Source organism: Chrysemys picta, chromosome 2 (assembly GCF_011386835.1).
Source record: "Chrysemys picta bellii isolate R12L10 chromosome 2, ASM1138683v2, whole genome shotgun sequence".
Classification (NCBI taxonomy): Eukaryota; Metazoa; Chordata; order Testudines; family Emydidae; genus Chrysemys; species Chrysemys picta.
In genome coordinates, this window is record NC_088792.1 from 242,686,024 (window position 1) to 242,830,202 (window position 144,179).

Consider the following 144,179-nt stretch of genomic DNA (forward strand, 5'->3'; position numbering starts at 1 on the left):
CAAAGAGACCTGCAATCATTTTTACTATTCAGGATATGACATTACTTTTTTTAATAAATTTTTAATAAAAGAACTAAATCAGTATGAGGCTTTCCAGAGTTTTACACTCCTGTAGAAAGTCACTAAAATGTCTGTCTTGTTCAAGTAATGTGCTAGTTTATACTAGTTTTAAGCAATTGTAGTGTATGATCTTCATAGAGAATCAGATTCAGACAGGAAGACAGTGACACTATAGCAGTGTGTGAAAATATTTGTATATTGTTTGCATGTATTCTTGAAATAGCACTTACAATAGACAAATATTTGTATATCTGTTGCAATGATAGGATTCAACTACATTGCCAGTGATACATTAGGAGGTGTTTCATTTTAATATTGGTTAATATTATCCCTCCCACTGTCCCAAGAGGATTGTTATTTGTATTTGTAACCCTTCTGCCAGGTGGAGCCAGCAGCAACAAGGTTCAGTATCTAGAGGTTCCTTTTCAACAATACAACACAACCGTCTTGAGCCCCACCCAGTGACCTGGGACAATTACACACCACCCCCTGGGTGCCTTTAAAAGGCAATACTTCCCTTCTCGCAAGCACAAAGCCTGAGTGTAGCAAAAACTTTTAATAAAAGGAGGGAATTAACTCAGCATTAATTTGGGAAAACACCACAACTAGGGTACATAAACACAAACCATGAGCAAAAGTAAGTTGGGCAGTGTCCTTTTCCCCTCAGGGTCCAAGTCCAGCAACCCAAAAGTCCCTTTGACATGCCCATCCCTTCTCTGTACCCCACTCACAGTTGCTGTTCTTGGCCAGTGCAGCCCTAGAGTTCAGAGGTTCATCTGCAGAGTTCACCTCCCAGCCTGTGTGGAAGGCAGGGGGTTAAAGAGAACACAGAACACTGCACTGGCACTTGTTTGTTGCCCCAACGGCTGCTTGCAGGGCTCTGCCCTGGCCCTCTGCTGGCCCAGCTTCTCTGCTGGCCACTTGCCACACCACTCTGCCAACCACCCTGCTGGTCGCACATCTCCACCAGCCACCCTGCTAGCCACTTGCCATGCCTCTCCACTAGCTGCCCGCTCACCAAGACATCTTCAGGGCTCCCACACACACCCAACACTTAATATGGCTCTCAGTGATTTCAGCTGCTAGTGGGGCAGTCTCTTGCAACAGAGACACTGTTCCAAAGTAGGCCTAATACTTAGACCCAGGCATCAGTGATTTCAGCTCTGCCACATGTAACAAGACTTTCAATTGAGTCTGAATTAGCTTTTTTATTATACCATGGAGAGAGGATGGGTCAAATAGTGTCTAGGACCATTAAACAGGACCAGTATGCCACCCAGTACAAATACATATCACCACCCTCTCTCTCAACTCAGTGGGCTTTGGAACCTATGTCCCTCCCTAGTGAATGCTGTTCAGTTGAAAGTGAATCCCTCCATTGGGGTATGCCAGGTACAGTTCTGCTGCCCTCAGTTCACACAACAAGGATAACAACCCTTTATTACTTCTGCCCCAATAACAAGGAGACTGGGGATCCAACATCAGCGACAAGTGATCATTTGGGCAAGAAATCCCATCATGCTGAGCACCTAGGCATGGTGAGTGTGTCCATGCAAACGAGATCAGCTTCTGAAGTTTTTTTTCCACAGCTCACCACTAGATGTCAGGGGACAGCTCATACAAACTCTGCTTACATATTCAATGTGCGAGTTATAAAGAGGCTTGTGGTCATTCTGAGTCACATATATTTAGCGAAACACCTATTTTACTGGCACTCAACATTTTGTGTGAATAAATTTCATGTTAACTTTCTGAGCACCTACATCAGAGATGATTGACAGCTTTAATTTGTATTTGTATTTAATCAGATAGAGCTAGTTGGTGTAACATAGGGATAAAATAGATTTTCAAACTTGGGGTGCCTAAAGTCAGGTTCTCAAATAAGTAGGCTTGGAAGGATTAGATTTGTATTGGTAAACTTCAATTTTACTGTACATACAAATCAACAAAAAATTTCCATCAATAATCTAAATTTATGGATAGGCAAAGTAAGAAAAATGCTGCTTGAGAATATTAGTCCAAATCCAAAGATTTACACTCTTAAATTAGGCTTGTTACAAATGGGCTAGCGAATGAGTAGTAAAAACAGGTCTGATTTGTTGATTGGCCCAAATTCAGTTGGCAGTGTTCCTTGAAATGCAATAGTTACGGAGTTAAAAAGCATAGCAGAGCTTGAGAAGTAGAGGTGGGGTGAACAACTTTGGGGTCCTGATCCATGATCAGGGTTTCTAGGTGCTACTGTAATACAAATTATAAGTAAGAATAATAACAGTATGTTAGATTAGATTTGAAAGATGCAGTGTTGAGGCAGAGATAGACACAAATGTTGTTCAGATGGCAAATGATGCAGAGGAGAATATTTACTAGCAGGGGTAAAATTGTCTGGAGGCCTGGCAAGTGTCAAGCATCTGGTGTGAGACGCAAACATTTAGAAGCCTGTCACAACTATCCACATCTCAACTGCAAGCACTTGCATTCAGCAATTGTCGGAAGGTAGCTGCACCAGCTCCTCGTGGCCACCAGAGGCTATCGTGATGCCAAACGTCAGGCAGCCAGGTGGCCTCTGCTTCCCTTGCTGGCTCACGGACATGGCAGGTGGGAGGAGGGGCAGTGTGAGAGGCTGGTGAGAAGGTGAAGGGAGTAATGAGGGAACTGGCGGGGGGGAGGGGTTCGGGGCAGAGAGGAACAGAATGTGGGAGTGGCGAGGGGGGAGCAAGGGGAAAATTTGGGAGGCTACTGGGAGATGGCCAGATGAGAGACTGTTTGAGCCCCTCCCCCAGGTGCTCTCCTCCCCCCCCCTGCATGCACAACACCTCTTCCAGACTCTCCCATGCACCCTCATAGGTCTAGATTAATGAGATTGGAGATCTAGGGCTAATGGTTTTTGGAGGCCCCCTTTTCATGAACATGGTATTAGTGCAAGCAAAAAAGTACTCAGCTTATGTCAATCAATAAATCATTTATAGTACTGGAAAGAACAAGAAAATTGAAGGCAATGAACAATTTATGTACTGCCTGAATAAACATGCAGCATTTCATTTGACTCAATGTTTTATGTTTAAACTGACATCTTGCCAGCTTTAAATGCCACAATTTCTATTATTGTTTCCTCAAATGGCTGCGTCTGCTGTAAATTCCATTCAACTGACATGGTAGCAAGAACAGTAAAGTTAGTTTCTATCATCGTAGATTGAATACTATGTAAGGCAAGCTTAGAGAAAGATTACTCTGCTTCACAGTTGGCAATGGGTACACTCAAATACAGTCTCAACACATTGAAAATATTCTGGAAAACATTACTCCGATCTTTGTCATGCAAAAATTAGATGATCCCCGTCCTACTTTTGTCCTGCGGGTCCCAATACCTTATAAATGATGAAGACTGATAAATTTCGGCGAACAACTCAGGTTCTAGATCATTTGGGTAAACCTGGAGTAACGCCTCAATGAATATTTTCATCTCCTGTTCGCTTCGTAATTGATCAAGAGACCTAAGGAAGCCAGACTTTGTGGGTAGTTAAACATACCAGTCACTTCTTTATAGTTCCAAACTTCACTTGTTGAGGATAATATAAAAGCGCTCAACCTAGAATTTCTTTCTTCCCTGAAGTATAGTGTCACTTTTGACATGTGGAAAGCTTTGCTTTACAGTATGTTTGTGATGTTCAGAGTAGGACTTACCACTATCAATTGCCAATTGTTTTGCTCGCACCTGAAAATTGTCAAACTGAGACTGTAAACTTGTGACAAACTCTTGCAAGGAAGTCACCAATTTGATAGAAATGATGCGATCCAGATCTGGCTTTTGAAGCTTTACACTAGTTTTGTCAAACTTTTCTAATATTAAATTCCATAAGATATTCATAAGTGTAGTTTCCAATCAGCACGTTTGAACAACAATTATGATCATCTCTGTGTGTGCCAAGAAGAAAAGCTTACACACCTTTTTAAATATATTCAATGTAGAGGATGACGGGGAAAATAGTTCACTTTAAATATAGATTCCTCTTAAACATATTAGCTAAATAATTTTGGGTAACAAGTCATCATCAACAAAAGTGCACTTTTTCCCCTAAGTCACAATGAACCTAGGAATAGCCATCAGTAAGTACAGCATCTGAGTTTATAGCTAAGCAAATGCTTCTGGCTCTGGAATAAATGGAGTACAGTTGTTGACTTGTTGCCCAACAATGTGTGTAAGATCTATAATTGAAACACTGACTTCATGGCAACTGTAGGAAAAGGTATAGTGGTGCAAATTCAGAAAGAATACTTTCCATACCTAATGTACTTTGCTATAATTTCTGCTGAGTAGCTATAAAAAGGACATGCAGTTAAAGCCTATTATATATGAAATGGAGGATATAGAAAATGCCCAATTAGAAGTGCCCAGATTAAAAATTAGTAGTGAAGACAGCTATTCAAAATCAAAGGCAGAGACTAGCTAAGAAAGAAGTACCAGCATATATTTTTAGGTTGCTGTAACATAAGATCTGCCTTTATGTACCACCCCAAACACTACCTGTAGAACATTGCACCACAAGAAAACAATGAGATATCGGAGAGCTATTATTATAATAGATCAACTTCATATCCTGAAAAATGGTGTTCTGAAACTAAATACATATGTTGCTTCAGTCATGTGTAAAGCAATTTACAGATGTTATCTAACTAGTTTTGACAATGATCCTGTAAAATAAAATATTATTAATGTCCTTCTATAGATAAAGGAACTAAGGATAAGGCACGAACTTTGCCCTGCCACTAGCTGATTATAGACAACATCAGAACCTTTTGAGGAAGATTGTGGAAACTTTCTCCAGATTCCCCTGGAGGATGTCCAAGATCCTACCCATAAACTTCTGGATATCCTCCAGACTATAGACCCTAACAAGGTAATGCTGCCTATTAATGAAACCATGTTGGAGACTGCTAAAATGGTTTGGCACACCCCAGCTACCTGCACTTCCCACCCAAAAAGTGTGGAGAAAAAGTACTTTGCTCCATAAAAAGGGGCAGAACATTTGTTTTTTCATCTTAATCTGAATTCTCAAGTGGACCAGATTTTCACAGAACATAACAGGCTGCACCAGCTTAGGTCCATCCTTCAGACAAAGATGCCAAGAGACTAGATCTTTGTCAGAAAGATTTTTTTCATCAGCTATTCTCTTTTCAAATATTGAATTACCATGCATTAATATCCAAGTATGACTTTATTCATTATAGCAAACTATTGGAATTCACTAATAAACTGCCGCAGGAGCTTAGGCCCAGTTCCACACCATCCTTGATGAAGGGAAATTGGTTACCAGATCATACCTTCAAGCATTACTTGATGCATCAGATACAGCTTCCCACTCCAAGGTGACTTCTGTCATCAGGAGACAGACATCATCATTGTAATCCTCAGGAACCCCAAGGAGATCCAGGCAATAGTAGAAGATCTCTTCTTTCAGGTAACAATCTATTTAGTGAGAAAACAGTCACTTCATTCCCTGAAGAACTCTTATGCAACTCTCCACTCCTTGGGGATACTCCTGGCACCCTGGAAGAAATATTCCAAACTACCTCTCATCTCAGAAGCCTGTAGAGTGGTGACTTAGGGCACCATTCACACCTTCACTAGGCATTATGCCCTTGTTGAAGCTTCATCTGCAAATGCCTCCTTTATCTGTGGATGAGATCTGTGGTGCAGCATGCTTCCTTGCACTCTCCTCCTCAATGAGTGTTGCTTCACCCAAAGTGAAGTTCTTCCAGGTGTGTCATCCCTATGGGTATCCCATGACCCCATCCTCCTTCCTCTCTACTAAAATCCTGATTTGATTCATGGTTGAGAGGGAACCGGTGAGGCAGTTGTTCACACAATCCCCTATACCCTTTGTTCAGAGCACAAGGAGGCATAGTTCACAGGCACAGACCAATGGACACTGGTACTGAAAAGCCTTCCCAGGGGAGCAGTGAGGCCAATAAATGTAACTGGCTTCAAGACTGAGCTTGATGAGTTTATGGAGGGGATGGGGATAATGAGACTGCCAACAACGGCTTGCAGCCAATCTCTGACTGCTAGCAGCAAATATCTCCAGTGGCCTGTGATGGGACACTAGACAGGGAAGGCTCTGAGTTACTACAGAGAATTCTTTCCTAGATGTCTGGCTGGTGGGTCTTGCTGTATTTGGGGTCAAGAAGGAATTATCCCCCAGGTCAGATTGGCAGAGATCTTGGGGGGTTTCACCTTTCTTGGCAGCATGGAACATGGGTCACTTGCAGGTTTAAATTAGAGTAAATGGTGGCTTCTCTGTAACTTGAAGTCATTAAATCATGACGAAGATGTTAGTAACTCATCCAAATGTTAGGGGTCTATTACAGGAGTGGGTGGGTGAAGTTCTGTGGCCTGCAAGGTGCGGGAGGTCAGGCTAGATGATCATGATGGTCCCTTCTGACCTTAAAGTCTATGAGGTGCACATGCACATCGACACTGAATTCCCACAGGGACCACACATCTTGAAGAACTCCAGTTATTAAAGATAAGTAACTGTTTCCATTTACATGTCTAGTGCAGCTATGTCCTAAAATTCACTTAATCCTGCTCTTGGTTACATTTTGGGAAGCCTAGAGTAACTCTACTGCCATCAGTACGTGTACATCAGTAAAAAGTCAGTGTAAATGATAGGAGAATTGGCCCTAAGTATTTACCCCTTATGATTGTAGAGTTAATTTTCCAGATGTAAAATTATTACTTAGTATTTATTTGCACCTTGAAGTCTTTAAAACATGATTTGAGGACTTCAATGGCTCAGACACAGGTTTGATACAGGAGTGGGTGGGTGAGATTCTGTGGCCTGAATTGTGCAGGAGGTCAGACTAGATGATTATAATGGTTCCTTCTGACCTTAAAGTCTTTGATTCGTATTACTATAGTCCCTAGGAGCCCCAGTCACGGACACAGATCCCACTGTGCTAGGTGCTGAACAAACACAGAACAAAAAGATAGATTGTGAGCTTTATCGGGGAGGTACCAAGTATAAGACAAGAGACAACAGATGGAGACAGATAGATGGGGAACTACAGGGAAACAAGATAATATTGGTCAGTATGATATAGCCAGTGGTATCAACATACCAGTAACTGTTGTCAAGTTTTTTTGTAGGCATCACAACAAAGACGAGTTTTAAGGAGTTTGCAGGTATGTAGTGAACTCCTCTCAACAAAGAGGAGCAGCATAGGAAAAAGCACAATGGTGCTGTTTTGAAAATTTAACAAGGGGGCAATGGAGGCTGGCATTATTGGCTGATTGAAGGTGGGAGCTGAAAGCTCAGTAATAATGAAAGGTGATAGATAGGTAGGGTGGGGATAGGCCATGAAGGGCCTTGAAAGTGAAGACGTGCAGCTTATGTTTAATATAATAGACAAGGAGAAGCCAGTGGAGGGATTTGAAGAGGGGAGACAAGAACCCAGGCGACAGATTAGGAGAATGGCTTTTGCAATAGCATTCTGAATGGATATCAGCGGGGCAAGGTTGCCTTCATCAAAGTTAGAGAGGACTTTGCAGAAACTGAGACAGGAGATTAAAAGAGCTTCGACAAGAGTTTTAGCTGTGTGGATGGATAGGAAATGCCATATGGCAGAGATAGTATACAGAAAGAATCAACAAGTTTAGACATATCCTGGATGTGAGGACCCTGGAAAAATCATGGAGCAGGTCCTCAAGGAATCAATTCTGAAGCACTTAGAGGAGAGAAAAAAGTGATCAGGAACAGTCAGCATGGATTCACCAAGGGCAAGTCATGCCTGATTAACCTAATTGCCTTCTATGAGGAGATAACTGGCTCTGGGGATGAGGGGAAAGCAGTGGATGTGTTATTTCTTGACTTTAGCAAAGCTTTTGATACGGTCTCCCACAGTATTCTTGCCAGCAAGTTAAAGAAGTATGGGCTGGATAAATGGACTATAAGGTGGATAGAAAGCTGTCTAGATTGTTGGGCTCAACGGGTAGTGATCAACAGCCCCATGTCTAGTTGGCAGCGGGTTTCAAGCGGAGTGCCCCAAGGGTCGGTCCTGGGACCGGTTTTGTTCAATATCTTCATTAATGATCCTGAGGATGGCGTGGACTGCACTCTCAGCAAGTTTGCAGATGACACTAAACTGGGAGGAGGGGTAGATACGCTGGAGGGTAGGGATCGGATACAGAGGGACCTAGACAAATTAGAGGATTGGGCCAAAAGAAACCTGATGAGGTTCAACAAGGACAAGTGCAGAGTCCTGCACTTAGGACGGAAGAATCCCATTCACTGTTACAGACTAGGGACCGAGTGGCTAGGCAGCAGTTCTGCAGAAAAGGACCTGGGGTTACAGTGAACGAGAAGCTGGATATAAGTCAACAGTGTGTCCTTGTTGCCAAGAAGGCTAACGGCATTTTGGGCTGTATAAGTAGGGGCATTGCCAGCAAATCAAGGGACGTGATCATTCCCCTCTATTCGACATTGGTGAGGCCTCACCTGGAGTACTATGTCCAGTTTTGGGTCCCACACTACAAGAAGGATGTGGAAAAATTGGAAAGAGTCCAGCGGAGGACAACAAAAATGATTAGGGGGCTGGAGCACATGACTTATGAGGCGAGGCTGAGGGAACTGGGATTGTTTAGACTGCAGAAGAGAAGAATGAGGGGGGATTTGATAGCTGCTTTCAACTACCTGAAAGGGGGTTCCAAAGAGGATGGATCTAGACTGTTCTCAGTGGTAGCAGATGACAGAACAAGGAGTAATGGTCTCAAGTTGCAGTGGGGAAGGTTTAGGTTGGATATTAAGAAAAACTTTTTCACTAGGAGGGTGGTGAAGCACTGGAATGGGTTACCTAGGGAGGTGGTGGAATCTCCTTCCTTAGAGGTTTTTAAGGTCAGGCTTGACAAAGCCCTGGCTGGGATGATTTAGTTGGGATTAGGTCCTGCTTTGAGCAGGGGGTTGGACTAGATGACCTCCTGATGTCCCTTCCAACCCTGATATTCTATTACCTGAAGAGCAGTCTGAGTCAAAGAGGATGCCCAGGTTATAGGTCTGAGTGACTGGCAGGATGGTGGTGTTGTCCACAGTGAGCAAGAAAAGATGTGGCTAGAGGGTTTGGGGGGAAAGATTCAGAGCTCTGTTTTAGCTGTGTTGAGCTTGAGTTGACTGCTAGACATCCATGAGATGTCAGAGACAGGCTGAGATTTTAGTTTGGACAGCAGGAGACAGGTCTGGTGTAGAAAGATGCATATGCAAGTTGTCAGCACAGACATAGTAGTTGAATTTGCATTTGCGGATAAGATTACCCAGAGATAAAATATAGAAGGAAAAGAGAAGGGGACCTAGGACAGAGCCATGTGGAACCCTCACAGAAAGTTGGAGGGGGGTGAGGAGCCTCTAAAGCAGTTTTTTTTTTTCAATGAGTCTATGGACTGGTGCTGATCCCTGAGATCTTCCTTACATAGTTTAGGAAGGCAGCAAGCCAGTCCCTGATATCACAAAGCTTGCAAAACAGTGGTCTAAAGGACATGCTGAAAGAGTAATTAGAGATGTATTGGTCTCCTGAATCTGGAGATAGACACTTACAAGCTACATCTTAGGGTCACTTATGCAATATACTTTTTATTTGTTTGTTTTCAGTTTTGCAAAGAAAGACATTTTGGTTTATGGTTATTTTCCTAAATCACACTCTGAGAAGAACACTTAGGGTATGTCTATACTTACCTCTGGGTTCGGCGGTAAGCAATCGATCTTCTGGGATCGATTTATCGCATCTTGTCTAGACGTGATAAATTGATCCCAGAAGTGCTCACCGTCGACACCGGTACTCCTGCTCCGCGAGAAGAGTACGCGGAGTCGATGGGGGAGCCTGCCTGTACTACCCGTGGTAAGTACCTTGTAGTTTGAACTAAGATACTTCGACTTCAGCTACGTTATTCGTGTAGCTGAAGTTGCGTATCTTAGTTCGAATTGGGGGGTTAGTGTGGACCAGCCCTTAGTTGTTTTTGCTTGAAGACCTGATAGCCTGACATTTTCCAATGTTTACCAGTGCTTTATTAATGACACATCCAAATGATGTCTGTTTGCAAGCTAGACGTAGTGAGAAAATGTGCTTAATATGAGCATAGGAAATGGTGCCCTCAGTAATAATAATTGTTGTAAAGGCTTTTGAACTACATATGCCTCATTTCTACTTACGCAATGCAAAGATTTCTACTGAATACTATAGAAAGAAAAGTGATCATTATTACAGCGTCCATGTTCTCCAGAATAATAGCACTTTTGTCATTTAGCTTTATTTTCATCCAGTGTTCCAAACTGCTTGATAAGGTTATACAGTTACTTGGTGTTAAGTGCTGAAGGCTGAAATGTCATTGCCTTGGTAATGCTGTTCAGGCTGCTCAGTGCTTCTGTCCTTGGAGCTCCAATGTTATCAGTACTAGCAGATAATGCAGTTTGCTAATTCAGCAGACCTTGATGTTACTCCTAAAGAAAGACCACAGGCACCGTTCAGTGACAAAGGCACATGGCTAGGTTTATTGTCCTCAAGGCACAGTACTAGAATCCCATAGGAGCTACAGGTACACTAACACATGAGTGCCCAGTGGCAAGGAATGGCTCAGTCAGCAATGGGAGTTTCTGATGTCCCTTGGCCACACAAAGGAATAAGGGGAGGTACCCTGATATTTATAGACTGAAACACACAACTTATATATCACCTTGTGTTTTTCATAACGTCTATTTGTTATTTCCCCTTGTTCCTGATATCTCAGACACAACATCCCTATTCATGGTTCTGTCAAACCATCTTATCTTGAACTAGATAGCGTGTATCTGTTCCAGCCTTCTGTAATGTATTTACGTAATTATCTAGTGTGTTATTATTTTGCCAAGGCCAGGCTTGTTTAGTTCAGGCCTCAAGTCTTGCAAGAGGTCCAGTGCTCCAGGATTTCTCTCTCTATTACACTTGGATATAGTGAGGTGTAATGAATTGAGGTTATAGCTGTACAACTTATGAATTCTGACTGATATTGTGAAGCTGTATTATGAACACTTGCTGTATCATGAGTGCCTATATGTATGTGGCATTCATTCACCATTATTGACCAGTCCTGCAGGAGATGCCAACCAGACAGGGACAATGAAAAATACTTAAGGTTAGCAATGACACTTAAACCTCACAAAGTTATGCAAAACAAACAGTTACACCCTTAAAAAACAAACAAACAAACAAACAAAAAATCAACAGTTGAGTTTATTCTTCTGAAGAGAGTGGGGAAAGTAGGAACAGTGGAAAGTTACCAGGAGAACAAAGGAGGCCAGGTAACCAGGCAGCATTTAAATAAGGAAACCCACAGGAAGAAAAAGCATGAGGCAAGAGGGAGTAAATCACAGAAGCTAGGAAAAGGGCTTTGTCATGGGGTACACTTACCGCTAGGGCACCGCCTCCTGGTTGCTCAGGGGATTAGCTCAATGCCCCCTTCTGTTGATCATTCTTGCACCCTCCCATCTCTCTCTCTCTCTCTCTCGCTCTCTCTGCAAGTCTTCCCATTCACTGCCCAGATTCTGCCACTTGCCCAGTGGCTGGTAGGGGAATCCAGGTCTGCCCTCCACTCGAGGTTCTAGCTCTGGGATTCTCTCATCAGCACCCAAGATCTGCAGTGTCCCACCTTGCTGCAATTTCCCCGAGCCTTTTCCTACTCTGCCTTTCTCAGGCTTTCACTCCACCCCACCCTTCTGGATAAACCCTTCCTTCAGGGCCTGGATTTCCTGAGGTTTCTATTCTCTCTCTCTGGGTTCCCTTTCTAACACCCAGAAAGTGGCTTTAGGGTCCCTCATTCCAGCCTTCTATTGACAGCTTCCTGGGTTTATACTAGCCTCATCTGTTCCTTCTCAGCAGGGCTCCATCATAATTCAGGGGGTTACTTAGGTCACCTAATTCCTCTCAGTTTTGGCCTATCAGGTTAATTGGCCCCTTCTCAACCTCATTAACCCCTTCTAGGCTAGTGTGGGGTGAACACCCCATCACAGGCTCCAGAAGGGAGAGGTCACCCAGCATGTAGCCCCCTTTCCTAAGCGCAGATGACCCCAAGGATTGTGGACAACCCAAGGGAATCAAACGCCAGCCCATTGAATGCCCTGGAATGGTGAGGAAACTAAGGCAGAAATATGTATGTAGTGTTTATTGTTTTATATGATCTGTAGTGTCCTGTGCTTTACATGACTAAGTATAAAAGATCATAAAGGTATTAGGCTGTCCAAAGTGTTTGTGTTGACTGCTTTACAGCTACTGTGTGCCGCTGAGAGGGTTAAACTGTAAACCAAAAGCTTCAGATCTTTTGGGTGGAGTTCTGGGAAAGGGGACTGGAGTTAAACAACTGGGATAATCGCAGGGGTCAGAACTTGTCCTGGGACTAAGGGCAGGTAGGCTGAGGAGCCCCCATTTCCAAGGAGGGATAACAGATTGAAAACCAATGCCCAAGAAATGTGCCAGAAAGACCTGTGCTGCAACTGCTGAGGATGTAGAAATGTAACACACCCCAGGGATCCAGAGCACAGAGGCGTGGCTTCCCCTCCCAGCAGTCATAGTGGGTGGCCAGGACAGGGCGCTTGCTAGGATCTGTGACATGAGGATTTGAAGATTATTTCATTTAATTCTTTGTTTTCTCTCTCTCCTCCTAGTAATTCTTGGTATTTTATGCACAGCTGATGGTTGTGCTATTGAGAAGGCATGGGCTGTGCAGCCAATTTCCTTAAACTGCTGAAGTTTGCTTCCAAACTTCAGGTTATCTTTTTGGTACCAGAGACAGCTATTTTCTCAGCTACAGTTTGATACTGGGTGTTATCCTAGCCTCATTAAAGTCAATGGCAAAACTTCCAGAGACTTCAATGGAGCCAAGATTTTACCCTCTGACACTTAGTACTCTCTGGGTGATCTTCCAGCCATTCTCAAGTAGTCTGCCTTTTAAAAAAAGAAGTGTCTGGTTGCACTCTATATCCTGAACGTCGAAACAGGAAGCAGAACTAACATTCATACTATTCCCTCCTAATTTAGAGTCCCCGCCTTGTATTTACATTATTTCAGTTCAGTTGATGCTTTACCTTCCTTTTGAGGGAACAAATGCCCATTTTACAGTGGAGGAAACCTAGGGGAGCTCTCTGGTTCCCTATGAAATAAACAGTAGAGAATAGAGAGATGAAGGCAGGTGATTCATAATGGGAGCACATGGAAGGGCTAGATGTCCCAAAATGTAATGTTCTTGGAAAGGGGCATAATTTCTCACAACATTAACTCATGATGGCATGTCTCAAAGGTGGCGTGTTTATAGGGGATGGCTTTCTCAAAGCGGGAGTTAGAAGCTGTCTGGATAACTCAAAGGAGGAGGATTTCTGGAGATCAGTTAAGGGCAAATATCTCATGTGTATGCCTGGGGTGTCAGATGTTACATGTGGGAGGGACTGTCTTATGGACTGGAAGAATGTGTAGCCTGGGGGACTCTTATGGGGTGCTCATTAAGGGACACTCCTCTCAGAGGGAGAATGTACACGGAGTGTGTCTGCTAGAAGGAGAGTTTAGGGGATCATCACTGACTTGTCTCTAGAGAGAGTGGGAAGAGCCAGCCACCAGCAGCCTCCCCCTAAATATCTTAGGTAGAGCAGAACCTTGTGGTTTGCATCACTTTACGTGTATCTTGTTTGATTTTTGTTGTGATACTGTCTGACTTACTTGGAGTTCATTTGCCTTCCATTTACTAAAGTGTTTGGAAAAGGTAAAGGTTTCTAAACTCCTGTATTAGTAGATATGCTGCAAAGTAAGACTTTTTCCATATTTCCATGTGGATAATGTCACAATTGGTGTGTTTTGATAGAAGCTCTGGTTCCATATCTTATTACCTGAATATGGGTTTTTCGGGCCTTACCTGAATGTTTCTATTGTTCGGTTTGAACTGTTCTCAGATATTAGTATATTAATGTCAGACTGTAATATTCAAGGTCAATATATGACATAAAGTTTTTCTTTAGTAGAAAAGAGATGCCAATCTGCTGGAATTTCAGAAGAGACACGTTAGGAGTTTATTAAAGCAACCAGCTTAAGTCAGATTTTCATTCTTGGATTATTTGGAGTCAGGCTGTGCCAGAGTGCATAAGTAGATAGCTCATCTTGGATTTTCATTCTTGAATTGAAATTTGGATTTCAGCTTGCATATCATTCACACAAATTCCTATGCAAAAACTATAGTAACATACTAGAGATTATGCAGTTCAATGCATCAAATCTGGAAACTGTACTTTAAATGGAGAGAAAGCTTTTACTGTAGAAGTCTCATATGTATTAATTGATTCATTGATTCAATATATGCATTGATATGGATTTATTTATTATATGTTCATCTTGTCAGGTTTCCACAGGAGAAACTGTTTTATTTTTCCTCTTGGGTACTCTCTGCAGTGTAGATATACCCTATGTCCAGCTCCCGTGCATGTGAATCTGTGCTTGTTAGCCTGCCTGAGACTGTCCATATGGTAGAGCTGCACATGTCCCATACCTGTGTAGCTGCATGCACAATCGCACTATGTTGACACGTTTAGTGCTAGGATTTCTGGGGGCATATCCCAAGGTTCATAGCACCTCACTTACTGCAGCTGCTCTAGGGCTTGGTTCGTGGTGCATTGTAGGAGAATGTGTTTGTAATTCCCAAGTCCTTGTGTAGCAGGATTCTTAGCCCACAAACACACCTACCAGAATCTGTTCCAGCTAGATCCAAGCCAATTATTCAGCACCAGTGGAGGAGCTTTTCTAGCTTGCAGCTGCATTGTTAATGCAGGATATAAACAGCATCTGTGAGGCGGAGCTGTGTGAGGAGCTTGCCCCAACCCTCCAGTCCCAGGACATGCACATGAGAGATGCCAAACCGGTCCAGAAGCAGGTTGCTGTTGCCATGTGGAAGGTGGCTACCACAGACTGCTGCAGGTCTGTGGCTGACAAGTTTGGTGTTGGCAAGTCAACTGTCAGAGTTGTGGTAGTAGAGATTCGAGGCATGGTTTACCCCTGGGTGGTGGCCATCTGAAATAATAGCTGGCTTTGGGAGGATGGGCTTCCTAAATTGCACTGGGGCCATTGATGGCATTCCTTTAAATAGTTTGCCCATCACAAAGAGCACATGTGTGTATCAACCACAGAGGGTACTACTATAACATTGTGCAGGTCTAGGTTAATTGCTGAAGCCAGGTCATAAATACTAACATGGGATATAGAGGAAAGGTGCACATTACCAGGGTTCTGAGGAGATCTAGCACTTACCTTTTTGGACAAACAGTTTCCCTCCAAATGACATGGTTATCAATGGGATATCAGGGCCCACTGCTATTTTAAAGAACCCTCTTTACCCTCTCCTGCCCTGGCTCGTGAAACCATAACATGACCTCAGAGGGCCTAGCAAAAGAAGGTTTGATTACATGCTTAGCAGTTGCAGGATGGCAATGGAGTGCATTTGGCACGCTTAAGGCAAGATGATGAAGCCTACATAACCACTGTATGCCAGTGAGGCCAATGCGGTCCATATTATTGTGTGCCCTGTACAATATCTGTGAGGCTAATGACAAGTAATTTTGCATGGAGTGGTCTCAAGACACTGCTGGTTTGCAGGCTGTTATAGGCAACCAGAAAGTCCGCCTGGTATCACTGGGGCTCAGTCCAGGCAGACAAGGGAAATCAGAGATGCCTCGTGTGATCACAGCCTAGTTTTGAAGAGTGATGTAGGTGAGGGGTGTGATGCTGTATATTCCTGTGGTATACATAGCAGTTTATTTGTTCCTCGCTTCCTGGCCGCTCTGCCAGCCACTGTTCCTCGCTGCCTCCCGCCAGCCAACTGCTTGCCACTTTTGCCGGCCGTTCCTGCCGGCCACCCATCAGTCACCTCCTGCTGCCACCTGCCTCTCTGCTGTGACCCCTCTAAGCCAGTGATCTTTTTAGTTCTCAGCAGGCTGGGCAGAAACACTTCCCCACCACAAGTGATTTCAGCTCTCATTGAGTACTTAACATAACAAAAGGATCCTAATAAAGCCTATTTCGCTCTATCTTTGAACAGTGGGGAGGAACAGGTTAAACCAGACTGGGAACCCTTAGGCACAGTCCACACCTCCTGGCTGGGATGCCTGTCCCACCCCTCTTACTTTCACAAGTATGACTAAAGGGGAGTAAAACTGTGCTTAACCTGTCCCCAGTGAGGGGGTCACCCTCAGCTGAAAGACCTCGTTAAGCCAGGGGCTTGAATGCCAGACCCCTGTGAGGCCCCTGGCTTAACGAGGTCTTTCAGCTGAGGGTGACCCCCTCACTGGGGACAGGTTAAGCACAGTTTTACTCCCCTTTAGTCATACAATAAAGATGACAACATTGATAACAGCATTTGACTACCTCTACATTCAGTACTAAAGTGATTTGTAACCCAACACCAGCCAAAGCTGATCACTTTGAGCAACACTGTTCTATCTGCTGGATATCTAAGCAGAGTAGATATATTCATGTAAATACAGTTTGCTCCTGAAGTCTCCCCCGCTCCCAGCTAGCTGTCAGGGGAGAATTCATTCAGACCCTGCTTAAACAAGCAAAAAAAAAAAAAAAAAAAAAAAAGAGAACATATTATTTTACAACATAGAAAAAAAGAAAAAGCCACCAGTTGATGCTTTATTACATTTTTCTTCACCATCCTGTTCAGAAGCTCCTGCTAACATTGCCAACCCACAGACACACCGTGGTAAGAATTATATATTGAATGAATTAAAAAAAGTAATTAATAAACAACATTTTGGCCCTGACCAAGAGTGGGGGCGGCACCTCATAAGGGTCCTGTTACAAGTACTGGTTTTAACATTATTTAAGACTGGGGAAGCCTTGGAGGATGTTAGTCTTTTGGAGTTTTCAGAATGGAAAGAGCAGTTTTTTCTCCAGGCCAGTGGAGGAATTCCCTCTATCTGTGCAAAAGGAGATTTTTCAGCATTTGCAGACTGAACAGCATATCAATGAGTAGAGATGACTAGTGAGCTACAGACGCAGCATTGTAAGTTTGCCCTGCCCAGGAATCTGAACAACGGTCTAGAGCAGGGGTCGGCAACGTTCGGCACGCGGCTCGCCAGGGTAAGCACCCTAGCGGGCCGGGCCAGTTTTATTTACCTGCTGATGCGACAGGTTCGGCTGATCGCGGCCCCCACTGGCCGTGGTTCACCATCCTGGGCCAATGGGGGCGGCAAGAAGCGGCGCGGGTGAGCGATGTGCTGGCTGCAGCTTCTCGCCGCCCCCATTGGCCCGGGACGGCGAACCGCGGACAGTGTGTGCCACGATCAGCCGAAACTGCCGCGTCAGCAGGTAAATAAAACTGGCCCGGCCCGGCCCGGCCCGCCAGGGTGCTTACCCTGGCGAGCCGCGTGCCAAACGTTGCCGACCCCGGGTCTAGAGTTTCTCCTTCATGAAAAGTTTTAAAGCATCACCACTCAGAAGGGGAAAATTTGAGGGAACATTAACAAGATGCTGAACTAGGATGCAGAGGCTTGCTAGAAGTAGAACAGAGTGCCCCTCCCCCACCCCCCGCCATCACCTTCATCCCCTCCAGATTGGATAACGTGAATAGACAGGGGGCCAGGACACTGCTGTCCCTAAGAAGCTTTTCCATTCTATTACAGGCACTTATAATCCAGACTGCTGCAATGCTAACAGTGACCTAACTCTATACCAGCACACTGGGAGTAGAATATGATGAAAGATGCACTCATGCTTGCTAATCTTATAATTCTGGTTCATTTTTTCTATCAGTAAGAGTACAATTAGTAAAAATTACTTGTTTCTTTAAATCCCCCTCTACGCACACACCTATACCCACACCCACACCCATGGATCCATCTTGGATCCATGTATTGGTGGTGAAGCAATGGTAGGGCTTCTGTCCTCAACAGAACCCCCTGCATATAATATCCTTCATAACAAAAATTGTATTGGTTATAGCCTCAAAATCTCTCCCACTTATGCTGCAATTTCCAACATAATAATAAAGATGGCAGATGCCATTCACCAGGCTCTAAATTCTGCTGTGGTACTGCTTCCATTTCTGGATGCTCCAAGTGCCCACCCCTAAACAGATATTTGGATCCCCTACCTGATCCAGCCATATGGCTTGGTGTGAGGCCAATTCCAGCACAATGCTCTATTCCAGCTTCTAGTCTTGCAACTCTGGCCCCTCTGCGTTCAGGCTGTCCACTGGAACTGTCCCCATCCCCTCAGCCTCCTGTCTGAAAAATATATTGACCCAGCTCAAGAAATGGTCATGGAGAACTGTGGGCTTTGTTTTGGGGGTAGTGGAGAGTGCCCAGCTGAATTCTTCATAGTACAGTCATATAGTGGGGAGTTGCCAGACTAGCCAGTCCCAACCTTTGCCTTGCAGTAGGCAGACTGGAGGTAGGACTGCACTGCACGGTATCCGATTTATCCCCAGCACCACGAGTCTTTTGAAGATCTTTTCATATAAGTGCAGGTTTATGGTGCTTCTTCCAAAATCAGCCCCTGCAGTTCTCACTAGAGGTTAATCAGAACCCTGGTGTGTTCCTCTAGCTAGCTGGCAGAATGCAGGGTGGATATTTTTTGTTTGGCTGAGCTGGGTTTACCTGTGTTGAAAACGGAGCAGGCCATGTGCAATGAAGGGTTAAATGCTGACCAGCTGTACATAAATCAACAGGTAGTTTGCAGTGCATAGGAGGCCAGTGGGAAGTTAGTACATAGAAGGCAGGAAGATATAGGTTGTGGAAATTGTGGGATAGCAGCGACAGGCTATCCAAACACTCTCCGCGTTCAGCTTTAGCTGAATCCTTGCTGCAAAATGGAAGGGCTGGAATGCATGCTGAAGAACCATGCACACTTTATCCTGAACTCTAGCTGAGCACACCAGTCCATTTTCCTCTTGGGCCTAGGGACACATTTTAGTACTTTATGTGTGGGTGATTGGGGAGGTTGGGCTAAAAACCCATGTCAGGACATACAGCAAACGTGCAGTGTAGACATAACCAAAGTTACTGATATTAAATAAACTCTGCTGTGTATTTTTTCATGTTAGTTTGCCTTTCATTGAGTAAATATTAAGTCGTGTAGGTGGTAGGCTGGTTACTGAGCCAGAGCGTAACTGTGATGGGATTTTGCAGGTCAGCTGCTGTGTACAATACATCACTATACTGTACACCTACTGAAATACAGAGGGAAGTGAAAAGTATTTCTACTCTTTGTGTGTGGTAGATTCTTATGTTTGTCAAAAATGTGGCTCAAAAGGCAGATCTGAGTGTTGTAAAGGTTGTAAAACTTGCCCCCTTATACTGCTCTTTCTACTTTGGCAGATCTTCCTATAAAGATCTGGCTGCTAATGGGGTTTCCATCCATGCCTACCATGTTTTCCATATCATTGCATGCATCTCAGTGAAAGACATATACCAATCTTGCTCTTTAGCTGTGACATGCCACCTAGGCTATGGCATTCCTCAATCAAAGCACAGAGTGACATGCCTTTCTCTCGCTGCCAGGCATGCTACGTGCTACATACCACAAACTGTTGCAGTCCCTCTCATATTTTATATAATCAATTTCCATGCAGTTCTCTTTTCTCACAGGCTATTAAATAAAATGAAGATTATTTTATATTTATATTTGCAATTATATAGAAAAGAATTATGTTTTGATTTATAAGGATATTGGTGGTCTTCTGCACTGTGGTGTAGCCACTTTGCACCATGTTTCCAGTGCCATCACCAGCCTTATGCTGGAACCTTGCTCACCAGGCTTCAAGTCACGCCCATTGTGTAAGAAAGTTGTTCTCCTCATGGTTGGACACAATATTAATCAGTTTTGTTCAAGGAAGACTCTCATTCCCTCAAGAGCCAAGCAGTATAGATTTTGACTAGCAGTTCTACAGCAATGTATTACATAAAGAGGCAAGGGGGAGCAAGATCAGACCTCCTTTGTCAAGAGGCCATTTTACTGTGGGAATAGCATATTCTTCACCATATAAACTCAATTGATTTATATCTTCCAAGGGAATCAAACACCCTTGCTGAGCAATTAAGCAGAAGGAATTCAACTTCTCACAAATGGTCTCTAAAGGATGCAGTACTAACAGGTATTCAGAACATGTGTCTTTCCAACAGAAAGCTCTCCCACTTCTCCAGACGTAATCTCTCAGGATTCCAGGCTATGCTCCATCCAGACCCAATGCCTCTTCAGCATGGAGACTCTCTGGTTAATGTCAATAGATAGTGTTCTGTTGAGGTCCAGAGGATCAATTAAAGGTCACCTACCTACAATTCTGGCCTTTTAGCCTCCTGTTCAGGGTTCCTCAGTGTTTTTCCCCTTGAACATCAAAAAGTTTCTTAAGGGGCTATTGCAGATGTTTCCACTGGTAAGAGAAATACCACCTTTGTGGAATTTGAACTTAGGCCCTGGTTTTACAGTGTTGCAATGCCTAACTGATTTAGGAGACTAAATTTCATTTTCAAAAGGAGTGCCTAAATCCCATTGACTGTCATCACAAACCAAGTCCAAATCAAACTTGTGGAAAGGTCTATGCAGACAGTAAAGAACCTTATGAAAAAGACTTTTGACAGTTGTGGGTGATTTGTATAAGGTGTTACTGGTTTACCAAAGTATGCCCCTGGAGAATGGCTTTTCTCCTGCTCAGCTGTTAATGGGAAGAAGGATCCTATCTAATTTATCAATTACTGGTAGCTGACACATTGGGTTTATGGAGATCTACTACATGGGTTGAGAATTTAATGTGTGTGTTGTTAGATAGTTGTTAGCTGTTTATATATATATGTATGTATATAAGAATTAATTCGTTTTTCTTTAAGATGGAAGATGTAGAGCTATATTTGTAGAAGATTATAATTCAGAGACACTCCCTCATAAGGGACAGTATTATGAACATAGGAATGTGCCCTGGAGGCAGGGGTTGGGAACATTGTGTGCAGCAATTCACTACAGAAGCTCTCCAGTTTGTTTTATTAAAGTTTTATTCCTTTCTCATTCACTGGTTTGTTATTAATGAACCCCAAGATGGTTACAGATTCCACGACCTACCCTCCATCCCCGCAGCTCAGAAACTCTTCATGGGACTCTAGGCAATGAAGGAACTGAGCAGTGGGTAGTCACTCTGCTGTTTATGACTTTGGAAGGAAATGAGAGGGCCTGAAAGGCTCATGTGCAACCTCTACTGGACTCTGCTGATAAAACTTCCAAATTCCTGTACGGGGGGTGTGAGTGGGATCCACATGCACAGAACTTCTTGAAGAACAGTTACTATAAGGTAAGCAACTGCTTTTTCCCTATGTCATGTCACCTGTATTTGGAATATTTTACTGAATTAAGACTTTTATCTAAAAATTGGGGTGCACATTTATTGACTTGTTAACTTGTTTTCATTTTATCATCAATATACTGACTATTCTGCAGTAATTATGCAAAGATGGGTTATAAGAAATGAAATATTCCATTTATTCAGCATACACTTTATCTGGCTGTGGTCAGCTGACACTGTTCTTGTTTGTTTTGTTTACCTCACCGACATTCTTTAGACATAATCAGTAACAATGCTGCTGAAATTTGTTAAATTGCTCTATTTGATTACTTCGAGCATTTCCTCTCCTAGTTCCACTTTCCTGCTTCCTGTCCAATTTTGTCATCTTAGCAAATTTGCTCTTTCTAATGAAACAGATGTTTATCTGTTATCAACATCCAACTGTTACAATGCTATCACTCAGTATTGCTGCATAAATTGTTGGGCAAAAGTCAACATGGTTTCTGTAAAGGGAAATCATGTCTTACTAATCTATTAGAGTACTTTGAAGGGGTCAACAAACATGTGGACAAAGGGGATCATGTGGACATAGTGGACTTAGATTCCAGAAAGCCCTTGACAAGGTCCCTCACCAAAGGCTCTTGTGTAAATTAAGCTGTCATGGGATAAGAGGGAAGATCCTTTCATGGATTGAGAACTGGTTAAAAGACAGGGAACAAAGGGTAGGAATAAATGGTAAATTTTCAGAATAGAAAGGGGTAACTAGTGGTGTTCCCCAAGGGTCATTCCTAGGACCAATCCTATTCAACTTATTCATAAATGATCTGGAGAAAGGGGTAAACAGTGAGGTAGCAAAGTTTGGAGACGATACTAAACTGCTCAAGATAGTTAAGACCAAAGCAGACTGTGAAGAACTTCAAAAAGATCTCACAAAACTAAGTGATTGGGCAACAAAATGGCAAAAGAAATTTAATGTGGATAAATGTAAAGTAATGCACATTGGAAAAAGTAACCCTGACTATACATACAATATGACAGGGTCTAATTTAGCTACAACTAATCAGGAAAGAGATCTTGGAGTCATCGTGGAGAGTCCTCTGAAGACATCCACGCAGTGTGCAGCGACAGTCAAAAAAGCGAACAGGATGTTAGGAATAATTAAAAAAGGGATTAGAGAATAAGACGGAGAATATTTTATTGCCCTTATATAAATCCATGGTATAGATTCATAGATTATAGGACTGGAAGGGACCTCGAGAGGTCATCGAGTCCAGTCCCCTGCCCGCATGGCAGGACCAAATACTGTCTAGACCATCCCTGATAGACATTTATCTAACCTACTCTTAAATATCTCCAGAGACGGAGATTCCACAACGTCCCTAGGCAATTTGTTCCAGTGTTTAACCACCCTGACAGTTAGGAACTTTTTCCTAATGTCCAACCTAGACCTCCCTTGCTGCAGTTTAAACCCATTGTTTCTGGTTCTATCCTTAGAGGCTAAGGTGAACAAGTTCTCTCCCTCCTCCTTATGACACCCTTTTAGATACCTGAAAACTGCTATCATGTCCCCTCTCAGTCTTCTCTTTTCCAAACTAAACAAACCCAATTCTTTCAGCCTTCCTTCATAGGTCATGTTCTCAAGACCTTTAATCATTCTTGTTGCTCTTCTCTGGACCCTTTCCAATTTCTCCACATCTTTTTTAAAATGCGGCGCCCAGAACTGGACACAATACTCCAGCTGAGGCCTAACCAGAGCAGAGTAGAGCAGAAGAATGACTTCTCGTGTCTTGCTCACAACACACCTGTTAATACATCCCAGAATCATGTTTGCTTTTTTTGCAACAGCATCACACTGTTGACTCATATTTAGCTTGTGGTCCACTATAACCCCTAGATCCCTTTCTGCCGTACTCCTTCCTAGACAGTCTTTTCCCATTCTGTATGTGTGAAATTGATTTTTCCTTCCTAAGTGGAGCACTTTGCATTTGTCTTTGTTAAACTTCATCCTGTTTAACTCAGAACATTTCTCCAATTTGTCCAGATCATTTTGAATTATGACCCTGTCCTCCAAAGTAGTTGCAATCCCTCCCAGTTTGGTATCATCCGCAAACTTAATAAGCGTACTTTCTATGCCCACATCTGGAAGACTGCATACAGATGTGGTCTCCTCATCTCAAAAAAGATATACTGGCATTAGAAAAGGTTCAGAGAAAGGCAACTAAAATGATTAGGGGTTTGGAATGGGTCCCATATGAGGAGAAATTAAAGAGACTAAGACTTTTCAGCTTTGAAAAGAGGAGACTAATGGGGGATATGATAGAGGTATATAAAATCATGAGTGGTGTGGAGAAAGTGAATAAGGAAAAGTTATTTACTTGTTCCCATAATATAAGAACTAGGGGCCACCAAATGAAATTAATGGGCAGCAGGTTTAAAACAAATAAAAGGAAGTTCTTCTTCACACAACGCACAGTCAACCTGTGGAACTCCTTGCCTGAGGAGGTTGTGAGGGCTAGGACTATAACAGGGTTTAAAAGAGAACTAGATAAATTCATGGAGGTTAAGTCCATAAATGGCTATTAGCCAGGATGGGTAAGGAATGGTGTCCCTAGCCTCTGTTTGTCAGAGGGTGGAGATGGATGGCAGGAGAGAGATCACTTTATCATTACCTGTTAGGTTCACTCCCTCTGGGGCACCTAGCATTGGCCACTGTCGGAGGACAGGATACTGGGGTGGATGGACCTTTGGTCTGACCCAGTATGGCCATTCTTATGTTCTTATGAATGCAGATATTCTCTTAGGGGACTGAGCATAACTTTCTGATTCAGGCACTGGCCCTAGACTCAGGAGATCTGGGGTGCTAGAACAATTTGTATAGTGGGGGTGCTGAGAGCCATTGAACCAAACTGTAAACCCAGTATTTAATGGAAACCACTTCAAGCCAGGGGTGCAGCAGCACCCCCCACACTCCTAGTTCCAGCATCTATGGGGAATGGTTCCCATTCTCACACAGACTTCCTGTGTAATCATGGGTAAATCATGGAGAGTGGGATTTTTGAAAGCACGTAAATCCCATTAGGCACTTCTGAAAATCCCACCCTTAAACTTTCTGGGATAGACTCCCAAAGACCTCAGGTGTGGCGATGCTCAGCATTGACATGCCTAACTTTTTAGTGCCAATAACAACATCACTGGGATTCACAAAACCGGAGTTAGGCACTTAGGCTCCCTATACAGTGAACTGGAAGAGATAGACATTGATTGAGATGGGCTCAGATATTGCAATATAGTGTGGGGGGAGAGGTTCATATATGCAAATACTTAGAAGTTCTTAAGTCACTGGACAGTGAACCAAACTGAGTTTGTTATGCTCTGATTTTCGCAATTTTATCTTTTCTGAGAACTGCCCTGTTGGATAGTGCATTGAATTAAACATTGGAGAGATTTAACATAATAAATAAATTGCTTCAGCACAGCTGTAAATTGTTAGGTATTTATCATCTGCTTAAGCTTTCAAGTTTGGTCATTTCTTAAGTTACTCCAGAAGCTATTACTGATCGTTTAATTTCACGACTTGCAGCAAATGTTTGCCCCAAGAAAAAGTGGAGGTAGACATGTTAGGTCTTGGGTCAACAAATCAGCATTTACAAGTTTCTGGATTGAGAAGGTCTTTTACTGACAACATTTGAAGAAGGGATTTTAGGAATACAGCCAAAAACATTTTATGACTATTTGTCAGTCCAATTAAAGGTACTGAATCCTTTACTTTGCCCATGTAATTTCATGATGAAAGGGAAAGGCAACAGACTATTAAAAAAGAAGAGCCATGCAGTGTAAGACAACTTGCTGACTGTGACTGATTCCACTTAATATTTTTACTGATCCAACATTTGTCACTTAGCTGTGAACCTATTTTATTTGTGCAATAGAATCAGGTAAAGTTCACTGAAAAGTTAAAATCTCAAAGGTTTTCCTGTGGTTTGTAGGAATTCTTAATGGAATAGATTGCTCAAATCTTAATTTAAAAAAATGTAATGAAAGAAAACAAATCAATAAAAGAGAATTTTTCCTTGCAGTAAAAAAAAAGTATCTTTTTTTCCATAAATGGCTTTAGTAAATGTTCTTTTTCTGTATGAAGTAAATTATATGTACCTTTGAGCTTCTGCTAAGCAAGACTGCCAGAGCTGTCTGTTTATAATGATTAAAAAACTATGAGCTGCTCCAAATGGAATTTGATGATCTCATAAATGTTGCTGTCTCTCAGTACATGAGGAAGAAACTATTTCTGAGAGATTAATGTCTGTGCTAAGATTTACGAATTAAAATTGCAATGGGTCAATTTTATATGGAAGTGCTAAAAACAAAAGTGAGATTAAATGATGGCATGTAATAAAGGGTAAGATGATACGAGTGATTCCTCTTTGAAACCTCTGTTTTAGTGCTGAGTTTTCTAAATCATTGCCTAATTTTTTCTTAATCTTATTCTGCTAAAGGAACACAGGGGAACTGAGATTCCTTAGAAGACACTCTGACAGTGAGTGGATCTTTCTAGCTCAATGGTGACAGGAGCTGAGGCTTCTTCCTAATGTCCCTAAATCATGTGACATTTTCATAATAGGAATCACCAAAGCAATATGAATTCTCAGCAAACAACCAAACCCCAGTAATGTGAAATGTACGAAGTCATGGTAACAATTCATTTATATCAGAAAGGCACCTATCCCTTACTTTTCAGTAAAAGATTATATGAGGACCCCAAGATTTTTGCTTGTGCATAATCTGAGTGAGATATTGGGATGAATTTATTCAGCCATACTATCTCATGTTAAAAATCTTTTACAGGCTGCAATCTGACCCTCAAACCTGGCTGAACAATGTTTTTATAGCCTCTTACTCATGGTCTCAGTCAAACATTTGGTGTGGGAAGCTTCTGAGGCCAGAGATGAAAGGGTCTGAGCAACTGTTCTGCTAGGGCTCATTTCTGATCCCCATGAAGAAGAGTGAGTAACTTGGACTATTAAACAGATCTTTGTGCTCTATAAATTCAACATAACTTACATATGCTCCTTTGTTTGTTTTGGCAGATGTGTGCACAGATCTGAATATGAATAGGGGTTCCGTGTCTGTGCTACTGCCAAATACAATCATTATTAAACCCATACCTCTGAACATACATGGGTTTCTAAGTAAGCATTTTTATATCTACCCTGTATCTTGCTCTGGCTGACAAATCCAGGATGAGCTTCCTGGCTCCTTTCTTCACTGGCTCTAGCACAGTCCTCAGACTAACAGTAATTAGCATTACATGAGAAAGATATCTGTCCAGAGTCTAAACAGCGTATGTGTGAGAGGGAAATACACCCTTCCAACGTTGATTTCCTAGATGACAATATGCCTTGCCCTCTTGCATTGTAATTGTTATTGTACTTGTCCAAATTAGACTGCTGGCTCTTGGGTTAGGGACCTTGTCTTTCATGTGTCTGTAAAGTGGGGTGTTATTTATGATGATGATGTTAGGATATTTACATTATGAAGGAGAGAGAGAAAATATAGAAATGATAGTCTGCTAATCAATCAATAACTTAGTGCTAATTCCTGGTTACCAGAACAAACTCTGAGTTAAGGGATTTATCCAGAGGAGCTATGTAAGAGCTGATAGGAATGGAATCCTCCTCCACTGTCTGGTTGTGGGCTGTGAAACATGAGCACACCCACTAGAGGCCATATGAATTATAGCAATCCCCTGACCCACTGATCATCACCAATAACAACAACACAGAAGTTCTGGCCAGTGGATGTGGATTCCCTCTGAGTAGCTTCTTCGCAGCTTGTCCCTTCACTCCCTATTCAGCAGAACCATGGCAGTTCTCATACTTTTTGGTCACTGTGCACCTACAAAAGATGGGGACGGAGCAGGATTTGGGCCGTAGAACTGAAAGTACATAGATTAAAATATATATTTGCATATAAACATCTATTTCCCACAATCCATTCTAATAAAGAGGTGCCATACCTAGGATGATCAGGCATGCTCACCATGACCAAAGTGAGTATTTTAAGAGAGATCAAAATAGATTGTGAGTTGGGACATTTATTAAGATTTGTGAAGGGAGATTTTTTTCATTAGTTTCAGCTTTTGCATATGTGTGCTTTGTACTCAGCCTTAGTATTTGGTGCTAATGAGTAGTAAAAAATATTGGTCTTTACTACATCATCTGAAGTTTTTTCCAAACTGTTCAGGTCCCCTGTAGTTTTCTGTCCCCAGATGAGTGAATATTCACCTTACACTGTACAATTCAAGGTCAGCATGAGACTTCAAGCTGTACCCTAGTAGAGAAGAGGTGCCAATCTGTTGGAATTTCAGAGCAGACATGTCCAGAGTTTATAAAAGCAAACAGCTTATGTCAGATTTTCATTCTTGGATTATGCTAAATCAGTCTGTGCCAAAGTGAAAATCTGAGCTATCTGCTTTTATACATTCTTGAATTGAGATTGGGATTTCGGAGTGCGTGTCATGTAATGGAATCCCAATGACAAAACTGTAACAGTCATCTAGTTAGATTAGGGGGTTGTCTGTGTTAAATTTCCATGTTGTTGTTTTTAAGGACCAAAATTGGCCTGTAATGTTTTTTGAACTGCTCCTATGATTGCTTGAACTTTGTACCTTAATTCTGCTAAATGAAATACTTTAAATTAAACTTCAAATACCTAACCCAATGTTTTGTATTTGTCTTCCACTCCTCAATTTTTGCTACTACCTATAGTAGAAAGACAGAGCAGAGGAGAGTGTTTATAGCAAAAGGCTAGGAATGACCAAACAAGACTGGAACAATTCTCCTAACCTGTCTATCCCATCAGGAAATTGAGATAATAATAGTACCTACTTTTGTAATGCTCTTTGGAGAGGCAGTTTGGTCCAGTGGTACCGGGGTGGTAAACAGGAGACCTGGATTGTATTCCCAGCTGTATCAATGAATATCTAACGTCGGGCAAGTCTTGTGCCTTTGTTTCTCCTCCCATTCTTTGTCAATCTTGTCTATTTAGAATGTGAAGTCTTTGAGGAAGGACTGTCTCTTAGTATGTGTGTGTGTCTAGCATAACGGGGTCTGGTTTTATTTGGAGCCTTTAGGTCAGGGGTGACTAAACTGCAGCTCACGAGCCGCATGCGGCTCTTTTACAGTTAAAGTGCGGTTCACGGAGCTCCCCCCCACACCAGATCGGGGAGGGGTAGTTCTGGGCTTCTGCCCTGTGTCAGGGTGGCCGACTAGTACCTGCTGAGAGGGGGGGAAGCACAATTTAAAGGTCCAACCCCCGCAACAGCTTGAGTCACGCTCCCTGTTACCCTCAGCGGCCCCTCCCTGCAGCTCCCAGGCATTAGCTCTGCATGGAGAAGCAGCGGCAAACAGCTGAGAGCTGCAGGGAGGGGCCGCTGCTTTAGCTCCATGGGAGAGGCAGCAACAAAAGCAGCGGCTCTCCCTGCAGCTCTCAGCTGTTTGCCACTTCCTCTCCGCATTGCTGCAGGTCCCAGCTTGCTAGCTCCAGCAGCTTGCTGTGCAAGGAAAAGGCCCAGCCAGCAAACCCTGGCAAAAATCGGGGGTGGGGAGGTGGTACATGACTCTATGTGCCCCACCATGCGTTACCTCTGGTCTGTCCAGTGCGGAGGGGGTCTCAGGGCTTCAGCCCCACAGGATGCACCTGCTGGGACTTGGGGCCTCAGTAGGAGTGGGGCTGAAGCCCTGAACCCCAGCAGGCACACCCCAGCTCTCAAACTTCTGAAGATTGTCATATGCGGCTGGGAGGGCCAGTAAGTTTGCTGCTTTAGGTCCTACAGCAATACACGAAATAAATAATTCTGGAATGAAACATGCCATGTAAGTATAAGATGTTGATATTTTGTTTTATAAAAATAAATAATTCTTTAATCAAGTGTATTCTCATACAATAGGGCCCTTAGATGTGATCCATATTGTGTAGCTCATTGAGCTAAGATGAATTGATTTAAATCAAGGCAATTTAAATCTGTGATTTAAAATCAACTTTTCCATTTGTACTTCAGTTGTTTTCTAAAGAAAGGTGCCTTCTCATTGGTTGATATAGCTATTAAAACATGCGTCCAAATTTGAAAGGGAGCAAAATCATAGGCCAACATCCTTCTCCACCACCTCCTCCTTGCCTTACCCAGAGGCATCAACCCCTCGCAACAGCATTCTGCAGCCCAGAACCACAACCCTAATCCTGGCCTGGTGTTGAAGGGAGGCCCTGGGGGCCAAATCTGAGTGGCACTATGACTGCTTGCACCAGATTGCCACAGGAGTGGGGATCTGGGCCCATTCCCATGGGGCAGGAGCTGCCACTATGGGGTGAATGTGGGTTCAGCTCACTCTTCTACCCCACTCCAGGGGCCTCCCCACTGCACTAGGTCCATGACCCATCTAGAACCTTCCCACAACCTGCAGATAGGTCATAACCCACCGTTTGGAAAACACTGTTCTAGGTCACTTAGATGATCTTGAAAAATGTACCTGTTGTCTCTTTCTGTTCTCAGCTCTGTACCTTATTTCTTGCTACACCTTATGCTTGGGGCAGCTTCCTAATTATTGCATGTCAAGTTCCCTGCCTCTCCCTTGACAAATGGGAAACCTCACCTGTGCTGTGAAGCATTCTGGCTGTAAAGACCATCTACCACTTTCTATTTTTTCCCCTTTTGTGTTAGTGTGTTTAGATTGGAAAATCTTTGAGGAAGGGTTCTGATCATTGAGTAGCATCATTCACCTGTTATAAAACATTGTGGACATGCACACTGTATAAATATGCTCTCCATTAGGCATCTTTTTTTGAAAAATATGCAAAACTCTTACTAATTCTTAGACATACACATGTATTTGATGGAAAGTATACTTTGCCAAATATGTAACTATATGCTAAAAAAAATCATGCACAGATAAAGAATAGATGTGCAATACTATTGATAAGGCATTTTTCCAATGACCATTGTCAGGACATGTTATCTTTTTGGCAACACACTGTTAATGATTCCATCATATAAGAACAACCTGGCCCTTGGAAGTAGGAGGTAAAATATTTAAAGTAGAAGGAAATACTTTTAATGCAAGGTATCATTAAATAATGTGGAACGCTCTTCCCCACAATATAACTGAGCCAAATAGCTTAGTAAGATTTTCAAAAAGACTAGACTCGTATGAATGATTATAGTTTCTTCGGTTATGCTATCTGAGTTTAGAAAGAATTGTATTTATTTTTATTTGTAAGTACCATAGAGAGCACCTGTCAAACAACACTATGTATCACTTAAATATCACACCATATAAAGCATATTTCAAATGCAAACATAAAAAGCCAGTACAATCAGCAGAGCCTCAAAGAAATAAATCATCCACATGGAGCAACTGACAAAACAAATCTACCCATCTGCCCTCAGAGCCCTCCTTCCTCTGCCTTCCCACTCTTTAAAAGCTTGAGAAAAGAGGTTTTGCTAGGTGCTCTGAAGCTTAACACATTTGAACTATTGTGAACCATGAATAGTGAAGAAAATTAATTCCAAAGTTAAGGAACCCAGCTGGAGAATGCCCTGCTAACAGATCTTTCCCATCTAAACTAAGGAGACCCCAAACTCAGGCACGTCTATTGATCATAGTTTGGGCAGTATGACACAGGGAAAGAAAGTTCTTCTAGGTAGGCAGATCCCAGGCCATTAGGGATTTAAAGGTTAAAACTGACAGCTTAAATTACACCTTGAAGCCAATGGGATCTTGATGCTCCAGTGTAATATGTCAAGATGTGGACAGATGCAGTCTGCACCAATCAAAGTCTCCAGATGGACTTATTTAACTCTATGTGGAGCTGGATGCTCTAGTCTCTTCTTGTAGTGACAAATGCATGGGTGATGGTAAGGAAGTCTGCGTCTGAAGAGAAGGCTAAAACCTTCTGTCTAGATGCAGATGGGGAAAAAAGCTGTCCTGGCCACAGCTACTTCCAGTACTTGACCATCTAAATGCATACTTTCAATCTAGGGCTTGATGCGATCTCTGCCATTTCTTGCAGTTGTTTCTCCTAGATGCTACTATTGTTTTTGTCATGGTGTGAAGTGGTTTCCGTTATATGCAGGGTTTGCAGTTATGTTCAATGGCTTTCAACACCCCTACAAATTGTTCCAGCACCACTGCCCCTCTGAGTCACCTGCAGGATGATGCAAGCTAACAAGTATGCTTGGAGTTTACACGCAATTTGGTGCATGACTCCCTGCTTATTAACTTAGAATGAGCAAAACAAAACCTGCACTGGAGTGTGGATAAAAAACAATATTTTTTGAAAAGATTAAGGGTGTTTGGTGTAATAAAATAAATATTATATGCTGTTTGTGTTTTTAATTGAATTTCAGTTACTATCCTAATGCAACTTGACACTAACCATGAGCAAAAGGTAAATTGTCTAGTAAATAAGCAATATATCATTCCCCTTTTTCTAACATACTAAAATATACAATTAATAAGAATCTAAAAATATTAATCTATATAATTGCTCAAATAAATGTATATAATTATAGTGTGCCTTGCCAGGTAGCAAAAAGACGTACCATATCTAGTGTAAAGGCTCTATATAGTTGTAAATCAACATGTTGTAATGGTTCTATCCACCAATGTGAATGCATCTTTTTTTAGAAAATAACTGAAGTACAAATGGAAAAGCTGATTAAATTCTACGATTTCAATTGAGACTTTCTACTGATGATTTAAATCAATCCACCCTGGCTGATAGCAAGGGTTTTCTTACTGGGAGCTGTCAGATTTTGCAGTTTAATAAGAATGTCCTAAACAGTAAGTAGCATCTTTAAAAGATCCAGGAATTTGGAAATTCACCACTCTCTGCTGACTTTGTGCTGTCAGGCTCTTTGTGAAGCCAGTAGGAGTGCACCCGCTGAAATTGAGCTGTACATGTGGGAAATTGATGTGATTGGGAACAATGTGAATTTATGATGTACAGTAACATAACTAAAGTCAATGAGCCAAACTATCCTTGACAGAACTCCAAACCCAAACTTATACTGAACATAAGGTGGAAAAAGGTATTGCTGAATCCATGTCTCCTTGAGGTATTGTGCCAGTCTGACTCACTCCTACTGTTTGCCATGAAATCTGGCTCTCCAGGAGCCATCACCATACTCTATCTAGCTATCTGTCTTAGAATCATAGAAGATTAGGGTTGGAAGAGACCTCAGGAGGTCATCTAGTCTAACCCCTGCTCAAAGCAGGACCAACCCCAATCTTCTGCTACTAGAATCCTGAGAGCAGCTGTCGAATATGTTAAAACAGGAGCAGTGGCACCCTAATTTTTGTGCTAGCAAGAAGAGTTGCTATTTGCTTATGTAACCCACAGACCTTCCAGGTTTGGTGTTCTGTCCCATCTAGTGGCAAGGAGACCAGGGAGAGAGATTAATGAGTCTGCTTTACAGTCTTATCTAACAGGCAGCTGGCTTTTAGTTCATGGGGTAGAGGCTCATGCACTAAGCTCTAGAGTTCTTAGGTTCAATCCCAACCGTCAACAACCCAGGGTCTATTAGCGTTACACTAACATGCAGCAGCTTCAAGCAACTGCACCTTCAGAATAAGTTCAACCAACAGAGTCAGCCAGCTGCAGTCAGATGATATCGTCAGCATAATACGATGAATTCAGATGCGGTGCTTTGTTTCAGCCTGGTCAAAGACAATTTATTATTTTATTTTATTTACGAATGGAAACCTGTCAACTTACGCTTCCGAGAACATCAAATTAAAAACAAATTCTTTAATGATGAAAAATTTCCTCCATGTTTTCATTTTAGTGCAAAGGCTTTGAGGTGTCTGCACTCTCCTGCTGGTAATTCCCGGCTTTATGCACTCAGAAACAGGGGCAGAAGGAGGCACTAGCTCTGGTAAGATGTCTGTTTCCCCTCTCAAATTCCCTCCAGCATTTCCCCCCTCAAAGTCACTAGCAGGGACACATTTAGATCCCCCCTAACTAGTCCCATTCTGCGTCCGCATCCTTCTCACCAACAGAAGTTGGTCCAAATAAAAGATATTTCCTCACTAACCTTGTTTTTCCATTCCTATTTGATGAATTTTTAAAGCCTCAAGTTGGAAATTGATTTTAAAAAATTACTACGTCCTTTAATAATTAGTGATGACCCATGTAATACTCAGTAATAATAAATAGTGTTTAGGAAGAGCCACGGGATAGAGAGCTAGAACAGGTCTAAGAACTAAGGACAGCACCTTAACGACACAACTCATCTAAAGAATGATGTGGGCTCTGTATTGCCGCAGATGCATTTACTCATTTTATTTGCGGTATGTGTTTAAATTGATTGGAATCACTGAAGTGCAAAGGAGAAGAGTTATTCTTTGAGTTTGAAATATAAGCCACAGCCCAACCCCACTGTCACCTATTTATTCCTGTTTGCAATGCACGTCACATGTATTTGTTTTTAATCCTATTATGCAAACAGGCATTGTTGTGACCACCTTCTACTGCAAAGGAGAGATAAATGGTTAAATATAAATTAGTCTCTCTTCCTACACACGGCGATGTGCAATGATTTGTGTAACGCCCCGAAGTAACAAGCTTAACAAGCCATGAAGATAAATCTTGTTCCCAGGCACTAACCAAGCCAGGGGTGCACGCTGAGCCGCCATTCATGCCCAGGGTTATCAGCCCACTCTTTGTGGGGCACATGGACAATTCCAAGTAAAAAAACGACCACACGACTGTGCTCAGCAGGGTTCTTTGATGTCTCAGCACAGGGCAGCACGAAGAATGTCTGGTTAATATGTGGACCGCTGCTGAGCATCAGTCGTACCTGCCGCCCGCTTCCCCAGACCCACCTCCCGAGAGGGAGACGGATCAAACCCCTCGTTCAATTAAAAATACAAACTAACGATCGCGTGGGGCTGCAGCCGGGAACTAGCTCTGCGGGGGCCGAGCCTGCCAGGTGCGAGCCAGACGCGCAGGGCAGCGGGGCAGAGCGAGCTGCCCCGGGCTGGCGAGCAGGGCCCTTGCTGCGCACAGACGCGCCCGGCTGTTCTGATTGCCCGGCTGCTGCCAGAGGGGAGTCCAGGGGATCGCTCTCTCCGCCCCCTGCGCTCCGGCCAGACACACCCGCCCCCTCTGTCCCTCTCCACCCCGACCGGGGGCACGGAGTTGGCGGGAGCCTATAAAAGCCCCTGGCGGAGCCGGCGCCACCGTCCTGCAGGAGCGGTCAGAGCAGCCCAGGCACAAAGTGCTGAGACCCCGCGCCGAGAGCATGGCCCAGCAATCCTGTCAGTGGGGCTATGACAGTGACAACGGTGAGTGAGGGGCAGGGCGACCCCGCTGCGCCCCGCAGATCCCCTGGGGCGGGAGCCTGCAGCGCTCGCGGCCAGCCCGGTCTCCGCTGTCACAGCATCTGTCCGGCACCGCTTGTCCGGCAGACCTGTAAGGTGTGAGACTGGGCTGGGCTGGGTGGGGGCTGGCTCCTGGCTCCTGCATCTTCTGCTTCCATTGTAATAAATCTGGGCACAACTTTACAGCCAGATCAGCCCACGTTCCCAGTCCGATCTCCACCCTCACCCGGAAAGTGGCTACTGGACAGCTCCGGGAGCGCCGCAATCCAGGCGGCCAACCCCAGCGCCCCGACTGTAAGGGGCAGTGCAGTCCGATGGCTAAGCACAATATTCATCTGTAAAACAGTTTCTTAAAAGGAGTCACGGCTAATGCTTCAAATGCCCCCGTCTGGAAACCAAAAGGAGGAAAAATATCCGCAGTGAATGGCACAGCTGTGAGGCGATGTATGAATAATGTGTAACATTGATTGTATTTGTATTAAACAGATGTCAACTTTATGCCTAAGTGGAAGAGATTTTCATGACATTCCTTTTGCATTTCTTCCTAGGACCTGAGCACTGGCACAAATATTACCCTATTGCCAAAGGAGACAATCAGTCACCTATTGAAATCAATATCAAAGATGTCCATTATGAACCCTCTCTTCTGCCTTGGTTTGTCGGATATGATCCTGTCGGAGCTAGGGCCATAGTGAACAATGGGAGAACCTGCAAAGTTGTGTTTGATGACACTTTCGATAGATCAGGTTAGTCTGGGTTTTACCTGAAGAAATTTTACAAATGAATGTTTGCAAAGTTCTTGGAAGACAACATGTGCTCTATATGCTAATATGTTATATGCACTGGCCCTATACATACCAACACAGATGGCCACATTGGGGGTGGTCCAATATCTGCATTTTTGTGGATCCAGTGCCCCCAATACTCAACACAGCTGCAGCAGGGAGATTGTGATTGCTATAGCAGCCCCTAGGTATAGTCTCAGGTGAGGATGAGGGGAAAGAGAGGGGCTGCACAGCAGCCACAGAATGTTGCTCTTGGCTGTAGGGTGGATTTTACTTCCCCAGCCACTCTGCACTCCACCCACATGGAGCCCAAATCCTCAGGCTTTCTGTGAGAGGTGTGAAATTCACTGGAAAGGCTTTGAGGTCCACAGCTGGAATGCCTATGTAAATGCAAAATATCATTTTTGAAAAGTGTGATCATACTATTTTGACAAAGAAAAATAGCTAATGACAGACCCGAAATCCTGCTGTCTTTGCTCTGGCAAGAGTCCCATTGACGTCAGTGAGTTTTTTTGCCTGAGTAAGGACTGCAAGATTAGGCCTGTAGTATTTCTGCTAAATCATAGAATCATAGAATATTAGGGTAGGAAGGGACCTCAAGAGGTCATCTAGTCCAACCCCCTGCTCAAAGCAGGACCAATTCCCAACTAAATCATCCCAGCCAGGGCTTTGTCAAGCCGGGCTTTAAAAACCTCCAAGGAAGGAGACTCCACCACCTCCCTAGGTAACGCATTCCAGTGCTTCACCGCCCTCCTAGTGAAATAGTGTTTCCTAATATCCAACCTGGACCTTCCCCACTGCAACTTGAGACCATTGCTCCTTGTTCTGTCATCTGCCACCACTGAGAACAGCCGAGCTCCATCCTCTTTGGAACCCCCCTTCAGGTAGTTGAAGGCTGCTATCAAATCCCCCCTCATTCTTCTCTTCTGGAGACTAAACAATCCCAGTTCCCTCAGCCTCTCCTCATAAGTCATGTGCTCCAGACCCCTAGTCATTTTTGTTGCCCTCCGCTGGACTCTTTCCAATTTTTCCACATCCTTCTTGTAGTGTGGGGCCCAAAACTGGACACAGTATTCCAGATGAGGCCTCACCAATGTCGAATAAAGGGGAACAATCACATTCCTCGATCTGCTGGCAATGCCCCTACTTATACAGCCCAAAATGCCGTTAGCCTTCTTGGCAACAAGAGTACACTGTTGACTCATATCCAGCTTCTCGTCCACTGTGACCCCTAGGTCCTTTTCTGCAGAACTGCTACCTAGCCATTTGGTCCCTAGTCTGTAGCAGTGCATGGGATTCTTCCGTCCTAAGTGCAGGACTCTGCACTTATCCTTGTTGAACCTCATCAGGTTTTTTTTTGGCCCAATCCTCTAATTTGTCTAGGTCCCTCTGTATCCGATCCCTACCCTCTAGTGTATCTACCACGCCTCCTAGTTTAGTGTCATCTGCAAACTTGCTGAGAGTGCAGTCCACACCATTCTCCAGATCATTAATAAAGATATTAAACAAAACCAGCCCCAGGACCGACCCTTGGGGCACTCCGCTTGAAACCAGCTGCCAACTAGACATGGAGCCATTGATCACTACCCGTTGAGCCCGATGATCTAGCCAGCTTTCTATCCACCTTACAGTCCATTCATCCAGCCCATACTTCTTTAACTTGGTGGCAAGAATACTGTGGGAGACCATATCAAAAGCTTTGCTAAAGTCAAGGAATAACACATCCACTGCTTTCCCCTCATCCACAGAGCCAGTTATCTCATCATAGAAGGCAATTAGGTTAGTCAGGCACGACTTGCCCTTGGTGAATCCATGCTGACTTTTCCTGATAACTTTCCTCTCCTCTAAGTGTTTCATAATTGATTCCTTTAGGACCTGCTCCATGATTTTTCCAGGGACTGAGGTGAGGCTGACTGGCCTGTAGTTCCCCGGATCCTCCTTCTTCCCTTTTTTAAAGATGCGCACTACATTAGCCTTTTTCCAGTCATCCGGGACCTCCCCCGATCGCCATGAGTTTTCAAAAATAATGGCTAATGGCTCTGCAATCTCATCCGCCAACTCCTTTAGCACCCTCGGATGCAGCACATCTGGCCCCATGGACTTGTGCACGTCCAGTTTTTCTAAATAGTCCCAAACCACTTCTTTCTCCACAGAGGGCTGGTCACCTTCTCCCCATATTGTGCTGCCCAGTGCAGCAGTCTGGGAGCTGACCTTGTTCATGAAGACAGAGGCAAAAAAAGCATTGAGTACATTAGCTTTTTCCACATCCTCGGTCATTGGGTTGCCTCTCTCTTTCAGTAAGGGGCCCTCACTTTCCTTGATTTTCTTCTTGTTGCTAACATATCTGAAGAAACCCTTCTTGTTACTCTTAACATCTCTTGCTAGCTGCAACTCCAAGTGTAATTTGGCATTCCTGATTTCACTCCTGCATGCCTGAGCAATATTTTTATACTCCTCCCTGGTCATTTGTCCAATCTTCCACTTCTTGTAAGCTTTTTTGCGTTTAAGATCAGCTAGGATTTCACTGTTTAGCCAAGCTGGTTGCCTGCCATATTTACTATTCTTTCTACACATCGGGATGGTTTGTTCCTGCAACCGCAATAAGGATTCTTTAAAATACAGCCAGCTCTCCTGGACTCCTTTGCCCTTCATGTTATTCTCCCAGGGGATCCTGCCCATCTGTTCCCTGAGGGAGTCAAAGTCTGCTTTTCTGAAGTCCAGGGTCCGTATTCTGCTGCTCTCCTTTCTTCCTTGTGTCAGGATCCTGAACTCGACCATCTCATGCTCACTGCCTCCCAGGTTCCCATCCACTTTTGCTTCCCCTACTAATTCTTCCCTGTTTGTGAGCAGCAGGTCAAGAAAAGCTCTGCCCCTAGTTGTTTCCTCCAGCACTTGCACCAGGAAATTGTCCCCTACACTTTCCAAAAACTTCCTGGATTGTCTGTGCACTGCTGTATTGCTCTCCCAGCAGATATCAGGGTGATTAAAGTCTCCCATGAGAACCAGGGCCTGTGATCTAGCAACTTCTGCTAGTTGCCAGAAGAAAGCCTCGTCCACCTCATCCTCCTGGTCTGGTGGTCTATAGCAGACTCCAACCACGACATCACCCTTGTTGCTCACACTTCTCAACTTTATCCAGAGACTCTCAGGTTTTTCTGCAGTTTCATACTGGAGCTCTGAGCAGTCATACTCCTCTCTTACATACAACGCAACTCCCCCACCTTTTCTGCCCTCAATGAGTCCTCAAGTACAAAAGGAAAGGGCTGAGAAACTTCAGTTTAAAATGAACTCCTTAAAGCAAACATTAACACTCTAAAAGTATCATCATTCTGATAAACCTGTTTACCCACACATTCTTTACAACCACATGCAAAGTGCTGCACATATCATATGTGGCTCTTCAGGCTTAGAGCAGCCATACATATTTAAGAGACATGCCAATATCTTTTAACAAGTGCCAGCAGCATTTAGCATCTCTGAACAAATGGAATTTCATACTGATACCGTTGGCTATACTTCATAGAAAAGTTGCTGTCAATAAGCTATGAAGTTGCTTCACTATTGAGTTAAAAAGGAAATCAAGAGAATAGTATTGCAGCTCTAATTCTTACAGCTCTAGAAATCAAAGCTTGCTTTCATCTTTGCAGAGCATTTTAGTGAATATTTCTGAATGCAGACTAGCAACAACAGCCATCATTTCTGTTCACAAAGTACCTTGCCATGTGAACACATCTCAAGAAGCTTTATAATAATAATGAAAATAATATATGGAGATATACCTATCTCCTAGAACTGGAAGGGACCTTGAAAGGTCATTGAGTCCAGCCCCCTGCCTTCACTAGCAGGACCAAGTACTGATTTTTGCCCCAGATCCCTAAGTGGTCCCCTTAAGAATTGAACTCCCCACCCTGGGTTTAGCAGAACAATGCTCAAATCACTAAACTATCCCTCCCCCTCTAAAAAGTGTTGTCAAAAGAGTTTGTTGTCAGAAAAGGCTGTTTTGTTGAAAGAAACCATTTTTTTTCATGAAATAATATCTGACATATGAAATAATGTAAAAATAATATTAAAATGAAAAACTTCATAAATCAAAATTTTGTGTTGGAATTGTGTAGCTTTGTTTCAAATTTTAATGTTTTGAAATGACAAATTTTCAAAACTGATTTTTTTCTAAGACTACGTCCACACTACAAGCTAAGGATGTGATTCCCAGCTTGGGTACACATACTCACACTTGTGTGTACATATTCACACTAGCTCTCATCGAGCTAGCACAAGTATAAATACCGGTGTAGCTGTGGTACCATGGGTAGCCGCAGAGTCAAGGCTTAGCCATGCCAAGTAAGTGCTCAGTGGTTTCAGGTGAGTTTGTATTTGTCATGGGTAAGCCGTGCCGCTGCTGCTGCTATCCATGTTACTGTGGCTTCATTGCCATTTATACTCATGCTTGCTCAATGAGAGTTAGAGTTAGCACAAGCATGTGTATGTGAGGAGGGGAATCACACCCCTAACTTGTAAAGATGTAGCCTTGATAACCATTTCATTCAATTTGGAAAGAAAACAACATTTCAAAAGGAAAACAAATTTTAAAATGTTGACATTTCCCGCAAATCTGATTTTTGGCCAGCTCCAATTTGGACCCTATGCAGCAGTCCTTGTGCCTGAGTGTAAGGTCTGCAGGATTGTGCCATTTATTTGTAATATGTGAAATAACCAAGCTAAAAAAAGGGAAAACAAATGATTGTCCATTTATATTGTAGAGTGAAAGACCCGCTCTTTTGGCACAAAATATGAAGTTATTTTTAAATTGGACTGTAAGCTTCAACTACTATTGCTGTATTGCTAGTAGTGACAATAATAATTAGTATGAGAGAATTTGCTAAAAGACTCAATGCTCTTAAATATTTAAGTGTGTATACATCGTAACTTTTTTTTTATTACTTTGATGGGTTCATGAAAACAAATCTATAGTCAAAATGAATATAAAATGAATTAGCCAATAAAATAAAAAACAGAAGCACACAACAGACTGGGAATAGTTATGGGATTTTGATTAGTTCTCTAGCAAAGACAAAACCAAATCTCCTTCACGGCAATCACTTAGCATTTCTTCCTAATGTGTTATTTTTTCCTTTATTACTTTCATTTTAGTGGCATTTGCTTTGGAATTCTATCATTGATGAGCTACATCGGGGTCGGCAACCTTTGGCACACAGCTTGCCAGGGTAAGTACCCTGGCGGGCTGGGCCAGTTTGTTTACCTGCCACTTCCGCAGGTTCAGCCGATCGTGGCTCCCACTGGCTGCAGTTCGCTGCTGCAGGCCAATGGGGGCTGCGGGAAGCGGCGCGGGCCGAGGGATGTGCTGGCCGCCACTTCCCACAGCCCCCATTGGCCTGGGCCGGTGAACCGCAGCCAGTGCGATTGGCCGAACCTGCGGACGCGGCAGGTAAACAAACCGGCCCGGCCTGCCAGGGTGCTTACCCTGGCGAGCCGCATGCCGACCCCTGAGCTACACTATTAAAGAAATGTAGCTGCACTATACTAAAGGCCTCCATAATCACTGCTGATTATGCTCACCAAGACTGTCTCATTATTTCCTTGTGGTCCCATCGGTTTCTTGCATCCACCTGTTGTCTCTCAATGCATACTTAGATTGTAAACTCTTCAGGGTGGCTCAATATAGAGTCTAATGTAATCTGATCATGACTACAGCCCCTAGGGCAGGGATCGGCAACCTTTGGCACGCAGCCCATCAGGGAAAGCCCCTGGCGGGCCGGGACGGTTTGTTTACCTGCGGCGTCTGCAGGTTCGGCCGATCTCAGCTCCCACTGGCCGTGGTTCGCCACTCCAGGCCAATGGGGGCTGTGGGAAGCGGTAGCCAGCACATCCCTCAGCCCACGCCGCTTCCCGCAGCCCCCATTGGTCTGGAATGGTGAACCGCGTCCAGTGGGAGCTGCGATCGGCCGAATCTGTGAATGCTGCAGGTAAACAAACCGGCCAGCGGATTTCCCTGATGGGCCACGGGCCACAGGTTGCCGATCCCTGCCCTAGGGACTACTGTCAAGCAAATAAATAATAATCATAAATAATCGTAGGTAAATTATTAAATGCTTATACATAAATAATATATGACATTGATTCCACACTGCTGTCCCAAAGTGCAGAAAAGTTTGCTCTTGTCTAAATGTATTTCAGTCTGGGTGCTCTCATTAAGTGTTTGATTGTGAGAGAAAAAGTGACCAAAAGTGGTGGGTTTTTTTAGAAATCTATTTGCAAAATCTATGTCTGTTTGCTTCAACTATCATGTGTCCCTGAAGTGTTAAACTGTAAACCAGAGTCCCCAAAATGTGGAGCTCTGCAAATGGGAGTGCCTAAGGTATTGGGTGTGTTAGAGGGAGTTAGGACTGATCCTGGGGGTCTAGGGCAGCTGGATCATGAGGTCCCACTTCTGTGAAGGGGGCAACAGACTGAGCAACTGTACTCAGAAAATATGCTAGGGAGGCTGGAGCCGGAGTCAGTGTCTGAGGCCTGCTGAGGCCCAGGGAAGTGCAAAGGCACATAAATCCACTGTTGGATCCAACCACAGCACCTTGCTGAGTGTCCAGCTTGGGGAGCTTGACCAGGGTAGGCTCCTTCTTCTAGCTCTGTCACTCCACCAGATACCTCTGGCATCTCCCCTGATGCTCCATGCACAAATTCTCTGGCCATCTGTACTTCCACCCCTCCTGCTACTGATTTTCTGATGGCTGCAAGACAGGAGGCTGGAGATGCAGTGTTCAGACACACTTTCCTGCAAGTCTCCCCCTTGTCTTCCTGCCAGCTCTTCCACTGCCTCATTACAGCCTTTCATAGAAATGTTTCTCTTTGGAACGTAGCTCATTCATAAAACCTTTACCAACAGAATTTTAATGTGAAGAATTGTATATGCTGGTATTTCATAAAGAATGTTATATTTATCAACTTTCAATGAACATATGTTCATTTTTTGGCTTCTGCAATCATAGAAATAGTGAGGACAAATAACAGTAATAACTCTTTTTAGTTGGGAGAAATGTAACCTGAGCTTGGACTTGTGTTTTGGTCTAATCTTACAAAAAATTATGAGATTGAAGTTGCTTCCTTATTCCCAGTTCCTTATTCATGGTAGCAGCTCCTTGCCTTTTCATAAAGTTTTGAGTGTTAAAACGAAGCCATTTGTAATTTAGAGAGCTCCAAAAACCATTAAAGAATACCCTTTTAAGGTGCTGCTATCTCTTCTAGTCCCACAATTCACATTACAGGGAGTCAGCATTGTCTGGTCATTAGCCGGAAACTCTGCTAGCTGACTTTCCAACTCTTCCGCTGATTTGCTGTGCGAGTTTGGGTAAGTTACTTAGCCTCTGTCCCTCAGTTTCCCCATATGTAAAAGTGAAATGAAGATAGCAATGCTTGTCTACTTTTGAATGGCATTTTGAGATCCTTGGGTGAAAGACTTTATATAACTGCAAATTATTTATGATGATTTATTTAAGTATTACTAAAGTCAATAAGAGTTAGAAGAATTTGCACAGCTAAAACCTAGCATAAGGCTTATGTACCCCAATGGATCGGACATATGCCAACTAAAGACAAACAACAAAGCTAAACCTTTTACTCTGTGCTTAGCACATCTTTTAACACTAAGCATTTCAGTATGTCTGATAGCTAGCATTAAATTGAGACCAGCAATGCTTAGGCATAACAGGATTTAAGAATTGTATTGATGTTAACTTTGATCTTCCATGCCCATGCTGTTGTTGGAGATCAAACCTTGAGTGCTGTTCAAACAAGGTCTTCTGGGGCTGCAGTAGTGGAGTGGGTTACATGTTTTCTGCCTCTAGAGACACAGGTTGCATTAGATCACAAAAGACAATGAATTTGGGAGCTAATTTTAAAGCAGTCTCTACTCAAAAGAGGCCCTGAACTGAAAGAGCAGGATGTATTGTGTTGTAAGTCATCATTGATGTGTACTGTAAAACTGTGTGAGAAAACTGTACTTTTTTCCTTTGTATATTAAGTGTACTCATCCTTCAATAATATCAAATTTACATACAAATAAACCCAGTATTTCTTTTGGTGTTATCTTCCCTTTTTACCAGTTGCTTAGAGTGAAAATTCCATTTAAAAATGTGAATGATGTAACTATGTACTGAAGGCCTTTTGGAAACATGCTTAACTGACTTTATTAGCCATAATGAGGATGAGGGTACTGATAGCTTCTGCTCAGCAAATGTTTATTTATGTATGGGTTTTTTCTAATGCATCGTTGATGTAATGAACTGTAACATTTCTTAACTATATTGTTCCTTTGTTTTATTGTAAAGCAACATTTTCTATCTTGGGGAATAATGCCTCATTATTTTCCCTTGTGGGTTACCACCTGGCTCTGTAGATCTGGCCATAGCTAAGGGTTTTAAGACTTGTTTGCAAGGACAAGAACTCCTCATGCCTATAAACAGGGCTGACCTTCTGTGCCAAACTGATTTTTGTCACCTGGCCTCAAACAGATGAGCCACATGGAAGAGTCTCTGCTCCCCTCAGCTGCATCCTCCTGCACAGCATTGACCTTCACTGGCTATGCCAGCCTCACTGAAAACTAAAAAACTGCACTGTTTGGATGCAAATGCAGTCTCTTGCTGGTCATAAAACAGCTCCATGACGGATAACCATGGGGCGCTGCAGGAAATGGAGAGTCCCCACTCCACCAGACCTCTGTCTCTGCACACCCAGTAACAGGCCCCACATTGTGACAGAGGCCTCTTTTAAATAGGTGCTGGGATCACTACATTTCAGCAAGTGCTTTAGACTGTCCTCTCCTATTTATGGAACATGTATCATAGTGACAAGGGCCCCATCCAAGATCAGTGTACAAACACACATAGTAAGAATCAGTCACTGACCAAGAACCCTCTGGGAACCAAAATGTTGTGAGTACTTCCCTAACACCACTCTCTTGGGTTGTTTCACTACTGGCGAGGTGCATCCCAGTGGGTTAAGCCAAGTTACTTGAGCCCAACAACAGCAATCCTAAGGGAGTCACATCTGAATTCCCTACTGTGGCCACAATGTTTCTCCTTAAGAAATAAACTGTGGGAAATTCCCAGATCCCAAAGCCCACACATAAAGCCAAACACTCAGCTTAATGCCTAAAGAGGGTCAACACCATTTTGAAGGAGCCACCTCTCACCCACCAGAAATGCTGCATACACAAACGTCATTAGAGAGAGCCTCTGAGCTCCACTAGGAGCCTCTTGTCTGCCCTTTTCTGCAATCCCATGCTTTGACACCATGAAAAGATGCTGAGAGGTGTGACTGGGGTTTCAGAGTAGGCTGTCCAGACACTCTCAATGTAGATGAAGCTTTTGTCCACTTTTAGTTTTCCATAAAAGTGTTTCCAAATAGGATAGAAATAGCTGAGGGAGTAAGACATGATAAACATTATATGCATTGGAACACTGTGGGTTCCCAGGTGTCCTTGCTGTGTATGTGAGGTTGCCTAGAGCTAGAACAGAAGAAGGGAATGTGGGACATTCTCTTTGAAGAGGCTACAGAAATGCCTAGCCTGCACACCAGACTCACTGCTGGGTTACCAATGCCAGTATTGCAGATATCATGGATAGGAAAAGTTTTGCTTAATCTATTTGGGATCCCTAATCCAAACAGTTCAGTCCTCCAGAGGCATAGTTATATTGATGAAGTTAAGGAAGAAAGAGGGCATCTCCAGTGCTGTGGCTTGTATAATTACCCTCAAGCCAAGAAAGAAGGAGAACAAGAGGCTGCAATATCCAGCCTGTAAGAGAATTTTCAACCTTCACTTGTGTGCTGCATCTCAAAGCAGACTACCTCACCAACTGGGCGATGCAGGTTCTGGAATATGTAAGCAGAGTTTTCTTACTGACTTACAAGACAAGACATTCAAACTATCCGAGTCTTTTATGTGCAGCACTCTATATTCACTTGCAGAGATTCTTTTCCAATCCACAGCCAAAGCGGTCATCGGCAAAGGCAGGAATGCTTTAGGTTTTGTGTTCAGACTTGGAAAAGGTTCAATATTATCTTATCAGCCCTGTGATAGGAATCAGACAAGTACACCTTAGCACCAAACCAGTGCAAGGGGCCTCACTTTGTGAATCAATATAGACAGCTTTGTCACCCTAGACTTAGAGGAAAAGATAATAGAAAATCCATCAGGACCAAAAGTACTGCCAAAGGAAAACTCTCATGGGTGGCTGAATAAACTCTATTTTCATGATGCCTATGTCCACTACAGGATATAATCCAATCTTACATGCAAATCCATGCAGCTCTTTATGAGTGCCCACCCATTTCTCATGGTCAACCTTTAAATTCAAGGTTTAAAAAGGGGGGTTTCAATGAAAAACAGATTTACACTCAACCATTTTCTTCATTCCTATGCATCCAAACTATGGGGAAATTTTCAGGCATTCCTGGCAACTGTGTATCATTGAAAGGTAATTGTGTTTGTCCTATGGGATGCATTTTTATCCTGGGTACAGGATAAGTTATTCATCTTATCCTAAACACCTCTGCTCAATAAGCAGCATTCAAAAACAGCAAGCAAAATGTTAGACTGCAAAAAGAATGGGATGGAAAATAATACTGGAAATATGATTGTTCTATTCCTTAGAACTAGGAAACCAGGTCAGCATAGATGACCACTGTCCATAACATCTGGAAACTTAAACTGCTCACCATATTCCAGGGACAGACAATTTGGTGGTAAATAGACCCTTTGGGAGGAAGCATCCCCAGACCCTGAAACATTCCTCATCTATGGGAGACTCTAGTGATGGAATTTTGCCAACCAAATTTGCCAATAATTGAGATTCTGTAGGTTCCCAAGCAAAGCTGCAGGAAGGATGCATTCTCTATTCCTTGGACAGGACCACATCTTCTCCATCTATTGTAAAGACAGCAGCAAGATAATTCTGCAGTTAAGGATTTCTCATGGACAGATAGCAGTTGTCAAGGAATCTCACAGGATTTAAGGGGATGCTGTTATAGTTATGCTTTCAGGACTTTTGCTTTCAGGTTGGAAGAATGCAGCAGACACATCTTACAATAGGAATTTTGTTCTGTGGGAAAAATCAAACAGAATATAAGAACACCCTTTTGAGATTCTCTTTATCTATAAAATGTCAGAGGGGACCTCTACAGCCATTGTCAAATTATGTATTTGTGTCCTTACCTCTCTTTTTTTCTGAGGTAACAGAGGAATTGGACATGCAAATCTCCCTAACCAAATCAATACAATTCATAAAATAAATATTTTGGGGATGTGACTGTTTTACGCAATCCCTTAGCATCTACTGCTAATCTATTCATGGAATATCAGAAACTCACCTGCAAAACTGGCGTATCTCCTAGTGTTGTGTTAGTCCATCAGAGTATTAAAATTGGATTTACTGAAAATGAAGGAACCATGGAAGAAAAAAATACCCCAAAGCATGTGAATTTCTTTTGTCTAGGAGAACTACAACCCAAATAGCTTGTCCTCTTGTTCTGCTTCCTCTGATCATGGATGGTAGAACTCAAAAATCTGCATCCCCACCTGCTTAAAGAAATACATTGAAAAGTCTATGGATAGAAGGGATGGAGTAGACATCTTCTTTGTTACAGCTGCAGGACCCTGAAAGCCAGTTTGATCCAATATAGTCAGAGCCAGGATAAAACCACAAGAAAACTACAGACTTCACTGTGTCTCCTTTTGGGCCCACTCACACAGGGAGCATCAGCAGCAGGAAGGTTGTGACATCTCTACAGTATTGTCCACAGCTCACTGGTTTAATGACAGCACCTTTATAAAACATTACTGGAGACCTTCATATGTGGACAAGTTCAGCTTGGCATCTGTGAATCTCAAGTCCTAGAAAATAATATTTTCCACAAGTGAAAATAATGTGCCATTATTCCATGATGTATACAAACAGATTGCCTTTGATTTTAACAATAGGTAATTCTGTGTAAGCGGTATAATGACACATTACGTTCCCTTCATCCCTAAGTACAATTTCAAGGGAGATATGTATGTTTCTTACCCAAACCCTGTTCCCATGTATCATCCCATGTTTTTTTAAAGTGGAAGTGAGCTTCCATCCTTTCATTTCTTGCAGCACAGGAACAGAACAGTTTCAAAGAATTTGGTTCCAGGCCACAAGCTGAAACAAAATAAAGGTCCCTCTTACTAATTTTTAAGCCATGCAGAAGTCTCCACTGTAGACTTGGTCTTTGGATTCTTTATGTTTAGTCCTTGTGATCTGGACTCCCAAATTTTTGTGAAATGTGTATTTGATAGATTTCATCTACCAGATTAAAGGTTACCTTCAGACTTTTTCATTATACTCTAATAAAGTGTATTACACAAAACAAAACAAGAGAAACTCTTTCCTACCATTGGACATGTTTCTAAAAGATAGTCTCCATGAATTTTTGTACAGTGTTATACTGTAGGGTCACACTAGATGATCACAGTGGTCCCTTCTGGCCTTGGAATCTATGCATCTATGAATTAAAGTTAAGCCATATTCTTTTGTCATTATGTCTGGATCAAAATCAGTTAGGCACAAATTAAGCCCTATTTATAGAAGAGAAAAGTGCTTTTTTTTGGCATAATGTCTTACAGCTTCACCTGGTGCCAGACTTAAAATGACTGGTGATAGTCCACAAGTGAAAATACTGTGTCATTATTTCCCCTCAAACAGGATTACTTGCTTTTACAAGTCTGTTTTAATGGACAATTGATGGCCTTGACAGCTGCTACTGATCCTGCTGACAAACTGCCTACATACAGTATTACATTTCTGAGAGAACACATGAAAGGCTTTCTTTAGATGCTTTAGTTCTAGGACATTTCAGAAAGGAGCTGAGCATGGACTTATTCCCTGTCTTTTCAGATCCAGGGATGTAATTGTCCTTACCTAATGTATATGGACCCAATCCTCTGAGGTGCTGGACCCCTTGTAGTATAGTGGGCAGGGCCGGCTCTAGGCACCAGCATTCTAAGCATGTGCTTGGGGCAGCACTTTTCAAGGGGCAGCACTCCGGGTTTTATTTTTTTTGCTTCAGTGGCAGCACTCCATTTTTTTTTTTTTTTTTTTTTTTTTTTTGCTGTTGTTGTTTTTTTGCTTCGGCAGCAGCACTCCAACCCCTTATTTATTTATTTATTTATTTATTTATTTATTTATTTATTTATCTTTTGCTTGGGGCAGCAAAAAGCCTGGAGCCGGCACTGATAGTGGGCCATCCTTAGCATGCTTCATCCCCAAACTGCAGTACATGCTGCTGTTAGAGGAAGGGGACCTGTTCGGTAACTGGCATCACATTCTGTGATTTGACCCTGATTCAGGCAGTTTCTACAGCTATGTAATCAAATAAGGCTATGTACCCTAGTTATAGGAAGATATAGGCCCAATTCTGCAAGGTGCTGAGTTCCCTCAACTCCCACTGAAATAATTTGAATTTGCAGGAGGTGCTCAAAACTTTCAAGGTTTGGACTCCTCTCTGGTAAATATATGAACCTCTCTTGTGAAGCAAAGTTTCCTGAAAAAGTTCTGAGCCAAATATTGATGTGGGTTATCAATTGCAGTGCTGAGAAGTGGACCACTCCCAGGTATCTACAGACTGCGTCAACTTCACTTTCATTGGGGTTCTTCTAATGACCATGGCTCTGAGCACATTGTGGATGGAATGAAATATGCGGGAGAGGTAGGACCCATTTTTTATATACTAGCATATGGTGCAAACTGAAATTTGGAATTATTGTGCAGCTGGGCAACATGAACTGTTTTCACTTTCAAGTATTTATTTGTATTTATTGGTTTGTGTATGAAACCTGTTATTTTAATGAATATTCAAAAATGTGAACTAGGGTGAATCATTTCTGCCAACAAACACAACTTTTCACAACTAAAATACAAACCCCTGTCCCTTGGAAAAATTGTAATTTTTTGTAAATATGCCCCAGCCTGATATTCACCATTTTCAGTACGATTTTTTGCTGTTTTTGCAGCAAACACAGCTTTTGTGGCAAAGTGTTTTGTTTTTCTCAAACTTGTGAAAATATCATGTTTTGCTAGTTTTACTTGTTTATTATCATTAATACATCTTGGTATTGTCCTAACTATTTGCAAAATTATAGTCCCATAATATATTTTCACAGATGAGGGAAACAGCTTGTTAAAGGGACATTTCAATTATCTGAGGTCCAAAATTGGATGTACCTTAAAATGGATGCAGTGTGGTGGAGAATATCCTCCACATTCTAAATATCTGTGCTTTTAAATCTCTCAGTCTATTGACAAGAATTGTTTTAAACAAATATTTGCTGCTATTTTGGTGTAAAAGCACCAAACTACTATGTGCTGAACTCACTGAAGTTAATGGGTGAATTTGTTCTGGTATGTACCCACTGTCGGCCTAAATTCTCCCTAATACTCAAATACCAATTAATTAATAACAAATTCCGGTTTCTATCCACATCCCACATGGGAGTTCAAGGCTCATACTACCATGGAAATACCATGGTTTCTCTATATGAGAAGCCATGCTGCAGCCTTTCCCACTCTGAAACCCGCGTACATGCCATGGTGCCGAGTTTTATGGTAGTTCTGAACTGCTTGCCATAAGGAGAAATGATGACAGACCAGATGCATAGCATAGATTCACTGCCCCAAAACTTGTGGTAGGGGCCATGGATGATTTTTTTCTATCCTCTCTATGCCTACTAGCATCAGCCATGGTCAAACTGCATGGCTCTGCTAGTTCCTAGTTGCAGGCTGAATGGGAGGACTTCTGCTTGGTTCCATCAAGCAAAGGGCTTTTACTTTGCTTTTAGTTTTCAGGACTAAGCTTTGACCTCTAGGTCTTTGTATAGAGGAGAATGAATTTATGGAGTGAATTGTGCTTTACTAGCGTGTAATTGGAGGCCTTAGGCTATGCTGCTTTTATCCTTCATAATAACATGTTGCACCAACAGACAAGTAAACTAAGTAGGGCTGTCAAGCAATTAAAAAATTAATCGCGATTAATCATGTGATTAAAAACTAATCACAATTAATCACACTGTTAAACAATAGTAGAATACTATTTACATAAATATTCTGGATGTTTTCCACATTTTTAAAGATATTGATTTCAATTACAACACAGAATATAAAGTGTACAGTGCTCAGTTTATATTATTTTTTATTACAAATATTTGCACTGTAAAAATAAAAGAAATAGTATTTTCAATTCACTTAATACAAGTACTGTAATACAATCTGTTTATCATGAAAATTGAACTTACAAATGTAGAATTATGTACAAAAATAACTTCATTCAAAACAAAACAATGTAAAACTTTACAATGTAAAACTTTAGAGCCTACAAGTCCACTCAGTCCTACTTCTTGTTCAGCCAATCGCTCAGACAAACAAGTTTGTTTACATTTGCAGGAGATAATGCTGCCCGCTTCTTGTTTACAATATTACCTGAAAGTTCTCATGGCACTGTTGTAGCCAGCATCCCAAAATATTTGCATGCCCGATGAGCTAAAGATTCGTATGTCCCTTCATGCTTCAACCAACATTCCAGAGGAAATGCTTCCATGCTGATGACGCTCATTAAAAAAATAATGCGTTTATTAAATTTGTGACTGAATTCCTTGGGGGAGAATTGTATGTCTCCTACTCTGTGTTTTACCCGCATTCTGCCGTATATTGCATGTTATAGCAGTCTCAGATGATGACTCAACATGCTGTTCGTTTTAAGAATACTTTCACTGCAGATTTGACAAAACGCAAAGACGGTACCAATGTGAGATTTCTAAAGACAGCTATATCACTGGACCCAAGATTTAAGAATCAGAAGTGCCTTCCAAAATCTGATCGGGACAGGTGTGGAGCAGCTTTCAGAAGTCTTAAAAAAGCAACACTCCAATGGAGAAACTACAGAACCCGAACCACCAAAAAAGAAAATCAACCTTCTGCTGGTGACATCTGACTCAGATGATGAAAATGAACATATGTTGGTCTGCAATGCTTTGGATCATTATCAAGCAGAACCCATCATCAGCATGGATGCATGTCCTCTGGAATGGTGGTTGAAGCACGAAGGGACATATGAATCTTGGGATGCTGGCTACAACAGTGCCATGAGAACTTTCAGGTAACATTGTAAACAAGGAGCGGGCAGCATTATCTCATGCAAATGTACACAAACTTGTTTGTCTGAGCGATTGGCTGAACAAGGAAATAGGACTGAGTGGACTTGTAGGCTCTAAAGTTTTACATTGTTTTGTTTTTGAGTGTAGTTATGTAACAAAAAAAATCTACATTTGTAAGTTGCACTTTCACGATAAAGAGATTGCACTACAGTACTTGTATGTGGTGAATTGAAAAATACTATTTCTTTTGTTTATCATTTTTACAGTGCAAATATTTGTAAATAAAATAATATAAAATGAGCACTGTACTCCTCGTATTCTGTGTTGTAATTGAAATCAATATATTTTAAAATGTAGTAAAATATTTAATAAATTTCAATTGGTATTCTATTGTTTAGCAGTGCAATTAAAGCTGTGATTAATCGTGATTCATTTTTTAAATTGCGATTATTTTTTTTTAGTTAATTGCGTGAGTTAACTGCAATTAATCAACAGCCCTAAAATTAAGCAATCTACTATATTCCACTTTCAGGGGCAGTGATTCAGTGATTCATAGATTCCAAGGTCAGAAAGGACCATTGTGATTATTTAGTCTGACCTCCCATATAACAGAAGTCATAGAATTTCCAAAAAATAATGCCTATGTGAACTAGAGCAGAGCTTTCAGAAAAAAATCCAATCTTAATTTTAAAATTGCCAGTGACAGAGAATCCACCATGACCCTTGGTAAATTGAGTGTTTTGTTGGTGTGGTTTTTGTTAATATAAGGGTCACCTTGCTAAATTTAATCAAATTATTGGATTGCAATGATACCATATTTGTTTTCTATAAAAGGGTAAAGCTGGGTGAATTTTTTTTTTTTGGATGAATAATTTCATTTGACCAAAAATGAAGTTTCAGTTGACCTAAAATTATTCACAAATTTAACACAAATACTTTTGGTCAGTCACAGAATAACAAGAAGAAAATGGGTGGGGAGGAGGTTCTGCTGCTGCTGGGGGTTTACTCCCCTTTATAACCTTTAGCTGAGCAGTTAGGGCACTTTCTTGGGTTGAGGAAGACCTGGGTTCAAATCCCTGCTCTGGAAAGGACCTAAAACAGACCTTCTCAATTCACCTAAAATTCACATTTGGTTTGAATCAAACCAATTTTTAAAAAATATTTTTTCGGAACTGCTACTGAACTGCAAAATCAGTTATTTGTCCAGCTCTCATGAAAATATGTGTTCACATACCACAGTGCTATTAGAAGCTATATAAGTCCTCTGGAAGGATAAATAAATGTTGACATTTTTCCTGAAAACATAGTATTGCAGAAAGTAGAAGTGGAAAAGGGTCACCTTGTCCATTTCCTACCAGTGCCAGGTTGGGAGTAGAGTGGACAACTACAGAATAATAATTTATAAAGCACACATGAATTAGGATTCTTCTTTTAGAATTTCATTAACCTGAAAATTCAGTTGAGGTTTAACACATCAATGGATAACTCATATATTGTACATGTGCAATTACATGCATGGGTAAGCATCTCCTCTATTACATGATCTGATTAATTTTAAGCAAGTTTTCCAATATTTTGTGAGTCTCCCTATTCTAATTTTTACACTTTATTTAAAACCAAAATAGTTGACAAGTGATTGCTACAAAAGCACAAGCACACGGAAGAGCTGTAGAAGGTATAGGACATATTTATACATATTTTCTTTTTATGCAGTGATACATTTGGGGCCCAATCCTGCATTCCCTGTTCACCCCATTGAAAGACATTTGGGTGCACAGCGAATGCAAGATTGGGTTCTTGGTGGCTTGCTATTGCAGAATAGTATTTATTAATGTTTAATTTTATTTGGTTGCAGCTTCATTTGGTACATTGGTATTCAAAATACAGTAATTACGCTGAAGCTTTGAGAAATTATGATGGTGTGGCTATTTTGGGCATTTTTCTGCAAGTAAGTAGAAGTGCTCATTCTTTCTTTGTACTATTGCATACATTTGTTCTTTGCAGGAGAAAGGTTCCTGCTCTACTTTCCAGTATTGTATCACATTAGATGACATGTTCAGAATGGTGCTTAAGGGTCCCATTATTCCTATCCTGTACCTGTTGCTACATCCACATGTCCCTGAGATTATGTTCTGATGTGAATAGAGGGACTGAGGAAGACGCCATAACCACAGGGTGCACTCCTCCTGCTCGGGGGGGTGCAGCGTCAATAGCAGGTGGCTGTCCGTCCAATAGCAATCAGCGGTGCACTGTATTACTCAACGACTGATTTCCATGTCCAGGATCTCTCCAAAAGATTGTGCTTTAATCGTCCCCTGAGAAAAACATGCCCCAAACTAGCATGTGTCACTTGCACCAGTTTTACCCTGGTGGGTGTATAGTTTTAGTTTCAAATGGTTGGTTTTAGCCACTCATTTCTCATCAATGTTAATTAGAGTTAGACCCAAGCTCAAACTCTATATTGAGATCCTGGTCAAAATCTTCTCAGTCTTCAAATCCAAGGTTTTAGTTCAGCCCATTGCAGAAATGGGATCCAGCCAGGAAGTTTAGATTTGGTCCAGATTCAAACTTCCTCCTACTTGTGGAATTTGTTCCAAGATTTGGTTTGGGCCCATTTCTAATATTAGTAGACCAAAATCTGAGGTCCTTTCTGAGTTCTTTAGCTCTATTCAGGCAAAACTCAGTGTGTCCAGTAGAAGTTGTGTAGTGAAAGACCCTCAGATGTTGAAATTCTGTAGTCATTTTTCTTTTATATTGGGATTTCTGTTTCCATTATGAGAATGAGGAATGAGAGCATTGGCTAGTAGCAGATGTAATAGGAGCCGGTGCTGTGTGAGCTTCTCCACACATCTCTGAAAATATATGCTGAGCCTTTCTAGTATATTAGAGTGCTGAGACCGATTTGAATATTTACCAGTCAAATTATGTGCTGGTCAGGTGAGAAGAGACCTATGTCTGAAGTTTTCTCTGATGCCAAACTTCAGTGGGTGTTTGGTTTATATGGGACTCACAATGACACCCAAGAGAATAAGGACAAATTTGCATTACTGGTGACATGACCCATGTTTTAAGCCATTCTTTCAGTGATGAGAAGTTACATTAGTTTTAGATTGTGCTACCTGGGACCTTCCCATAAACTGTTATCCTCTTCTGATATAGAGAGAGTCATATTATAGTATTTCTTTGCTCTTCTCTTCTTTACATGAGATCAGATCCTTTGCAGAGATATCAGCTTTCTGCTCAGATTTTCCCTGGATACTCAGCTTAGCATATAGTTGTATTTTTAATAAAGTCAGGCTACTGCATAAGGGCTAAAGCATACATTTGGTAGGAAAATTACCATCAAATGGTACATATGCATGCTAAAGAAACTATACATTTTCTATTTGTTATAAGTAAAAATTGTGTGAGCTGTGAAACTAATTTGCTGCTAATCCTCAGAAATTCTTCTTTTGCATCAAGTTTATATTCAATACTATGAGCCCACCAGGCCTCCACTTAAGTCAATGGTAGTCATACTAGTCACTTCAACTGGAGCATGATTGAGCCTTGTATGTTGTTTTAGCAAATACTACTATAATGAAAAATCAAGCAATTACGTGATTCTTATATTATTCAGGGTGTTTTCCCCTCTATCAGGTGTAACATTTTGTTATTGTTCAATACAAGATGATCTGAAAATGATGCTAATTAAACTGACTGATGGGACGGGTCAAGTTCAGTTTTTCATGCAGTCGTGACCTATAATGATGAAGGGAAAAAAGGCAGCTGGCATAACTACTGTTCAACTCTTGCTTCCTGCATTACAGGTAGGAAAAACTCCCAAACCAGAGATGAAGAGAATCCTTGAAGAAATAAATGGTATTAAAACAAAGGTAACAGAACAGTTTTTATTATATTAGGTTAACTGAGTAGCCGCAGTAGGGAAATTCAGAAGGCCAGATTCACTAGTCTGCTCTGGCTGCTTTGCACTGTTCCAACAACACATAGCAGCCAGAGCAATCTGGCTTGGAATATATTTTTTCTTTAAGCAGAAATGTAATTCCTCCTCTCACTTCTCTAAGGTCCCCATTGACTTCAAGGGGCTTTGGATCAGTTGCCAGGCAGCTCTCGTTGGTAATTAGCACCATCATTGCAAACTCTATCCTAAACTGTTTTTCAAATTCATTAATGATCTAAGGGCCTTATCCCATACTTGTCCCATTATATAGGCAGAACTCCCACAGAAGGGAGCTCAGTTTGCATAAGAATTATAGTATCAGGTCTACGTTTAACACTGGAAGTAAATGCAACCACTGGGTGTTTCCTAAAAATATTAGTCTGTGACCAACATTGGTGGGGTCCATTCTAATTCTACTAAAATAAAATTCACTCTTCACAATACAGCTGACATTGATTATGTCGCTCACCTTTTTAAGAGTTTGCTTAGGTGCTGAGTACTGTGTACCCGATCCAGCAAATCACTTAAACCTGTGGTTAACTTTAAGCACATAAGTAGTGCCATTGATTTTCAGGGTTGAGTCCTGAATCTCTCCACCAGCTCCCCACTCTCCATCACTTCAGCTGTAAACTTCTTTGTCTTATCTTCAGTCCCTAAATAACTCCATTTCTCCCTACTTAACCAACTATGAATCATTTATTACTCTGTCCCTTGCCCTCTTTTCTCTGCCCATAATGTCAGACCAGGGCCGGCTCTAGGATTTTTGCCGCCCAAAGCAAAAACAATTTTGGCCGCCCCCCACCCCCGTTCTTTAATTACCCCACCCCCGGCCCCGCCTCAACTCCACCCCTTCCCCAAATCCCCAGCCCTGCCTCCTCCCCCCAGGCTCTCAAGCCTAGGAGGGAGGGAGGGGGAGAAGTGGCGCCCGCGCCCCGGCCACTTGGAGTCTTCCCCCCCCTCCCAGGTTTGAGAGCCTGGGAGGGAGGGAGAGACTCTGAGTAGCCGCGGCGCGGGTGCCGCTTCTCCCCCTCCCTCCCTCCCAGGCTCTCAAGTCTGGGAGGGAGGGGGAGCAGCGGCGCGCGAAACGGCCACTCGGGATCTCCCCCTCCCTCCCAGGTTTGAGAGCCTGGGAGGGAGGGGGAGACCCCGAGCCGCCGTGGCGCGCGAAACAGCTGATTCGCGCGCCGCTGCTCCCCCCTCCCTCCCAGGCTCGCCTGGGAGGGAGGGGGGAGCAGCGGCGCGCGAATCAGCTGTTTTGCGCGCCGTGGCAGCAGCAGCGGAGGTGAGCTAGGGCGGCTGGGGCACATTTTTAGGGGCGGCATTCTGGCGCCGGCCATGCCGCCCCTAAAAATGTGCCGCCCCAAGCACCAGCTTGTTTTGCTGGTGCCTAGAGCCGGCTCTGTGTCAGACCCACCATTTCTCTCTTTCTCCCATAAGCATCTTGATGCCTTTTTCATGCCACTATCTACATGTGGAACAGCCTCACCACTGTAACCAAAGGTTCCTGAATACGTGAAGCGATCAAACACTGTCAGATACTATGTTAAAAAGACAACAGTGATGCCAGCCCCATTACATGGCAACTGAGACTGACAGATTTTACACCATGTTTTAGTAACAATGGAAACCTAGATGTTCAGTTTTGGATAGTGGAATCCGGTCACGATGAATATATATCACAGAAATCCAAAACTGGACTGTAGCTATTCTGAAAAAGAAACAGTTCAAGAAAACCAGAGAAAGATAAGAGCATGAGCTAAGGAATTAAAATAAATGCACAGCATCTTGAATTTTATTTGTTATACCTTTTTTTCCTTGGGCAAAGTATAAATCTGAACAAGGCTACATATTTATATAATTATAGGATGGGTTAGTGAAAATATGTCCTGGACATAAATATTTCATGCACAGTCACAATTGTTAGGTAACAGTACATTATGGTGACAAGAGTTTCTGAGAAGTTATATTTAATTACATCAGTGGACACTTTGATAAAGTGCATCTTATTTTATTTCTTTGGGAAATCTCAGCCTTGGACTAGTGATGATTTCTAGAAAAGTAAGTTACAGGGCAAATGTTTGAAAGGAGGAGGTCAACTTCTTACATGATATTGGATATTTCATTAATTCTTCCATGGAAACTTGACTCTCTTTTTAAGCAAGCTCGGTGTCACCATTAGTGTTATTAAAAATATTTCTGTTTTATTTATTTAAGGGGAAAGAGGCTCCTTTTTCAAACTTTGATCCATCAATTCTTTTTCCTAAATCTTGGGACTATTGGACCTACCATGGCTCCCTCACTGAACCTCCTTGTGATGAGTGTGTTACCTGGATTCTTTTGAGGGAACCTATTATTGTCAGCCCAGATCAGGTAAACTTCAGCTGGACATTAACCTTTGTCATGGTTCTCTCACAGTTTCAGCTTATTTATTTATATGCCATATTCCAGCATTACTCTTTCAATAAGAAAAACTCCCCTTGGAGTCAATGGGAAATTGCATGAGTAAAGACTGAGTTAAAATAGAGTAAAAACTGAACTTCAGGATTGGGCCCTTCTGTTAGTAACCTCCTCAGTTGGCTTCAGTAGAAGCATCATTGGGACCCCTAAAAGAGCTGCACGGGATTCCAGACTTCTATGGGTATGTCTACATTTCAGCGGGGAGCGAGTCTCCCAGCTCTGATAGACAGACTTGTGCTAACGGGGCTCACGCCAGCGTGCTAACAATAGCTGTACAGATGCTGTGGCACTGGAGGAGCCTCAGGCTTGGACCCAAGGGTTAGGGTGGGTCTGAGCTTGGGTGGTTGGCTCAAGCCTCTGCCAGTGCCACATAGCTATGAGTCTGCCTATCCAGGCTGGGAGGCACACTCTGGGCTGCGGTGTAGACATACCCTATGAGACTATCCACCCACCCCAGTTCCTTGTCCGTCTCTCCACATTTGGAAAATTGTTGGTTCCAGCTCCTAACTTCCTAGACTGTGTTGCTGGGAAGGGTCAGCTTCACAAATCAGTGAGATTGTAACAGACTGGAGGAGAATAGGAGGGGTCACGGGGAAGCAGGAGGTGATCAGAGAGACACTTTTGAATGAAAAGAGACTGAAACAATACACTTTTGTCATGGAGTGCAGTGATTGAGGCTAATAATAAATAGTCAACTATCTCATTCATTACACATTACATGTGCTCATCTAATTAAAAACTGTTTGTAATGCATCCTCAGTTTTGGCATTTCCAAATTTCTGAGGGATTCATTTTGCAGCCACAATGTTCTTTCAATATAGTCTTTTTATTTAATATTTCAAAAGATTCCTTCCTAAAATCCATAAGAAGCATATTTTAACAGGTGAAATATTTTTTTAAATGGTACCCATAAAATAACTTGCCCCCATTCTAAGTGGCAGCATGTAACAAAGAAATTAATGCAAATTTGTAATTCTTTTAAACACATTTCTGGAAATGTTCATGGCCAAATTTGAATAAACAAAAGCAACAACTTCAGGGAACCTCCATTTCTCCAATCTGAAGGCCTCATGTTAAACATGACAGTCTCATAGCAGGAATAAATATTTTTTGTAAATTTCCACACACCTCAGTACACTCATAAGGGTGCTTAAACGATTGAAATTGGTAAAAATGACCCCTTTGGTGATCTCAGATGTAAAGGTCAGTTTTATAATCTAGGATTGTTCCTGTGCTCAGCAGTCCACAATGAATGAGTCCTAAATTTTAAGACTCAATGGGAACATGAAAATTCTTTGAGTCAGATAGTGAGTGAGTGACATGTTATACGTGTACATATTAGATACATGTAGACATATTTTCTTATCCTAGGATCTCAAGGTGTTTTATGACTACAGTACACATAAGCCAATGCAGGCATCTCTGACGCTTCATACGGATCCTGGCTGGCATCAGTGTATCACACAGCACTTTATTTCCAAATTATTATGTCCTGATACATTTGTGGCTGCTTAGTTTATAAAAAATTGAACAAGTGGAATACAGTGAAATCACCAGAACTCAGGTCTGATTTGAACCTTAGTCCTAAAGATGAAAGCTAACACAAGCTCCTGCATGACTGTGTTTTACTTAGCTCATTCAAATACAGAGGTGGTCTGGAGGTCACTTCCTTATTTTTCCTTGTTTGTACCAAAATATAAAGCTATTAGATATTTGGAAGCTTCTCCTTGCATGCAAAATGCAAATTGGCTCTGGTCAGCTTTCCTGACTTAACAACATGTCTGCTTAGTGCCTCATTACCAACTCAGCTGTTTACATCACAGGGGATCATGTACGGGTTTATTTGAAACTCCAGTGTAGGTGTAGCTATTAGCGAACAGCTCTGTGTTGCATCAACAATAAAAATGTCAACTTCCTCTCCTCCCCTACTTTAATGGGTTGATCTTAGTGTGACATTCTTTTAGAATGCAACAGCTATGTGCTGAATCATTCATCCAACTTCATCTGATGTGTTTCTGATCACTGCTATATTCAGACAACGCTCTTCTTTCTAAATACGGTCAGTAACAAGTTTTGGGAATTAATTGTTCTCCAAGCAGCCATCAGGACCTGTGTGTAATCTGCAGGGAAGCACCTTGATCTGCTCATCAGAAGACATTGATCATTTCTACAAAGTGGATAATTAGTACTTGTAGATGGTGCTTTGTCATTCTGCTTTACAGACAGAATTATTATTAGTGATGTTATTTGTATTGCAACAGTGCCAAAGAACCACAGTCAAGGACCAGGGCCCCACTGTGCTTGGCACTGTATAAACACACAACAAAACAACAGTTCCTGCCCCAAAGAGTTGCAGTGTAAGGCTATGTCTACATTGCCAGCACTATAGCAGCGTAACTATGGCCCAGGACTGATGCCTGCAATAACCCCAAAGTGGAAAGGCAGCCTAAAGTGATGGGAGGGGTTTTCCCATCACTGTAGGAACTCCACCTGCCCAAGCAGCAGCAGTTAGGTCAATGCATTGCATCGGCACCTGGCATTAAGTCAGCACCCTTGAGCACTGTAGCTATGTCTACCTACATTTTAAATATAGACCAGGTTTAAGTAATCTTCACCTGAGAGAGGTTCACAGGCTCAGGCCCTTAAAGATCTCTAATCCTAGAAGCCTGCTAACATTGCAGACTTGCTGCCAATAATTGTTTTAAGTCCTAATCCCTCTGCCACAGAGACAAAGATGGTGTTCCTGTATGGCTGAGATACCGAGGGCAAATTTTCCAGTGTGCAATATGAGCACCTGGAAAGATATGCTCATCCCATATGCGTTAAGCCATGCAAACAGGTAGATATGTGCATCGTTACCCAATCCACATACTATTACTATATTATTTCTATAACACCCTTGGCATGCCTGGCACTTTTCAGCAAATGTATATACTAGCCCCCATAGGTGCACCCCAATGTGGGGTATATGGGTCCAGCAGGAGTGGGTTGCATGGAAATAGGAATCACTGGGTGCAAAAACAGGAAAGAACATTATCAAGTCTTGAGAAGTACCTGGAAAATGTTACCTTTGGCATCACACAAAGAGAAGTTAACCCTGGATTTTTAATTTTTTCACCAAAAAAGAAACAAACTGAAGGCCCAGCTCCTAATCCATCTGAAGCATTGCAGGAGGCAGCATCCTGCTATCTTAATATTGTTGACACTAATACTGAGTCTTCCTACTGTTCCATAGCAGAATACAGTCTTGTGCCTCAGCTCACTACTGAAGCAAAGGATTTGTTGGAAAATCCAGCCCCAAGGGCTTCTCACAAAGGACTAAATCCTGACACCTCCCCCGCAACCTCTGAGGACTCTGTTGCTAGGACCAAATGGTACAGTTCTTGTGCTGAAAGGGAGGGGAGAGGATTTGGGGCCCCTGCATAGGTGGTCCACACCCCTTGCATGTCACAGAACTCTGCAAACCAGTGTTCCCTGCACCTCATCACATTGAGCCTGGGGGCAAGACTGAGCTGGAGAAAGCAGGGATGGAACCAGTGGATCTCTGACTCTGTGGATCTATTTACTGTATCTCTCTGTTCGGCTATCTACTGTAAATATTTATGTAGTGACACTGTAGTATCTAGGCAATGGATCCCCTGGCTATTCTAATCCTCCAAGGGTAGCATGCTGGCCATGAGGGTTACTGCCGCCAATGTAGCTCTGTGGTCTTCTAGGAAGAATTTCTTCAAACCCTGCCCCTGTGGCAGCTCCAGTTTATAGCCCAGTCACTCCGACGATGTTCTGGTTAAAGCACTGGGATCAAAGGTCAGAATTCTCAAGTCTGATTTGAAACTGAGCTTTTCATTTTGGTGCAATTACTCACGGTGTATTTACCTTTTATACTTAACTGACCAGATTTCTCATGGAAAGGAAAACACATCCCTCTGTTCTCTAAAATAGAATTCTTCTTCAAGTGATTGCTCATGTTGATTCCAAGTAGGTGTGTGCGTGCCATGTGCACAATCGTCAGAAGGTTTTCCCCCTACCGGGTCCTGCCTGAAGCCTGTGTCTAAGGGAGACCCACAAGACTCCTCCCTGAAGTGCCTTGGAGAGGCACACCAGTCGGACAAGTGTAAAATCTGCAGCGGCTTCAAGCCCAGAACAAAAAAGGAACAGGACTTTTGGCTAAAACTCCTCCTGATGGAATCAGCCCTTCACCCCCAGCTGACCCAGGTGGCGTCCGACCCCAAGCCCGACACTTCACTGTGCAGCGCACCGGCCTTGGTGTATGAGGCTTTGGCACCGAGAAAAGACTCAGCTAAGGACTCTCGGCACCATCATTCCCTAGTGCCGAAGACCGCCCCTAATGCAAGCACCAGGCACCTTCCATTCACTGGTGCCGCACAAGAAAAAGAGAGCAGACAGGGGGCATTCCCCCACTGAAGTAGGGGAGTGAGCAGGCACCAGTGGGGTGCATCCCGCGTCGTGACACCCAGCCTCGGCCCCGCCTATACGCACCATCGACTCCAGTCCTGGTGACTCCCCGGTGTAGGAGGTGACACAGACCTCCCATCCACGCTGGATACATTTGAAGCAGCCAGGGACCTGATCGTGATGACAGCACAGTCCCCTCCACTTGTGTCACTTATCTGGCTAAGTGAAAGAGATTCTCTATTTGGTCTCTACAGAAGGGCACTCCTCCGTTACAGTCATCAGTTCCCTTCATCCTAGACTATCGACTTCTCCTGCAACAGCAAGGTCTGGTGGTGTCATCAATCAAGGTGCACCTAGCCGCTATTTCAGCTTTCCATCCCAGCTCAGCTGGGCAGTTAGTATTTGCTAACCCCATCGTTGGCCACTTCCTCAAGGGGCTAGACAGGCTGTACCCTCAGGTACGGCAGCCAATTCCTCCATGGGATCTTAACCTGGTGCTCTCAAGGCTGATGGACCCCTCCTTTCGAGCCCCTAGCAACGTGCTCTCTACTTTACCTTTCTTGGAATGTGGCATTTGTAATGGCTATAATATCAGCCAGGAGGGTGTCGGAGCTCAAGGCCCCAACATCCGAGCCCCCTTACATTGTGTTTTATAAAGATAAGGTGCAGTTGCCGCTGCACCCAGCATTCCTCCCGAAGGTAGTTTCGCAATTTCACACAAATCAGGACATCTTTCTTCCAATGTTCTTCCCTAAGCTGCATGCTAATGATAGGGAACGCATGCTCCATTCCCTGGATGTCAGACGGGTGTTAGCTTTTTACATTGTGCAGACAAAGCCGTTTAGAAAGTCGACACAGCTCTTCGTCCCCATTGCTGAGTGAATGAAAGGTCTTCCAGTTTCCCAAAGGATCTCTTCATGGATCATGGCCTGTATCAAGGCGTGCTACGACCTAGCAAAGATACCAGCCCCAGTGCTAACAGCGTACTCCACAAGAGCGCAAGCTTCATCTGCAGCATTCCTGACACAGGTCCCTATTCAGGACATCTACAGGGCGGCGACATGGTCATCTATTCACACCTTTACATCACACTACGCCATTACACAGCAGGCTAGAGAAGATGCCGCGTTTAGCAGAGTGGCCCTGCAGTCTGCAACTCTGTGAACTCCGACCCCTCCTCCAGGGGGCTGCTTGGGAGTCACCTATTTGGAATCGACATGAGCAATCACTTGAAGAAGAAAAAACGATTACCCAGATTTTGTGTCTGTTGTTCTTCGAGACGTGTTGCTCATGTCCATTCCAAGACCCACCCACCTTCTCCTCTGTCAGAGTATCCAGCAAGAAGGAACTGAAGAGGTGGCGGGTCGGCAGGGACCTATATACATGGCCATGAAGACGCAATTCCAGGGGGCTCCACAGCCGATCCGATGGGTACTGCTAGGGGAAAAAAACCTTCCGACTGTGCATGTGGCATGCACACACCTACTTGGAATGGACAGGAGCAACACATCTCGAAGAACAACAGTTAGGAAAGGTAGGTAATCAGTTTTTACATTCCTTCACTAGAAGTTCTAGCAACAAAACCATGCTAAACCACTCTTACTTCCTCTCCAGCCAAATAAGCAGTTCTTATATTCTGATTGATCCTGGGGCTGGAAAACAAGGCTTAGGTTGTGAGGCTTAAGGAGCTGAAATTATTCAGCTTATTGAAACTGTAAGCATGGTGGACCAGTGCTCTGAGATGGTACAGGGAGTACTTTTTCTAGATGTCTGGCTGGTGTGCCTAGCTCACATGCCCAGGGTCAGATGAACACCACATTTGTGACTGGGAAATTTCCCCCAAATCAGATTGGCAGGGACTTTGGGAAATGGGGGGCAAAGTTTGCCTTGTTTTGCAGCATGCAATATGATTTTCCTGATGGGATCATCTGTGCATATCTCACCTAATCAACTCCCTGCCATTGCAGCAGCATTGGTGACATCCTGATCTCTTCTGTTGTCTGCTTGTGGCACACAGTTTAGTCTCTAGAAGACTGAAATGCTTTTGTCTAACTAGAGTCTTTGGGCTTTTATAGTAGGATCTGGATAAAATTTAATAGCCTGTATATACAGGAAGTCAGACAAGATGTTCTAGTGTTCCCTTCTGGCCTTAAGCTCTATGAAACTGTGAATGCAATATACAGTGAGCCTTCTAGTTCATGATGGATTTGTTATTGTGTTTCAGATTCATAATACAGTTGATGCACTTTTCATTGGCCTTTGAAGATATAAAGTAACTATTCTGAAGACCAGGTGTCATCATGGCTCATGTCACTCTATATACTCTTTCCCTTGCCTCCTTGATCATGGAAAGTAATGTCACAGCAAATAAATGTTATTGAAGTTCCACAGTGCAAGAGGCAGGCAAGGGCTGCTACCACTTGCACATAACCAAGCTCCTTAGGTTGAGGGTTTGTGGGGACAGGTCATGAGTAGGCCAGAGAAGAAGCCAGGCAGAGTTGGAGAATCCAGTGTTACACAGATCTACTACGTAAGGATCTCCAGAGTCTATTCCAGTCATTAGGCTGCAATAGACGCCATGCAGTGGCTCCTGTGACTTTGTAGGAAGATTCCTCCCCAGCCCCCAGTGCTTGACCCAGCCACAGTAGTTGGTCTAGACATTAGAACCTGGATTTGCCCCAAGTGAATTCCATATTGACATTGTTATTTTGCTTCTTTGCAGATGGCAAAGCTCCGTAGCCTTTCCATCAATGCTGAGACAGAACCTGTTCGCCCCATGGTGGATAACTGGCGCCCTCCTCAGCCTCGGCATTTCAGGATGGTGAGAGCCTCGTTCCAATAACATCTATGCTGAATCTGGGTGAATATGCATGAGGAAATGCCTACATCCCAAAGCCTAGTTAGCTTTGTGCCCTCTACTGCTCTTTCTCTGGATGCAGATCTGCATTTCACAGTCCAAAACTCCGCATAGTGAAATGTGATGGGTCCCCAACTCTAATTTTGAGATGTCAAAAATTACTTGAGGCAAATTCTAATTTTAACATGAAAATATGGAATCTGTGTTTGGATCTCAATAATAACTGTGTTAGCTTTAACAGTAGCATTTATATGGCTATTTCTAAGGAAGAAAAATGGAATAGTTAGTAATGGCTAAAAAAAGGCATTTCTCCATTAACCTTATGGTCTTCAGTGCTTGCCTTTTTCCAGACCGAAGAGGTTTCCAATTAACAGAAACAATGAGTCATTTGAATTTAAAATGGACACGTGTCAAATTCTGCTGTCAATTGTACTAGCATAATCCAATAGGGAATACCAGGTGTAATGGAGGGCAGAGTTTTCTCCTTTGTATTCATATAGAAATATGGGAAGTACAAAGACTCATTAAATTTCCAATGATAATTAAGCAAGTTAAGATTTTAATGAACTGAGAAGTTAATATTGTAAAATTTCATTTTGAAAACTGAAATCAAGGTGTCAAATCAAATTAAGAGTATTAAATTGTGGGGGGGGAAGAGTTCCTACTTTAATTATTGTAACAACTGACTTATTCTTGTTAGAAGCTCAACATTAATTTTAATGTTAAAGCGACTGAAATGAAATGAATTTCAAAAAGTCCCAGGATTTTCTTTAATTTCCTGCAATTGTAGGTCTTATCAGTGGATGAAAGTGAATAGATTCTGTCAAAAACCCTTTAGCATCCTAAGAGTTATTTAGTCCCCATTTTTTCTACTATACCATTGTCCTTACATGTCTGAAGGCCAAATTCTGCCCTCATAAACCTATGCAATTGATACTGATGTCAATGAGATTTGTGTGCAAGTATCTCTGTTGGACTTATGGTAGCAAGAGCAATAAAAGAGTATTGTATGACTGCACTTGAAGCAATAGCATTTCTGCTTTAAGAGAACTAACACTAATAAAAACTTTTTTGTAAAAAATAGTGTTTGTGGTTTTATTTCTAATTTTGGGTGACAGCAAAAAGCAACAGACAAAAATACTCTGTATAAATTAGAGATAGATAAGACTGTAGTACCTAACCCTGGCTGTTTGTACTGCAACATACTGGCATGTTTTGTGTGTATGTGTGACTCCAAGGAAATAGAATCTTTAAAATATGGTACTTCATCACAGCATCTGCTAATTGACACTTTCCCCCACTATGATGTCACTTGTGTGTCTCTGCTTCAAGAAATTCCTCATTCCTAATAGCATTTATTTCTTGTTTGATCATGTACTATCCTTGATCCTACCAAAACCCATATATTCAGAAGTATTCTGCTTGAACTTTTCTGAACTGATCTGGCTCATGTCTAATGATGCCATTTCACCCTAAATTGCACATGAACTCTAGTTTCCTACAACAAAACGCATAACAGAACTAGATGAGCTGTTGGGTGACTCTGAATTTTCCTTTTAACCTCTGCTTCACCTCCACACTTTACAGCACACAAGCCTGACTTTTTAAGACTGGAATGGGTGAGGGATAGCTCAGTGGTTTGAGCATTGTCCTACTAAACCCAGTGTTATGAGTCCACTCCTTAAGGAGGCCATTTAGGAATCTAGGGCAAAAATCTGTCTGGGATTGGGCCTGCTTTGAGTAGGGGGTTGGACTAGATGACCTCCTGAGGTCCCTTCCAACTTTAATATTCTATGAGTTCCTATTGCAGTGAAGTGGTGGCCATTGAATATGGTGCTTGGATTGGCATGGAGCAAGGGTGTGGTACCTCTATCAGCCCTGAGGAAAGGCAGTTTGATTTTTTACAGAGGGGGAATTAGCTCAAATGGTAGAGTGCTTGCTTAGCATGTGAGAGGTAGCGGGATCAATGCCTGTAATCTCCACTAAAATTTTTGCGGGGGAGGGATAGCTCAGTGAAAAAAAACAAAAATAATATATGGAGATATACCTATCTCATAGAACTGAAAGGGACCTTAAAAAGGTCATCAAATCCAGTCCCCTACCTTCACTAGCAGGACCAAGTACTGATTTTGCCCAAGATGGTCCCCTCAAGTATTGAACTCCCAATCCTGGTTTAACAGGCCAATACTCAAACCACTGAGCTATCCCTCTCCCCCAAAGAACATTACTACCAGAAGTGGGGTTTGAACCCATGCATGTCCATGGGATCTTAAGTCCAACACCTTAACCACTTGGCCATTCTGCTAAGTATAAACTATATGGAGATATTCCTATCTCATAGAGCTGGAAGAGACCCTGAAAGGTCATCAAGTCCAACACCCTGCCTTCACTAGCAGGACCAAGTGCTGATTTTGCTCTAGAGCCCTAAGTGGCCCCCTTCAAGGATAGGGCTTGCAACCCTGGATTTAGTAAGCCAATACTTAAACCACTGAGCTATCCCTCCTCACTAAAGCATGAGCCCACTAAACCCAGGGTTGTGAGCTCAATCCTTGAGGGGGCCATCTAGGGGTCCAGGGCAAAAAAAAAAAGGTTGAGGATTGGCCCTGCTTTGAGCAGGGGCTTGGACTAGATGACCTCCTAAGGTCCCATCCAACCCTAATATTCTATGATTAATAGCTTCTTTCCCCTGAAGACATAGAATGATAGTCAGTCAGTCAAAACAAGTCCTGTTGAGGTAAAAAAAAAAAATCAGGTAATAAATTATAAGGAGGCAATAGTAAAGTCACATAACTGATTCTTGTGAGCCTGGAGAAAAGCCAGTTGGGACAGTTCCAAGTAAGTCCCCAATAGGTGTGGAACTTCCCTCATTAGTGCTAATGCAAAATTCATTTTTCTGTCCTGACACCCCGCATCTGGAGAGGTAATAGATTAATGCAGGATATTTTGTCACATTATTAGCCCAGAATACATCTGTGTATGTGAACAATTCAATATAAAAGCAATCATTTAACAATGTTAGGGTGGGACACAAGCCAAGAAAGTATTTTAAGAATAACATGAGTCTGTTCTTACTTCATTCAAGATATTGGGAAAAAAGCCCAGTTCTTTAACTCTGAATTTCCTAGTAGCTTGTACAACAACCTTAATAGTATATTTTAAATGTGTTATTACATTTGATACATATCATTCTTTTCTTTCAGGAAGTAATGCTTACGAAGGTTATAAAATGTGTACTATGCATACAGAGTAGGCATGTTTCCAAGTGTAATGTCCGAGGACCAGATCACTTCTTTCCTTATTAAAGTCAGTAAAAGAGAGTATCTTCCTTGTTATTTACCATGAGTTTGAGTGCAGTGTCTGTTCCTCACATCATCGGCTTGATTACAAGGCTGCATCGGTGGCAGAACAGACAGAGATGAGCCCTCTAATACCGTTGTAGTCATGGATCTGGTCCCAAACATGAATCATTTGCCATCACAAATCAAGTCTCTCTGTGCATTTTGTGGTACTGCCAACTCAAAAACCATAAGCCAGACCCCCAAAAATCACAAGAATTGTTTTAAAAGATTATATTGGGGGGAGGGTTGGCTTGTCTTTTTAGTTTTGAACTCCCCCTGCCCATCCGCAGTGAGCGTCAGCAGCAATTTGTGTTGCCCACTCTCCCAAATTTTTTGGGTAAGGTGATTTTGCTGCCCTCTGGTTCAAAGCCTCCCCTCCCCAGTTCAGCTTGTCCCTGAACCCCCATCAGTTCATCCCATTCCGGCAAGGCCCCCTCAGTTCAGCCTGTCACCTACCCCTCCAGTTCAGCCCATTCCCCACCTCCCTCAAAAGGTGGCTCCCATCTCCAGTCAAAACTGGCAACTTGTCCCATGCATCAAAAAGTGAGGCTTCAAATCTACAAATGCCCTTCCACTAAACCTTGTTTGGCTTTCTCTTGAAATATGTGTTAACTACTGATGTTAAACAATCTGTTCCACCTTATATTTAGCTGTGACACTCTCAGTACGTTTCCCAGACCTGAAGATGAGCTCTGTGTAAGCTGGAAAGCTTGTCTCTCTCGCCAGCAAAAGTTGGTCCAATAAAAGATATTACCTCACACACCTTGTCTCTCTAATATCCTGGGACCGATGCAGCTACAACAACACTGGATTCTATACATGTACATGTGAGAATTGTTTGACTTAGTACAAGTTTTAAAAGCGCACCCTTTTCAGTGTTGTTCAGCTGTGCAGTTTAATATGATATGCAAAACACGTATGTAACAGAATCAAATAGGATAGAGCCCAAAGTCTGATGGCTGGTGCCAAAGTGGTTGCACAGGGGGAGAGAGAGAGATTATGAAATTGTGTCCCCAACCGTGTTGTTTTCCCATATTGGCCTATAGATGGCAGCAAAAGTACAAGAACAGGAACTAATGAGCTGCACCTGCCTTCACTGAAGTCAATAGGCAAACTCTCATTGATGTAAGTGATGCAGGATCAATCACTAAATTATCCTGGTGGCAGAGAGAACCCTGTATATGAGATAAAATTATAATATAATTCTCTCTGTGCCCCTTGTTTAACAGCAGTGGTGTTTTATTTCAGGCTGGCATTGGGTTTCCATCTCACAAAGGCAGGATAGACATCCACAAAAGGGAGGTGAGGACCTGACTTTAGAAGATCAAATTGTTAACTTGACATTGACAATAGTATTTTCCTTCCGTACTCTGCATAGTAGCACATGTCGGTTACTATAATGCATTTTAATTTAAAATACAGTTATTCTTAGCAATGATGCTTGCAAATAGGAAATGTGGATGTTTCATGTAGAAATATATTGTATATTCTACAGTTTGTTTGGTGTTTTTATTATATTACCCAAACAGCACCATCCTGTAAGATGTGCATGATGCCTAACAAAACTCATAGCTCCTGAGTTTGATATCAGTTACCCCCAGTGTAAATCAGGAGTGAATCCACTGACCTCAGAAGGTGAAATGGGACTTTTGTCACTGACCTCATTACGTGGGGCCACAATGTCACCCAGAAGCCATAAAATTTGTGTAAGTGAAATTGGAATCAGCTCCATAGTTCAGAGAAATTAAAATCTAAATTGCATTGGAAGAACTGAGCAATGAAATGCTGTGAGATGAGGGATGTGGGGCAGCAGGAGATTTAAATTTGACGTCTCAACCCTGGTCAACAGAGAGTTAACCCATAACTGTATGAGGCCAGAATATTTTATGTTGCAAAGGCTGAAAAGCCAAATAAAAATAACCATTCAGAGGTCTATAGAAGGGCTGTGCACAGCCAGCTATGCTGAGCTTACACAGCTTGGTGGATATATGGTGCACAGTACATTTTGCTGTATTTTGATGCTTTAAAAAATGCAAAGGAATCAGGTCCACCTGTGTCAAATTCATCTGTATTCCTCTAAAGCTGCATAGGCCCAAATGTGGCCTAAGGAATCAAGATGAAGCCTGAAATGGTGTAGGAATCACTTCTTTAAGACACATAATATTTACTATAACCTCGGGGTCCTGACTCAGTTTATCAGCCCTCAGTAATAAAAGTGAATCAACACCCAATTTGCACATAATGGATTAACCTAAACTTGGTTTAAACTGAAGGAAGTCCCTGCTAACGAGATGAGAAGTGCATTCACCCCACATTGCTCGTTGGGAACCTCTTCACTAATATTCACAATGATCAGAGAGCTTGTCCTCATGTTACCTCAGTGCAGCCAGTGGGAAAATGTTCCACTGCTCGTTTCATTCAATGGTGTCTCTCAGGCAGAAAGAATATGAGTGAAGGTTATATTGCAGCCTAAGGTTATTTGAGTGGCTGTTGTTTTCATGTCATGAGAAAAAAATTGCTGCAGGGCTATAAAACTTCAGGGTAGGGGCTATGTACATATTCTCCTTCATTGTATATCTTTGTATAATATGATGATTTATTTGATCAGTTTTGCAGCCCCACTCTCTCTTACCCTCCCCTCATACATACATTCTTTCTGCTTCACTGTGATAGGTTGACCTTCCTCTATCATTGATTTTTTCTGTCCTTGTCTAAGCAGGAGTCAAACTCTTCACTGATTTACACCAATCACTTCTTTGGGTCAGATTCTGATTAGATCATTGTAAATCCAGGGTGACCCAGTTTAATCCAGAGCAACACAATTGATTTGATTGTGCTCTCACTAGTAGTGGATTAATCCATGGATTCAGACCCTGACCGGGGAAGAGGCACATGGATCATGATAATTAGGTCCAAGGATAAATGTTGGGGTCAATGTTCATCAGAGAGGGGAGCAGATGGTAGCATTGTCAGAGCAATGAGTCAGGAGCGCCAGGAGCATTTTAAGAAGGGGGATGAGGTTCTTTGGTTAGCTGGGGAGACAATTGACTGGATTGGATCCAAGGCCCATCCACCACAGCTCTCACTTACACTGGTATTACACCAGAGTATTTCCATTGGGTTTGAGTCCATCTTCCTTACACTAGTTTTACACCAGTATAATTCCACTTATTTTTTGTCAGTTATTCCTGATTTACACCGACATAAAGGAGAAAAGAATAAGGTTCAGTATTTAAAAACTATAATTTTAATGGGTTTGTTTGCCTGACTGGGGATGTCTAAACTTGGGCATAATGAAATTGAAAGCATGATTGGCTCTTGGGAAGAGTGAATTTATTTATTTCCTTATGAAAGAACAGCTCACTTTAAAGGAGGGAGTTTAGAAGCCAGCAGGTGTTTGTGCCTCATTTCTCCCTTTACATTTTAAAAATCCCTTCCCAGCTTCAGAAATGCTTCTAGTAACGAGGATGTAAAACATCTGGGAAGTTATGATGAGAAGCAAAGTCAAGAGTATTAAAAGAAAAAAGCACAAGTTGATGTTAATCAGGTATTTATCAAATCCTAGGAGAGAGCAGCTGAGAAATCTTCAATACAAAAAGTTTGTGATTAGAAGGAGAATATTGAGACAAAGGGATTGTAGGGATTATTCACTCCTTGGGGTGGAGGGATTTCTTAAGGGAGGAAGACAATAATTGGCTTCAGGGAGAATTCAGAGAAGTGACTTGATTCCTGCAGGAAGAGCTATGTCTGCTAGATTGTAGCATGAAGAGAGAACACAGGGCAGGAAATCCAGAAAGCCTGGGCTGATAAACTGATGGACCTGGAAATGACAATGGGACCTAGACAGAAACCAACAGGCTGCAGGAAAGTCTTCGTTACTTTGAGGAAACTTGGCTTCAAAAAGACTTGATTTAAGATAACTAAAGCATAGGAGCAGGAGACCTAGAGAGAAAGACATGATTTGGGAGAGCATGTGATTGGGAACTGTGAGAGAACATGAAGCTAGTTTGTGGTTAGTAGGATAAATCCTCAAAAGTGCTGGTCACTCAGAAATGAACAGGATTATAGTTTGGAGCTAGAAATAAGTAAATAGTAAAATCTAATGTGTGAATGTTAATCATCTGTACCTATTTTGTTAATGATTATATCTATCTAATTGACCGAACTGAGTCCAAAGGAATAGAAATGCCACGCCCCACCCCATACAAATAGTAATATAAAAGAAGTGTTGACAGATAGATACTCTGTCAACATGGTGATGTTCCAACCTCAGATGTTAAATCTGTCTCTGCTATTAGAAGTATTATAACCAATGTTTTGTTTGTTACAGAGCCAAATCCTGCACACACAATAAAGTTTATTTATAAAAGGATTAACGGTAGAGGATACTTTGTCTTCTTGTGTTTGTCTTTCATTAAGGACTGTTGATCCCTCCTTAATTAGGTTAGTGAAATCATGTTCTACTTGTGCAATATAAACTCTTCTTCATGAATGATGGAGCTTAGATAAAAGACAATTTAGTATTTATGTAAGATTGATGCTTGTGAGGTAATGCACCCCTCTATTCACACCCTACACACCATTGTAATAATCTTTGTACAAAATATGCCTTGTGAGGTATCATTTGAAAACTAATAATTCACTGATCAGTAATATCATGATGAAATGTGTGTAGCAGCATTATATGAAGTTACAAGTTCCCTTTGAATGATGTTGATAGCAAACGTTCAAATCCATGTAGTTCTGATTAGGCAGGATTGGTCAAACAGGTCCTAAACAAAGCAATGTGTGTTTACCTCAATTTACATATAAATTGTAAACAGGGTCCTCAGATAGCAAAGGGGGAGGACAGGTGACAAGGAAAATCTACATTTCAGCAAACAGAGGTGAGAAGAAACCTTGCATCCTCTTTCACCCCCAGACACCATGTCACCTTATTTACTTCTTGAATGAACTTTAGCTAATAGTGACCCTTGGTAAAATGCATTTCAAAGGGTAACTGAACAATAAAAGTGAGGGGCAAAAACATCCCAAGTTATCTTCCCCTATACATCTAAGAAGACAAAAGAAAGCCTATGGACTTTGAGAACAGATCCTGACCTAAAACTTGGTCAGCAATGATATGAGAACCTGTGGTAAATGGCTTCACCTTGAACCAAGTCCAGTTTGTTAAGTTTAAAAAGCTTTTTATCTTTATTTCTCTTGTAACCATTTCTGACTTTAGTGCCTTATACTTATACTCACTTAAAACCTATCTCCTTGTAGTTAAATAAACTTGTTTTATTCTTTAATTAAAACTAACCCAGTGTTATGAATTGTTTGGGTAACTCCATTTAAAGTAGCAGCCTGCTGTATATTGATCCCCTTAGAGGGGCAACAGACCTGATATATCTGGGCTGCCCAGGAGATGGCTGGACAGTGTAGAACACACACTTGGGGGGGTGGGGAGGGAATCCAGGACTGGGAGTGTGTTGGGCTCACCCTGCAAGTAGCAACCAAGGCTGGTGGAGGCCAGAATGTGGCAAGTGTTTGGTGACAGGTGGCTGGGGTCAGAGCTGCAGGACCGGGACTGTAACTATACACAGATACTCTGGGTGTGACCTGCATGCTGTCTGGCTGCTTGTGAGGAGCCCAGGTTAGGAGCTACAGCAGCAAAGCATTGTGAGACTCTCCAGGTTGCTCAGCACGTGGTAACACAGCCACTCACTGGTCTGGACTGCACCCCGGGATGTCATAATGCTATCACAAAAATAGTAGCATGCAGTATTTAGAACAGGTCTGGCACATAGGCAGTGATGAGGCAAGTGTCCCTGGAGTCTGCTGTCTCAGTCTTGACCAGGTATAAGGCTGAGGTGGTAATTTAGGCTCCATGCACAGTTCAGTGATTGGCTCTCCTGCTAGCTAAGATGCCAGTTGTGCTTAGGTGGACATGTGATCACCAAGAACTGGACTAAGATCAACTCATCAAATGATAATATATTTCAGTCACTACTCGTCTGAGCTGGATTTTTAACCAGTGCCCTAGAGGGGATAGGGAAAAATATCTCATTACTGGGCTAACTGATATCACTGCTTTAGCTCCTGCCAAGACACGGCCATAGCCCTGGGGTAGAAAGAGGATTAAATAAGTTGCTACCTGGTGTTGTCCTAAAAGAGGAGACAGATGATACTTTAATAGAAGTTTTTGCTAAGGTAAACAGAGAAGACCATTTTTCAAAGAGTTTGTTAGTAAAAGGCACAACGAAATAGTTAAAATGACACGGTAATCTAACAGAAAGTTCAAAGTTTTAGTCTTGAATCTCATTTTAGATTTAGATCTACAACCTTACAGTTAGTTTTAGATCTAGATTTAAAATGTATACAGCACTATTCAGGTCTTGGAATGAGGCAGTCTCAATGAATCTCAACATGTAGATTCATTATTATTTATTTTTATTTGTTAAACACTGGTAATGTGTTCATTGTTGAACCAAAGTGAACATAATCTCTAGCCAGAGTAGTTTGGGATTTAAATAGTAACCTAGAAAGAAGTAGTTCTGAAGTAAGTTTTGGAATTGCGCAGTGGGCCCTGGATGACATACAACTTATTCCCAAGAATATTGTCAGTTACATTTCCTTGTTACTGTTATTGTTATTATTATTGTTAATAATTATTATTAATAATAATGTTGCTTATTATGGTAGTGCCTAAGGGTCAACTATCAATGTGTGCTAGTTATGGTACAAACATAGGGTAGCAGACAGTCTCTACCCTGAAGAGTTTACAGTCTTAACAGACAAAACAGACCCAGGGTGGGGGAAAGGGTAGAACATATAAGCAGCATGAACGAAGTGCTGGTGGCAAACATAATGTTAGTGCTGTGATAGTTTATTTATTGTATTTATTTATTGTTGGGTTGGTTGGTCTAGTTAGGCGGGGGTAAGCTAAATGGAAAGAGAAGGGAGACAGGGCGGGGGAAAGAAGGTAACAGAGAGAGGTATAGAAGGAAGCTGAGATAAAAAGACTGTAGTGAACCCACCTTTTTAAGTAGCATATTAATATTATAGTGACTCAGTCTGCACAGAGGACTGCAGCTATCTGACATTCTGAATTCAATATGAGTTCAATTCACATAAGCAGTGCAGGACTCAAGATTGGCTGTGGGAAGCAATTTGTATCCCGAACAGTCCATTATAGAAAAAAGAACGTAAAGAACAAAGTAATTTTCTGAATGCTCTGATCCAGAATGGGTGGCAGCTGCACATGATTTAGTTGCATTTGTTATCTAGCATTGCAAACAATTTGGTGCACAATGTACAGCTATTGGTACATTTTGCAGGACTTTTTGCAATGATCTGTGTTCTCAGATCAGTTACATATATAAATCCTGAGATAATAGTAATCCTTTCAGAATCTTTAAGAGGATTGACGGCTATTAATACTTACTAAATAGTAACTCTTCGAGCTCCACATGTGAGAAATGTCGTAGAACACCATATAATAGATGAAAATAATAGTTGTGTCTGAACAAAAAATCTGGATCAAAAAAGCTCTGGATGATATTGGGGGAATGCCAAAATCTGGCATCTAGATACTACAGTGATGGGTGTATTAGAAGTATGCAGATTAGATCAGGTTATCTTTAGATTCAGACTTAGATTTAGATTAAATTCAATTAGATCAAATCAGATCAACCCAGCCCTAGTGCTATCTATCTATGAAGTGCTAAATCCTCAACCCCACTCTGTTCATATTGCATAGGATACTGTTTTCCAAAGAGTGGGGCATGCCCCCCTGAAGTGAGGATCACAGATGGATTTCTCACTTGTTCTGTAGAGTTCAAGCTTTCATTTTTTAAAAGTTAGTCTCTATCTGTTATTGTTGTGAAGAAAACCTTGAAAACATAGAACAAATGTAACAAATGCTGTGTGATGTCTGCCTGAGTTTGCAGAGAGCCCGAAACAATAGCAAACTATCCCATTCATTTAAATGTGTGATATTGACTTAGATGCCAATGATGCTATTTTAATAATGTTGATGGCTAGTTGTTTCACTATTCATCAAAGCATATGAGCAAGTAGAAAGTATATTATGAAGATCTGCAGCAGTTTTCTGCAGTGGAAGAGGATGTGAAGGACTGGGGTAGAGAGGAGTGGAATGGGGCAGTAGGCCTTTAATATCATATGATAAGACTGTAAAGGAGGCAGCACTTGATTGGTTTAATTTTCCTTAAAGGGGATTCAGCTTTCAGAAGTATAGGAGAAACTGGCATAGGGAAAAGGCAGAAAGCTGACATAGATAGCTCTAAACCTTGTCTCCTGTTACCCCACCAGCAGCCTCCCAGTGTAGAGGACATTCTGGAGATATATTAAGGCACAAATGGGAGTTACTGGAGCAACTTGTGCTCCAGAAATCCTGGGCTGAGAGAATGGCCCCTAGGGAGCCATTGCAGATGTCATAGGTTAGAGCAACCCCGAGACTGCTCTAATTTATGTCAGGACTTGAACAAGAAATCAGCTGCCCCCAGGGTTAGGGAATCACAAATGTGGCATAAATCACCTTTGTCTCCATCCATCAGGGTCTGCACTGAGAAGTATTAGGCCAGATCTAAAGATCTGGTCCTATAGTTTTCTTAGACTCTAGATAGTGAGGAAAACGTTTGTGGGCTGGATAGCAGTTGTGGAGCTAAACTATTTGAAAGTGTTTGTGTTCTGAGACTTAAAGGGGCATCACCAATTTAGGTTTAAAACTTTGGCTATGTAAATATAAATTGTTAACCAAATCAAACATCAGTAGACAAGCTTCCTTTTAAAAATATCAGTAGATTGAATTTATTTTTTAAACAACACTTCCATGCCGTGCCACCCAAATACTGAAACTGAAACATCCTACTCGGCAGGAGACTGAGAAAGTGACACTGATGAGCCTATTTTCATTGTCCGTGCTTAATGCAGCACAAAAAGGGAAACCAACAGTGTAAAATGGAAAATTAAATTCACTTGGCAAATTAAAAAGTGATAGGCAGGGAGTGGGTAAAGGGGGGGGGGGAATCTAAACAAAAATAGGAAATTAACCTGACGTGCTTAACTCCACCATTCAGGCACACTGATTATTGTTGCCTTCCAGCCCCTTATATGTACTGTATTCTCTTTGGGGCAGGCACCTTGTATTCTTTTCTGTGTATAATGCACCTAATGCAATGTTGACACTAGGCAAATAATAATGATACTATGTTGCCTAGGAATGAGAGACAGCAAACAGCAAAAATAGGAGAGAGAGAGAGAGAGTGACAGAGACAGATTAGTCCCTAAAGAGTGATTGAAGATCACTTTATTATCTGTTGTTATGGCCTGTGCCTATATTATTTTTCTTGAAAAGCTGAGGTGGCTAGTCCAATAATTCAGCCTCTTAAAGGATTTGCTGGGAATGAGGAAGCTGTCATGCAGTAGCAATCCAACAGCAAATATAAGAAAACAGACCTCACAATTCCTATAATAATTGTATTACTAGGCAGGAGGCTAAACAGACTGATCAATAGGGTTTCTGTGAGAAGGCTGCTTAGATTACTTGCCTGGGGGAACATGAAATGCAGAACAGATTGCATTAGCTGGAGACTGCAATTCTTTTGCCAAGCTATGTAGGGATGTGAGTAGAGCTTTATGAAATGTTTGTAAAAATCACCTGAGTTTGGGCCTCCTTACAGACTCAAAACCCAGCCCAGGTTTAGTAAAAAGTTCACAGACCTTTCACATGAACCTGGACTAATTTATAGATAGGCCTGATGTGATGCTGTATGATTGAATATGACCATTTACCACTGTTACACAATTACCACTGTTACACAATTGCAACAATTCTTATACAAAGTATATCATGTATGGTAGCAATAGAAAAGTTATGAATTGCTAAGTATGATTATTCTGTTTATATGCATGTATTATCTTTGTATCTGAAGTTATGAATATTGGCTGTGTTCTCGTATCTTACACACGTGTTGTAATCCTGAGTAACACCCTCCCCCTCAATAGAATTTACATTAGGGCCAGAGAGCTATGTATTGATAGCCTATTAAGGACATTCAGATCACAATGGACCATTGAAGAAATTCATCCCGCCCAGTAAGCCTTTCCTGTGGACACCTCAGAAAGAATATGGGCATAGACTGCCTCTGTGAGTCAGCAAACCATGTAAGGACATGTGTATGCTCATGGGACCCCGGACTCCATCTTGGGCCACTAATTTTCCATGCACCTGGCCTGTGGGCTTTGTCTGAGACAGTAACATTCCATGCATATGACAGAGGCTATAAAAAGGCACCTGAGACATCTCTGATTTTTCTTCATTTCCTGCTTCATTTCTCTGAAGTAGATTTCTAACAAGGAAGCTTTGAACAAGGACTGATGGCCCCCAATCTCTTTGGGTAATTCCAGAGAGACTTTTGCAGGCTAGCAGTTTATTCCATCACTGCTTCAAACCTAATATAAGGACTTTACAATCACTTGTATATCCATGATCTATTAACCATTTATAAATCTCTTCTTCTTTTCTTTTATTAGTAAACCTTTAGTTTTTAGTTACTAAAGGATTGGTATCAGCATGATTATTGGGTAAGATCTGAGTTATATATTGACCTGGCTAAGTGGCAGGTCCCTTGGGATTAGATGGACCCTATAACTGATGAAACTGGATTTCAGTAACCGCTCATCAGAAAGTCCAGTGTCAGGGTGGAGAACCAAGGGTTGGAATGCCTTTTTGACTTCTTGTTAACCAGTGTGGTGATACAGTTCACTTTTGTTACTGGCTTGGTATAATCTAATGATAGAATAATCACCAGTTTGGGGTGAGTCTTCCCTATTTCTCATCAGTCTGTCTTGAATTTGGCATCCTTAGCTGTCACCTGCTGAGACCTGGTGACACCGAGTTGTAAAGCTTGGACCCACATCTGTTTCCAATGTTCCCCAAAGTTTATGGTTCAGATCAGGCATTGTGGTCTGAATGAAAATGATATGTTAAGTGTAGTTTCCAATGGGTTTGATGCAAAGCCAAATGAAACTTGGCCATTTGGACTGAATTTTGCCTTTAGATTTTGAACTCACAACTCAGAGTGAAACTTAGGTGGGAAACAAACAGTGAGTTAAAGATTTATACCCTCATGATGTGACACTATCAAGGTTTTCACACCCAGTCATTAGTGCTCCTAAGAGTGAAATTCACCCCCTCCACTGCATGAGGTTTTATGCATGGAACACCACAGGAGTAGTTGGGAATAGAAATCAACTCCTAACCTATGGGCAAGTCCTGGAACTGCAATGGCACTATGGAACCATGACACTATGTCAGCCTGTGCTCATTGCAAGCCCCTCTGAACCTGGAGGCTCTGTTCTGCTTTCTAGAACTCATGCTTCTGGTCTTGACTTACTCCAACAGCCTCTTCTATGCCAGTCTATTCAAAGCTGTTACAGACTCCATCTACATGATGGCAAATAAGGGGTGTAGATCCCCCCATGCACCCTCTCCATCTGCACTCCCTCCCCTTACCACCTCATCTCTTGAATTAAATATCTCATATACTGTTGGCCGTATATATTGAATTTCACCCTCAGTGCCTATATTTTAAGCATTCAGGAAGCAAAGCAGAGTTCACCACTATTCTTCTTATTAGCAATGTCTGATCATATTGAATTTTGTAATTCATGGACATGTGCCTCAAGGTGCATTTTATAAACTGGAAGGATAAACAACCTTACTGCTTTGATACTTCCAGTCTGTTTAGCAAAACTTAATCTTAGCTAGCTAGTGGCAAAACAAGTTTGACTGGTGTTAGTTGTAAATGGTGCTAAGGAAAAGAATAAATGTTGTTTTACTGAAGTGCAGGTGATGTAGTGAATTTACTCCAAGCACAGCAGATGGCATGAATAAACTGTTCTTTGAACTCGATGGGGATATTCAGCTGCAGACATTTACTCATGTGGAGGAAACATTTGCTTGATTAGGGTTAATAATAAGGAATATGCTCTCACTTCTCAAGCTGTCTTTTCTAGACTTTCATTCTGCTGTTCTGTACCGTAGCATTCAGATTAGCTCTCCCCATTTTCCCTATTTTTTTTATTCTGAACACTTTTAAAAAATGTATTGGTCTCTTTTTTGGCTATTGTGTTTCTTGCATGATGTTGGTTGCATGAATTGATTCTACCATGTTATGTTTTTAAGGATAAGATTCAAACCTTCTTTGGATTTTTGTGCAGGTATGTCTTGCAGTCATTTTTACCTGTGCTGTTATCATTCCAGAGCTCTTAAATTAAGCAGGATGGGTGGGGTCCATAGTTGGATTGCAAACCTCAAAGGAACATTTAGGCAATGCTTGAAATGTTATTGGTTGGTGAAGACAGTGGTGCTCTATCTTCAGGACCAGTGCTGAACCAATGTCCTAGGAAGGGACAGTTTTCAGCTGGAATGTAACTCCTAGGTCCTGATCATTTATGGCATTAAAGATCTTATGATGTTTCTTATAAGAGTATGGGCGTTAACCCCATTTTCCTAATCAAATTTCAACTCAGATATTTACATTCTATCTACCTAAATCCCCCCTGCAATTTTAGCTAGGAAAAGAAACAGGGTTATTATTATTGGTTGCATCCAGTAAATAATGTCCAGGTGATGTCGTTAATTTATTTTTAATGTAAGAGATGACTTAAATAATACTTTGCTTCATTTTTGTCCTAAAAATATCCCAGAGACAGCCAAAACACAGCCAGGATAGAGATGATCCTTACTTATTCCTTTCCCACCTCACTTAGTTTGTCAATGCTTGTAAGTACTCTAGCACTGCACGTTATTAGTAATACTAAAAGGTTTTGTTGTTGTCCTTTTTACAGTCTGGGTCTCCAGCCTGCTCCCACTGAAACCAATGGCAAAAATTCTCTTGACTTTGATAAGAGTAGGAGCAAACACTAAATGCAGAGGGAAAAACACTGGATGTTATCAGATTGGCTTGGGTGGATATACACTCAGAACCAGCCTGACTCAAATGCAGTCATTATGAATACACCCACTAAATGAAAGAATATCTAATTGAACTCCCCAAATTCCTTCAAAGCTTTGTTTTTAAACTTCTGGATCCTTCTGTCACATCTGGGCATGAAATATGAGGAAATACTCCTTTGGAGTTGGAGACAGACAGTAAGCAAATAGCTAGACTTTTTAAAAAGCCTGGGTTGTCAGCTTTCTGTCCAGTGGAGAACTTCCCTGACATAGGTTGTATGCCACTCTACCTGCTCCCCTACACCACAGGATAAAGGAGAGGCTTGGGGCATGGTTAATGGCAGGAGTAAGTATAGCCAGAATGGATCAATCCTGCTGGTATAGTTTAGAACAGCCATTAGGCAGCTCTAACTTGCTCCAGGGTTGGTCCCAGTATCAGAGGAGCAGTAAGGTGACACAGAGCACAGCTGGCCTGGATTATATTGCAAATCAGGTTTCTGCATGCTGGGTCAGATCCACAAGTCTGCCTGGGGATCTGGTCCACAATTCAGAAGCTTGATTTGCACCATTATATGAATTATAGTGTCTTCATTTGTTGTTACCTTTGTTCACCTGGGTTTGTGTTTATGTTTGTCTCATGTAAGGCACTGTTTTTACTCCCAGTGAAGTCAGTGGGAATTTTGAAATTGACTACAATGGGAGTTGGATGGGGTCCTAGTTTGAAAGTACTTCTGTAAACTGCCATGCACAATTATGATACTACTGAAGTATTCAACATTTATAATAAAGCGAAAACAACTGGACACTTGTGAAACTACAGATATGTAAAGTAAAAGTCATCCCCATGCAGAGGACCTGCAACATAGCCTATGCTGCCTGTAAATCTTCAAAATAGGGCTTAAATGAGAAGTAAGGGATGCAGAAGCCTTGTGCTGGCTCTTGGCACAGGAGTGAATTTCACCTGCTGTGGGAGACCAGTTTGCTCCTACTGTAACCATGTGAGGTTGATGAGGCTTTATCTGTATTTGTATTGATGCAATCAAACTCAGCAACACTTACTGGCAAAATCCTTAGGCCCAATATAATCCAAAGAAATGGAGAGAAAAACATGCATAGACAAACACATCTAGTTACATAACTTATCTATGACCTTCATTACAATAGCTGGGGGCTGCCCTACTAAAAAGAACAAATGTATGTTATATTTTTTGTACACTTTTGCCAGCAATGACAAAAATGGAGAAATCTGCTCACACTGATGCTATTTTAATTCCAAAGTTTATTGCACTTTCTATTGGAACCATTAAGGTAGGAGCTGTGAGTAATCACATAGCTACATTCCTTTACTATCTAATCTACTGACTTATATTGCCTCCATCCCCACAGTATTTGAGAACCTACTGCACATTCTACAGATGTAAGTAGGCCTTATGCATGGGTATCTCTCTACTGACTTCAATAGAATTACTGATGAGTGAAATTCACTGGACTCCTCCTGACGGTTGAAATGACAGACTGGACCTCTACATAGAGTGCTTCCGCAGACGTACACAGGCTGAAATTGTGGACAAACAACATCACTTGTCCCATAACCTCAGCCATACAGAACGCAATGCCATCCACAGCCTTAGAAACAACTCTGACATTATCATCAAAGGGGCTGACAAAGGAGGTGCTGTAGTCATAATGAACAGGTCGGATTATGAACAGGAGGCTGCCAGGCAACTCTCCAAGACCACATTCTACAGGCCACTATCCTCTGATCCCACTGAGGAATACCAAAAGAAACGACACCATCTGCTCAAGAAATTCCCAGCTACAGTACGGGAACAAATCTACATGGACACACACCCAGAACCCCGACCAGGGGTATTCTATCTGCTACCCAAGATCCATAAACCCGGAAACCCTGGATGCCCCATCATCTCAGGCATTGGCACACTTACAGCAGGATTATCTGGCTATTTGGACTCTCTCCTCAGACCCTACGCTACCAGCACTCCCAACTATCTTCGAGACACCACCGACTTCCTGAGGAAACTACAATGTATTGGTGTTCTTCCTGAAAACACCATCCTGGCCACCATGGATGTAGAAGCACTTTACACCAATATTCCACATGAGGATGGACTACGAGCTGTCAGGAACAGTATCCCTGATCAGGCCACAGCACGCCTGGTGGCTGAGCTTTGTGACTTTGTCCTCACCCACAACCACTTCAGATTTGGGGACAACTTATACCTTCAAGTCAGTGGCACTGCTATGGGTACCCGCATGGCCCCACAGTATGCCAACATTTTTATGGCTGACTTAGAACAACATTTCCTCAGCTCTTGTACCCTAGTGCCCCTCCTCTACTTGCACTACATTGATGACATCTTCATCATATGGACCCACGGAAAGGAGGCCCTTGAAGAATTCCACCTGGACTTCAACAATTTCCACCCCACCATCAACCTCAGCCTGGACCAGTCCACACAAGAGATCCACTTCCTGGACACTACAGTGCAAATAAGTGATGGTCACATAAACACCACCCTATACCGGAAACCTACTGACTGCTATACGTACCTACATGCCTCCAGCTTCCATCCAAGACACATCACACGATCCATTGTCTACAGCCAAGCCCTAAGATACAACCGAATTTGCTCCAATCCCTCAGACAGAGACAAACACCTACAAGATCTTTATCAAGCATTTGTAAAACTACAATACCCACCTGGGGAAGTGAGGAAACAGATTGACAGAGCAAGACGGGTACCCAGAAATCACCTACTACTGGACAGGCCCAACAAGGACAATACAGAACACCACTGGCCATCACATACAGCCCCCAGCTAAAACCTCTCCAGCGCATTATCCACGATCTACAACCTATCCTGGAAAATGATCCCTCACTCTCACAGACCTTGGGAGGCAGGCCAGTCCTTGCTTACAGACAACCCACCAACCTGAAGCAAATACTCACCAGCAACTACACACCACACCACAGAAACACCAACCCAGGAACCAATCCCTGTAGCAAACCTCGTTGCCTGTCCCCATATCTACTCTGGCGACACCATCAGAGGACCCAACCACATCAGCCACACCATCAAGGGCTCATTCACCTGCACATCCACTAATGTTATATATGTCATCATGTGCCAGCAATGTCCCTCTGCCATGTACATTGGCCAAACCGGACAGTCCCTCCGCAAAAGAATAAATGGACACAAATCGGACATCAGGAATGGTAACATACAAAAACACTTCAATCTCCCTGGTCATTCTATTACAGATTTAAAAGTCACTATCATTGAACAAAAAAACTTCAGAAACAGACTTCAAAGAGAAACAGCAGAACTAACATTCATTTGCAAATTTAACACCATTAATCTGGTCTTGAATAGGGACTAGGAGTGGCTGGCTCATTACAGAAGCAACTTTTCCTCTCCTGGAATTGACACCTCCTCATCTATTATTGGGAGTGGACTACATCCACCCTGATTGAATTGGCCCTGTCAACACTGGTTCTCCACTTGCGAAGTAACTCCCTGCTCTCCATGTGTCAGTATGTAATGCCTGCATCTGTAACTTTCACTCTATGCATCTGAAGAAGTGAGGTTTTTACCCACTAAAGCTTATGCCCAAATAAATCTGTTAGTCTTTAAGGTGCCACCAGACTCCTTGTTGTTTTTGTAGATACAGACTAACCCGGCTACCCCCTGATACTGGACCCACATAGAGCCTAAGAATTCAAGCTTGATGAGGCTGGAGTACAGGTCAATTGGGGATACAGAATCCACAAAGGCAGAGCCAGTGGGCTATTCATGATCTGGAGTAGACACTGCACGAGGGGGGCACAATCATGCAAGATGATGTAGAGCACTCTGATGCTTTACTTTGTAAGGAATGTAGATCCTGTGTGTGTGTGTGTGTGTGTGTGCATACGTGATATAAGATAGCAATAACCATCTGATAATTTTTTTATTGCAGAACCAGATGATAAAGGAAATAATAAATCCTAGTCCCCTAGTACTGCTACTGACTGACTCATTTCATTTGCCCTGGTAGGAGTGCCAAGCAGATCCTTGAGGAAGCCTGCCTGCCATGCCCAACATTATAGTGCCTGAGCCGGTACTTGCTCTGGATGTGGAACTCCCTTTGAAATCAATGGAAGCTTTCATGTGAAAAGATGGCAGGATCAGGCTCCAGTTCTTTTTTTCCAACTCTGAGTAGCAAAAGAAGTCATATGAAATATCTAGACATCCTAGTCCTGCCTTGTACAGCAAGACCACAACATAAAGCGAATGCCTTTCTGTTATTTTTTGAATGGCCTGTGCATGCGTGCACATGGCTGTGTGTGTCTGTATATGTGGTGTCTGTGTCTAAATATGTATGTTTGTGTGAGAGAGTGTCAATATTCATGGAGAGAAAAAATACTAGATCCCAAAAAGTGATTACTAAAAAAAAGGGGGGCTGTAATGAACAAGTGTGGGATTTCCCAGTGGATTTCTGCCCTGCAAATTTCCAATTGTATTGCACATAACATACATTACAGCCACTTCCAAATTACCACTATGAGTATTGCTTTGCTTTCCCATTTCTGCTTTGGGGGTCTCTACTTCTACTTAAATGGAATCAGACAAGCATGAAAGAACATGCATACTTTGTTAATCAGAAATAATCTTTCAAGTATTTTCTGATAATCCTCCAAGAAGCCTAAGAAATGTCTTTATTTCTTCCAAGCAATTTTGTAGCTGGTTCATTTTCCTGTTAGTAACAGTAAATACATTATATGCATACACTCTTCCCCTTTTACACAGAAAGACTTCATGGGACACATTTTATTAGGTTCAATATAAATCATATCATTTCCGTGTTGTTGTTATTCCACAGTGGAATAATGCAATGTTGCTACAACTGAGTAACTCAGGGGTTCTCAGACAAACCCTGCTTCACCTCCAGCATTTATAATAATGCTAACTATAAAAAAGTGTTTTTTAATTTATAAGGGGGTTACATTGAGAGGCTTGCTGTGTGAAAGGGGTCACCAATACAAATGTTTGAGAACCACTGGAGTAACTAACGAATTTGGCCCCCTATTGCTAAATCAGATTAAGAACAAAACTAATACTCTTCATTGCATATTGGTTTATAACTTGTTTGATGATGAAAATGGGATAGCAGAGCCCTTCTGATGCAAAACTGACCAAACCAACAGGACATTAAAAATGTTCCTATTGTGTCCTGTCTTGCAAACCCATATGAAAATAGTTACTTTACACACACAAGTAGTATCACAACCTTTGGGTACAATGGGACCACTAATGTGAAGTTAACTGCTTCGTTTCTGTAAGGGTTTGCAGGATTGGGTCCTTCATACCCAGCAATTAACTACTGTGGTGCTTGGCAATGTAGAAAAACCCAAGCCATGTATTATTTTCCACTGCTTTAGGTTTATTTCCACATGCTCATTGGATTGGTTTACCAGTCCTATGCTGTTATTTTAGGCTGGTAATTTATTCACCCCGAGTATATACCAAATGTTAATTGTCAAAGGTGAACATAGAAATAGGAGATGTTGTAAATGTAAACAGTGTAGACTCACTTCAGGGGAAGTCACACAGTCCACCATTCTCTGGATGTGATCATAGAAACACACCATGAAATAATAGTGAATAATGTCCCTACTCAGGAGGGCCCATCCCCCTCCCTTCTTCAATGTTACAATTGTTTCCCTCTAATAAATTGGTTGAGACTATTATAAATCCCCAGTAATTGCTTTCAAATGTTGGCACCTCTGGAAAACTCTGAGCCTGAGCGGATTAAATGACTCTCTCCAGAAATAAATGCCCTGATTGCAGCACCTTTTCCTTCAGCTCCCGACAGGGAGCAGCAGCAACTTAACTATTCCCCCCCCCCCAGCAGCTTTCCCCAGGCAGCGGCTCCAGCTCCAGCTCCACACCCGCCCTGCTGCAGCGGAGCTCGCCCCGCGCTCACGTCCCAAGGTCACCGCGGGGCTCGCGCTGCCCGGCGCTCAGGGCTGACTGAGCCGAGGGAAGCAGGCAGGGCCGCGTGCGCACCCGCGCTGCAGGTGAGGGGCCGGCCGGGTGCTCTCGGGGAGGGCGGGCGCGGTGGGAGTCGCTCCGGTTCGCATCCCCAGGGCGGGTGAGGACAGCGCTCGCTCGCGCATCCCGGCCGCCCTGCCGGGGTCCCGGCCAGCAGGGGGATGGGCTCTGCCAGTCCCGGGCTGCGCTGCGGCGGCGGCGGGAGGGAGGATGGCGACAGCAGGTTATAAAGGGCTCGCCTGCCTCTCCCCGCCCCCTGCGCGGGCTGAGCCGGAGCAGGAGTCGCCCTCCTCCCCCCGCCGGCCTCAGACGGGGGCATGGAGTTGGCAGGAGCCTATAAAAGCCCCTGACGGCGAGCCGGGGCCACCGTCCTGCAGGAGCCGGCCGGGCCAGAAGAGCGAGACCATGTCCCATCACTGGGGTTACGCCAGCCACAACGGTGAGCGAGCCAGGCTGCAGCGCGCCGGGCTCCATCCCGCGGGGGTCCCCGCTGGGCTTCCCCGGCCGGCTCCTCGCTGCTCCGCCGGCACCTGCCGCAGCCACCCGCGGGCGGGGCGGCTCAGGCTGCCCGGCTGCTCTTTGCCCCTTGGCAGCGCCGGCTCCGCTCAGCGCGGGGCTGTCCGGGGCATGCCCTGCCGTGGAGCCGGGCGGTGCTGCGGCTGGCACAGGGATCGCATTGCCTCTGGCGCCAGCGGGGAGCCGGCTAGGGGCGCTGCAGAGGTGGAGGGACCGGCCCCAGCGTGATCTACCTCCCTGAAGCCCATGCAAGCGCCTCCGGAATTACCCCGGGTTGCGAGTGGGGAGGGCGAGATCGGAAGCCGGCCCCTAGGAGCCCCGATTGCTCTAGCTGGGGGAGCGGGGGGAGGGGGGGTCTGATGACGTGCAATCACTGTCCCCCTGGAAATGCAGTTCCTGGCAGAGGCATTGCCACGCAGGTGCGCGGTCCCGGAGCGATCTTCCTTTTTCCAGCCCCACGAGCTATTTCCCCGAACCGCTGGACAGTTCAGCCGAGGGTGGCTCTGTCATTTGTAATTAAGTTTCTCTAACAGATCTGGGCTAGTGGAGGAGGCTGGAGCATCTTCTGGTTTCTACGCTGTTACAAAACTCGTGACAGCAATATACTGTAGCTCTTCAAACCAGATGTTGGCGTGGGGAGAGGTCCGACCTCTGTCCCCTGCACGTCCCAACCCCTGCTAAATCCAGTGAGGGGCTGGGCGGGCAGTCAGTGCAGGATCGGGCCCGCCTGCGTCCACACCGCATCCGCGTCTCGTGAGTTCTCTCATTTAATGCGCTTGAGACCAGAGCCTCCCTAACGCGAATGGCCAGTTCTAAGGATCTATGGGTTTATGTGGCAAGGACCGGAGCTGGCGAAGACAGGTGCATCGTTAAATATTGACGCAAGAGTTAAAGCCTCAAATGCACTTATAGCATCAACTCCTCTATTGCGTTTGTTATAAATTATTTCCACCCTCTGTGCCTTGCCTGCATCTTTTTCACACTGGATCTGTGTGTGTTTTCTCTTGTAGGACCTGCTCATTGGCATGAGAATTTCCCCATTGCCAACGGAGAGCATCAGTCCCCTATTGATATTAACACCGAGTCCGCTGAGTACGACTCTTCTCTGAAGCCTTTGCATTTCAGTTATGACCCCTCCACAGCTAGAAACATCGTCAACAATGGGCACTCTTTCAATGTGGAGTTTGACGACTCTGCTGACAAATCAGGTGAGTCCTCACTTCCCGGGGCTCCTGTAAGGGACTGGAATTGGACAGATTGTGAAGGGGAGAGAGGATTTTAACACTTTTCCCCTTCTACTAAAACTATCTGGTGAAATCCTGCTCCCACTGAAGTCAATGGGAGTTTTTATCTCATGGGGTCAGGACTGAACCCATGAAGATTCATTCAGTTCATTTAGGCATCCTTTGCTCTAATTAAAAGAAAGTTGATGTTTTCTGACTTGTCTTGACCTAACCTGATCCAAAGGCAACTGAAGTCAAAGGGAATTTCAGTGAATTCAGTAGGATTTGGATCATGCCTCAAATGCACAATAGACAGAAGTAAGGTAATTGATCAGGGATGACAAAGTGTATTTATCCACCTGAAAAATACTAGCTTTGAGTGATACCTGCCAAATCATTACAGTAAACGGCAGGATGCACTGCAGGAAGAAAAGGACAACAGAATAGCAAAACAACTAAAATTAGCAACTTGAAATGATTTGGAAATAGCTTCTTCAGTTTTATATTTTTGCTGCCAACAATTGTAAAGCAGAAATATGGGGCATCTCTCCAGGTCAGTACTGGAACTGTCAGGAAATTAGTTTGATATTCTCTAATTTAAATCAGCATCAGCCCTGGCATTCCCTGACTCTGGGCTTTCTAGATAAAGATAGCAATACATGTAGCATGTTCCCACACAGTTCACTGAGAGCTAGCTATTCTGTGGTATTTCAGGAGCCTTTTCATTGTACTGTACTGACAAGGGCCTGATCCTGCAAACCTCTATTCACATGATCAGTCCTTACTCACAGAAGTAGTCCCATTGAAGTGGATGAGAGTATTTGCATGAGTCTGGGCTACTTATCTGAGCAAGGGTTTTGCAGGCTTGCTCCCTGACTATAATTTCTCAGCTGGCAGGATTTGCAGAAATCACCACCCTTCTACAATGAATGTGCCTCTATTTTTAATTTAGAAAGGGGAAAACAATCCCTCTGTAGAGACAGTAGCTGCCTTCTCTAGACACTGCCTGATTTAACTTGCTTGAGCAAGTGCCCTATTTTTCCTAAGCAGTTCCTTGGCAATGTCATTTAGGGGATGGTGCTGAAAAAAATTATTAGTGCCTACAACATCTTTTTTGTGTGTGTGTGAGAGAGAAGCTAGGCAGTGTAGTAGCTGTTTAAAACTGTAATGAAAACTAGGCAACATATTTTCCTACCTGCCTTTAGAGTAAATGGGACTAAATGGATAGTTAAATGTTTCACAAATGTATAGGCAAGAATATACAATTCAGTCAGAACATCCCCTGTAGCATGAATATCTGTTTTTCTTCAAAAGGTGATTCTGACTCACAGTTTTCTAGTGCCCAATTCTGTGCTGAGAACTCTTAAGTCCTGTTAAAGTTGATTGGAATTGACAGTGCTCAGCACCAGGCAGGTTCAAATCTTCAGTGAATTTTAACTATGTCATGAGAAGTGGGAAACATGATGATAAATTACAAAAAGCAGATTTGCTTTCAAATGGTTTACTAGGCAGTACGCCCTTTGCGTACACGTGTGTGTGTGTGTGTGTGTGTGTGTGTGAAGATGTTGTGAAACTTCATTTAAATTCAGTAACTCAGAAACAGAAAACTGCCAGGATATATAAAAGTTTTCATAAATATCCTTTGGAAGAACAGCTCCTAATGAAAAAAAAAATAGCACAGAAATTGAACATCTCTATTCTGTGAGAATGATTCACGCACAGCTACAGCTTGCAGAGTGGGAGGAGGAGGGGATGAGAGTGAAAATACAGTAGCTTTACAACTCATCAAGTACTGGACTGGGAAAATAAAAGAAAACATTATACAGATCACTATATAAATTCACCTGAGTGTAGATTCTGCAATCTCTGATAGTCTTTTGAAAATCACCGTACATAAAATCTAGCTGGGTGCACACTTAGCTGATTCATTTGTATGCATTTAACTAGTTAGCCTAGTTTTACTAGCCTAGTTTTACAACACAACAAAAGCTGCTTATGACTTGGTTACATTTCATGCACTTCCTATATACAACATTCTGATGCTGAGCAGGATTATTTCTTTACCAAGTTCCTGGTTAAACATAATGTAGCAAGCACAAGGAGAAATTTTAAGAATTTATTTTATCTGCTATCCCTTTTTACATTAAAAATTAAGGACCTGATCCTGCAAATACTTACTAAAGGGCGTAGTGCTCACTCCCACGAGAAGTCCCATTTATGCTTGTGGGACTATTTAATGTAGTAAGCACACCATGAAGTAATAAGTAAGGCCATGATTTGTGATTCATTTTACACACAAGTAATTTTATGCAAATAAGTAGTCTCATTGGTCTAGATCCTACAAACACTTAAGCATGTGCATAGCTTTACTCGTGTGACTAATCCCATTGAAGTCAACAGCACTACTCTTGTGACTAAAGTTATGCATGTACTTAAGTGTTTACAGAATCAGGCCGTGTCCCAGAAATTATAGGCACAGGTTCTAATGTCTTAGTAAAAATAGGTGCAAGAGCAAAAAGCATGGTTTGGGATAAAATCTTTTGGAATTGCATCATTGTGACCATTATACATTTCTCTGATTCAGACAATATTTAATGTGGTCATTATTAATAAAATCATTAAAATAAATAGAAATTAGAGATCAGAATATCCAGATACTTGATATAAAACATAGCCCCTAGAAAAGAAAAGGTTCCATATATATTTGTTATATAATGCATTGCATGTGTCTTCTGCATGACTTGTCGAGTGCCTAAATACTAATGCAAAAAAAAATTACTTAAAAATCATCCCTCTCTCTTGCTGAGGCACCCAGGTATTGATCAGTGTAACAAAAGTGCAAAATAAATGTTTAAATCTCTCTAAAATAAAAACAATTCCATGTGTCTTTTACGAATACTCTATTGTCATAGGGGGGAAAAGTCTTTCATCTGCTCTTTTAGAAAATTTGCTCTTTACTAATAACAGGAGTTTATATGTGCATAATTCTTGACTCCATTTCTATTTTCATTATTCCGATATCCCAAGCATGTTAAATATTCTAAAAAACTCCTTTGTATAGTAATGTTTTAAGATGTCTAAACTAATCATGATAGAAAAAGGTTTGTGATAGCTTTAGAAATTTAAATTTTTAGAAACCACTAAGTATTGAGAGTAACCTTTTTTGAAAAATGTTTTATAAAAGCTTTCAGCCCAATCCTGCAGCTCTTACTCACAAGTGTAGTTCTTCTGAAGTTCTTGGGACTACTGGTACGAATTAGATGGGCAGGATTAGACCCTGGGCTTTTAAAAGTGTGTCCTTAATATTTTACGGTTACTAGTTCAGCCTTAGAAATGTTGTAAGTAATGAAATGCCCACAAATCAATAATGACATTTATTTTACTCAAGCATTTTTCTATTTTGAAAGGCCATGATTTTCCCTTAGTATGGACATTTTATGTATTTTGTTTTGTTTGCAATTTTACGGAAACTTTTCTGAGACTGTTTGTACCAAGCAGGATACAAACTCCTCCTTCAATTATTTTTATCTTCTCTTCATCCACTTTAATTCTTGTGGTTGAACTTTTCATTTGGCTTCTCTATGTCTGCACATCATTTTGGGGGAAGCAGGAGTGAGCTTCCCAGCCTGGGTCAACAGACTTCTGTCAGCAGGGCTCACGCTAGCATGCTAAAAATAGCTGTGTAGACACTGTTTGACGTTGCGGCTTGGGCTAGGAACTCAGGCTCTGAAGCTCAACCCACCCTTCCCTAGGCTTCAAACCTCAGGCTGCAACTTCAAAGCGCTGTCCATACAGCTATATAGAGAGTGCTAACATGAGCCCTGTTAACCCGAGTACATTGACCCGGGCTGGGAGGCTTGCTTTCACTTGCTCCAAAGTCCTGTATAAACATACTCTGTGGTCTTTTAGTAATAATGAAAGTGTATTTCCTAGCAATGGCATTTAAAATGTCTGACACTTTAAATAAGGGCAAATAGTCTCTTTGCTACAAATACCGTAGGGACTAAATCAAAGACTACAGTGTATCCATTCTGATATGCAACTACATCAATGGAACTGCTCATGGTAGTAAGCAATACAATCAATATTTAGTGTTTGCAGGATCAGGCCCAACAATATCATAATAAATGCACCTTATTCTTGGGATTTGTCCCTACTGCATTTGTAGCAAAGAAGATATTTTCACCTATTTAAAGTTACAGGCACTTTAAATCCTGTTGTGAGGAAATAGTTACACTTTCACTATTGCTAAATGACAGCAAGAAACAGCGACGAACCAAAGTTGACAACTGACTTGCCTCAGGACAGCTAAAAGTGTCAAGAAAACCTGTAACCTGCTTATAACCTGATTTATATAAATGTTTCTCAGAAATGTTTTCACAATACGCAGAGGGCCTTAATTTCAATGGCACTGCTCACAGTAGTGAGCACTATGCCCTGTAGCAGATCTCATGTTTACAGAAGCAAAGAATCCTGTCAATAATGAATTTGTTTTCTAATCATAATATAAACTGATCTATTTTTTAGATATAAAGATAATACAATGTAATTGGAAAGTTTGATTTAAAGCTCCACAGCTAATGGTAAATAGCCTGATAATTTCTCCTTATGGCCAACTCTTTGTTAGTTGTTTCTTTTCTTCTTTTTTTATTCTAAGTCAAGCTACAAACTAATGTAAATTAGACATTTTTATGGAAATACAATCACAATAAAACCTTAAAGTTACTCTGCCATCCCTGGGAGGTCAAAATATAGGACCAACTTTGACACTAGTACTGCGTGGGAGACTCTCCTCAATAATTTTAAGCAAGTATATTTTTTTCAGGTGATTCTTTCTATAATGGAAAAGAATGGAGGTGCCTAGGGGATCATTCACACACATTTCTTTAATTATGACTCAGTGTAAACAGACCAGGGAATATTTGTTATCCTCGGAGAGATTGTGTGGGCACTGCTTGGTTTGCAGTGAGTTACACTGAAAGTTGTGTCGTTGTTGGATTTTTCCATTTCCCACTGAAGCAATGATCAGTTTAGGGAGGAAACATCTAGGTCTGCAGTCTTCAAGATAAGACGTTCTGAACACAGCCTTTGACACAGGAGGTCTATTTTTAGGCCTGACAGTATAACATTACTGTATGTCTAAACCAATATTTTGAATCTTGAGGGGAACTGACTGTATAGATCTCCTGTGGCTAAAGAAATGGAGAGGCTAACCTCTGTGCTTCAGGACATACCTGTCTGAGTCAGAACTTTCTCACTGTTACCATAGTCCAAGGCAGCCATTGTATTATGCCTTTCAGTTATGTTTTAAACTATAAATCTTCTGGCCAGAAATCAATTTTGGAATGGGCACACAGAGTGTGAGGAAACTCTCCTCACTTCATTCAACTCCCTCCTTAAGAGTTGCTTCTACTGTGACAACAGAAGAAATTAATCAACTAATCACAGCTAAGTTGGGCAGCACTTATTTTTAAAATATACAGCTAACGAGATGTGCCAATCATCCCCATATTCTGTTGGTGAAAGAGACAAGCTTTTGAGCGTATGCAGAGCTCTTCTTCTTTGTGTAAGCTTGAAAGCTTGTCTCTCTCACCAGCAGAAGTTGGTCATGTAAAAGATATTACCTCACCCACCTTGTCTATCTAATATCCTGGGACCAACGCAGCTACAACAACACTGCATACAGTCATCTCTGTCTTTTCCGTTTGTCTGATGTATCACTTTCCTCGGCCTCTTTCATTTGTTCATTTACTGGCAGGTGTAAAAGACTTGTAAACTCTTTGGGGCAAGGGACCCTGCCTTCCTATGTCTCAGTTCATCATCATTCATCAGATATCAAGGAAAATGAGCACCTGTTGGCACTATTGTAATATTTTGCAATACACAATACACTTTTTTAGTAACAGTTGCTAGGATTTTTCCATAGATACAGCTGCCAGGAGACAAGGCGACATATTGTTACCACAATATAATTTAAAATCATCTTCATTCTTATAATATGGCAATTATCAATCCAAGGACAGCTCATACAGGATGAAATTCACCCCAGTGCAGAGGGTGCACACAGGGTCTGACCATTTAAAACCCATATAAATCCCTTGCTAAGGGATAATGTAGGACTTAAATCTGCAGTGGGCCTTGTGCCCTGGTGAATTTCACCCATAGAGGTTTGGTGTTCCTGATCTGTTTGTTCCCCTCCTATGTTAACAGCAATGTACTTTACTCACATTTTTATTCATGATTCATCAGGATTTCTGACATACATTATGTTTAATATGCATAAGTTGTATCTGCAAATGGTTTCACTATAGGGAAATTTGTTTAACTGTACCCACTGAAAACAACCTTTTCTGACTCTGTTAGAAGTAGGGTTGCCAATTTTGGTTGGACGTATTCCTGGAGGTTTCATCACATGATATAATCTTTAATGAAATTTTACTTTTCAATTCCTGGAGATTCCAGGGCAATCCTGGAGGGCTGGCAACCCTAGTTAGAAGCCGTTTGGGGAGCCTGATAGAGTAGAAAGTGTGTTTTGGGGAGATAAGATAAAAGAAATGAAACACCTCTCGTTATGTGCCATATTTGCACATACTATATATATATATATTGGCAGCTTGACAGTGACTGTGACTCACCCGGACTGAACTTTTCGGTATGGCCTGTGTGTCAACTAGGGACAGCCCACCCCTACTTAAGGACTCAAGACTATTGGGTGAAAATGTTCTTCAGATTTTCCTTATGCCATGAGTCCATTGTGCATCTGTAGGGAGGTGTGTGTGTACCTGTATAAGCATGGGTGTGCATATGTACTTATGTATGCCTGTCTACACACACATATACATTATATATATATAAAATGCCATTAAGTAGTTAATGCAATTATATTTTTATATTATATATAGAGAGTGCTCAGGGAGTAGCCTTATATCCTTAAACAGGGCGAGCTATCCTTAGCTGACACTCAGGCCGTATCTAAAAGTTCAGTCAGGGTGAGTCACGGTCACTGTCACGCTGCCAATATACAGTTTGTGCAAATATGGCACATATTGGGAGTGTTTATTCTTTTATGTTATCTCCTCAAAACACCTTCTACCCTCTCGGGCTTCCCAAATGGCTTCTATTAGAGTCAGATGTGGCTGTTTATCAGCAGTAACCGTCACATAATTTTCTTTTGGTGAAACTTACTGCGGAGGTTTCCCACAACTTACTGCATCACAAGGTGAACCCGTCCATTCAGAACCATTGGTCCTGCCTTACTCTCTTACTCTCTGCTTATTTTGATATATTCTCCTAGGAGGGATGCTTGGGAGAGATAAAATAAAAGGGGAACATCTCCCCAGAAGTGACATTCTGTCCTGTGTATTGGCAGCCTTACAGAAAGTATGACTCACCCTGGCTGAACTCTTCAGTATATCAGCTGGGGAAGCCCACCCCCTACATAAGTACTCAGAATCCCTGAGCATGCTCTTTAGTGTACTCCCCATCCATTAACAGTACAGTGTGTTCAAGCATGGCATGTTTTGAGTAATATTTCATTTATCTTATCTCCTCAGCCTTTTTTCTATCATATATACATTTGTCTATATGGCAGTGTTTATCATATATATATATATATATATATATATATATTGTGCATATATTTACATATTATACACATACACACACAATGTATATCTCTTCTATATCCACATTCTATAAAATCATTGCTTTCAAAAGGGAAAGGCAGGTCGTGTAGGGAAAGGTTATCTTGAAAGGCTAAAACTTGGTGTTCTGTGAATGCTGGGGTTTTTATTTGAGAGGACCCGGAATTAGCACTAAATTCCATAGATTTTGAGCAGTGGACTTCCATCTTGCTTGGATGACTCTACTTTTTGAGCTATAGGAAAATGTTCCATTTTTACTCATTTCCATTTGAGTATTTCCTTATTCTGCATTTATTCAGATTAACAAGCCTTAGAATAGTTTATTTCCTACCAATTTGATTTGTGTAAGTGGAGGATTTCATTCAATGTCTGAATTATTTCATGAAGGAATCTTGCAGTTTAGCCATTTGGATTCTTTCCAAGAAAAGCTTTTCCCTGAATAAGATAAATTAGGGCTTGCTCTTTATAGTGAGTACATCCCATCAGTGTTTGGAATCCTAGCAGTAATGCCACAGTATTCCCGCAAAGCTTAACATAAAGGACCCGACTCGTCTCTAAATAACATCCATGCTACCCACACAGTTTAGGTCAAAATTGCTAATGCTCTGAAGTAAATGGGAGAGGTAACTGCTCAGTAAAACTTCTTTTACAGTGGAATGGCCAGGCCCATGTAACCAGATAGATACCTTTGACTGTGTAGATATCTCTTAATCAAAAAAATGTCCTTTTAGTTCTACACACTCTACGATCTCACCAGGAAATGTTAGGGCCAAATCCAGTTTAATCTATTCATGCAAGGGATCCCAGTGACATCAATGGGATTTTTCGCATGGGTAAGGCGAGTAGGATTTGATCATTAAACTTTCCTATGAGTCAAAGCACTTTTACCTCCTTTGTAAAGTGCTTTGAGATCTTCTGATGCTAACTTCTATGTAACTGCTCGGGGTATTCATCATCATCATCATCATTATTATTACTGTCTCTCAAATCTGCTCAACATTGTCTCAATACAGAAAAAATACAGTGCCCATTTCTAAATTGAAATGAAGTGCTCCAAAACCTATTGTACCGTAACATCTCTCATGTTGTCATTGAATAGAAAAAAAAATCACATTTGTAGCCCATCATCTGTCACATGAGCCTTAGCCACAGAATAAGAGTTACTGCTGTATAGAACATGCTGCTTTGAGAAAGGAACATGTGACTGAGATTGGCTGTTTCCTTTTTCATCCCACACTCAGCTAGCAATTGTCTCCTGCTCACATTTACTTGTGCTTGTGTTGTGCACCCATGGAAGGGCTGCAGGTTGGTATGCAGTGCGGAGGTACTGTTCCTGCACAGTCATTCTTTCCTTCTGTGTGCCACAGCTACTTCTTGTAATTTTGCCACAGGGCAGAAGGAGACATATATGCCTGGATCTTTTGCAGATAGATTTAAAATAAAATCAGTTTCAAGAAGAAATGGGTTAAAGCCAGGAAATTCAGAACTGGATTTAAACTTCCCTAGCATTCAGGAAAGGAGTCAAGAAGGTTGGACTTCACCGTGTTTTTAGTTGCAAGTGAAATAGATGAAGCAAGTAAGAAGGAAAGTTCGCAGTGTAAATGCTCTTGAGGTTCTTCAAGCAGCTATTAAATTGTGGGAATGTTGACAGCTGATAACATTTATTAAGGGTTAAAAAAGGTCTTTCTGGATAAAAATGAATTTCTAACATGTATGTTTTGCATGTCAGATTTATTTTAAACTTCAGTTCTTTGGCATCATTGATAAGTGGTAACAAACATTAATAACTGCTTAATATAAACTAGCACAAGAGGGCTGTTTTTTAATTAAGCCTGTTGAATTGATGTTTGTTCACACTAATCTAATTATTATTTTTGTTGAATGATCTGCTCCTGTCTTTTAAATCCTGTGACTCAAAATAAGCTAGCACTGGATTTGAGACCCACAGAACAAGAAAAAGTAAATGAAAACTTTCAGGAGATTTTTGTCCACCTTGTGAATTTTATAAAATCCTAACAAGATTCCTAAAGAAACCATGCTGCAGGTGGATTTAAGAATAATGTATGGTTCTGCTTCTCAGCACACCTTCCATTGATTAATAGCAGCAGGTCAACCTGCCACAACTGTGTAAAATGTTATATGGGATTCAAGAATGGAGGAAATATTAGTCCTTTTATATCTGTAATGAGCAGCTACTCTGTTAGCCAAAGAAAAAGCAAGTACGGTATTGAGACGTGTTTCTATAACTTAGAGCAGTTCCCTCTTTCTTAAAATGAATCTTGGCATAATATAGACTAATTGGTTTAAGCAATATTTTTTAAAAAGCAAATAGTTATTTCATTTAGAAAAGAAACACATTCACAATGACTATTTTTACTTAAAATGTCCTAACTTATAGTGCTCTGCTTGAAACAATCATCCTTCATAATTTAATGGCTTTTAAAAATGTCTATTTAGTATAAAATCTATACATGTCTAGCTACCATAGGCAGAGATCCACTTTTCTTCACACATTATATACACTCACCTTGTAGTTTGGCAATAGGTAGAAAGATGCATGATCTGTTCAGCATTGACTAATATGTTTGAAAATACAATGACAAATACAAAATAGACTATTGAGTCACAAAGAGAAATGTGTGACGGGAGTTCTGTGGTTTGAATTTAGTTGCCAAAGAAGGAATATCAGGCTAGATTCCTCAAGCAACTTAGTTGTGGTGATGCTCAGTGTTTCCTTGTCTAATTTCAGGTGCCTAGAAAATCACTGGGAATCACAAAGCCTGAGTTAGGGCTCCCTATACAACGAATGAAGGGAGACAGATGCCTAAAAATGGAATTCATAAAAGCCAGCTCCCTGCCTAAGCTAGCCAATGGGAAATGGCCAAGCAAGGATAGTATCATAAGCCCAGTTTCTCTCAGGGAATTTGGCACATAAGACCAGGCTACAGGGTAGCACCACCCTCAGCTTGGGGTTCTCAGCTGTAAACCCTTTCCCGGAGTTAGACAGCTATGCTGTTTGGCAAGGATCTCGGGGGGCGGGAGAGGAAGGAAGGGAAAGATGAAAAGGGCTCCCTCATAACTCACATAGGATGTAGAAGACTCCTCAGTTCATGTCTCCTGTCTCCACTATGGGGGAAAGAAAGGATGTGAACAGGAATCTACCACCTCTCAGATGAGTTCCCTAGTCACTGAGCTATGGGATATTCAAATATGGTGTACCTTAAGTCTCTCCTGTTGAAGCTGTTCCACAGTGGCTAAATAATTAAATATTCATTGGGCCAGAGAGAGAGAGCATGAGCAAGTGTGAGAATGACTCTATATCGTGGTGGTTAGAGCACTCACGTGGGACACCCAGATGCCAATGCCCCTTTAATTATTTAGCCACAGTGGAACAGCTATCACAGGAAAGAATGCAGGTACCTCCCCTATCAGAATGTCCCATAGCCTAGTGGTTAGGCCGTGTGCCTAAGAAGTAATAGATCCCTCTTCTAATCCTGTCTCCTCCTAGTTCAAAGGAGGCTTGAACTGGCTGTCTCCTCCAGCCCAGGTGAGTACCTTATGCTAAAAGTTATGAAGGATCTCCCACAGCTGTTTTGTGTGAGCTCACATCTGGGGCCCAATCCAGTAAGTAGTCTCTGACCACACTTACTAGATTGGGCCCCGCAGGTGAGTTAGGCAGATGAATGCCTATCATCCCCTAGTTTGTGCATCAAATGGGGGCTTAGGCATCCGGACTCCTAGAGTAGAGCAGTAGTGTATTTGTCTAAAGGCAGAAACTTTGGTGCCAAGCAAGTTTAATCACCTACAGGTTCAGTGGCAGTGGAGTGGGGCTTTTGCGATTGCCAATGGGGCCTGATTTTGGGATGTAGGCACCTAACTGCCACTGTAGGTACCTAACGCATTTTGTGACTCTAGCCCAAAGGGTATATTTTGCATATTGCACTTAAGTTTTTCAAATCTTATATTATACCTACAAAGCTGTAGACTTGACAGTGGAAGCTAAGGTTGTTGTGTATTTCTTAAATTGCATTTTCTTGTGACTAAAGTCTTGAGCATTCCCTTCACACCACTGTAATTTCCCCTGTCCCCACTTGTCAATGGCTATTTTAGTCTGTGCTTGCATATAGTCAAAATTAGCCAAAACTGAACAGGTAGTGGACTATTGTAATCAGCACTCAATTTACATACTCTCACACATACACACACTGGAACAGTTGTATGTATGGATTGTTTGCAAACAGAGAAAAGCATCTTTATTCCATTGACCTATTTTGTTCGTGATGCATAATCCAGGCACTTTTACGGTAACATATAGCACTTTTCTGTCACTTTGCAACTACAAAACTGGGTTTTAGGGTCTATATCACCTTAAATTTTATTCCTAAAATACCTTTGCTTTTCAGATAATACCAGCTTAAACAAACAATTAGATTGTGAGGCCTAAATGCTCTGCAGAAGAACAATTTGGCCTAAACCTTTCTCTGTTTACCCACACGATTTGCTCCATTGACTTCAGTAGGATTACTTATTACCTGTTCTGGGCTTGGTGCTGCACATGAAGACATAGTTTACCTGCCCTGAGCATTTTCCAGGCTCAGGGCTTGATCCTGCATCTCACAAGGGTGGGCTGTTCAGAATATAAAACACAAACTAAAAATTAATGAGCAGGATAGGGAATTCAGGGAGCCCAATCCTGCATAATTGAGAGTGCTGCTGAGTGCTCTGGTTATACTAGGAGCTAGTTACTGTAGTAGCAAGAGTAATACCAAATAGGTGCCTCACTTCCAAACCTGTGTACCCTATTTTGCCAATATTTTGGGGGGATTAAGGAAGAGGCTTGAGATTTACCTCACTTTAGTGAGGAAGGCTATGCCTAGCGTTTAACCTCACGTGTGCCTGTGGCTGGCCTTTACTCATACTTACACTGAAGCACAGCAACATTGGGCTCCCTGCTGTGCACCATGAGGTTTGCAGGATTAAGGCCTAAATAGGTGACATAAAATGAAAGGGCAATTTGCATGAATAAGGCAAACAGGTTTAGGCCTTTAAAAGCATGTTGGTGGAACATTTTTATATGGCCCTAGAATTCTGGCTATTCATCTTTCTAGAATTTTTTATTTATATCGTGACAGAAAAGTTTCTCACAAACATTTCCTAAATCCAATCACCTTGTATTATTAGCATGGCTGGTAAATTGCTGATGAATCTCATACATTAAAGGCATTTAAGTTTTTAGATGTCTGGTATAGAGTAGGGCTAGTAATAGCATTGTATTGTAAAAAGTAATCCAGAGTAGCATGGTAGCATGCAGAGCAACAAAATGCAGTCTCACTTAGGCTAGGTCTACAGTACACACTTACTTCATAATAACTATGTTGCTCAGGGGGTTGAAAAATCAACATAGCTACTCTCCCATCGTCTTAGAGCATCTTCATCAGAAGCGCTACAGCGGCGCAGCTGCATTGTTGCAGCTGTGCCAATACAAGTTTGTAGTGTAGACCTGCCCTTAGAAGCCCCAAGTTTAATGTTCTGTTTTAGAGTAAGGCTCCATAACAAAGGAGGTGAGGCAAATACTAATGGAGGCTGTTTGGTTTGCAGTGCTGAGAGGCGGAGCACTTGAGGGAACCTACAGACTGATTCAGTTTCACATTCACTGGGGCTCCTGTGAAGGCCAAGGTTCTGAGCACACTGTGGATGGAGTGCAATATGATGCCGAGGTAGGACTGGCTTTTTTCTTATAGGGGACTGTACACATCAGGCATTTTTTCTAAAAAATTCCCATCAGTGCAACTCCCCCAGTGGCAGCAATCCTGGGAGTTCTAGCTGGGTAAGAAAACATGGTGGTTCAAATGTCAGCTGCTAGTCTACGTTAGTGCTCCCAACACTGGAGCAGCTCCATATTATAGAATGGTGGGAAATGTTAAGCAAAATCTTGTGTAGATACAGTCTAAAAGTGCTGGATGGTGTCAAGCGAGATGTGGTATTCACTGTAAAAGATTTTCATTGCAGCCATTTCACAGACATGACAGAGCAAAAAAACCAAACAAATTAGGTATACATGGCTGTTCCCTGCACTCCCAATGGCTCATGGGAAGCGTTGGAAAAAATTCTATTCCCTGTGTATCTGTATATCATAGGTTCCCGTTTTCTTGTCTCTAGTGTTAAAAACAAAAGTGTTTGCTCTGACATGACAAGACTTTTGGTTCTTTAAAGGCTTTATTGTGGTGTTCAAGTCATGGTCTGTGGAAGTGAGGGAGCAAGAGGAGCTGTGATGGGGACCTGCAGCAGTGGGACCTCAAGCAGACATGTTGGTTGACCCAGCCAGGATGCCTCCAGGGACCCTATAGGACTGTATGCTAGAGCCGTAGCTGTACCACCCTTTGCTACACTCCCCTGGACCCAGGCTCACCTCTACTCCGCTCACTGGAGTGGAAGGAGGACAAAGCCCTATATTAACTATCATCTCACCCCTCTCTGTCCACTTTGGAAGTCTAGCAGCGGCAGCAGAGGTGGAGTTTCTCAATTCTTGCACTAAGGTAGCACAAGGATTGAAATTGTGGCTGGCTCTTTCACTGGAGTATAAGAGAAGTAGCTCTTTGCACCTTTTCTTTTCCTATCCCTTGTGCACCCAGGCAGGGCCAGTAACAATCTGGCCTGAGAGTTCACCTGCCCTGCTTCTGCTTCTTTTTAACGAGGTACTGAGCATCTTTCAACTTTCTGAAGGCTCTGAGCACCTTGTAGGATTATACAATGTATAACCCTGAGATTATAAAATTCTGCTTGTGGCACCATAATTATCTGCTAAACTTCCTGTGCAGATAGTTATGATGGCACAGATTGTTATGATTTCAAATGAGGAATAAGCATCAAGAGCAGATGAGCTTCTGAAGAATCAAAATCCTCTCTTCATCTTAATAGCCCTAAAAACAACTAAGAAAACAAAAACAAAGAAGGAGCGCAAACCAGCTAGATTGACGTGGAGATACATTTATTTCCAAACAGAATGTCCTCCAAAGTTTTCCAGGAGCTGTCATTTTTTAAGGCATTCCCTTAAAATTTGCAGGCCAAACTCAGCCATAGTGTAAGCAACTATAACTCCCCTAAGTCAACAGAGTTGAATTTAGAGCATGTTTATTTAGAGCATCCTTTTAAAAAAACAGAATACTTAGATTTAAAATAATTAGGCCAAACCTAATTAGGCCAAACCCTGCAGTCGTTGCTTCAGCAAAATTCACACTGAAGTCAACTGGAGTTTTACCAGAATAAGGACTGCAAGATGTGGCCTATACTTGGCATTTAGAAATGTTTTTGAAAATAAGTATGAGAAGCACTTCTTATAATTATAAATATCTATCGCACAAATTTCTACACGAGACATAAAAGCAAATCAATGATGCAACAAGTTCATAGCTGTATGCAAAACTTTGCAAGTTTCAGCAGTAAAACACCATCTGTGTTAATGTTTAGTAAATGGTCATCTATTAGTTGAGATGCTCTGGTAGATGGAAGGTGCTGTTTATAAATATTTCTTGTCTCCTTGATTCTAGCTTCACTTGGTTCACTGGAACACAAAATATGGTAGATTTGGTGAAGCTGTGAAGCATCCTGATGGCTTGACTGTTGTAGGTGTTTTTCTGCAGGTTAGTTGAACAATCACCTTATTATTATTGTAATGTATTGTTTGTATTGCAATAGTGCCTAGGTGCTCCATCATGGTAAGTGCTGTACAAACACAGAACTAAAATATTCCCCCACCCCAGCAAGATTACAATCTAAGACCTTGTCTACACCCAGAAGTTGTACTGCTTTAGAAATACCGTAGAGTTAAAGAGGTACGTCTCCCAGAGTTATATTGGTATAAAGGTGCTTATACTCAATAAGTCCTTCTGTATGGGAAGAGCAGTAAGATATATTGGTGTATGGCCTTTTATACCAATATAACTGTGTCCACACTAGGGTTGGTATTAGTATAACTATGCCATTAAAATAAAATCACACGGTATAAAAACTATGTGTAAACCAGGCATAAATAACCTCTAATTTCTCCTTTGTCACTCCTCAATGGCAGGATGTTTTGTGCTAGATTAATTTGCTTTGCTTTGCTTAATATAAAGGTTGAGAAATACACAACCAGCTAAAGAAGATGATTGGTCTCTACTGTGCTCCCTCTATTCTGGTCATGTTGGTTTTGTTGGGAGTTTAAATTTGACTTCTGAGAAATGAACAGTTAAAGTTCAATAATACATCCACATACCTTAAAAGAAAATCATTTTATTCTGTCCCACAATCCTTGACTTCTGCAGATTAGTCAGCACAAGTCATTTGTGCTGACTGGCAAACTTCATACGCTTTACAATGTGAGGGCACAGCCACTTTCATCATTCAGCATTATGAGAAATCTCTATGAAACTAATTGGTGCTGTGATGATGTAATTTAAAATGTGTCTTCAGTCAACTATAGTGGTAAATCTAAGCCACCACATATACACCTACTTACATTCTTTTCATATGGTTTGCATTACAGGTGGGAAATGACAGGCCTGGGATACAGAAAATTATTGATGCACTGGACTCCATTCAAACCAAGGTAGTATATGATCTATATGCCAACTGACAACAAGCACAGCTGTTTTCTATAGTCTTCTTCTTCAAAAGTGCAAAATTGAAGTTCCTTACTTCTGCTTTCTATATGCAAGTACTACAGTAGAACAGCTCTCCATGTCATCAGCACTGATGCCTTTGTAATCCCTACCCTGATGATAGATCAAATATTTTTTTAAAATTAGGCTAATAGAAGATATTCAGCATTGTAGGTCATCCAGCAATTGAAAAGAATTTCTGTAAATAATGATTTCATACCATTATGATTGTGTGCTTCTGGCTTTCAGTTGCAGTGGAGTCCATAGTTGTTATACTGGGCCAGGTTCATCCCTGGTGTAAATCAGATGAGTTACACTAATGACTGAAGTCAATGAGAGTTTGGCCATTAACGTCACATAGCAGAACCAGACCCACACATTTTTATATTTGCTGTGTCTCTTTTGCCATCTGTTTGTAGAGGAAGAGGCAGTAACTTTAGACATTTGAAACAAGGATTGAGGGCTTGATCCTGGAAGGTGCTGAGCAACTTTAACCCCAACAGACTTCAGCAAATTGTAGGAGGGTCTCAGTACTGTGCAGTATTAGCATCCATCTCTTTCTCTCTCTCTCTCTCTCTTTCTAAAGCAGGGGACACACTTGGCAAGAAATATCAAACCTTCCTTAACTAGCTCCACTAATGCAAGCAAGGTGTATTTTCCAACTAGTCTTACACTACAGTTTTAACAGGCTGTTCTATCTTTTTAGGGCAAGCAAGCTTCCTTCACAAACTTTGATCCCAAGAATCTGCTTCCTGCATCCCTGGATTACTGGACTTACCAAGGTTCGCTGACCACTCCCCCTCTACTTGAATGCGTTATCTGGCATGTTCTGAGAGAACCCATCAGTGTCAGTCCAGAACAGGTAAATCTTCAGTAGCTAAAGGTCATTTTTCTATATGAAAATACTCTAATTCGCCTTGATTTAGACTTCAGTGGGATCTTCTGCTGACGCTGCAGTTTACATTACTGGAACAGAATAGAGTCCGATTGCAAAGCTTTGTGAAAGAAAAGATAGCATCATGAATCATTGGTTCAATACGCATATCTGAAATGGTTATTTTCTCCCTCTCTGGTAACTGTGTTCATATGTATGTTGAAGTGGACTTTGCTGCTACTCAGGACAGGAGTCAAGTAGAAATGCCATTGCTTGGAATGCAGAAAATTTGCAGCTTCCAGAAGTTTGCATTTTATCTCAAGAAACTCTTATATTGTGCAGCTTGATGACACTGGCAAATGCTCTAGCAGAGTAGAGCACTGACAAGTTGAGTGTCTCTGAGCGTTAGTTCTGTGCACCATTCCTTAATGAAATTATGTAGATTCAAGTTTCATCCTCAGGTCTGCAGTGGTTTAGCTAAGAAGGTAAAAATAGGACCTTTGAGTCTATAAATATAAGCCATATCTGAAGGGCTTTAGTTTACCCTCAAAGGCTTAAATCAATTTTACCAATGGCTATTGCTCTAACAATAATAAAATAATTGTGTTTCTTTATTGAGTTGAGATGAAAAGAAGCTGTGATCTGGTGCTGGGCATAATTTAATAAAAGTGCAGGGAAAAGGAAGAGGACGAACTATTGGAAATGTTCATTAAACTACAGTATCTATTACTACTAATAAGATGCTTTGGAGTGAGTCTTAAGCTCGACATCTTTGTTTAAAGCCACAGGAACTATTACTGATGATCAAGGGGACATGAATGTAGCCTTACAACACGGGAGAGAGGGGAGGGGAAATACTCAAAATAAATGAGTGTTTTTCCCTTAGGAAAGCCATCCTTCATCTCTTCCCATTGCAAATCCATTTATCACATTGCACCTTTCTAAACCAACTACTCAAGACCAAAGCTGTACATATCATGTATTTTGTCGTTCCTAAATGCTGAACAAATCAAGAAACCATAAAACAGTTTGGGGAAAAAGGAAATCCTAAAATTTAGCATCTGTTGGGAATGTTTTCACTGGACTTCAATTCACAGTTGGCAACTGCTTTTCTAAAGATAGGTAGTTTTTGAATATTTGTCAGGAGGGGAGCAATCCATAAGAATTGCTATACTGAATTACTGATTATTGGAACATGTAGGGTTGCAGCATTCTGAGCCATGGACCATGTCTCTCACTGAAGTAAAAGGCCTCTTGTAAGGTAGCTCTTTGCCAATCAGAGTGTAGCATGATTTTGTGTCACAGAACCATTCTGCATGTTACAAAATGCTGCAGCCCCCTTGTATACTTCTGTCAGCAATTTCTATTGCTGTGTGTTCTCAGACATGGTGTCCCGAATCAGTTAACTAAAATGAGGACTATTTCTAACCTGCTGGTCACTTGCATTGAATTATATTTGTCTGACCTGTGTCACACATGAGAAAGCAGCATGAATAGCTGAGTGCCTGTGACAAATCCACATGGTGTCCTGGAGTGCTGGGTTTTGCAATTAGTTCTGAATTAGCTGAAGTATGTGTAAAAATCACACATAGGCAGATAGCTCCCTATGGACCACATCTAAAGAGTCTGCTGTGTGTTGATTATTCTGGCAGGTACCTCAAAGATGGCACAGCGAGACTTGTTTTTAATGGAAGTACATGAATAAACATTGTATAGGGTAAATGTCCTACTGCTTGGGAAACCGCACATTTACTTCAACTATTTCAGTGCCTGGCTGTCCCAAGGCACCTTTGGAACAGAAGAGTATTATGGTACAATTAAACACAGAGATGGTTCTATTTTAGAGCGCTATGGAATTGCAGATCATGCTTTAGGATAGACTTTCACTTTCTTACAGTACATTCCAATGAAACTGAGACCGATTCTTCTTCAAACCAGTTTAACCTCAGGATAGCTTCACTGACTTCTGTTGAAGTAATTGCTGAATTACACCAGTATGAGAAAGGGATCAAGTAAATGTTATTTAAAATTAAACTGTCAAAAGAGTTTCAGCTTTCAAAATAGCCAAGTGTTCAATTAATCTACAGACCTGGAACAAATATAAAGCCAGCTCTGGCCCCTTTGTGTGGTTCCTGTGATTCAAAAGGTCCAGAAAACTGCCCCTAGATGGTTCTATACCACTCTTTCCCAGCCCTACCAACACAGAGGGCATATTGAGGGCCAAAAAGGATGTGTCAGGGGCAGGAGAGGGTTTGGGTGAAACACCTTGCACTGAGTTCCTTGGGCAGCAAAACAACAATGAGGGTGATCATTTAGAGATGTCTTTAAGCCACCTTTCCCCATACCCTAAGACTTGCACTGTCTCTGGCTCACAGTATATACCGTAAATAGATTTCCGGAGGCATGAGGATGCATCTGAAGGTTAATGTTGATCCTTTCTTTTTTCTCCAGCTGTGCAAACTCCGTGGCCTTTGTTTCAGTGCTGAGAATGAGACCCCGTACCATATGATGGACAACTGGCGTCCATGCCAGCCTCTGAAGGGCAGAGAAGTTAGAGCTTCATTCCAATAAGCTCCACTGAGCTCATAAGAAATTGCTGTGTTTGTGAGGGAGGAGTCCCTTCTGCTAAGCACAAATCAAACCTTTGCTAGCTGTGCACTGGCAACATTTCTTCTCCTAGATCTCTCACTTCTTCCATTCAGCATCTGAAGTTCTGGCTAATGAAATGTGAAAGACCCTAGACCAAGAGAAAAAGGGTCTTAATGTGTGGGGAGGGGGGAAATCTGTGTGATGTTTGATGATAATTGCTGTGACTGACACTTTGGCTGTTTGGCAAAGCATATAATGACAGCAAAATAAGCCATTTTAAGTAACCTCATCTACAGGTGATAGTACATATAACTAACTGTACTCAGTAATGTGAAGCTTTTTTGGAAGCACAGGAATACAGAATAATTTGGAGATTTTAAATGTGATTTAAGAGATTAAGTTATGTCAACATAGACAGTGAAAAGCAAATTAATATTGATGATTAAATGTCTTAGATTTTAAGAAACTGAAGTGTAAATATTTTTTTAAATTGTTTTACATTGTTAGCCATGGTATCATCAACCTCCATTATGTCTTAATGTTAGTGTGTTGGTTTTTTAAAATTACAAAATGTCTTAAATTAAATATCTATAAAACTTATTACCATAGATATAATACAGAGTATCTTTCCATTAAAATAATATATGTCATAATTTAAAAAAGAAATGAATATTGTATTTTAGATAAATTCTCTAATAAAAGAACCTCTATAATTATAGTTCTGTTTCCAGACTCTTATTTAATCCAGGAAAATGGGACAGGGAGTTTTCTGCATTCATGTGTGTGTGTGTGTGTGTGTATATATATATAATTAGGCACATAGTACATTAATAAATATTCATTAGAAACATATAATACACAGGGACCAGTCTCACAGGTTTTGTGGCAGAGTTTAAGGAAACAGAAGCTGAAATGTGGACCAGTTTTGGTAAGAGGGTGATTGCCTTATATAGTCCCTGGTAGCAAAAAGAAGGCAACTATCTTTAACATACAGTATTAGCCTTAAGCAACTGCCCCTGAGGATTAGCAAAACCATTCGCATAGTAGAGCTGCTCCTTAACAGAAAGGAGAACCACTGAAGACCAAGTTAGGTTCCTAGGGCCATAGGAAGGCCTCTCTCTAAAGGGCTTCATTTTCAAGCATGCTGAGCACCCAGCAGCTTCCACTGACTGCCCTGAACCTACATCAGCTGACCTCTGGTGTTTTCATTAAAACATGTGCAACAGATTCAAAGATAATGATGCTGAAGCCGGGAGAGCTGTAACAATGTACATAGTGGGGGTGCTGAGAGCCACTGAACCAAACTGTAAACCCTGTCTATGATGGAAACCACTTCAAGCCAGAGGTTGCGGCAGCACCCCTAGTTCCAGCATCTGTGGCTGAAGCTGAATGTGAAGACAACACACAGGCTCCATCAGGTACAGAAGGTGACTGTCTGCCTTCTCCATGGCTCAGGCTGCCTGTGCTCAAGTCCTTCTCCTGGCTCCCAGTCAGCTTCTGATACCAGCTTAAATCTCTGGTGCTAATTTTTAAAGTCCCAGCTATATTAGATACCAAATTTTGATCACTGAATCGCTGAGGCAGTTGTGGTCCTATGGGTCAATGCAAAGGTGAAAGCCCAGGGTGAAGTGTGTGCAAGCTGTGGATAACACACCCTCAGGTGAGAGGATCCAGCTATGGAAGGGACTTTCAGAGGAGATTAGGATAATTCAGAAATATGGCCATTTTAGGAAACCCTGCAAAACCTTCCTTTTCAAAAAGGCCTTGCCAGCATATGAATGACAATCTCTTCTTCCCAAATCATTGGGATTATGCGTCTAATCTGTTTAGAAGCTTTTTTGAAAATCCAACTAGGTGCCTATCTGCATCTTTAGGCACCTAAATACCTTTGAAAATCTGGCTCTTAGGCCCTTTGGAGCCTAATCCCCTAAATGGAATTTACGCTCCTAAATCACTGGCACTTGTAAAAAAATTTTACACAACAAATAAGAAAATACAAACTCTATCCCAAGTAGAACACTTACCTCAAAAAGAGAAGTGTCATAGATACCATGAAATCCTCTAGGGACTCCTCTATTACTATGGATTTTATAGAACCATAGAAATGTAGGGCTTGGAAGGGACCTTGAGAGGTCATCAAGTCCACCCCCCGGCATGCAGGCAGGGTCAAGTAAACAGAGACCAGCCCTGATGGTTGTTTTCCCATCCTGTTCTGAAACTGCAGTGAAGAGGAATCCAGAGGCTCCTGTGGAAGCCTATTCCAGAGCTTAGCTACCTTTACAGTGAGAAAGCTTTTCCTAATATGTAACCTAAATCTCCCTTGATGCACATCAAGCCCATTACTTCTGGTCCTACCTTCAGTGGAAACAGAGAACAATTGATCGCCATCCTCATCGTAACATATTTGGAAACTCTTATCAGGTCTCCCTTCAGCCTTCTTTTCTCAAGACTAAACATGCCCATTTTTTTTAACCTTTCCACACAGGGTCAGGTTTTCTAAACCTTTTTATATTTTTTGTTGCTCTCCTCTATATTCTTTCCAATTTGTCCAAGGTTTTCTTAAAGTGTGGTGCCCATTATTGGTCATAGTACTCCAGATGAGGCCTCCCCAGTGTCAAGTAGACTGGGACAATTACCTCCCGTTTCTTATATACAACTCTTCTGTTAATACACCCAGAAAGATATTAGCCTTTAGTTTTTCCTACCCATGAGTAGTACTTTGTACTTATCTGTATTAAATTTCATCTAGTTGCATTGAAACCAATTCTCTAATTTGTCAAGATAGGATTAGAATTCAAAACAATCCTCCAAAATGCTTGCAACCCCTCCCAGACTGTTGTCATCTGCAAATTTTATAAAGCATACTCTCCACTCCATTAGCCAACTCATTAATGAAAATATTGACTTGTACTGGACCCAGGACTGACCCCTGCCAAATTCCACTAGATATGCCCTCACAGTTTGACGGCAAGCCATTGATAACTGCTCTGAGTATGGTCTGTCAACCAGCTCTGCACCTGGAGCTGTCCCTTGGGTACGGAGAATCTGGACAACCGCCCTGGGCCTCGCACTTTGGGGGGCCCAGTGGGTGGGGAGGTGAGGCAGGAGGTGGGTGGGTGAGTGGGGTGAGGAGGTGAACGGGGAGGCGAGTGGCAGGCAGGCAGGTGAGCGGGGAGGTGAGGAGGAGCCCCCCTACCAGAACCTCTCCCTCCTCCCAGCACCTCTTGCCCACTGGCAGGCCCCACCAATCAGCACCTCCCTCTCCCTCCCAGTTCCTACCGCGTGTTGTGGATCCGATGTTTCATGGTGTCAGGAGGCGCTGGGGGGGAAAGGGAAGGAGCAAGGACACAGTGCATGCAGGGGAGGGGGGCGGAAATGGGTGGGGAAGAGGCGGGGCAGGAAGAGGCAGGGCAGGGGTAGGGCCTTAGGGGAAGGGGTGGAGTGGGAGCAGGGCCTGGGCGATGCTGGTGGGGAGCACCCCCCAGCAGATAGGCTCCAAGTTTCTGATGTCCCTGGGCCCGCACCCACCTAGGGACTGCCCTTTCTGCACCCACCTCTACAGACATTTCATCAAGACCACATTTCCCTTGTTTGCGCATGACAATGTCATGGGAAACTGCCAAAAACCTTACTAAAATCAAGATATATCACATCTACTGCTTCCCCTTTATTCACTAGGCCAATAACCACGTTAAAGATAAAGACGGGTGCTCAGAAACTACAGTGATGGGTGGCAGTATAAAGTCCTAAGATAGACAGAGACTTACATTTCTGAGTTAAACTATCCAGCAAAGCACACACTGTATTAATCATATTCAGGACATGTGTGGTTGGGGTGAGCCATATGAAACTCTGATGAGGTGATGGGGAATATAAGAGGATGTAACAGCCAGAAAAACAAGACAATGACTGAAATGTGCCACTGGTGTAAACTGGCCAGGTGACATGCCTGAATGAGGTATGGCTGATGCCACGAGGAATAGCAGATGCAAAGCCTGCTTTAAGGATTGTAATGCAGGCACTAAGGTTTGAGGTGGAGCCTCATTCTCTGAGAGTGTGTTAATAATAATCATTTAAAAAGTTGCATTGAGCCATCAGGATGTACACATGCTTGTACAGAGTAACTGCATGGCCTCAGTGCTGTAACCCTCATCCTAACCCTTCCCTATTGTTTGTTACTCTCACACATTGCATTATTTCTAAAATTAGGGTAGGGACTATGTCTTTCTACTTACTTTATAGAACACCTAGTGCATTTTTGGATACTCAATAAACAATAAGCCCCAATTAGCAAAGAAATCCATCACCCATATATTTACATTTCTGTTTGTGTGGGCATGTACATTGCCAATGCCACATATTTGCCCTCATCAAATATACAGAGGATTGGCTACACAGCCTGGCAGTGAGAGAGAATACAGTGATGGTTGGTATTAACAGACTGGCAACAGTTTCCAGTATGGAACTGTTGTAGCCCACCCAGGAGCATTGCCACTGGTTGGTTATTTACAGTCATAGTTCTTCAGACTTTCTTGCTTTCCCATAACTGAGAACAAACTAAAAAAGAAACAAGAATTCACAGCATAAACCAACATGCCATTTCCCCCTACATGTGTACTGTATAGCTTAACTATTGCACAACTACAGCAATTTCAAGGAAGATATTTGTGCTGAGGCCAACTGAAAAAGATAAACAAAATAAATTATTTTCCTAGTATTCATGGGCTGTATCTGCAATGGTAATTTTGTTGGCGATGAATGTGAGTGGAATAGTAGGGCTCTGCTTCATGACCTATGTTCTCCTTCCTTGTTGATTTATGTGAAGAGGTTATAATTATATTTCATAAGTCTCTTCCAGCAGAGGGAAAAGCAATGCCTACATGTATCACAACATGACTCAATATGACCAGGACAATTGGTTTCTGGTATCTATTAGAACCGGGGTTCTCAAATTTCTTTGTACCACGACACCCTTCTGACAACAAAAATTACTACACGACCCCATGATGGGGGACCAAAGTCTGAACCTGCCCAAGCCTCACCACTCTGGGGTGGGGGGGGGAGAAGGGCAAAGTCCAAGGGGTTCAGCTCCAAGCAGGGGGCCTGTAACCTGAGCCCCCACCACCCAGGGCTGAAGCCCTCAGGCTTCGGCTTTGGCCCCCGTGAAGTGGGACTCAGGCTTTGGACCCTGGATTCAACAAGTCTAATGCCAGCCCTGGTGACCTCTTTAAAATGGGGTCAGGGTCATGACCCATTTTGGGGTCCCAACCCACAGTTTGAGAATTGTTGTATTAGACTAAAGATATCTGTCTGCTCAAAAGATAACATTTCATGCAGTGTAAAACATGTGCGTCATTACTGCCAAGTATGCAACTTCAGAACTAGTGAAATGAATCAGCTGTTGCTGATAGATAAATATTCATCTGTGATCTGTCCTTTTTGCACAGCTTGATATCCTGTCTCACACTGGCCCTTCAGCCCCAGGTATTAGAACATTTTGTGATTCCTCCTTAGTTTCCAAGCACAGGATTTGTACTGAAATGCTATGAATGGGTAGAATGTGATCAGAGATAGTCCTCATCAGACTGGATTATGTATTAGTGCCCCACATGAAGAGATGGGAAACTTTGTAGCAGGGGATTGACCCTCATGAAATTGAGAGGAGTAGAATTTTCTGTCACTTCAAAGAAAAGCAGCTAACAAGCAGCAGCCATTTTAAATTTAGGAGCACAGAAGCAACTAGTTGGTGACTCAAAATGTGACCAACATCTTCACAGAGATATTTTCCTGGATTATCGTCCCATCCACTCACAAAATCACATGGCTCACTTTCTCTCCCAAAAATACAACCAGTCAGACAATCAGACAACATTTCCTGGCAATTGCTGTAATAAAAAACTAACATTAGGAAAGCGTTTGGATGGCAGCATGCTCCAGTCATGTCTCCTTCCTCCCTCAGCACGCGGAGGGTGGCTGGGTGTGCAGTTATACTGGCTCCCTCATGCTGGGAGAATCCCCAGATGTCACTTTAAGAAAGCTTTATGACGCCTTTGTTCCACCAAAATGGGGCAAAGGCAGCCTAATGGGAGTCAGGAGCTCCATGGTGATAAATTCTTGCCTGGTTTCCCAGATTACACTATTATTATTTATTTGTATTACAGTGGTACTGGGGGAAGGGCTAAGTAACCAAGGCCATCTCTACATTGCAGGGACTATAGCAGTATAGCTATGGTGCCATAACAATGTAAGCATAACCCTATAATGTAGACACGGCCTAAACAAACGGGTGTATTTTTTCATTGCTGCTGGAACATCCCCTCCCCGAACAACAGTAGCAAGGTCAACAGAAGTATTCCTCCATCAACCAAGCAGCATCTACACCACAGTTGGTCAGCATAGCTACGGCTCTGAGGGGTGTGTAAAATCCACACCCCCTCCACCCTGAGTGCTTTACTATGTTGACCTAAATTTTAAGTATAGACCAGGTCTATTTTTTTGAGAGAACCAGTCCTATTGATTTTCAATGGGACTTGTGTTTCTGAGTCAATTAAGCACTTTTGAAAATCCCATCCTAGAAGCTTGAACTGGGACTAGAGTAGCACCCCCATTGTACTAAGCATCAACAAACACATGGTAAGAGACAGTCACCTTATCATCTCAATAGAGAAGGAAGGGCTACAATACACAAACACAGTGTTCAGAACAGATGGCTGGCAAAAGTCATGTTGATTCCATGCTTTGCTTGTTTGAGAAGGGGCTTCAATAAGTCTGATGACATCACCAGTATCCAGGGACTGTAAAACTCTACTTTGGGGGTAAATCCACTTGGGTTGGTGCATGGGGCAGGATTTGGTCCTTGTGATGGGATCATAATCAAATGTTGCCTGCATTTGGTAATGCTCTGGTGAATGTTGTGATTTGGATGACGCTTCTCATCACCACCTTGGTAATACTATTCAATCGAAATAACATTTTAAACAATACGTGTGATTTCCTCTTAGAACAGCTAGGTACCTCCTCCTGAAAATCAGAGAGAAAAGGCGAGTGAGGTAGTATTGGACCAACTTCTGTTGGTGAAAGAGACAAGTTTGAGCTACTGTCTTGGCCCAGTAAAAGATATTACCTCACCCTCCTTGTGTCTCTATTATCCTGGGACCAACACAGCTATAACACTGCACACAACAGTGGAAGATACTGAATTTTTCCTCCTGCAAATGCCTCATTTTACCATGGCCAGTAAGCATCATGCCCACAGGAGGAATAAGAAAACAAGAAAACCAGAGCATCATTGTGCAGACAACAGAAAAATGAGGCGTGAATTAAGACATATAAACATGGTTTTTGTGATCCTGGAACAGATTTGAAAGCACAGCATCTTGAGGTTCAACCTTAAGGAGCATCAAATACGTCATTTCCTTCTACTCTTTCTGGAACTATAATGCATTAAGTGCTGAACAACTGGGAACGGAAATCATTGCAAACTACGTATTTGAATTCAAAGCACTGTAAATGGTTTTCAAAAAACACAGTAAAATAAGACAATCATTCAGCAAATTATAAAACCAACAGATGTAACTAACTGATGCTATAATCCCAGAATGAATACAACTGCCCCCGCTGTGCCTCCTTCTTAAATATCATGTTCTACTTGCTGCATTTCCTAATCTAACCAAACCTTATGTCTGTCTCTGGAGACAGCGTTGTGGGGGAAGGAATATATAAAATTGGGGCCTGATCCTGCAAACATTTATGGCTGTGAGTAATCACTCATATGAGTAATCCCATTAATTAATTTAAATGGGCTGGATTTTCCACCCCCCTAGATCTTCTCTCTAATCTACACATGGATCTGTCCACTTCCATGCAGGGTGGAATGGGAAGATAATCACCATTGTAGCACTGTCCCCACCACCCTCAAACACACACAGATCCCATAAGGGAGCTGCACAGGTTTACGGATTCAGCTAGGGGGAAGGCACAGTGATGTACTGGGGCAGTAAGCAGAGGAAAGACAAATCATTTCCTGCCTACTACAGAACCAGCACAGCCTCACCCAGCCTACCTTTATCATGAAGCCAGTGCAGAGGCACAGAGTCTCCATGGGGAAGATCCCAACTGCTAAAAGATCCTCCATGTTTGGGGCCCAGCCCCACAGCCTATGCAGAGGCATAGGGGCTAAGGTTAGCCCTATCGCCAATAGAAAAATCAGGGAAAAACTGCATCAAGGGCTTTCCACAGGTAATTTTCTATCCAGAGTCTGCTCCTGTGGGTGCCATCACAGAAGGGAATGATCTAAGCTGATGGAGCTACACATTTGAATAAAGTTACTCATGCTTGTTAAATGTCTGAGGGATCCAGCCCTTAATTTCCATGTATTTCACCTTATTTCCATACAGTTACTCAGTCCATGGAAAATCCCCAGAGAACTAGGAAGGGCAACTTATTCCCACTTGAAAATTCATTCCTATTTCACTAGGGATTGTCCTAGGACCAAGTAATTATCTACATTACAGCCAGGAAGAAAGTAGTCTATGAAAAGTTCTTTGCCTTTAAGAAAAATAGCATAATGGGAAAAATTCCTAAGACTGTGAGATGTAAGGGTGATTTTTATACTAAGGAATTATCATCTCTATGTAATAACTCCCTGCCCTGTAAAGCACCTAAAGTAATAAAATAATATAAGAAATTAATAATGTTTGACTAGATTTTTGTCTCACATTTGTCTGCCTGGACTAATATCTGTCAGCCTTGATCCAGCAGGCCTGTTCTGCCACTTCCTATTCGTCTGACTTACTCAAATGTGATTTATTAGTTTGTCTGTTTTTTAACCCTGTCCTTCTACATGCTATGCTTTCCGATACAATCATTGTGTATGAAATATCTTGATGTTCTTATCATGTAACTGTATTATTTAGCCTAGACATAAAGGAAAAAGCCAATATACCTTAAGACCGTAAACAAAATGTTACATATCTCTTGACTTCATATGGATAATAATCCATATGAAGTCGAGAGATATGTAACATTTTCATCAAGTAGTTGTGCTTATTATAACTTCGTAGTAGACATTTTGCACTTTGACCAAAAGTGCCTTCCACAATTTTAATTTTTAATAACAAAGACAAAATATGAATGTACATCACAATTCTGAGTGCTCCAGCAAAATATTGTGCATTTCAGAAAATATACACTTGTCTCTGGTTCTTTACAGGAAACATAGCTTCTTACCATGGTACAAAAACCTTATTCTGAGGGCTCAGCTGAAGCTGTTTGCACAGGAAAGATAGTGGGCTAAGTCAGAAGTAGTGCTGTAGTTGACAGCCGTCACTCCTACTCACTGCATTACCAATGATTGCAGATCTAATGAAACAAGACCCTCAGAAAATTCACAGACTGAAAATTTGATTAGGTAAGACAGCAAGTCTCAGCTGAAGTCTATGAAGGAGGCAGGCTGTCTGTGTCTGAATTTAAGATAGCAGTGCATAGGTGGAAAATGGCACATATATTTAGGATTTTATAAAAACAAGGTTTTATAAGGTATGAGATTGCAAAAGAGAAAACAGCTAGGAACTGATTAGACACAAAGTGAAACTCCCCTAGGCTCCAGTTCTACAATGTGATGTACACAGGCAGACCCTTAGGCCTGCATGGAGTCAAGCTGACTTCAAAAGGTCTCCAGAGAGACACTGGAGTCTACCTACACATACCACACTGCAGGATCGGGGCCTACGCTGTTTACAGTGTCTAAACTGAGTGAAGAGGGGGGAAAAATAATACACCAATAAAATGAAATAAAAATCCAGCACAAATAATGGAAAGTGAATTAGATGTTTAAAATTCTTTCAGTTTTAGTAATTCATGGTGTTACTACTAACATCTGTGAGGAAATGTAAGGATTTCTTTTTAATGTGTGATGTTGCCCAAATATATAACCTTTCTGGCAGGTTGTGTCAGCAGCAAGAAGAGCAAGGTTCAATACCTGGGGGTTCCTCTTAACATTACAAAACATATCTGGCTCTAGCCCCCAGCCAAATACTCCTCTGAGTGCCTCTAACAGGCAATACTTCCCCACTCACAAACACTGAGTCTGGTATAACTAAAATAAAAGTTCTATTAACAGGAGGGGTTACAACATTAATTTGAGAAAACACCACCACAATGACTCAAAGGTATGCAAACAATAAATAAAATACCCACCCCACAGTATCTTGGGCAGTGTCCTTTGCCTCAATTTCCCTTGCAGAGTGAAATTCCAATGACCCTTTCATACGCCACTGGCTATTTCCCTCTGCTGCAGTCCTTTTGTGGTTTATAGTCCAAAATCAGTGAAATTCCATAATCCAGGGATGTGTTCAGGTGAGTTCAACTCCAGCCCCGATGGATAGAGGTAGTGATGCCTCCACCACCTCTTACTACTGCCATCTCTGCCAGCGCATTGTGGCATCTCACCTCAGTTGCTCTTTACCACTTTTCTGCTGTGTTAATTCGGTCCACTGCACCACAGCTACCTAACCCAGCCAGCAGTAATCTCAGCTCTAAGATTTGCTGGATAGGGAGCACCTTAGCAGCTCTCAGCTTGCTGCCTTTGGCTATGATGCCATGTTTTGGGTTACACCATCTAGCCCAGATGATTTCAGCTCTTGTGGTTTCACTGAGTAGTGGGGAACCTTACTGTTTCTGCTCTCTCTGCACTGTCCTTCAAGGCAACGCTATTACCATAAGAGATCTAAAGCTCAGCCCCCCCAGACCAGCTTATCAGTGATTTCAGCTCTTGTGATCACTGAAAAGAGACAAGCACGCTCAATTGAAACTATTTAGCTCTGGCTTTAAACAGTGGAAAGGGGATGGGGATGGGTCAAACATAGGGCTCACCACTAGGTCATCCACCCTCCTCTGATTTTCACTTGGATTTGGCATCACAACCTCCCACTTAGCAAGTGAGGTTTAAGTCATGGCGACCCATCAGTTAGGGCATATTAAATACATATTAAGTGCCTTTTAGTCTTACAATAAAGATAACATTTCATTGCCCCTGCATCCAAGGCTTAAGCAAAATTCAATCCAAAATAGCCAAAATTGATTATCTTGGCAAAGTCTGTGCAAATAAGGTCTGCTCATGAGGTCTTTTTCTTCAGTTCATCAGTAGATAGCAGGAAACAGCTCATTCTGACCACTGGCTACGATTTTTCAACCGAAATTTATTCCTGAATGTTTGCAGGCTGTAGAACAGCATTTGAGAGGCTACATTGACAGCTACAACCTATAATCCACAATAATGCTGCCAAAGCATGGGTTATTCCTGAACTTTAATAAGCGTCCTGTATCTTCCTTGCTATTTGGTGAGTGAACTGGCCTAGTTAATGCTGACAGATGTCTAGATTCTCCATGGAGGAAAGGAGGTTTGGTGAGATGGACAGTTGCCACCCACTTCATCCTGGCCTCTCTCAATACCCTGGCCTGTCCCCCTGATGCAAAATGCACACAAGCAGCACCAATAGGCAAAGAAAGTTATGTTTGGACAGCTGAGCTGTGGTCCCTAGGGGAGACACAACGGCTGCTTGTTTATTGTATGCATCGGCTTTTCTCTAGTTAGTATTACTGTAATATCTGATCCCCTTACTAATATTAATTTAACTAATCAACACTCTCGTAGAAGGTAAGTATTAGCCCCATTTTATAGATGGGGACATTGAAGCAGAGACATATTAGTGACTTGCCCAAAGTCACACAGGAATGTCTGTGGCAGAGCCAATAATAAAATCCAGATTTCTGGAGGCCAAGTCCTATGTGCTAGCCACGAGACCAATCTTAGTCCCAGGCTAAAGGATGAGCCACTGATTGAAAGAGGAATAGAGGCTCCTAATAGAACGCTGACTCTTGGCCTTTTTAAACAGTGTCAGGGGAGTCAGGATTACAGCCAATCAGTGGCACATCTTGTCCAGACTCACAGCTAAGCAGTCAGTTTTACAGTGTAGGGTCTTTCACCATGTGTGCGTAAAGCTGTATACATCATCAAGTATATGAGTCAATGTCTCCACAGACTTAAGGGGCTGAAAATATCAGCAGCCTCGACACCTTAAAATGTCTTGGAATAGCTGAAGATGGAAGTGAAACCTGATACAGCAAGCCCAGCCAAGAGAAGGGCATGCAGAGGAAACACAGTGAGCTAGGGTTAAGTGTCTGCCAATGTTTCCATTATCAACCCTTAATTCCAGGGGTTTATAACTCCTCCATAAATACTTAGTCCCAAGGGAAGCTAAGCAGATAAAACCCCGGCCTGCTGGCAGTTCTTTTTATTTATTTACTTCCTTTTGCCTTTTAGCAAATCTGAAAATATGACATAGCTTGAGAATGTGAAATATCTAAGATTTCGGTGCCTTGAGATTTTTTCATTTCAAAGTTTAATAAAAAGATATTAAAAGAAAGAAGAATGAAAGAAGAGATTTCTAGTATTGTGCTTGGAACAAATAAAGAAGCCTAAGGCCCTTCATAGCACCAACACTTACTCACATGTGACAATGGGACAACTGCTGTGCAGAAAGTAACTCACAGGTGTTTGTGGGATCAGGGCCTACATCAGTACTTTAAAGATGCCTTTTTAAATGATGTTTCTGCTGTATATCTGCTGAAGAAGGTTGGCAGGTGGATTTGTTGCTACACATACCCATCAGCCCCACATCATCCCTCCTCTGAATGCTCTGTCCCATCAAACCCCACTCTGCACCCCAGAACAGAGACTGCACTCTATCATATATAGCAATGCGCACACCCACAATCAATGTTTCTGCATTCAGCACCTTACCCCCTTAGGGTTCTCTGCGCAGGGCCAACCTTATCATAAATATGATACAAAACCTCTTATGGCCCTCTTATGATTCAAAACCATAGGAGGAAGGCTCTGAGGAGGTAATATCCAAACAATCCCCTCATGGAGATCCCCCTATACTGTCTTGTCAGTGGGCATGGTTTGAAAAGGCTGTCAGAGGCACCCCCAGATCTTGCAGATACCCAGAGAGCCGCAAGAGGCCTGTGCCTCTATGGCAGTTCTAACTCCTGGTAGAAGTTGTGCTGTCAAGGCTGATTCCAAACTATGAATGTCCCAAGACTGCCCTACTCTGTATTCCACCTCAACTCCACAGATTCAGAGGAGGAACTGTGAGTACTTCACCCACAGTCCCACTCACCCCATATGACTTACCTCTCCTTTCCTCTACTCAGCCCACCTAGGCTACAATCCCTCTCCAGTGTAGATGCCTGACCCACACAGACCAACACAGCCCTCTTCATCTGGAGGAGCTGGGGTGATACTGCAGAGACATCTGAACCTCTCTTCCCAAGTGGGAGGCAAGGAAATCCAGTCACAGAGAGCCTCCTCCATGTGCAGAGATCATGGAGTGATTGTGTATGGATTGATCCAGGCTTCTGCTCTTAGTTATTCTAGTTAGAGTAAATTTGAAATAACTTCACTGAAGTCAATATAGTTACTACAGATTTACTCTAACTGGTGTAAATGCAAAAAGAATTTGGTCCATTGTATGGCAATTAGACCTGCTGTTCGAGGAGCAAGAAGAAAGTAGATTTTATCGTCATTTATTACAAGTAAAGTAGATTTTGTTGCTGAAATAAAATTGGGGTTTATTTGTCTTAGATAACAATTCACATTTTTTGCAAAGATACCCATTGCTCTGGTGACTGGACAAAAAATGTTATGCCACAGACAAGAAAGTATTTCTTCACTGTGCATATATTTTTGATATAGATTGCTATACACTGGGATGCTACATGTGAAATGGCTCCCTGTATATTGAGAAAGTTGAGTACAGGCGGCTAAAGTAAAGTATTCATTTTTTTCAGCAATGCTGTAACTCCTAATTAACAGAATTGTCTGTGCTTTATCACTTCACATTGGTTTATGAATTTAACAGGAATATGTTTAAACAAATGAGATTCTTTTAAAATTTTTGTCCTATTAGTTCTGCCTTATGCTAAAATATTCTAAACGTTTCTTTAAGCAGTTTGTATAACAGGGTGGAAAATGTTATAAATTTTAGGGGAGATTGTCAAGTATTTGTATCCTAATTTTAAACGTCACTTTCTGTTATAAATATCACCTTATAATAAAGGATTTGCCATGCTATGTAAGACCATGTTAACTTGTCTCTGCTTGTGGCTGTGGCCAGGTTCATCAATAAGAAGCAAATAGAGAATATTTTCAGTTATATTGAACTAATAAATATACCAGAAACCTGATGCTAAAAATCACAGTCAGATAGCTCAGTGGTTTGAGCATTGGCCTGCTTAAACTGAGGGTTATGAGCTCAATCCTTGAGAGGGCATGAAAGTATCTGGGGCAAAAAATCAGTATTTGGTCCTGTGAGTGAAGGCAGGGGGCTGGGCTTGATGACATTTTGGGGTCCCTTCCAGTTCTATGAGATAGGTATATCTCCATATATTATTATTATAACAAAAATAATAGCATGTGTGTGACCCAGGGAGTCCTTCACTGCCAACTGGCAGAGGGAACATTATATCATAACTAACATCAGGCCTGACACACTCGTCCCAACACTGCCATACTCTATCTATAATGTGTCAGGTAAGGTATCGTATGCAAACCAGTAACTATCTGGTCATTAAGATTATTGTGGGAAGTACGTATGGGTGGTGTATAAAGAATTATAGAGATGTGCTGGAAATCTGTTCTTAAAATGGAGTTTTGCAAACAGTGCATAAGCTCAGCCTATCCTAAACAAAGGAATGTTATTTTGCCTGTTTTCCTGTATCTCCAATGTAAATTGAGCCAGGTAATACCTCTGATGACAATAACAGTACATTTACCTATAAGGTAAACAAAGCCATCAAGCTAAATGTGTGAGGGAAGACTGTTTAATGATCACGACAGGGGATGGAGCGTACATCTCCAGGAAGACTTCCTGGCTTTTGAAACAGAGACAATAGACTTTAAGAAATATAAGCAGAAACAGAAAGCCATTTTGGCATCCATCCCCTAGGGGACAAAGAGGGAGCAGTGCCCTTTAGGATCATGAAAAGTGGATCCTTTTGGCCTGAAAACCAAGTGGGGACTGTAGGTGGGAAACCTGCTTAGACAAAGATTGTAATTTGCTGAAGTTAAGTTAGTCACTAGAAAATATGTTTTGTTTTACAAGTCACCATATCTGTCTTATATACTTACTTACTATCACTTAAATATCTTTTCTTTGTTAATAAACTTATTTTTGTTTTATTACAAAACCATTTCAGTGCAGTGTATTAAACTGAAGGGTGAAGTCCTCAGCTAAACTAACAGGCTGGTGTGTGCTCTGTCTCTTTGGAGGCATTGAACTTAATAACTGGTGAGTATTCAGTGAGAGAGACTGGACACCACAGGTGAAATGGTTTTGGGGGAAGGGCTGTCACCTTGCAAGGAGTAAACCAGGCTGGTGGAATTCAGGGTGAGACCATTATGCTGTGAGCAGGTGGCTGGTGTCACGGGTCTGAGTCAAAGCAGCACAGCACCTAATTACCCAAGGTTACAGAGCAGGCAGTGACAGAACCCCTTACCGGTCTGGGTAAAACCTCAAAGCATCACATTGGCGTAGTCAAATAGGATTTGCACATAGCTTGCTATTTGACTTTGGTTCACACCACAAAGCATCATAATGGGAGCTATCATAGAAATGTAGGCTTGGAAGGGACCTCAAGAAATTATCAAGTGTAGCCCCCTGTGCGGAGGCAGGGCCAAGTAAACCTAGACCATCTCTGACAGGTGTTTGTCCACACTGTTCTTAAAAAACTCCAGTGATGGGAATTCCACAACTTCCCCTGGAAAACTATTCCACAGGTTAACTGCAGTTACAATTGGAAAGTTTACCCTAATATCTAACCTAAATCTTCTTTGCTGCATATTAAGCCCATTATTTCTTGTCCTACTTTCAGTGGGCATGTAGAAAAATTGATCACCATCCTCTTAACAGGCTTTAACGTATTTGAAGACTTATTAGATCCCCCCCAAATATTATTTTCTGAAGACTAAACATGTTCAGTTTTTTTAATCTTTTCTCATAGGTCAGGTTTTCTAAACCTTTTATCGTGTTTGCTGCTCTTCTCTGGAGTCTCTCCAGTTTGTTTGCATCTTTCCTAACGTGTTGTGCCCAGAAATGGACACAGTATCCAAGTTGAAACCTCACCAGTGCCAAGTAGAGCAGGACAACTACCTCCAGTGTCTTATATACACAACACTGCTGTTAATACACCCCAGAATGATGATAATCTTTTTTGCAACTGCATCACATTGTGGACACGTGTTCAATTTGTGATCCACTATAACCGATCCTTTTCAGCAGTACTAACACTTAGCCAGTTATTCCTCATTTTGTAGCTGTGCATTTGATTTTTCCTTCCTAAGTGTAGTACTCTGCACTTATCTTTATTGAACTTCATCTTGCTGAATTCAGACAAACTGGAGAATTGATCAAGGTCATTTGGAATTCTAATGCTATCTTCCAAAGTGCTTGCAATCCCTCCTAGCTCTGAAAATTTTTTAAGCATACTCTCCACACCATTATTCAAATCTTTAAGGAAACTATTGATCAGTGCTAGACCCTGGACTGACACCTTCCAGACCCCACAAGATACACCTTTCCAGTCTGACAGCAAACCGTTGATAACTACTCTGAGTACAGCCTTTCAACCAGTTGTGCACCCACCTTATAGTAATTTCATCAAGATCACATTCCCCTGGCTCAGAAACCTTACTAAAATCAATATACATCATATCTACTGTTTCCCCCTATTCACTAGGCCAGTAATCCTGTTGAAGAAAGAAATTAAGTTGGTTGGGCAGGATTTGTTTTTAACAAATCCATTCAGGCTATTCCGTATTATCCTGTTATCCTCTAGTTGCTTACAAATTTATTGTTTAATAACTTATTCCAGTATCTTTCCAGGTATTGAAGTTACACTGACTAGTCTATAAGACCCTGGGTTTTCTTTGTTCCATTTTTTAAAGATAGGTACTATGTTTGCCCTTCTCCAGTTCTCTGGAGCCTCACTCATTCTCTATGAGTTCTCAAAGATAACTGGAAACAGTTCCAAGTTTGCTTCAGCTAGTTCCTTAATTCTATGATGAATTTCTTCAGGCCCTGCCTGCTGTCCTGTGTGTCCAATCAGAATTAACCCACAACATTTGAATTTCAGATACTGAATCTTTACATGATGAATACACAGCTTGAGAACTACTTGCAGAAATTGTGCTGCAGATAATTTCAGAGGTAACCTTTGTGCCAGGTGGAGCCAACAGCAATCAGGGCCAGGTTCAATATCTAGGGGTTCCTTTCCATTGATCAACACAGAACCAGTTCGAGCCCCCACCCAGTAACCTGGGAAATTTACACACCACCTCTGGGTGCCTCTGAGAGGTAATACTTCCCCACTCACAAGCACAGAGTCTGAGTGTAGAAAATAAACTTTTCATTAAAGGAGGGAAGTAACTCGGCGTTAATTTGGGAAACCACTGCAAACAGGGTTCATAAACATAAACCATGAGTAAAAGACTCATCCCCAAGTAAGTTGGGCAGTGTCCTTTTCCCCTTAGGTTCTTAAGTCCAGCAACCAAAAGTCCCTTTCACATGCCTGACCCTCCTCTGCACCCCACTCATAGTTGCTGTCCTTGGTCAGTGCAGACCCAGAATTCAGAGGTGCATCTGCAGAGTTCACCTCCCCCCCGCAGGTGGGGTAAAGAGGTACCTTACTTGTGCCACTCGCTTGCCGCCCCTCTCTGCCAGCCACACTGCTGGCTGCTCACCGGCTGCTCCTGCTGGCCACATGCTCGCTGCTTCCACCGGCTGCCTGCTCATCGCTCTCTCTGCACCTCTCCACCAGCCACCCTGCTAGCCGCTCATCGCGCCTCTCTGCCGCACCAGCCACTCGTTCACCAGCTGACTGTCAGTATCCTTCTGCTGTCACCTGCCTCTCTGCTGTGACTTCTGCACATCAGTCTCTTCATAATTTTCAGCTCTTTGCAGGCTGGGCAGAAACACTGCCCCATCTCAAGTGATTTCAGTTCTTAGGGATTCTTAGCTCTTAGCAGGCAAGGCAGAAACACAGTCCTACCACAACTGATTTCAGCTCTTTGATTAGGCTTTTAACATAACAAAAAGCCTCCTAATGAAGCCAATTTAGCTCTATTCTTTGAGCAGTGGGGAGGACCCTTAGGGGTGTGCAATCTCCAGGATGGGGATACCCATCTTCTCCCCCCACCCCTTTACTTTCACAGGGCTCTGACATTCGAGCCCCTGCTTAGTGAGGTTCTTTGAATTGAGGGTGGCCTCCCCCATTTCGGACAAGTTAAGCACAGTCCTGCTTTCCTGTTATCCTACAATAATTACAACACTGGTAACCATATTTCACCACCCCTGAATTCAGTACTATGGTCATTTGTACCCAACACCAGCCAAAGTTGATCCTTTGACACAGCTGTAAATGATGAATATGTAAACAGAGCAGGAACAAACTGTATTTACATAAACACACCCATAGTCTCTTCCCATCCCAGCTAGCTATCAGGGAAGCATTAATACACACCCTGCTTACACACATATAAAAATATTTGTGAAAATCATAAGTGGTTTTCAGATACCCCAGTAATTCACAAATCAAAAAAGAGACTACATTCATCAGATAAATTATTTCCTTTGAATTATTTGCTGAGGTCTATGCAAGACCGACTATACAACCCAGGTGGAAAATGTAATTTATATGCAAATAGTCTACATTAGCCAGAATTCTATTCACCACATGGTTCTTTGGGGGCCTACGTGAAATGAAGTAGTGAACTTAGTCCTAGTGAACAAGCAGGGCTGGCTTTATGGAAAATAGCACCTTGGGCAAACTTGTATTTTGGCGCTCCTGGCCCCAGCAGCCTTCCAAGGCTTCCCACCTCACCCCTGTTGTCCCGGCCCTGCTGCCTCTCCCCCCTCCCTCCATTGCCCCAAACTCCTGTCCATGACTTCACACTCCAGGCCCACTCTACTTCTTGCCTCTTAACCACAGCACCCCTCTGACCACATCACCCACCCGTAGGGCTGGTCTTGCCCTGCAGTGACTCACATCTGAATGTCACGGTGGTGGGCATCATAGGGAACCCCACAGCAGTCACTTTGACTCCCCCATCCAGTGCTACTGGGAACCCTCATCTGCTCATTGAGCAGGACAGCCAAGATAATGTAGCAAGCAGTCTGCTGCAATCCGACAGGGTGAGTAGGCACTGGGGCAGGCCAAGGGGAGGCACAATGACAGGATGGCACCAGAGGGCTGTGGTGGCAGGGGCGCATGGTGATCTGAGAACCCCAGAAAGGGGGGAGGAAACCAGAGGTATATAAATAGAATCATATTGGTATGGGGATACCGGGGGAGGAAGAGGGAGGATGGTGATATGGGGGCTCCCGAAGGGCAGATCTCTCCCCACCCCAATACTGAGCATCCCTAGTATTCAAGTGCCCCCCCAGTCCCAAGGAAGGTGGGTTATTGGGGGTGGAAGAGGTTAAAATGCTCCAGCGCACTGAAGGTAGCTAGGGTGGGTGGTGATGGTGGAAGGTTCACTTCCAAAATATCCCCAGCCTCCTGCACTAACACCTCCCTTTGGGATGAGTAAAAAAAGGGGGAGTCCCTGAGAGCTGGGGAGCATGGGGAACTGTGGGGTTAGAGTGTGGCATGCAGGAGGGGGACCTTGAAGAACTGAGGAAAATGGGAACTGAGAACTGGGACCCATGGGGCAGATGGAGGGGCCTCTTGGGAGCTGTGTGGGCATGGAGGGATCCCCTGGGAGCTGGGGGGGAGGGCTGGCATTTGGGGCATGGGGTCAGGACTCCCTCAGACTTACTGGTCTCTTCTTTGCCCTGCAGTTTTAGTTCTCAGTCCCTTCCCTTCCCCCTCCTAACCTGGTCTTGGAGGAGGCTGGCAACTTCCAGCTCCCACTGGCTGGCTGAGATGCCACACTCACCTTCCATGGGTGGCATGGGTTTCATTCAGGCCTCCCATGGAAACAGCAGGTCTGGGACAGTCGGGGGCGGGGGGAAGGAGGAGAGCTGGTTTGCAGTTGCAGAGTGCGGAGGCGGAACTAGGAGCCAAGTTGAGAGTGGTGAGCAGGGAGCCTCTGCTCTCAGGAGCAGGGAAGTAGGTGTTCCTGCCACACCAGGCTGCACCCCGCAGGCAGAGATGGGAAGCCTGGGGTGCCCCCCTGGCTACAGCACCCTGGGCAAGGACCCAGTTTGCCCTGCCCTAAGGCCAGCCCTGTGGACAAGTTTTCACCCTCCCATTTAGCAGTGACTTTGCTGGCAACTCCACAGACAAGGACAAAAGCAGAGGTTCTCATCCAAAGCCCATTGAAGTCAAAGATGTCTTTCATTGACTTCAATGGATTTTGTACCAGGCCCTGAATGAGTATGGAGGCTGAACTATACCCTTGCTTCCAGAGGTTGCCAACCAGGACAGAACTGAGGTACAATGACCTTTTCCCTGAGACTTGCATTGCTAGTGGAACCTTCCTGGAGATATCCAGAAAACTTCATTTTGGTATCTTTTCACTAGCCCTTCACTGGCTTAACATTAACGTTCAAATTTTGTTTTAAATGTGTCAGCAGGCTGTTGTGGGGAGTAAGTTACTTTCTTTGCAATTGAGCATGGTTGAGGAGTTTGTGAAGAAAGCTCTTTAATGGGAGCCTTACATCCTTTCAGTCATCTTCACACTTACCCCACTGTTTGATTAAGGGTACAAGAAATCTTTTTTTTAAAAGGTCTTTTACAAACTGCCTGATATTGTTACTGATTCAGCCAGTTGTTTGCAGAGCCAGTTTTACTGTATACATACCACATAAGCTCTGAAAAAGTTTTAATTCGATAAATCCAAGTCCTGAGCTGGAATTCCAAGTCTTAGAACTACACTGATGCAGAAGTTAGTGTCTATTGTGTAGGCACAGATTGGTTTAACTGTGATACTTTGTTGCAAAAGGACAAAAATAGGCACCTAAAGTTCTGTACTTGCCATTAATGAGGTAATTATGATGAGAACGAACAGCTAGAACCAGTTCTTCTACCTTTTACAAAATACTCTACCATTAGGTTAAGATCACACCACCACTAGCACAGGTGCTAGTGCAATTATTTTAGATTACTTGCTATATTGACTGATCTATAGCCAGCAGATTTCAAAAGAAATAAACTTGGAGGTAGCACTTCTGCATTTCTTCTCAGTCAGAAGAACAATAATAGTCCCACTGTTTTGATTGGGCTTCATCTCCAAATTTGCACTTTGTGCCTCTTTTGCTTTAATGTGAGATATCCGTTAGATGATTAGGACACCTAGACATGGGTACAATATAGATGCTTAAGACACAGCTAGAAACAGGTGATTTGGGACATATGGAGCCAATTTGTGGCATAAACAAATTTGCCCCCCTGTGATTTCAATGAGAGTTTTACCTTCTTATACCAGAGCTGCATTTTATCCATGGAGAGAATTTTGTAAAGCATGAGACTATTCTTGCAGTGATTACCGGTCAGATAATGCTAATGTTTTGTTCTTCTTGCCCATTAAAGAGCCCAGGCCTGCAGTATTTTCTCAGGCAAAACTGTCACTGAAGCCACTAGGCCTGAGTTGGGTCTGGAGATTAGGCACTGAATTATTTGTTCAAAACTGCATCAGAACAAACAAACTTCTGCCAGCCAGAAGAGAGAAAGAGAGAGAGAGAGAGGACCCCTGTTTTTAATGATACCGTTCTTATCTGAGTTTAAAATGAAACAGGGATGCTTTTGTAATTTCAAGGAGAATCATTCATGCCTACAGAATCGTATCAATTTCGAAACTGACAATTATTAGACAGCTACATTTCCCCACTATTTAAGTTACTTCATATATATATTGTCAATGCAATTCTTCTTCTGTGAGTTGGCACATAATAGAAAGTTATTCATGCACATGCTGCCTACAGTACCTTAACATATCATTACAAGCACTAAGTAAGTCTGCATGCAATATGTACTCCTAGAAATGGAATAAGCATAGAATGAAAGCAAGTACACTGCAGCTTTCAGCTTTGAAAAATAAAGGGTGGGTGAAATGATTGCAAATCTTTATAATGTAATCAGAGGCAGATTACCGTTTTGTGGGCGCTCGGCCAGAGCAAGTGGGGGCCTCTCCCCACCGCTTCCACCTGCAGTTTCCTCCTCCCCCACTCTCCTGCCGGGGAAATGGGGCCAGAGTGAGGGCGCTTGCCCTGCTCCGTTCACCCGGTGATCCTGCCCAGTGGCTTCCTCTGCTTCCTGGCAGGAGCACTGGGCAGGCGGAGCGGGGCAAGCCCCTGCACCCTGACCCCACTCCCTGGCAGGAGTGCCGGGCAGGCAGAGCAAGTCAAGGTGTGGGGATATCCATTTTTCCAGGGTCCCCCAACTGGCCGGGAACCCTAGGAATGGGCCCCATTGGCCAAGTGGCTAATCCACAGCTGAATATAGTTCATTTTATTTTGCCGTGGAATTTCTAGTATGCTGGCATTCCCATAAATAGGTCCTAGATGTTTTAAAACAGTCTTCTGTCCCCTTTACAGTTTGACTTGTACTTTCAGACCCCTGGAGTGTCAATACACTTGTTGATTGTCACCAGTTTATGAAGTGTGTTTTCAAAATGAAGCAACTTCTTTACAAGGGTCATCTTCACATTAAATCAACTTAACATCTTTTTCACACATTGCAATCTAGAGCAATCATGCCCAAGAGACAGAGTTATATCAAGTTTCAGAGTAACAGCCGTGTTAGTCTGTATCCGCAAAAAGAAGAACAGGAGTACTTGTGGCACCTTAGAGACTAACAAATGTATTAGAGCATAAGCTTTCGTGGACTACAGCCCACTTCAGAGTTATATCACTCTAACGTGATGTCATCTGGCAGAATGTAGACCCTGTAAATCCATTGTCTTTGGAAGGTGGGAGTGGGGGGGAGGAGAGAAACCTTTCTATTCTGTAGGAATTCCTCTTATCTGTCTTGTCCTGAGCTTTCCACATCCTTACTATGGGTCATATCCTGCCATGGATTTTAAAGCAGAATGCCCCACATACACAAAACAAAACAAAACAAACAATGACATAGGGTGTTCTGCTTCAACACTGATAGCACAATATGGCAAAGTAATTTCTAGTCCTGACCTTGGACTAATTTTGAATTCACTACTAAGTTCTTATGCAGGTAAAACTAACTGACATTGGATCTTATCCATGGGTCCAAACTATATTTAACACAGATCCAAAAGGGCTAGGAGTGTTCAGGTTGGCTACTTACCACATTTGTACTCCCCTAACACCATGTTTCATCCACAGCATAAGTTATAGCAGCCTGAGAGCTGCTCTAATGTCCATCAGTTGATAACCCCCTCAGGGACCATTATGCCAAAGACCAGGAGAGCACAGCAGTGCTTCAACCATGCTCCCTCCCCTGGGCATGACCCAATGTGTCTGCTACCATGGGGTAGGCTCGGATTGGATGGCATATAGATGACTATGCTGGCTCAATGCCAGCCAGGGATTACTCATGCCAACTAGCTCGTGTGCTGGCTGTCCCCTTAAAAATCTGTGATTGCCTAATACCTTATATAAGAGACAAAGAAAGCTTCTTCCCATCTCTTTGAGGACATAAAAGATTTATAGAAATCTTCATTAATTAGATCTTTTTATTATGCCACCCACAGGGTGACACATATTGCAGATCTTAGTGCAGGGTTGACCTTGACTACCTAATGAGATATGTAATGATGACACTGCTGCAGAAGCAGGGCTGGCAGAACAAATGAAAGCAGGCACTGCACAAAGATCAGATCTCTTGCTTTCTGCAAATTAAGCTGTGGGAAAAAGGAAAAGCCGGATGTGGGAAACACCCTGATAAAAGGCTGGTGGCACCATACACTGAAGACTAAAAGAGGGGCTAATAGTATTTGCTGACCTACATTCCATTAGAATTCTTTTGATAGTGTAGATCTGTCCTGGAATGTAACCTAGACTAGAACCGACACACATTAAGATAATACACTCTGATTGCAACTATTGACACGAATTTCAGCATTGGCCAAAATAAATGTACTGGGCTGGATTTTGCAGAGTGAGTGTAACATACACAATCATGCTGATCTGGGGGTGTTTTACAACCATTTTATTATAAGTGACTATACTAGGAACAAAGCAGCGAAGAAGAGGGCCCATTATATTATTTATACTACAGTAGGGTTCCATTTTGCCAGGGTCCCTCCACCAAAGAGCTTAAGTTTAAGAGCTAGACTGTACCTTTACGCACAGCTCTGAGTAACGGGCAATGTATCGGAATGCTGCTCTAGGGGAGCTACTGTGCCTCAGAGACACCTGACAGAAGTATAGTTCCTCTCAGCGCTCCTGTATTGTACTGGGGGCCTAATTTGCAGTGTGCTTGTGATGGGTGAGAAGATGGGCTCGTGGGTCTTTAGCCCCTGCCACATCCTGTCCACTTGCCCCCTAGGAGAAGCATCTGGCACAGCTCCTGCACTCCCCTCAGCACTCAGAGCTAGACCGTGCATAGCTTTAACACAGCCACACATGAGGAGAATTCTTGCTCCCTTCCCCACGCTCTTATATGGCTGCAGTTGAGCTAGTCACAGTCTTAGTCCAGGAGGACAAGCAGCATCAGCCAGGTGGGGGAGTGGCTATAGCCCAAACCTGTATCATTTTTATATACATAGCCGATCTTGTTTTTAGTATCATCAAAATAAGCACATCTGAATAAGTACAAATTGTCCTGTAGTAGCTGGCGTGTTTCATACAGGTGTCATGGAAGGAGGGGTGTGAAGGAAGAGAAGGTAGTGACTTTATGGATCAGCTCAGAGAAAGCAGTTATGGCTGGGGGAGGGAGGAGCAGTGTTGAAGAAGGCTCAGAGGGTGCTGTGAGAGAAGGAAACAACTCCCCACACTCCCCCGAACATCCCCCTCCCCCGTCCAGGGGTCATCTAGTTACATGCAGTGTGGTCAATCCCCTCCATCCCGTAAATTCGAACACCCCCCTCTAATTTCAGTTCCTGGGGAAATCATTAAGCACGCTGACAGAGCAATGGAGGTGGGGAGTGGGGCACAGAGGAGTGGTAAGATTTCTAAGACCAAAGCTAACACTCATTTTCCAAGTGAAAAGCTCAGTTACTGTTTTTTAAAAAAACATTGATTTATTCATCCATCTAGAATGTTATGGTTCAGGGCTGCACCACACCTTTGGCCACTCTCTCGGTCTCTCCCAGGGGCACCCTTTCCAAGTGACAGATCTAGAGCTGCACTCCTTTCAGGGCAGAACCTTGGGGTCACCCTACTTTTAGACTGGATCCCAACCATGTTACCTCAGTCTTCCCTGCTCCAAGGAGGGAATCAATACCTGACCAAGTGTAGAAACTATGCTCACAAGTGCATTGGAGGGGGTATTTTTGGAGATCCACTTCCTAACTCTCCCCACCCTCCTGGTCAGGTATGGGATATAGCAATCCTGCAGAGGCTGATTTCCAACACGAGGTACTATCCGTGACCTGAGTAGTCAGGACAAAGGAATAAGAGGGTGCTTTATACCTTCTTACTCCTTTGTGCAGCCATGCCAGCCAAAGCCCCTATCAGTGGAGAGTAGCTCCCCTGCTCAAGAATCAGAAATAAAATTTCTCTCTGAAATACAAATTAGCAACCTGAGTTGATTTTCTCATGGGAATAACACTGCATTGCAATCACATCTGTGATGCTGGCAGACCAGATCCAGCTCATGCCAAAGCCCCTAGACCTCACTGAACACTGACAAATGCATAGCTGAAAACCTGTCTGGCTTTCCTGTGTGTTAGTACTATTAAACTAAACTAAACTGCAGTCATAAGATTATGTTTAGACTTTCTGGAATGATGCTAGGATGCTGCATGTATTAATCCTACTTCTAATATCTGTATCTCATGTTATAAGGTAATGTTTGATTGCCTTGTAACTATAAAAATATTTGTTAAGTCTCGTAAATTCCCTACAATCAGGGGAGAAACATTACCAAGTGTGAAATGCTAGTTTACTACAAGAGGTGTTGTTATCTTTTCCTCAACAAGAGAAGGTCTATAGCAGGGTTCTCAAACTGGGGTCGGGACCCCTCAGGGGGTCATAAGGTTATTACATGGGGGGGGGTGTCACAAGCTGTCAAACTCCACCCCAAATGCCTCCAGCATTTATAATGGTGTTAAATATATAAAAAAGTATTTTTAATTTATAAGGGGAGGGTCGCACTCAGAGGCTTGCTATGTGAAAGGGATCACCAGTAAAAAGGTTTGAAAGCCACTGGTCTACAGACATCAGACAAGCCATTGTGGATGAATAACTTTGTTGATCGCTTCCCCCATGCCTCTAAAGAGAGTACATGCATAAGCCTGTGTCCCTTCATAGCTTGAATGCTACGGGAAGGGAATAAAAATGCCTGTTAAAGACAAATTGGTATCTCTATGCTGTCTGGACTCTGAGGGGCAAAGATAAACATGAGCAAGAGATCACCAAGCTCCTTGTCTTGGGTTATCCCTAAAGCACATAAAAGCTTGTTTATTATAGAACTTCTATCACCTTTTGAAGCTAAGATTGTACCTCATTTGTGTGTGTATGATCATCTGCTTTAGCCATGTAAATAGCTCATTTCTTTTTCCTAGTTAATAAGCCTTTAGTTACTTGTTACAGGATTGGCTACAAGCATTGTCTTTGGTTTGAGATCCAAGTACAACTGACCTGGGGTAAGTGACTGGTCCTTTGGGACTGGGAGTAATCTGAATATTGTAGGGATTTTTGCTGTAAAGTGACCATCTATCACAAAGTCCAGCTTGCTGGGTGGCCAGGTAGACTAGAATGCTGAAGGGGACTGTCTATGACTCCCTATTAAGGCTGTTACAGTATTTTAGGAGCTCACACTTATTACTGGGTTGGTGAAATCTAAGTATAGAACACACAATCAGTTTGGGGTTTGTGCCCTGTTTCTTGACAGTCTGCCCTGTGGTTGCACTCACAGTTCTGAGCTACTCCAGCCAGCATGACAATATCTTCATGTAATTTTTCAATATTTTGATCCACAAAAGATCTATTTGTCCCCACTTTGTACCTCTCCAGAGGCATTTTTAAAACATTTGTGGTACTTTTTTATTTAATGGCCCTTGAGTATTTAAAGTTTGGCTTTTAGTTACCTTCAATGTGTTACAAAGTAGGTTTAGCTCTGTGTTTTTCTCAGAATAAAATCTAGGGAATCAAGCAGTAAACTAGGGTAAAGCCAAGTGGAAACTCCAGTGTAGATCTCTTTCAGGAAGCAGTTGATAAATGGGAGGATTTATTAAATGACTCTTCACTGCGAGTGCCAGGAGCTAAATGCACAACTACATTAAAATGAACTTCTCTAGGTTAAAGTGTCTTCTCCCCAGCCTACGTGAGAATTCTCAGACCACTGTTTGTTGGCAGCACTAGAATATTTTGCCTGATTATTTAATGCCACATGAGGGCAATGCTTATCATCCTCCCAGGAAATTTTTCTCTATCACCGGGTAAATACTCAGTAAGGCACAGTGATCTCCCTGGGTAAGACCACTAATTAAAAAACAATGATTTGCCTACTGTATTACCAGCTGGAAGACTCAAGTTTTAGACATGGAACAGTACATTTATTTATCTAGGCCAAAATTTTCAAAACTGAGTCTGAGTATCTTCATGTTTGGATGCTTCACTCTGAGGGTAGGTCTACACTACCCGGTAGTTCGGCGGCAAGCAAATCGAACTTCTGGGTTCAACTTATCGCGTCTTGTCTGGACGAGATAAGTCGAACTTGGAAGTGCTCGCCGTCGACTGCAGTACTCCAGCTCGGCGAGAGGAGTACCGCGAAGTCGACGGGGGAGCCTGCCTGCCGCGTCTGGACCGAGGTAAGTTCGAACTAAGGTACTTCGAACTTCAGCTACGTTATTCACGTAGCTGAAGTTGCGTACCTTAGTTCGAATTGGGGGGTTAGTGTAGACCTGCCCTAGGAGACTTTGGGTTTGATTTGAAGTGCTGATCACTTTCCTCCCAGTGTATTCAGTGGGAGTTATGGGTGCCTCACTCCTAGATAAAAACAGGCCAGTTTAAGGTGCCTCAAAGGGGGCATGGAAAAATGGAAAAAAGTTGTAGCAATGTTTGGAACTTTGGCCTCTCTCAAACCATGTAATGTTCCAAAGGAGAAAAATAGTTCACTGGTAAAGCTGGATTAAAAGTGGATTTCACGTCTTCACATTGCTTTGAAAATGTTACAACAGATAAAGAGTAGTGAAACTTTAGAATTGATAATGGAGAAGCTACAACCCCACCTTTCAGCTCTGCCAGTGTAGGAGGGGGGGCTCAAGGGATTTCCCTATTCCCTATGCATGCACCATGTGCAAGAGTCAGGAATATTTCCTGTCCCTGTGTTTGAGGGAGCATGAGAATTGCTAACTCCATGCATCCCCAAGAGTGCAAGTCACTACAAAGAGGAATGTTGTGTGGTGAAGGTCAGACAATGGCTCCCATAGCAGAATGCAGGGACATATATATCCGCCCCAGAAGCAGTACACTGTTATAGCCCTACATCCATTCTGCACTAAACTGTAAAGCTGGTGAGCTGCAGGTAGTGGGTCAATGATACAGTGGGCGTACTCTCCCCCATCCCCGCCCCCCACCCATGTACAGCACATGGGGAGACTGTCTCTCCAAAGGCAGCAATACCTGGAATGGTTTGGCTTCACTCAGGACTGTGGCTACCAGTAAATGCCATGATCTAGCCCTTGCAGTGTAGTTTACATCCACTGGCTGATGCACAGCTTCTTATATCACCCCTGAATTTGACCTCAATTGCCCACACCCTTTGCACTTCTTCCAACAGATGTGCTAGACCAGTGAATCTCAAACTTTTGTACTGGTGACCCCTTTCACATAGCAAGCCTCTGAGTGTGACCCCCCTTATAAATTGAAAACACTTTTTAATATATTTAACACCATTATAAATGCTGGCGGCAAAGCAGGGTTTGGGGTGGAGGCTGACAACTTGCGACCCTCCCATGTAATAACCTCGCGACCCCGAGAGGTCCTGACCCCCAGTTTGAGAAAAACGTAGGAAGGAAGGCTATTGGCTGACTCTTTCCCAGGCACACGAGAATCCTGTAATTCTCCCACATAGTATTAAATGTATATTCAGACACCAGCCTGGGAATCATCCCTTTCTAACGTAGCCAGCACACTTTGCAGAAGAGCCAAATCCATCAGCTGTGAGCAGAAAGAAGCATCGTGTTCTGGGAAGTAGCAGTATGTATCATTTCATACAGTCATTGTGGGGAAAGCAGTACATAAACCAGCATGTTTCATCAACTCCAGACCTTTACTCCAGTCTTTGAGGAGAAATGTTCAGTGTCTGATGCCTTATATCACCTTTGGTTTGAAGACTCTTTTGCTTCAGCAAGGTTAAAGCCAGTCATATAGAAATGCACCTGAGGTTGGCACATATCAGTACACAGTATTTAACCCATTTCACATTGTCTGAACAGTAATAAAATACACCACTTTCCACAATTACTGTTAACTTGTGCACCCCCTCCTCTGCCCACTTTCCCCCCATTTCACCATTAATTCCCAATACTTCATGCTTCCTAAAATCATGTAAACAGTTTGTTATAAACCTCTGTTGATCCATCCTACATCTCCTACTAGTGGCCACTGGCCTGCCCTTGTATGTCTGTGTCACTGTTAAACCAGCACTAGAGCAGGTCAGAAAAAGGGTGTTTTTCTGTGAAAAATATCATTTCTGGCTAAAATTTCTCAAACAAAACAGACTTTTTGGCCAAAGCTTTTTTATTTTATTTTTTTAATTTTTTTTGACAAGACATCAAAATTTTCCTCAGAAACGAGGAAAACCCAAATTTTCCATTAAAAAAAATTGGTGCTGGGTCATTGAGTAGAAGAGATAGCCAGATGGAGGGCAGTCAAAAACAGCAGAATGGAACTTTGGGGGCTTTATAATGTCAGCATCATAAACACAATGGTTACATAATACTTGGTCCTGGCATGAGTACAGAGGACTGGACTAGATGACATCTTGAGGTCCTTTCCAGTCCTGTGATACCATGATTTAGCAAGCAAAAAACAAGGGGCCAAATCACGCCCTTGGCTAAGGTCACGTCACATCAGCAGAGCAGCACATAGGGCAGGTTTGAGATCCCTAAATGAAAAGCTGAGTATTCCCCCGCTGTAAGAGATTCCTCAGCTGGCATAGCTGGCTCTAAGACAGCCCCTCCTTGCTCCCCAGTGGGGTGTGGTCCGGGGGTGAGACCAGAGTGCAGTGTGCTCCAGTGATCCTCATTGGTGAAATGGCCTCAATGAGGTAATTACAAACTGGCATAAATTAGACAAGCCACAGCAGCAGGAGAGACAGAAAGATGGCTTAGAGCTAACTTTGGCTCTGGCCATGAACTGTGATTAGGTTCAGCTGAGGACTGAGCCCAATATATATTACCGTATATACTCGATCATAAGCTGTTTATAAGATGACCCCCCCACCCCAAGATTGATAAGTAAAAATGGAAAATTTGTATGACCCATCCATAAGCCAACCCTATAATTCAGGGGTCAGCAAACTTTGGCTCCTGGCCCATCAGGATAAACCGCTGGCGGGCCGAGATGGTTTGTTTACCTCGAGCGTCCACAGGCACAGAGGTAAACCTAAGTAAACAAAATGTCCTGGCCCACTAGTGGCTTACCCTGACGGACCGGGACAGCAACTGGTGGGGAAATTTTGGGGTGGGGGGAGAAGCTGGGAGTCAGGGGAGTAATCCCTGTGACCACCCCCCACATGACCCCACCACTAACCCGGGACTTCCCCAAATGACCACTCTCCAGAGAAGTGACTTCAGTAGAGATTCATGTGCTCATTGTGTCTCAAGATGTAACCCTAAAATGATCAAGTCTCTTAGGAATCCATGCTAGACTCACTTTTACCAGAATTAATTTATTTGTCTTAATAGATGGTATATTTCATACTTCAAATCCCCTAGTATGTTAATTTTTAGGATTGAAGAAGGTGCATTAGATTTAAAAGGAAACAATGACAGAATAGTACCCCTACAAGTATATTAAGCTCTCTGTCTTTACAACACTCGTTATAATACACATATTTAGTCTTTGTATCTTGCCAGGAAACCAAAAGAAAGTTCTACATAAACTCTACTGTTGACTAAAGTTTCTGCCTCAAATACATTGTTGACCTACTGGTATTTTTAAAGACTCTTCCCTGCATGTCCTCATTCACTGCACCTCCCACATCCCATCCCCAAAGGTTTTCCATATTTATCCAGTCTTATTTTGGAGGACTGCAGAATAAATTTATATGTTGCAGATGTGGCGTTCCTTATTTTAGCTAAGGCTCTCAATAGGGGTAAGAATAGTGACTGCTTTGGGACAGAGTCCCAGGAGATAGTCATTTGCTGTTTTATAGCCAAAAAGAGCTGTAAATAATGCAAGTGATTCACTCTAGTGAGGCTGAATAATTCACAAAGTCTAGCAATGAGTCTGAAAATGTCATTATAGAACAGCTGATTTAAAATAATATCCCCCTCAGACACCACATTTTCAAAATCAAATTAGTCCTGGTACATTGCATGAGGAATTTAAGCACTGCATTTCAGTTTAGAGCTAGATGTTTTTTGTTTAAACTTTAACTAAAGTCTTTTAAAAACATTTTCTTTTCTTTGAAATTCCACTGTTTCTTGACAACCATGTCCTATTCCCCCCTCCCCCCGAAAACATCAATAAACAATAAAAATGACTAGTTAATAGAGCCATGAAAAATCCCCCTTTACATCTATGGCTCTGCCCTCTCCTCTTCAATTCATGAATTCCAGGCTTGATTACTGAAATTCTCTGTACCTCGGTATGAAACCAGAACCCTAACAAGGTATAGCTGGTTGGTTCAGAACTGAGCAGTCCATATGGTCATCAATACAAACAGCTGAGAGCACATCACCCCAGTGTTTAACTAGCACTTAAATGTTAACTGGCTCCACACTGAATACCAGCTTACATTCAAGGTTTCATTCTGCATCTTCAGAGTACTCCATGGGATTGAGTTACTTGAAGGGCTGCATAACCCTGCTTCACCATAATCACTCGTGACAGATATGTTCCACTGAAATAATAACACTCTCAAGCACAAGAATAAAACTCATTTGTACAGGACGCAGAGCTTTCTTGGCATCCACTAAACCAGCACTCACTTGTGGAACACATCAGGATGTCCAGGAACATCAGCATCTCCTCAGCAAAAGAAACTCCTTCGTTCTTCTACCTACCCTTTCCATAACAACGCTACTCCAGTGGGAAATGGCTGGGACTTTGGAATCTTTGGTCTTTCTCCAGAGGTGGGATCCACCCCATGCTCCCCCACTATGGCCCTTGCATGTTTGCTGCTCTAGTGGCATACACAGCTGTAAATACCCTGCAGCTGTCCAGGGAGAATTTCCCAAATGCAGGCACTGTATACTGCTGCCATAAGTGGCCCCGGGCTGCCACCACCACCAGTTCCAACACAGTGGGCATGCTGGGGATACAGAGGCATATCAGGGGAGTGCTGTGTGCTACAGATCTTCCATGATGTCCCAGGTTGCAGAACAGCTTATAGGCAGCACTCAGAAGGCTGCTGCAAATTAAAGCCCCTGGCTGCTCTAATTTAGATCAGGAGTCACAATGGCAGCCCAGAATCCCAATGGCACAATGGCGGCCTAAAGCTACCTTTGCACCTCTGGCCTGTATGTTCCAAGAATCTCTCCCCACATGCCTGGCATAATTTAGCTGGCAAGTTTGTGGCTTGTGCCTATGATTGTGTTACAGGGGAGTCCCCTAAATCAGAGCCTCTCTTTTTGATCCCAAGGGAAGAGGTAGAGTGTCTGGCAGCAGCAATCTCTCTCATTCTGACAACAGGAGTAGAGGGAACAGAGGCTGCACCTGAGCTTCAGAGCTGATACTGGGCATCAAGGCTCCATGTGGCTGCTGGCTTTGCTTGTGCCTAGGGTGACCAGATGTCCCAATTTTATAGGGACAGTCCTGATATTTGGGGCTTTTTCTTATATAGGCGCCTATTACCACCTACCCCTGTCCCAATTTTTCACACTTGCTGTCTGGTCACCCTACTTGTGCCTTACCCCAGCACTGCATGCAAAAACACCTACTTTTTCAGCCAGCCTGTTGGTCTGCACCCACAAGATTTACAAGTACCTCCATTTTCCAGTTGCCTGGATTACTTAGGTGATTACCAGTTATCTGCTTTGCACTTGGACCTGTGAGTTTTGTAGGTGCACCTATCTGTTCTGTGCATCGAACCAGAGATGCTCCTGATTTTGCAAGTGCAATTAAAGAGAGGCAGTGAAAATTTGTCCCTAAAAATTCAACAGTGGGAAAATTCTTTTAACAGGAAGGAGACCCTCTGTACCCATATTATTATAAACAAGAAGTTTATACAACAGGGAAAAAGTTTATACAACAAGAAGTGTAACAGAAGTTCAGCTGCTTATAAATCTATTTAAATGCTATTCTTCAAGATAACTGAAGAACAGTGTTTCTGAACCCGGTCTTGTCTGAAAGCACTGATTGGCTCCTATTTAAGTGGCACAATAAATAGCCTATAAACACAACTGTAAGTCATTGAACTTTTCTGTTTTATTTACACAATGCAAAGAGGTTGCTTGACCTGGCTTGTACCTGCCAGTTGCAGTATAAGGACAATCAAAGGGGTTAACACTGTAAATCATGTATGCGTACATGGGAACTTTGTGAGGCCATGGCTCACTGGAAAAGCTTCCGGAAGCTAAACAATAAATAAGAAATCATTCAAAGAATGGCATCACTGTTTGGGTGCCGAGCAGCCTGAGCACAAAAGCCTGCAGCCCATGCTACAGCCCTATGACTGGAGCAGCAGAAATACCAAACACACTGATGTATACACTCAAAACTATGGCCAAAAAAAGCGGGGGCAGCTTATATAGGATCCAGTTTTTTAGGTTTACTTTTTTTTCTAATAATTGCAAATGTGCACATGAATATACAAAATGGAAATGTTTGGTCACATCCCTACCTTCATGCCCTTTGGATGGCACTTTGTTCTTACAGTGTAAGCCTTTTGAGGCAGAGACTATGTCTTCATGTGTGTTTGTACAGCGCCTAGCACAATTGGGAATGGATCCCGACTGGGGCACTTCTGAAACATAAATAATAATGATAGTCATAAAATGGAAATGCGTCTCAGGGAATGGCAACTTGAACACCTAGATCTGAATGGGCATCTGCAGAATCTGCCTATATCATGCCTACAAACTCAGCATCCAGAGAAGATCCAGGAAAGAAACCCAAGTCTTAAAATCTATTTCACAAAGTAAAACGGCACTCCAACAATGCTGGTGGCTTTGTTTCAGCTCCCTGATGGAGACAACATTGTATGCAGGATAACTAAATCAAAAAAATATTGCTTGCCATTGTTGCTTCAAGTATTCTCTGTTCATAATTCGCTATTCATACTCCGACAGGTCACCTAGGTCACATGGTATTGGTTCTGCTCTCTGATTGGATAATTTCCAAAGGCACAAAGAGCTTTCAAAATGGCCATACAAACATTTCCAGGACGAATACTAAGGCAAATACAGATTTCCAAAAGCATTCATGACTTGTTTCCAAATGTCTCAAAACCTAAGTCTCAATCAAGGGCAAGCAGAAAACAAATAAAAGAAATTTCAGATACCATGGATACAAATTCAGGTTTCGATAAAAGGAATGTTTAAATCTTTTATTAGAAGTCACCCAGTATGGAAGCTGTGTAGCTGGCAAACTCACATGAAAACAAGAGGTTTGGAAGCTCAATAGATTG

General features: G+C 42.3%; 2 protein-coding genes across 2 annotated transcripts; both read left to right on the forward strand.

Moving 5' to 3' along the window:
- Positions 1-34,506: 34,506 nt before the first annotated feature.
- Positions 34,507-66,477, forward strand: LOC135981758 (carbonic anhydrase 3-like). Its single transcript, XM_065585838.1, has 7 exons — positions 34,507-34,722; positions 35,307-35,504; positions 49,168-49,286; positions 53,582-53,674; positions 55,536-55,601; positions 57,881-58,036; positions 65,262-66,477. Exons 1-7 carry the CDS (start codon positions 34,680-34,682, stop codon positions 65,379-65,381), a joined length of 795 nt encoding a protein of 264 aa, XP_065441910.1. The 5' UTR covers positions 34,507-34,679; the 3' UTR covers positions 65,382-66,477.
- Positions 66,478-87,718: 21,241 nt separating this feature from the next.
- LOC101938201 (carbonic anhydrase 2) lies at positions 87,719-109,953 on the forward strand. The gene is made up of 7 exons (XM_005299385.5): positions 87,719-88,190; positions 89,278-89,475; positions 102,732-102,850; positions 104,681-104,773; positions 105,658-105,720; positions 106,479-106,634; positions 109,098-109,953. The coding sequence occupies exons 1-7, from the start codon at positions 87,962-87,964 to the stop codon at positions 109,215-109,217; spliced, it is 978 nt and encodes a 325-aa protein (XP_005299442.3). The 5' UTR covers positions 87,719-87,961; the 3' UTR covers positions 109,218-109,953.
- The last annotated feature ends 34,226 nt before the right edge of the window (positions 109,954-144,179 follow it).

Coding starts and splice junctions, on each gene's coding strand:
- LOC135981758 (XM_065585838.1), top strand. CDS start 34,680: ATGGCCCAGCAATCCTGTCAGTGGGGCTATGACAGTGACAACG. Junction 35,505..49,167: donor TGACACTTTCGATAGATCAG/GTTAGTCTGGGT, acceptor TATCAATTGCAG/TGCTGAGAAGTGGACCACTC. Junction 49,287..53,581: donor GAATGAAATATGCGGGAGAG/GTAGGACCCATT, acceptor ATTTGGTTGCAG/CTTCATTTGGTACATTGGTA.
- LOC101938201 (XM_005299385.5), top strand. CDS start 87,962: ATGGCGACAGCAGGTTATAAAGGGCTCGCCTGCCTCTCCCCGCCCCCT. Junction 88,191..89,277: donor GGGTTACGCCAGCCACAACG/GTGAGCGAGCCA, acceptor TTTCTCTTGTAG/GACCTGCTCATTGGCATGAG. Junction 102,851..104,680: donor GAGTGCAATATGATGCCGAG/GTAGGACTGGCT, acceptor CCTTGATTCTAG/CTTCACTTGGTTCACTGGAA.